Source organism: Moschus berezovskii, chromosome 16, assembly GCF_049115385.1.
Source record: "Moschus berezovskii isolate FMDL1 chromosome 16, NW_MosBer_1.0, whole genome shotgun sequence".
NCBI lineage: Eukaryota > Metazoa > Chordata > Mammalia > Artiodactyla > Moschidae > Moschus > Moschus berezovskii.
The window spans coordinates 52,416,815-52,560,649 of record NC_142475.1 but is presented as its reverse complement, the minus strand read 5'-3'; the positions used below and the strand labels follow the sequence as shown (position 1 = coordinate 52,560,649).

Genomic DNA, 143,835 nt, shown 5'->3' with positions numbered 1-143,835 from the left:
TCTAATCATATTGCAGCTCTAAAAGAGATGGTAGTATTTCCATTACTTTATCCAGAAGTCTTTGAAAAATTCAAAATTCAACCTCCAAGGTAATTTAATTATACATTTTATTTTAGCTAAAATCTTTCCTGTGCTATGTCCAGAAACCGCCTCTCGAAAATTTCCAGGTCTAGAGTCTTTTGTTATACTTGCCCTTCCAAGGTCCTGGGTGATTTGAGTATTTTTACTTTCTTAATGTTTAAGATGGAAAATGGTTTCAAAATTGATTCTCCATTAAAAAAATCATTTTCCATGGCTTTTCATACATTTAGTAGAATTCCTGTCTTATATGCTCTTTTCCTTTCAGCTTTGTGATTTAGTTTTAAATTTATATCAAAGTAATATATGTACATAGTTTTTTAATATATGTATTTTTATTTTATTTTTTTCACAGTAGTAAAAGATATTTTTCAGTTTTCACAATCAATAGCCAGATAAAAAATAAAAGATAGTTACAATTGCAAGTCATAATGGGAACATGATTAACTTAACAATATAAATTATTATTTTGTAACAGCATAAAATAATTACATACAATTGGGAGGTCAAGCAGAGTGATGTAGTAAGTGGAAGTGCATACATGCACATAATTTTTTAATATATGTATTTTTATTTTGTACTGAAGTATATCCATGGACAGAGGAGGCTGGAGGGCTACAGTCTGGGGTTTCAAAGAATCAGACACAACTGAGCTCCCATGTGCGCATCAGTTCAGTTCAGTTCAGTTCAGTCGCTCAGTCGTGTCTGACTCTTTGCGACCCCATGAATTATAGCACGCCAGGCCTCCCTGTCCATCACCAGCTCCCGGAGTTCACTCAAACTCATGTCCATCGAGTCGGTGATGCCATCCAGCCATCTCATTCTCTGTCGTCCCTGTCTCCTCCCGCCCCCAATCCCTCCCAGCATCAGTCTTTTCCAGTGAGTCAACTCTTCGCATGAGGTGGCCAAAGTATTGGAGTTTCAGTTTTAGCATCAGCTGATTATATATATACATAAATTTAAAAGCACTGTAAGTTTCACGCTAAAAGCACCATAAAAAGCACTAAAAGCACATTAAAAGCACTGTAAGTTTCACAAAGAAAAATTTACAAAAGTAGGGTAGGCCCTCTTCAACCCTTCTTCATTTTAATTTTTCTGTTCTTTAAATTTGTTTCTGTTTTTTGGCCACACTATGCACCTCCAGGGAAGTCCCTCATTTTTCTATTTTAGACAAAATTTATAGACTTCTAAAATCCTGGGTGTTCATTGGAAGGACTGATGCTAAAGCTGAAACTGCAATACTTTGGCCACCTCATGCGACGAGTTGACTCACTGGAAAAGACTCTGATGCTGGGAAAGGTTGGGCGGGAGGAGAAGGGGATGACAGAGAATGAGATGGCTGGATGGCATCACCGACTCTGTGGACATGAGTTTGAGTGAACTCCGAGAGTTGGTGATGGACAGGGAGGCCTGGCGTGCTGTGATTCATGGGGTCGCGGAGAGTCGGACACGACTGAGCGACTGAACTGAACTGAACTGAAGTATGAACAGTGGCTATTTGGCTCCTTTACTTTCCCTTCCCTTCATACATAAATATTTATTCCCTTTCCTTAATACTTTCAGTAGTTTATTTGTACACGTATAAACTTACTGACTGATGCTAAAGCTGAAGCTGCAATACTTTGGCCACCTCATGCGACGAGTTGACTCACTGGAAAAGACTCTGATGCTGGGAAAGGTTGGGGGCTGGAGGAGAAGGGGACGACAGAGAATGAGATGGCTGGATGGCATCACCGACTCTGTGGACATGAGTTTGAGTGTACTCCGGGAGTTGGAGATGGACAGGGAGGCCTGGCGTGCTGTGATTCATGGGGTCGCGGAGAGTCGGACACGACTGAGCGACTGAACTGAACTGAACTGAAACTTATTGACTCAATTTTCAGTGTTTGCTTTATGCCTATATATATATGTTTTTTGTAGTTGAGCCATGTATAATATAATTGTATTTTCTCTTTTCTATCTCTCCTCTCCTTACCAACTTTAATATTTGCTGTTTTGGTGACAGGAGGGTAGGGGTTTTTTGTATCACCATCCTTTTTTTATCTTCTTTCTTCTAGTTTTTATACCTGGCTTACCAACCAGTTTTTAAACCCTAGTTCCTGATTTTCTTTTTCTTTTATAATTTTTATCCCTGAATCACCCTCTATGGAAACATTGATTTAGGTAAACTTTTAAAAGTTTGTAGGCTTTTTAAAGCATAAATCATTTTAGTGAAATTGAAGCATAAATCAATTACAGTTAAACACTGGTGAATTTAAAAAAATTAATAAAAAAATATAGAATGTTAAATAATAAGGATTTAATGATGACAGGACATGTTGAAAATACCTAGTTAAAGTGATTTAGGGAATTCCTGGCAATCCAGTGGTTAGGATTTCACACTGTCACTGCCAGGGGCCCGGGTTCAATCCCTGGTCAGAGAGTTAAGATCCCACAAACCACGGGTTATGGCAAAAAAAATAGTAGTTTAGTGAATTAAAGCAACAACGACAAATTAGAACAGTCTCTAACATCATATACAAAAATAAACTCAAAATAGACCAACTTTAAGACCAAAAACCATAAAACTCCTAGTGGAAAACATAGGAAAAATAGAACTTTTAATGTAAATCATAGCAATATTTTTTTTGGATTCATCTCCTAAAACGAAACCAAAATAAATAAATGGGACCTAATTATATTTTATGCTTTTTCACAGCAAAGGAAACCACTGATAAAATAGAAAGGCAACATATAGAAGAAAATATTTGCAAATGATATAACTGATAAGGGATAAATATCCAACATATATAAAAAGTTCATACAACTCAACATCAGTGAAACAACCTGATTAAAACATCGCCAGAAGAATTGAATAGGCATTTATCCAAGGGGACATGCAGATGGCCTATAGGCACAGGAAGAGATAGTCAGCATCACTAATCATCAGGGAAATGAAAATCAGAACCACAATGAGGATTTACCTCATACCTGTCAGAATGGCTATCATCAAAAAGACAAATAATAAATGTTAGTAAGGATGTGGAGAAAAGGGAACCCCTTATATTTTGTTGGTGGGAATGTAAATTGTGCTGCCACTGTGAGAAACAGTATAAAGGTTTCTCAAAAAATTATAGAATTACCATCATATACCAGTAATTCCACTGTTGGGTATATGTCCAAAAAAAAAACACTAATTCAGAAAACACACATGCACCCCAGTGTTCCTGGCAAAAGATACAGATGCCACCTAAGTGTCCATATCAACAAATGAATGGATAAAGAAGATGTGGTATATGTTAATATATACACAGTGGAGTACTACTGAGCCATAAAAAAGAATGAAATATTTCCATTTGCAGCAACATGGATTGGATTGGAGGCCATTTTGCTGGAGGAAACAAGTCAGAGAAAGGCAAATACATATGATATTGCTTTTATGTGAAATCTAAAAATACAGCAAACTAGTGAACATGAAAAAAAAGCAGATTCATAGATACAGAGAGCAAACTAATGCTTACAATAGGGAGAGGGAACTGAGAAGGGGTAGGGGATTCCCTACCCCTGTGTATGGGTAGGGGATTAAGAGGTATAGACTATTAGGTATAAAATAATCTGCCAGGATATTTTATACAAAATGTGGAATCGAGCAAATATTTTATAAAAACTGAATGGAATATAACCTTTAAAAATTGTAAATCACTATATTTTACACCTCTGAGTTAATACTGTATATCAGCTATACCTCTATTTAAAAAATTAAACCAGTTCCTTCCATTTTTTCTCTTCATTTCTACTTTCTTACATTTCTCCTTTCTTACATTTTTGCTCATAAAAAATCAACATATAATTGTGTTAAACTGTTTTTATATGGTAAGTTCTATTTCCATTTTAATGGCTGAATGAAACTCCATTTTGTGGATGTATCACATTTTGTTTAATTGATTCTGCTATTGCCGACTATATTGTTTTCTCCTAAGTTTTGTTATTACAGATATCAATACCATGAACATCTCCATTGCTTCCTCTTTATGGGAATCCTTACTTTTTTCTTTAAAATACAATCTCACAAATAAAACTTGGCTCAATAAATATATTTTAAAAAATCTGTTTCTGTCTTGGCTTTTGTGCATTGAAATCACTGATTTATTCCATTTAAATTCTGATTGTTTTCTAAACAATTGTTTTTTTCTCCCATCTTTATTATGTCCGTTTCCTATTATTTTTGTTTTGACTGTGCTGCAGGGTTTGCAGGATCCTGGTTCCTCAGCCAGGGATTGAACCCAAACCCTGGCAGTGAAAGCACTGAATCATTCCCAGTAGACTGCCAGGGAATTCTCTTGATTTTTCTTTTATATTTTATCCTTGACTTTGAATAGATTTATTTCATCCATCACTTTTTTTATATGTTTGGCCATTCTTATTTTGTCATTTCTATTTTTCTGAGATCTTCTGTATCTTTTCAACTAAATAACTGTTAGATAGTTAAGGAGCAGTTACTTGATCATTTCTGCGAAGAGTATGAATATAACTCATTTTCTCAGAATTCTGCCATGAGAACAATGAATAACCTTGGGAATAGGTGAAAAACTGTATTACCCCATGACAGTGCAGTGATATCACCAAAAATTATTGTGAATTGTGTACATTGTCCTGGTCTCTGTCACCCAGCCACTACTTCAATTTCTCTCTTTTATCCTACTTTATCTCATGGTCGTTCCCACCATTTTCTTGCAAAACTTTTGGTGTTATATGTTACAGGCACTCAGACCAAGGATGATACTTGAAATCTGCTATTCTTCCCACTGATATGTTATAAAAGTAAATTGTCAATCATAGCTTTTTTGCAAGATAAGGTAATATGAACAAATTTGAATGAATAAAAGAAAATATTTCAAATAAAGGGTTTATTTAGCTTCAGTATTCATTTTGTAGTATGAATATTAATCCCCAGGTTTTAAGTTGTGCTTTGTGTATTGAAACGTGTTAGTTGTCTTGTTTACTTTCTTTTTCACTAATTATATTCATGAAATTGATCTCTAATTTTGTTTAGGCTATTTTTTAATGTAGTGCTAAAATAATACTCTTTTACAGAGGTTGTTTGTTTTATGGTCCACCTGGAACTGGAAAGACTCTGGTTGCTAGAGCACTTGCCAATGAATGCAGTCAAGGGGATAAAAGAGTAGCATTTTTCATGAGGAAAGGTGCCGATTGTCTGAGTAAGTGGGTAGGAGAATCTGAGAGACAGCTGCGATTGCTATTTGATCAGGTATGATATTAAAATTTGCCTATATAGATCTGTAATCAGTGTAGATTAAGTATGTAAGGATTGGATAAACCTTGCATTTAATCACTTTTCATAGAAATAGACTTAAGATACTTATGTCAAATATATAATGTTTCTAGATTATTTTCCTTTGTATGTCTTGATTACACCAACTTATGACGAACAATTTTAGAAAAGAGGAAAGAATAATTGGGTCTAAATTCTTTGGAGTCTTAAGTCTCGTATCTAGAGAAAGAGTGATATTTTCATACTTAAAGAGATAACACTAGTGAGTTTATGTTTCAGTGTGCAAACTGAAGATTAGCTCTGCCCGAGTGGCTTTCAGTTTCATATCCCAGATGTATTGACAGTAAGTTATGAGAATACATTCTTATCTATTGAGGCATATTGCTACAAATACTTTTATATCTCTTTGTAAAATTCACTGAGGCTTTTTTAATTTTACTGAAATTGATTTTAAACTATAGCATCTTGTTAAATGTTTTCTCATCCTGACATGGAGGAAGGCTGTGTAACTGTCTTCTTCTGTTTTGCTTTGACAGTTGGTCTTCTATAGATATTTTTTGTGTCCCAGTAATTATAGCTATATGAAATCTAAGGGATATAACCAGTGGAGTATATATTTTGAATATTTCCAGCTGAATATACAAATAAACTTAAATCATACACTGTTATAATTTAGTCTAAGTCCTTAAAACACAAGTCTTGAATTTACAGTTATATTTTTTAAAACTTGTTAAACACAAGTAGGAATGATTTTAAAGTGGTTTATATTGAGTCTACATATTTGAAGTCTTTCATGATAGCATGCAATCACTGGACTGCTTTCTAGGCCTATCAGATGCGCCCATCAATTATTTTCTTTGATGAAATTGATGGTCTGGCCCCAGTACGATCAAGCCGGCAAGATCAAATTCACAGGTAAAACTTGCTTGATGGTACTTCTGCCTTTCTCCCTATATTCTGAGCTGTATTAATATTGCAAGAGGGATAGAATGTTAAGCGGTTAGAAACTTTATAAACTAGTTGTTGTTTGGTAATAGAAACCAGTGTATAGTACAGGAAAGAAAAGTGAACCTGTTCTAAATGGTAGGATGTTCTCAAACACAGTATTGGTTATAAATTTAACTTGTGATACAGACTTAAATGCCCACTGGCCCAGTGAGTTAAATAAAGGCAGATAAAATGAGTGAGGCAGGCTAGTGATAAGAGTGGGTCAGGGAAATGTGTCTGAATGTCCATTCATCAGAGCGTATTCAGTTGCTTCGCTCCAGCGTATTATTGAAGTGCAAAAGCTGACTCAGATTTGAAAAATAAGCTTTCTCTTTCTTAAATTTTATGTATGTTAACTATCTTTTAGATGTTGCCAACTAGTTCGGATGCTTTAAAGGCACTACCTGAGCCCAGCAAAATATATCTTAGTGTATGACCACTAGTTTAAGTTTCTAATACTAGCTCAAATTCCTCATTTTCAGAATGAGAAAATTGCATCTCCCCTGCGTACCCAAGGGAGCAGTTTTCATTAGTGCCACTGCCTTAACTTGAATCTGAATTACTTTAGTCCTAGTTCTTCAGTTCTTCAGACCTTCTTCTTAAATGTAACTACTTAATTAATTTGGGATACCCAAAAGCAAATGTTTGCATGCCTTCATAATGCCAGTATTATTTTTACTGTAGATGTTGTAAAAGAGGAACAAGATGTTAAAATATGAATGATATGTAGGTTTTGGCAGTATGAACTCATGATGAAATTTATTTTTAAAGAAAAAAGAATTCCTGTCTTGGGCACTAAAAAGACCTAGAAGCAATCACAGTCCAGTATATTCTGTTTCACTTTGGCATCCTTTGATAATGTGTACACAATTAAACTTTTGAAGCTTTTTTTTTTTTAAGTTTCTGTTTATCTGCCTAATACTTGTATTTTTTTTTTTTTATGTTGCATCCTTGTTTGAGAACTCCAAAGTTCTATGTGAAATTGTGCTTTATGAAATGGCTTCTAAGATACATTTGTAGCATTCTAAGAAGTGTGTTTTCCATTGATTTTAAATGTCTGTGTGCCATGTAGTATGTTATTTTACAGATTTTCTTTTTAAAAAGTCTATTGAAAATAGTGGGATGCTCTGAGAAAATTTATTCACACATTTAATGTATTAAATCTTCACACAAAAAATTCGGCTTCTATATAGTTAATCTCTTCTCTCTTATTTTTAAATTTAGTTCAATTGTTTCCACCTTGTTAGCTCTTATGGATGGATTGGACAGCAGAGGAGAAATTGTGGTCATTGGTGCTACCAACAGACTGGATTCTATTGATCCTGCTTTACGAAGGCCTGGTCGTTTTGACAGAGAATTCCTTTTTAGCCTACCTGATAAAGATGTAAGAATTGAACATCACTCAAATTTTGACAAAATTGATTGTTTTTATCTTGAACACGTCTTCAGTTCAGTCGCTCAGTCGTGTCTGACTCTCCGTGACCCCATGAATCACAGCACGCCAGGCCTCCCTGTCCATCACCAACTCCCGGAGTTCACTCAAACTCGTGTCCATCGAGTCAGTGATGCCATCCAGCCATCTCATTCTCTGTCGTCCCCGTCTCCTCCTGCCCCCAATCCCTCCCAGCATCAGAGTCTTTTCCAGTGATAGTGCAAATTTGAAGACTGAGTTTTGTATGTTCTGAAGCAGAGTTGTATGATTAGCATTCAAATAGGTATGTATGTATTTTTAGAGAGGCATTATTTAAAGAAAAGAACTCAGATAATTTTTTATTTATTATTTTGGGGGAATGCATACCTTGTGGCATCTTCATTCTCTAACCAGGATTTTAACCCAGGCTCATGACAGTGAAAGTGCTGAGTCTCAAACACTGGACCAGGGAATCCCTAGACGTGCACCTCTGCGCCCTCCCCGCCACCCAAAGCACAGCCTTTGCTTGTTAATCATATAAATTTATTTTGATTCAGAACACGTGACCTAACAGTTAGTCCTTAGCCAGTTCATTAGACTTGACTTTTTCATGGATACAACCATGTAATTCTACCCAGTTACTTTAAAGCTGCTGAATATTTTGAGAATCAAGTATGAAAATATGGGTTGAGCTGTCAGTATTCAACAATTTTTAATATGTACCAGAATAAACAATAATCCAGTAGTTAGTTAATTTTTCTCATTTGTGATGACTGGAACTTGAGCACTAAAAATGCAGTCTTATTTAATACAAATTTCTTAAGCTCATACCAATATATCATTTTTTCCCATTTTTACTGTTTCATATTTCTGTTTATATTAGGTATTGACAGCTTTACATTTTTAGATAACCCAATTATCTTAAAGTTACCCTAATCTGAATAGCACTGTATTATAGAAAAATTGTTTTTGTTTATAGGCTCGAAAAGAAATTCTAAAAATTCACACAAGGGATTGGAATCCTAAACCACTGGACATATTTCTGGAAGAACTAGCAGAAAACTGTGTTGGTAAACATTGCTTTGAGCATTAAAAGAAATATTACGTGCATTTCAAAGATGGAACAAGTTGTAGTTTTGCCAAGGTTTAAAGAAACCTTGTTTCTTGTTTAAAGAAATACATAGTTAGATTTGTTTCTTATTTATGATTTGTGGCATGTTTTCTTATAAAGTCCTAGATACCATATAGAGGTACTTAACATCTTGACTGTCAAAGAATTTAAGAATGAAGTTAGATCTTTTACTGTTTGCATTTTTCTGATTATCCTGTTAAGCATTCTACATATGCTATTTCAGGTAACTCTTACATCAATCCTGTGAAGTAGGTAGCTTTATCCTGTTTTACAGATACAGAAATGGCTGAGAAAGCATAAATGATATTCTAAAAAGATCATACATCTAGTAAATGACAAACTGGAATTTGATCCTGATTATCTGATTTCAAAACTCATGCTCTTGACCCCTGCGCTCTGCTTCTAGTGCTTGCTGTTTCACTCTCAAAAGTTGATTGATTTGTTAGGGGTTATTATCAACCATGTGAGTTCACTGAGGGGATGAGAGACATTTTAGCCTTGTTACTCCTAAATATTTTGCTACTGTATTGCTAGGCTGATCTTTGATTTATCTTTGATTTTCTTTTAACCACTGTCTTACTGAATGCAGCGGTGATTTACTTTAGTTTTTTCTTTTTTGGCTGCCTTGGATAGGGTACTGTGGTGCAGACATTAAGTCAATCTGCTCCGAAGCTGCTTTATGTGCTCTGCGCCGACGCTACCCCCAGATCTACACCACTAGTGAGAAACTGCAGTTGGATCTCTCTTCAGTTAATATCTCAGCCAAGGACTTTGAGGTAGCCATGCAAAAGATGATACCAGCCTCCCAGAGAGCTGTGACGTCACCTGGGCAGGCCCTGTCCGCCGTTGTGAAACCACTACTGCAGAGCACTGTTCACAAGATCCTGGAAGCCCTGCAGAGAGTATTTCCACATGTGGAAACCAGAACAAATAAAGCATTAGACTCTGGTATGAAACTTGATTGACTGTTTAGTTTTCAGTCAGTAAAACTAAATATTTTGTACATCTCAGTAATGTTTCTTTATGAAAGAGCCTCTTGAAAGGAATTTGGTCATGCTTTTCCTAGATATATGAAGGAAGTTTACTTCACAGATTGCCCTAGACTTCCTTAATTTTAGATTTAAATAACAATTTATTTGTTATTTATACGTATACAAACTTTTTTGAAAAAAAGTCTTGTTGGAGTTGCTAACTGAAGCATTATGTGAAGATCCACTTTGTAATTGAGAAAAGCTACTAATGTACACTTTTTTTGCTTGCTTTACAGATATTTCTTGTCCTCTCTTAGAAAGTGACTTGGCATACAGTGATGATGATGTTCCATCAGTATATGAAAATGGACTTTCTCAAAAATCCTTTAATAAGGCAAAAGAAAATTTTAATTTTCTTCATTTGAATAGGTACATTTCCCTTGAAAATGTATATATGTATATATTCATTTTTGTGTGAATTCCCTAAAACTAAATGAAATTATGCTTGAGAAGATAAAGGATGCCAGCTAATTTACTTTTTTAAAAATTAAAATATTAGAAAATATTTTGTTACAGTTGTCATGATGTTAGAAACTATAAAGTATTCCTAAAAATCTGTTTGATTATTTCCCAAAGCCACGTGAACCTTGCTACTATGATTGACTGGCCATATTGTCAAAACTTTTGACTTATAAAAGTTCATAATTGATAATTGGGAAAGAAATTCAAACTTTTTTCCCTAAAACATAGGTTATTACTCATTTCTTTCAGAAATGCTTATTATCAACCTATGTCTTTTCGACCAAGAATGCTGATAGTGGGCGAACCAGGATTTGGGCAAGGTTCTCATTTAGCACCAGCTGTCATCCATGCTTTGGAAAAATTTGCAGTATACACTTTAGACATTCCTGTTCTTTTTGGAGTCAGTGCTACATCTCCTGAAGAAACATGTGCCCAGGTAATTCATTGACAGACAAATAAGCTGTAACGTGAGGTAGTCTTCCAGAGACAGTCTAGAATTGCTTCATTCTTTTTGTACTGTGTGTTTTAGTCTTTCTGATTTCTGACTTCAGGTTTTCAAAATAGAACCATGCCTAACTGCTTAGTTATTAAAAAGTATGACTTTAAATCCTTTTCTACCTCTTAATTGCTGTGTGACAGGAAAGTTTATTAAATCTCTCTGCCCCATTTTCCCCATTTGCAAAATGGAAAAATCAATACTTGCATGACTGTTGTGAGAATTAAATGAGTGAAGTACTTAAAACGGTGATGGCTATGCAAAAAGTATGCAAATGTTCTGCTGCTTCTGTTTTTGCTATAGTTATATTAAAAGTTTGTAAAAGTGTTTTATGTATTTTTATATTTAACCTTGGTTGCCATAACAGAAAAGTCTTTTAGATTTCTTGAGCTGTTTTCTAATTGGTTGAAGCAATTATGTTTTTCTAAAAATGAAACTTTTATAAGAACATTTAAAAACAAGATGGTGGGATTGGGGAAGCATTTTTTAAACTTAAGGGTTTCATATGACAGTTCTGGGAAGTTAAATTGTTGCACATTTAAAAAGCACACTGCCGATGTGCTGACTATAAGTGTATGTCATTGTTCTCTCTCTACTAGGTGATTCGTGAAGCTAAGAGAACAGCACCGAGTATAGTGTATGTTCCTCACATTCACTTGTGGTGGGAAATAGTTGGACCAACACTCAAAGCCACGTTTACCACATTATTACAGAATATGCCTTCTTTTGCTCCAGTTTTACTACTTGCCACTTCTGACAAACCCCATTCCACTCTACCAGAAGAGGTAATTTGTGGGAGAAATCATTATGTTTTAGAGTGGGATATTCATAATCATTATAATTTAAAAAGAGATATTCAGAAACTCTTAAGAATTTATGGGGAAAAAATTCAAGTGCTAAAGAGGTGAAGAAAATTATAAGGAAAAGTTTTCCTATTAAAGATACCATTGCTAGCTATTTGATCCATGTGTTTGTTGGGCAGCACATGTATCAGCATTTGTTGTGTATATGTGTATATGTATAGTGAGACCAGAGCTTTCCGGGTGACGCTAGTGGTAAAGAACCTTCCTGCCAGTGCAGGAGACGTAAGAGACGTAGGTTCGATTCCTGGGTCAGGAAGATCCCCTGGAAGAGAGCATGGCAACCCACTCTGCTGTTTTTGCCTGGAGAATCCCATGGACAGAGAAGCCTGGCGGGCTATATAATCCATAGGGTTGCACAGAGTACGACATGACTGAAGTGACTTGGCACACATAGTGAGACCACTTTATGAATTTTTTTCTCTAAATGGAATATGATACATTACTATTCCTTAACTACTTTATGTATCTATGTGTGTTTTAATACGTACGTCTTATTTAAGAGCACCGTAGCCTTTGCTGTTGTATTGGTATACCATAATTTTATTTATCCAAATCCTTATTGATAGGATTTCAGCTATTTTCTAATTTTTTTCTGTTGAACTGCTACAGTGAGCATTTTGGGGTTTTAAATCATATAAACATTACCACATGGATTTTTTAACATGCATTCCTAAAAGTGGAATAACTAGCTTAGTCGAAGGGTATGCCCACTTGACATTTTTAATAGTACCAAATTACTGTCCTTCAAATTTGTGCCAATTTCGACAACTACCAGTGACCAGGTTTGTTCTGTTCCTGCTTATAATACTGTTCTCCTATTGCAGGAACACCTCTGCCCACCACTGTCTTTTCCCTGACTCTGCTTTTTTTTTTCAATTAGTTTATTTATTTTTCAGCTGGAGTATAATTGCTTTTCAGATTGTGTTTCTGCTGTACAAAAACATGAATCAGCTATCTGTATATGCATATCCCTTCCCTTTTACACCTCTCTCCCATCCTCATCCCCACCCCTCAGGTTTGTTTCTGTCACTACTTGACATAACATATTAATTTGTTTGACTCTGTCTCTCCTAGCAGAATGTTAAATATGTAAAGTCAGGGACTTTTTTTCCACTTCTCTATCCCCAGAGTACATAATAAGCATATTGTAGGCTTCTGTGTGTGAGAGTGTGTGTGGTTTTTCCATACCTTTAACAGAATTGATATACAGTTTTTAGAACAACAGTAGGAAGATAAATTAAAATATTTAACTTGAAAATACTTTTGAGCACTTATACCATAACAGACATGGTTATAGGCATTGGAAATATAACACTGAACAATTTAGACAAAAATCTGTATCCTCCTAGGGCTTACATTTTAGTTGGGGGAAAGACAAACAAAAATAAAATACAATACTAACCTATCACTATGGAGAAAAATGTAGCTATGCAGTGCCGAAAGAGTGTGGTATGGTCACAGTGTTAAATTTGCTGAGTTGACCTCCTTAAGAAGATGGCATTTGAGCAAATACCTGGAAAAAGTGTCGTAGTGGCCCATGTGGGTATCTGAGGGACAAAGGTTCCTGGCAGAGGAACAAAGGTTTCTTGCTTTTGCAAGTATAAAAGCCCCAAAGCAAAAGTTTGTCTGATGTGTTAGAAAAATCGCAGAAAGTCTAGAGTGACTAGGGCAGAGGGAGTGAAGGGCCGAGAAGGGATTGATGCCAGGGAGCTATCAAAGGGCCAGGTTATGTTCCTGATGGCAGTTTTAGTAGCTGTGAATTATTCAACTAAGAACTGAATAAATTGGGAAGTGAATATTAAGTGTATATTAAGTCTCAATTCTTAGGGTGGTAAGAGTTCTTAAAAGTTTCTAATTTAATCACCTAGTTCTGGACTCTAAATTCTTTCTTTTGTGTAATAACACCTTCACAATTCATTTTGTTAGTTCTGACTCCTAAAAATATCAGCTTATTTTGAGAGGCTTCCATTTCTTTTTTTTTTTAATCTTCATTAATTAATTTATTTTTTATTGGAGGCTAATTATTTTACAATATTATATTGGTTGGTTTTGCCATACATTGACATGAATTTGCCCCGGGTGTACATGTGTTCCCCCTCCTGAACCCACCTCCCTCCTCCCTTTATCCTCCCTCTGGGTGGGGCTTCCATTTCTTAACCTCCATTTGTTTCCCAGGTACAATAGAGAACTTGTCTAATCTGTCATCATCATGCAAGCTCTTTTTATGTTTGAACATGCTTTTGTATTCATTTCTATTTCCTCACTCTAACCCAGCCTTCTTCACACTAAACAGTTCTATGATAAGATATACTTCTTAGGATTCTTAAATACAATGGAAGTTTATTTCTTGCTCACTTACAATATCAGGTAAATGAATGGAGTGAGGGATATACCCTCCCCCATGTAGTCATTCCCAACACTCAGAATGGGAGCGCATGCTCATTTTTATCACGTGGCTCTCCAGATTGTTTTCATTCCACCCAGCTGAAAGGATTGGCCCTTTCTTGTGCCTGGTCTGAAAGTGATGATACACATCATTTCCTTTCACGTTCCATTTTCTGAATCTCACATAGTCATACCTAACTGCAAGGGAGACTAGGAAATATGATATAGCACTGGATCCAAAAGGAAGAGAACATGAACTGTGACAATACCAAGCTCTGCTGCACGTCACACATATTTTTAGTTTCTTCAAAATTCTAGTCACTCTCCTGAATGTCTTTCTCTTTATATTCCTTTTGAAAGGCTGTACCCAGAATGAATTAAGTACTCTAGCAGTGTTCTGATTAACAGAGTAAAGGAGAATTGCTATTTAGCAGCCACATTAACCATTTATGTATTGTACTCACTGTCAATTAAAACAACATTATTTCAAAGTTTAAAACAAAAATAAGTTTATACTCTTGGTAATAAGTAAGGGAGACTAGCTGAACTTTATATTGGATGGAGGGAGGTTGAACGGAGAAGGCAATGGAACCCCACTCCAGTACTCTTGCCTGGAAAATCCCATGCACAGAGGAGCCTGGTAAGCTGCAGTTCATGGGGTTGCTAAGAGTCAGACACGATTGAGCGACTTCACTTTCACTTTTCACTTTCATGCCTTGGAGAAGGAAATGGCAACCCACTCCAGTGTTCTTGCCTGGAGAATCCCAGGGACAGAGGAGCCTGGTGGGCTGCCATCTATGGGGTCGCACAGAGTCGGACACGACAAGCAACTTAGCAGCAGCAGCAGCAGGGAGGTTAAAAAGCCATACTCAGTTTAATCTGGCATAACTTTATCAAGAATGTGGAAATTCTGTACTTAAAATGTTTTGGCTTTTTTTTTTTTTGCTATAGCTTCTTCTTTTTTATGATAATATTTCCTAAGTATGTCATTGTAAATTGGGTCGAGTAGCCCAGCATCACCTTATCCAGGAGGGTGGAATGGGCACCAGACCAGGAATTGCTGGTTTTGTGAAATGAATAGTCTATATGGATACAAATAAGCAAGTCTGCTTTAAGCCTTATGTAGTCTCTATTGTCCTTGGTGAGCTAGTGATACTGTGTATGTAGCATTGGACTGTAATATATGAGAAGTATTGTGTATTACATTACAATTTGTCCGTCTCAAAACTGCGGTCAGAGTACTTGTATCCATGAGCACTAGTAGACCCTAACAACTCATGAAAAAATGAGAAAAAATGTCAGTAATAGAAACGTCGGTGAATCGTGAAACACAAGCAGTGAGGATTAGATGGATGTGGGTAACCACATTTCAGAGTATGTGCATCAAAGGGCCGCTTTGAAAAAATGGGAGTGATTTTTAGCTCTAGATCAGTGCTAGGAGGGAATTAAGAGAGTCCTTGGACAACTTTGTGTTTTTTGGCTTTTTTCACTTCTGGCCATGCCAGACAGTAGTTGGCAGAGTTTGTCATCAGCTAGATCAGTGAAGGTGGACCAAGGACTAGTGTGGCAGGGCAGTAACTTACCTTCAGGTACTGAATGGGAGGAGTGGGAAGACCCTGTGCCCAGGAAACAAATTACAGGCACATTCTGTTTCTAATATAGTCTACCTTCTTTCATAATCACTGAAAAAGAAACTAGAATAAACAGAAAAAACATCTATGAACAGTCATATTTGAAAGGCAAAGATAAATTTATAAATAAGCATTTGAGGAAGGACAGTGCCATAGAAAATTATATCCATGCATCAGCAACAGATTGTTATAGAAAAGAACCATTTGAAGACATTACAAATGAAGTAGCTCCTCCCAAATATAAAACCCTGCAGGGCTGAAAAGACGCAGATGAAGAGTGAATAAATTAGCAAGAGGAGGGATCATGAGATCAGGAATTCTTATATAATACAATAGGACAGAGATTTGAAAAGTGAGGGAAAAATTAAAGGAAATAGAGGAGATAGATTCAAGTCTAACATCTATTTAATGGGATTTATGGGCAGAGAAAAGAAATGTAAAAGAGAAAAATAGTCAAATAATACAACATTTCATAAAATTAAAGAATACCATAATCTTCAGATTTAAAAGGTCCCCTGTTCTAACTGATGGATCTAGAAAGACCCATATCTAGATAAAATTTTAGAACATCAAAAATACAGAGAAAAATATAAAAATCTTCCCAGAGAATAAAACATTACTAGAAAGGACTGAAACTCAAATTACTTCTACATTTTCATTGGTAACACCAGCTCGTATGGAGGCAACTGAGCAATATTTTCAAAGTTAGAAGGAAAATAATTTTGAATCTGTAATTTTCTTCCCAACAAAGTTAGCATTTGAGTGAAAGAGCAAAATATATTTTTGACCATACAGTGCCTAAGAAACTATTACCCACAAACCTCTGACTGAAAGAATTATTAAAAGACCATTTCTCCTCTTGGATTTTTTTTTTTTTTTTTTGCGGAAGTGGCATATAAGAAGCAGTGCACGAAGAAAACAGTAAAACTTGTCACAAAATTGTGCTTGTTAACTTTTTTTTTAAGGAAGAGGAAAAATACTGCCTCAGGTTCTTTGGACAGAATACTCTTTAAGCCTGATGCAATCAATATGATAGACACTAAATACACAAAAACACATTTAAGTTACCTTTAAGATCTTGGGTCACTCAGATATCAAAGGAAGGAAGTTGCCAACAAGTAACGTTTTTTAAAGTTATGTGAAACTAGGTTGACCTTGGTTCTGAACTCAGAATGGCAGGCAGGAAAGACATCATGAAGGAGATATGTAGATGTTGATTAACTTTACAGTTTGATAGGAAAAGAAGCTTAAGGATATGTCTGTTAAAACTTGTAACAGTGAAAGAATAGAAATACAGCATAGAAATAGTACATAAAATATCTGTCCTTTCGTGACTGGCTTATTTCCCTCAGCATAGTGTTTTCAGTGTTCATCTGTGTTGTAGCCTGTGTTCAAATTTCATTCCTTTTTAGGCTGAATAATATTCTGTTGTATGTCTGTACCACATTTTGTTTATCTGCTCATCTGATGATGAACATTTGAATTGTCTTTACCTCATGCCTAACTCCTGAATAATCCTGCTATGATTATTGCTATGCAAGTACTTCTTGAGTCTTTTATTTTTTTTTCCAGTTTTTTTGGATATGTATACTGGGTTACATGGTAATTTTGTGTTTAACTTTTTTTGAGGAACCAGCATACTATTTTCCACAGTGGCTGCACCCTTTTAATTCCTACTGGCTCAGGAGATCTAATTTCTCCCTATTTTTACCAGTTCTTATTATTTTCCAGCCTTTATTCTTACTGAACAACCACTCATTCTCATATCTCACTTTCAGTTGTGAAAGTGAATTAATTGATCTCAGTCCAGTTCAGTCACTCAGTCACTCTTTGCGACCCCATGGACTGCAGCACTCCAGGCCTCCCTGTCCATCACCAACTCCTGGAGTTTACTCAAACTCATGTCCATTGAGTCAGTGATGCCATCCAACCATCTCATCCTCTGTCATCCCCTTCTCCTTCCACCTTCAACCTTTCCCAGCTTCAGGGCCTTTTCCGAGTCAGTTCTTCACACCAGGTGGCCAAAGTATTGGAGTTTCTACTCCAGCGTCAGTCCTTCCAATTCAGGACTGATTTCCTTTAGGATGGACTGGTTTGATCTCCTTGCTGTCCAAGTGACTCTCAAGAGTCTCCAGCACCACAGTTCAAAAGCATCAATTCTTCAGTGCTCAGCTTCCTTTATAGTCCAACTGTCCCATCCATGCATGACTAAAAAACCCTTTAAGTAAAATATTACCATATCAGTTATTGTATGATAGTTTGGAGTCTTGAGTTCTAAAGAAGACCCCATGGTTTTAGTTCCTTATCTAATGCAAATGTGATGTATACATAAGTTCAGTGTAAGTAAAAGATTTAAGAAATTACTCATTACACAACTTAGATTGTCATTACAGTAATGTACTGTTGCATTACATGATTGATACATAGTATGTGTGTGTATACAAACATATACACACACATGTATATACACACATATATATATATACACACACACACATATATATAATGCATCTGTTTTCTTTTTTAAGGTACAAGAGTTATTTATCCGTGACTATGGAGAAATTTTTAATGTCCAGTTACCTAGTAAAGAAGAACGGACACAGTTTTTTGAAGATTTAATTCTGAAGCAAGCTGCTAAGCCTCCTATATCCAAAAAGAAAGCAGGTTAGTTTCTTATCGAAGTTAATATGTAATAATTTTGAGAAAGTGGAAATGAAATAAATGGTATAGCCATCTTCTAATAGTCACTCAGTTGTCCGACTCTGCGACCCCATGAACTGTAGCCCGCTAGGCTCCTTTGTCCATGGAATTCTCTAGACAAGAATTCTGGAGTGGGTAGATATTCCCTTCTGCAGGGGATCTTTCTGACCCAGGAATCAAACCTGGGTCTTCTGCTTTGCAGGAAGATTTTTTACCACCCGAGCCACCAGGGAAGCTTCTAAAGTTGATACCTCTTATGTAAGAGGAAATGTAAGAGGAAATACAGGTAATGTATTTCCCATTAAAATATACTAACATTCTTAAAGCATACAAGGCCTTTCATAGTATAGCCCTAATCATTGTGGAATTTGGGCTGAAATTCATAGTATAGCCCCAATCTGTCTTTCCAAGCCCATCTTTGGTACTTTACTCTCTTCCATCCTTTTCCTTACAAAGCACTCTATCTTTAAACCATACACAGCATATTTGTGTCTTTTCACAATTTCATTCATGCTTGTTCTCTGTCAGTAATGCATCTGTCCTCAACCTTGTCTCTATGGAACTACTTTTCCTTCTAGTATAATTCATGTTTTCCTTCCTTAACATCTAGACAGAATTAATTGACTACCTTTATGATGTGCTGTACTTTTTTCATACTACTAATATGACATTGTGGTGATGTTATAATTATCTCTTACTACCTTAATAAATTGCCAACTTATGGGGGCAGCACTCTTACATTGCCTTTTTTATCCTGAGTAATTATTAGTGCATTTCTGTTTAAACAAACTCAAACTTTTGTCATATTTGAAACATACCACAATTTTTCATTAGCTGAAAAATTAACTAGTTGAGATGACTTCCTCCCACGCACACAGGGAAATTCAAAATTTTTTTATTGTAATTTTTTTTAATTTTGGCATTATGATAACACATTTACAAGAAACTTGGAAAATACCAAACAAGGTTATGTATAGTTACATAGAGTTCCACTATATATACAATTTTTTTTGAGTAGGTAAATTAAGATTTTTAATTGGAGTTTCAATATCAAACTCTCAAGCTAATAGAATGAATATACAGAGAAGTAGAAGGATATAGTAGACCTGAAAAGCACTGTCAGCATAATGAAGATTTATATAGTTTTCACACAATGATAAGATACAAATTCTGTTTAGGTTCCCATAGACTGTAAACTGTGAGACATTGGAGCATATACAAGGACATAAAGTGCAAAAATTTCATGGTCTAAAGGTATTGAAATCATACAGAGTCTGTTTTCTTATCACTGTGGAATTATGTTAGAGATCAGTATCAAAAGATATTTGAAAATACTTTAAGTGTGATGTGACATGTACCAAGAGAGATCTTCAACTTAGCCATCAAAAGCCTCAATAAAGTTAGGCTGAAAAAAAACACAGAGGGTGATGGCAGAGAAGAAAGCATTTAAATGAGAAATTAGTATCAATGATACTTTAAACAAAATCACATGTATTTGGAAATTAAATGTCTACTTTTAAATGATGGGTGTATCTAAGAAGTCATAACAAGGAAAATTACAAAATATTTATAATAGAATAAAGACAAAAAGATAATTTATCAGAATTTGTTGCATGCAGCTGAAGCTGCTCAATGCAGTTAAATATAATGTGGAGTCTTAAGATATGAAAACAGATAATGAGCACTAGCATGAAATTTTGCGAAATTTGGACAAAATCTGTACTTTAGTTAGTAATACTGTATCACGTCTTAATTTCCTGTTTTTTGGTTTTTTTTAAACATAGTATTTCTTTATATTCTCAGAATTGGATTAGAAGTTTCAAGCCTCATTAAATTTTTTTTTTAAATCACTAAGATAATGAATTTTCTAGGGTTTTAGCAGTAATACTAGATACTAAACTTCATGGAACTATATCAAAGTTTAGAGTGAATATAAATTAGAAATCTGGCATTCTGTTCATACTAAGTCAAACAAGTGGAATCAAAATGTCATAAACTTTTTTATCTAGGCAAAAATTCATAAATTCTCTAAAATACAGACTATATATATATATGTATACAAAAGCTTTTCTACTATACTTGATAAAGGCTTGAGAAAGAATAACAGCAACGAAAAGAGAGATGGAGAAATTGGAGAACATAACTAAATGAAATGGGAACACTGAATATGAAATAGAAGAAGTGAAACTAGATAAAAATAAAGCATCATCATATAGTCCAGTTGTTTTTAAATGTGGCTGCTCATTAGAAACACATCTAGAGCTTCAGAGAAGAATAGCAGTAACTGGGCATTTGTATTTTTAAAAAATTCTAAGATAATTCTGTTGTGCATCTGGATTTTAAAAAGTAGTTACCAGTTTTTCTATTAAAGTGGTCATTTTAGTGATACAGAATTCTATTATTTTCTGTTGACCAATCATGATACAGTAGTATTAAGGGAATAATAGTATATAACCATAATAGTAAAAGATGTTTGTCAATTTTCACAGTCAAGAGCCAGACAAAAAATAAAAGATAATTACAGTTGCAAGCCATAAAGGAAACATGATTAACCTAACACTTTAAAATAATTGCATACAATTTAGGGATTAAGTAGAGTGATGCGGTAAGTGGAAGTGCCTATGCACATGTTATGATCTGCCCAGCCAGTCTGTGTCTTTTGGTTGGTGCATTTAATCCATTTACAGTTAAGGTGATTATCAATATGTGTGATCCTATTGCCATTTTCTTATTTGTTTGGGGTTTATTTTGTGTAGGTCATTTCCTTCTGTTTCCTGCCTAGAAAAGCTCCTTTAGTATTTGTTGTAAAGCTGGTTTGGTGGTGCTGAGTTCTCTTAACTTTCGGATGTCTGGGAAGTATTTGATTTCTCCATCAAATGAGAGTCTTGCTGTGTAGAGTATCCTTGGTTGTAGGTTCTTCTCTTTCATCAGTTTAAATATATCATGCCATTCCCTTCTGGCTCATAGAATTTCTGTTGAGAAATCAGCTGATAACCTATAGGAGTTCCCTTGTATGTTATTTGTCATTTTTCCCATGTTGCTTTTAACATTTTATCTTTATCTTTGATTTTCATCATTTTGATTACTATGTGTCTTGGTTTGTTCCTCCTTGGGTTTATCCTGCCTGGGACTCTCTGTGCTTCCTGGACTTAGTTGACTATTTCCTTTCCCTGTTAGAGAATTTTTCAGCTGTTATTTCTTCAGATATTTTCGTGGGTCCTTTCTCTCTCTCTCTTCTAGGACCTGTATAATGTGAATGTTGATGTGTTTAATGCTGTCCCAGAGGTCTCCAAGGCTGCCTTCATTTCTTTTCATTCTTTTTTCTATACTGTTCTGTGGCAGTGATTTCCACCATCTGTCCTCCAGGTCTTAGCCATTCTTTTGCCTCAGTTATTCTTCTGTTGATTCCTTCTGTAGCAGTATGAATTGTTCTTCTGTGTTCTTTAGTTCTTCTCAGTCTTTGTTGCATCTTCTCAATCTTTGCCTCCATTCTTTTCCCAAGATCCTGGATCATCATCACTATATTTATTCTGAATTCTTTTTCTAGAAGGTTGCCAATCTCCACTTTATTTGGATTTTTTTCTGAGGTCTTATCTTGTCCCTTCATCTGGGACAAAACTCTTTGCTTTTTCATCCTGGTTAACTTTCTGTAGTGTGGTTTTGGTTCCAGCCACTGTGGGATTGTGGTTCTTCTTGCTTCTTCTGTCTGCCCTCTGGCGGAGGAGGCTAAGAGGCTTGTATGAGATTCCTGATGGGAGGGAGTGGTTGTGGGAAAAACTGAGTCTTGCTCTGGTGGGCAGGGCTGTGCTCAGTAAAACTAATGCAGTGGTCCATTGATGAGTGGGGTTGTGCTCTCTCCTTGTTAGTTGTTTGACCTGAGGTGACCTAGCCCTGGGGTCTGTGGGCTCTCTGGTAGGGTTAATGGCGACCTCCAGTAGGACTTAGGCCAAGGGGCCCCTTCCAGGACTGCTGCTGCCAGGGACCTCAAGCCATGGTCCACCCATACTTCCATAGGAAACACTCTTAACAGTAGCAGGTAGGTCTGGTTCAATCTCCTGTGGAGTTACTGTTCCTTTCTCCTGGATCGTGGTGTGCACAAGATTTTGTTCGTGCCCTCCAAGAGTGGAATCTATTTTCCCCAGTCCTGTGAAAGTCCAGTAATTAGATCCTACTGGCCTTGAAAGTCAGATTCCCTTGGGATCCCCCTTCCTTTTGCTGGATCCTCAGGTTGGGAGGCCTGACATGAGGCTCAGAACCTTCACAACAGTAGGAGAACTTCTTTGGTATTATTGTTCTCCAGGTTGTGGGTTCCCCACCTGGAAGGTACAGGATTTGATTTTATCGTGTTTGTGCCCCCTCCTACCATCTTGTTTTAACTTCTTTGTGTTTGGACGTGTGGTATCTTTTTTTGGTGGTTCCAGCGTCCTCCTGTCAGTGGTTGTTCATCGGCTAGGTGTGATTTTGGTGCTCTTGCAGGAGGAGATGAGTAATACGTCCTTCTCCACCTTCTTGAGGATGACATTTTTAGTAATTAGGATATTCTTAAATGATTTTAAAATGATAATGACTCAGCAATTCACATTCCCAGTTACAAACTGCCAATTACTGCTGGAAGAGATGTGGAGGGTGAGATTATGGTAGCACTTTAGTATTTCAAAACCCTTGGTTCCTGACAGACAGAAGGAGGATCATTCCTGAAAGCGTGTCTGCTTGGTGTACTAAATTTTGTCGCTCTTGATCTGGTGGGAGAGCAGTAACTAACTTCCATTCACGTAAAGTTTTGCAGGCCCTGGAGGTACTCCCTGTGGCACCACCACCTGAGCCAAGACCACTGACAGCAGAAGAACTGAAACGACTAGAAGAACAAGAGGAAGATACATTTAGAGAACTGAGGATTTTTTTGAGAAATGTTACACACAGGCTTGCTATTGACAAGCGATTCAGAATATTTACTAAACCTGTTGACCCTGATGAGGTATTAATTTAGTCTTTGGATCAGAATGCTTCAGACTTAGAGAATATTTAAATAGTTTTTTGTGTGTCCCTCTGTACACTCTGAACCTGCTTTCTTATTTGGAAGCATCAAGTAGTGTTCTCAGCACATAGAGGCTTCAAGAGTTATGTATGGCGTTTTCCTTTCCTGCAGAGCATAGACAATTAACTTTGCCCAACTCAAATGTTCTAGAAGTAACTTGCGATTGTCTTAATGCTACATGACATTCCTGTGACCTTCACAGTAAAGAATGCAGTCCTAAGTTGGCATTGAAGGGTGGGTGGCATTTGGATAAGCAAAGAGGCTTAAGGTGTTATTGGAGATAGAGGTGTCCAAGAATGAGAATGAATACAAAACAAAAGCCACCTTAAATACAGAGTTTCACATTAATATATTTTCATTATCTCTTACGTATGTATTCTCTCCTGTTTTGCCTGGCAGAAAAACTTAACTCAAATTTTTCAGTGTTCAGAGTTAGTTTGTGATTTGGTCATTTGTTTGAATTTTAGGTTCCTGATTATGTCACCGTAATAAAGCAACCAATGGACCTTTCATCTGTAATCAGTAAAATTGATCTCCACAAGTATCTGACTGTGAAAGACTATTTGAGTGATATTGATCTGATCTGTAGTAATGCTTTAGAATACAATCCAGATAGAGATCCTGGAGGTGAGCATTTAGTGGGTTTTGTTTTGTTTTGTTTAACCTCAAGGAGTGGAATGAGGGCTGCTAACACTTAGTGAAGGGTGATTTCATACTTGATGCTATGTTAGAAGCATTTTACATTCACAATGCCATTCAGTCCTCAAGGTCATACTACCAGGAAATGGCAAGGGTAGAATTTGGATGCAAGTTTCTCTCACTCCAAAACAATTATATGATACAACCTCTAATGAAACACAGAATTGCATTAACAATTTAGCTTGTTTTTGTTAAGTTCTTTCTCAAAGTAGGAAAATAAAAACTCTTTGTAATAAGTTTGAAAGTTAGTTAAGACCATTACAATTTTTATTACAACAAAGTAATATACTCTCTAACAGAGGAAGTCCCCCATTTCCTTTCTCCAAAGGTAAGTGTAAGTAAGTGTTGGTTACTCAGTCATGCCCAACTCTTTGCAACCCCATGGACTGCAGCCCACTAGGCTCCTGTGTCCATGAGATTTTCCAGGCAATGATACTGGAGTGGGTTGCCATTTTCTTCTCTAGGAGATCTTCCCGACCCAGGGATAGAACCCGGGTCTCCTGCACTACAGTCAGGTTCTTTACCGACTGAGCTACAAGGGAAGCCCTATCTCCAAAGGCGGATGCTGTTAAGTTTAGGGCTATCTTTCCAGACCTTTTCTATGCATAGAATGCATCCACAATCTACCTCACCTATGCAGGCTATTAAATGAAATGTATAAAGTAAGAGATTTTTAGGTGATGGATTTGTTAATATGTATAATGATATATTCAAATATCTATATATTTGTTATAAACTCACTGATTTCCAAAAAATACTCTTTCAGGTTCTTTTTCTTTGCTTCTTGCTTTATGAATGCCCTATCCTTAACTGTGTTGGTGGATAATTTTTTTTAATAGTTCTATTTCCTGTGTTGACTCTTTGTAACATTGACATTCTGTTTTTAAATTTGTCGTGCTTAAAAATGAGATTGATTTCCACCACTGAGATTTTACCCAATGATTTAAAAGCCCACTGTTCTTCCCTCACCAGTCTTCTACCCCACCTTCCCTAGGCTCTGTGCCACAGTTCAGAGTTCTGGAGGTAGCAGTGGACAACAGGCTGCAAGTTGGGAAAACCCCTTAATTGCAGAAAGAAGGAAGCTTCTCCTGGAGGAAGTAGGCTTCTTCTGTTTCCTTGCAGTCCTACTGCTGCTGCTTCCCGTTCTGACCATTCTGACAAGTGTAAAGTTACTTGAGGGCAGTGGTGTTCACACTTGAGATAGCACCAGCATCTCCTTCAGGACATGCTAAGGTACAGCTGGCCAGGCCCCACCTCCGCAGGTTTTGATTCTTTAGATTGAGGACTGGAGAGTGTGCATCCTGACAAGTTCTCACATGGTGCCAAGGCTACTGCATTGAATGAACCGGGCTGTCTTCAGGTCGTGTTAGAAGGCCCCGGCAGCATCCCTTCTGCTGTAATCCTGTCTGCTGTAAACTGAATATTGTGTGAATGCTGCAGCAGCCTCCTGCCCTGCGAGGGGGACTGATCCAGCTGTTCAAGCAAATTTACATTCACTTGTGATCTGCCTTTCTTCACCTTGAGACATATTCCAGTTCATGGCGCTTAGACTCAGTTTAGGATTTTTTCCCAGCGCTTCCTATGTAGTGTTGCTGTTCCATTGTCTTTGTTTAGTTTCTCAGTCAGTGTCGTAACATCCTCTATATTTCTTCCAAAATTGTTTTACATCCCCGGTTCACTCATGACCCTGATAGCCTTCCTTGCTATTTTTGTGTCATCGTATTGTTGATTAGTTTTGCTGTTGACTGATTCTTACATTTTCCTTGGTGTTTCAAAGGGATTTAGCTAGGACAGGACAATGAAATTGGGTTTAGTCTGCTGTGTGGAATCAAATGTCCAGAACATTAGATGAGCATCAAAACTAGAAATAACATAGTTCCAGTAACTTTTACCATTCATGGTGGAAGTAAAAAACAAATTGTAATGGCTATAATCTTAGCCCAATATGTAAAATTAATTTTTGTTAAATTATTTAAAGGAAACCGTTTTAAAATTCTTTTTTTTTTCTCGTTTTAAAATTCTTTCTTTATTCCATAGATCGTCTTATTAGGCATAGAGCCTGTGCTTTAAGAGATACTGCCTATGCAATAATTAAAGAAGAACTTGATGAAGACTTTGAGCAGCTTTGTGAAGAAATTCAGGAATCTAGAAAGAAGAGAGGTAGGAAAATGATTTGACATAAGAAAAAAATGCTTTAAATGTATTGAGTACTCATAATTCTCCATTTAATTTTTATATCTGAAAATTTTATTTGATATTCCGCATGTCTATTTATAAGGTTGTAGCTCTTCCAAATATGCCCCATCTTACTACCATGTAATGCCAAAGCAAAATTCCACTCCTGCTGGTGATAAAAAATCAGATCCAGAGCAAAGTGAAAAGCCAAAGACACCCAGTACTCCTATGGCTTGCAGCACTCCTGGTAAGTGCACTTGGGTGATTTTTACTTGGGAAACTCTAGCCTTTATTCTGTTCTGATGCTGTTTACTTTTCTCCCTCAGTTTCCTTTGTCCATATTGATGCCACTCATTTCATTGATTTCATTTCTATTAAGGCAACTTTCCATTCTTTAAATAAATCCATGCTTGCAGTGAGGTACCGTTTGCAATCTCAATCCACCTTTCAGTTTACAATCTAATTGTGGGTTGATTTGATTTGAAACTGATTTTTGCTTCCTATAATCCTAGTCTGTTTCCTGTTCCCTCTTTATTCTTAGGGTATAACTCCACAGAGTATCCACCCAAATTCTGTGGGTTTTCCAAGGCCTCTTCCTTGTCAGGCTCCTAATTTAAGTTTTTGCTTTTAAAGCTCTGTGAATATCAGACTGTCCTCAACTTCCTAGCCTCTCAGCTATTCATCTGTTTTCCCAGATTGGGGTGCCGTAATTCCTCAGTGCTTTTAAACGGAATGTTCATAGAAACTATTCATACTAGCCCAACTAATGCTGATCAACAGTAGAATGAAAAAATATGGATTATTATACAGAAGTGAGAATTATTAAACTTCAAGTAAATTCAACACTATGGGTGACTTTCCCAAATATGAGATTGCAGAGTGGTTATACTGTGTCTAGGCAGAATTTTTAATCTCTGTGTACCATAGTTTCTTCATCTATAAAATGATGTTGAGGAATGGTAGCACACCTGAGCGGGTTAAAGTGGAATTTCAGTGAGTCAGCACATACGAAGGAAGGCCTTAGAAGAGTTCCTACTTCATGGTAAGCATTCGGTACATGTAGGCTGTTTTTAGTCTTGCCCTTTCTTTAGTTCATTCCCGATACTACTACCAAAATTACCTTTGCAATATGTGCATTAAAAAATTCATACCATTGTTTGAGTTTCCTGAGATGGAAGGGAAGTTCAAGAGGGCGGGGATATATGTATACCTATGGCTGATTTCCGGAGAAGGCAATGGCACCCCAATCCAGTACTCTTGCCTGGAAAATCCCATGGACGGAGGAGCCTGGTGGGCTGTAGTCCACGGGGTCGCTAAGAGTCAGACACGACTGAGTGACTTCCCTTTCACTTTTCACTTTCTTGCATTGGAGAAGGAAATGGCAACCCGCTCCAGTGTTCTTGCCTGGAGAATCCCAGGGACGGGGAGCCTGGCGGGCTGCCGTCTATGGGGTCGCAAAAAGTCGGACACGACTGAAGTGACGCAGCAGCAGCAGCAGCATGGCAGATTTCATGTTTGACCAAAAACAACAAAATTCTGAAGAGCAGTTATCCTTCAATTAAAAAATAAAGAAAAAAAATTCATGTCTTTGCCCTCCTTAAAATTATTGAACTTTTTAAAAAATTATTCAGGATAAAATCCAAATTCCTTAGAATGACAGGTCATTGCCCACTTTCTGCCTTCTCACAGTACTTTGTTCATCTATTCCAGCCATACCATACTGTGGTGATATCTCAGATTTTCCTCTTAATATCTCAAGAGGTATTTTTTCCTCCACTTAACTTAGACTTTAAAAAGTTGTTGAATGTTCTCTTACTCTTAAATTCTATGAAGCTCAGCTGAAGAGAAAAATCCGCAAAAAATCAAAGTGGCACTTGGGTACCATAGCAAAACGAAGGAAGATCTCACAGGCAAAAGATGACAGCCAAAATGTCACAGGTGACAAAATTGAGAGTGATACAGAGGAAAATCAAGACACAAGTGTAGACCACAATGAGACCGGAAACACAGGGGAGTCTTCAATGGAAGAAAGTGAAAAGCAGCAACATGCCTCTGAAAGCAAAATAGAATGGGAAAATAACAATTCAAGTACTTGTATTGAGAATGAACCTGAAGAATCTGGAAAGACTACAGCATGTACAGAATTGAGGAAAGATAAGATTGCTTGTAATGGAGATGCTTCTAGCTCTCGGATAATAGACATTTTTGATGAAAATGAAGCAAAAGGTAAGTCTCAGTGAAGCAACTTACTAATTTTAAAAGATGGTTCATTCAGGGTTCTTTAATAGTTAATTGCATCTCAGTTTACCTTTTTCCTTGTTTTTTCAGAGTACAAGAGTTAATTAGGGAAGATGGCATTATTTTATTAAATAATAATAAGATTAAATTATTAGTATTAAATAGTAATAAGATATCATTATTTTATTAAATAACAGTAAATGACTGTAGTTAAAAGCACACTATAGTAGGACTTCCTGGTGGTCCAGTGGCTGAAACTGTATTCCCAACTCAGGCAACCCCAGTTTGCTGCCTGGACAGGAAACTGATCGCACATGCCACAGCTAAGACCTGGTGCAGCCAAATAAGTAAACTTTTTTTTTTTAAAGCATAGTATAGCATCAGGCAGACCTGGATTTGAGCCTCAAGTCCACTGCTTAGTAGCTTGTGACCTTGGTTAAGATTCTTGCCCCATCAACCTCAGTTTTCTCATTTGCAAGATTGGGGATAGATAGTGCTGGGTAATAAGATATTCTGAGGATTGAATAAAGTAATCTATCTAAAGCATGTAGCAAAGTGCTTGGCTATACAATTTTTAAAACCTGGCAGGATACCCTCTCATTTTTAAGCAGAATAAGCAGTTTCCTGTGATTTCTTGCTGAGTGATGTGAAACAACTGTTACTCACCCCCATCATTCCTCTATCCCTATTGTAGGTGAAATCCCAGAACATTTATACTGTATTTATTCTAATGGTCCTGCTCCCAAAGATTTTCATTAGAATTGTCTTCTGTCTGCATCTTCTTGAACCTTTGGCATTAGATTTGTTTGGTTTTTGGAAAAGCCAAACATTTAGTCTTACAAAGCAAAAAGAAGGGTAACGAGGTCAAAAATTTGTTTTAGTGAAAAACAAGTATTGGCTAAGTTAATGAGACTGGTTTCCTTCAGTGGCTTATATGCGGAGGTTAATCTTTTTCAAGGACTTCCTTGAAATGAGTTCTAGTGTGTTTGAGTAATCTTAGAATGGTTTAGGATATATCCATTTGAATGTGGATATTTAAAATGTTAATCCTCTGTAAAATTTTGTATGTTCTATTTAAGTTCAGCATTTATTTTTGTTTTATCATTATCTTTTCTAAAATAACACTATTGGACTTCCCTGGTGGTACAGTGGACAGGAATCCCGCCTGCCAGTGCAGGAGTCACGGGTTCGATCCCTGGTCTGGGAAGAGCCCACATGCCACGTGGCAACTAAGCCCGTGGACTATAGCTACTGAAGGACCACATGGCCTACAGCCCTTGCTCCACAATAAGTAAAGCTACCTCTGTGAGAAGCCCACGCACTGCCACAGGAGTAGCAACCACTACTAAAGACAGCCCTCACACAGCAACAAAGACCCAGTGCAGCCAAAAATAAGAGAAATTAATAAATAAATTTAATATAAATAAATAAAAGAACACTATTTAGTGAGATCAGGCACCTATTTGTACTTGTCAGGAGATTTGGGTTCTTGTCCTGGCACTTAGAATAGTTAGGTATGTTGATCTTAGAAAAACCTCTTCACCTTTCTTTGGCCTTGTTTTTTTGTCTCTTAGTTAAGTAGATTGTTATAGATCAGGGATAGGCAAACTTTATCTGAAGGGCCAGATAGTCACAACTACTCAATCCTGTTGGAAAAGCCATATTGACACACTTAACGTAAAGTGGGTGTGGTTGTGTTCTAATAAAACTTGAATTATGGCAGTAGGCCAGATTTAGCTTATGTGTAGTAGTCTGTACTGAAGCCCCTTCCAGCTCTTAAATATCATTATTTTTTTTTTTTACATGCTACACAGCATGTGGGAATCTTAGTTCAATCCCAGTGACCAGGGATTGAACCTGTGCCCCCTGCAAGGGATGCTCAGAGTACTAAGCATTGGCTTGCGTATTTGCATGCTCAGTCTTCGTGACCCTATGGACTGTAGCCTGCCAGGCTCCTCTATCCATGCGATTCTCCAGGCAAGAATACTGGAGTAAGTTGAATTTCCTTCTCCACCTAACCACTGGACTGCCAGGCAATTTCCTGTCCTTAATTTTTGAGTGTGTAAATGGTAGCATCTTAATTTATAGCAGAGTCAATAAATGAGAATAGGGATTTGTGTTTAAGTAAATATGTCCTGCTACTTAATCAGCCTAATGTTTATTTTAGGCATTATAAAAGGTCTGTGAAACAGACAAATAATAGTTATTTTTTCATTCTAGAAATGTGTGTTCTACGAATGACTCGAGCTAGACGTTCCCAAGTAGAGCAACAGCAGCTCATCAGTGTTGAAAAGGCTTTGGCAATTCTTTCTCAGCCCACACCCTCACTTGTTGTGGACCATGAGCGACTGAAAGTATGTAAATTAAAATCAGAGTGCTTTCACTGTATGAATTAGAAGCATAACTTGCCAAAAGTGGGATTGTAATAGTACATTATTTCAATTTGGCTTGCAATAAATATATTTTATAGAAGGATAAACTTGGTATAGTTTGATATTACCAATGAAACTTGGTAACTTTCATTAAGGCAGTGATTGAAGATGACTAGTGTATTAACATTACTGTTTTTGTCATATTAATACTTGTCTATAGCACTTATCCCATACATTGTTTGTGTGACCATACCTAGGACCATTTTAGTTGGTTTTTACTTAACCATGGTTGCATGTTTTTGTTGACTGCAAGGCAATGGAATATTATGATAGGATCAGACTTGAGGAATCACAGAAATTCAGTAGGTCCGTTTCAGTCATGAGAATAAACCCTGATCAGATGGAAAACCTTTTTTGAAGAAAAGAACCCTGAAGTGGTGCAGTAGTTCATCATTTATGTCCTGTCTCTTTTTATTTCACATAACAATTAATTCTAGCATCGTAGTGACATAAAATATTCTACAAAATGCCTTTTTTCTTGTTAGTCTAGTTTGAGATTATTTTTAACTTGTCTGAAGAGATTGATGGCTATAATTGAAATTGTCAACCTCCTCAGCTGTAGTTTTTAGGATGAGAAGCCAGAGTCATAGAATGTTGATAAAGGTAACTTGCAGTTGAATGTCAGAATCACTGTTAGAGACTGCAGTGTCTTACCAGATGACTTGATCTGCCCTCTCTCTGGTTTATATGCTAAAAATATCCCAAAATCTTCAAAATTAAAATGTCTCTGGGAATTTCTCTCATATATGTAAACACTTATGTTTTCTTTTAGAATCTTTTGAAGATTGTTGTTAAAAAAAGTCAAGAATACAATATTTTTCAGTTGGAAAATTTATATGCTGTAATCAGCCAGTGTATTTATCAGCATCGCAGGGACTATGACAAAACAGCACTTATTCAGGTAAACTCATCTACATGAGAAATTAACTGATTATAAAAATTTCTAAATACAATTTTTTAATGTGTGGGATTATGAATTATTTCTAGGTACAACCATGTTTTGTACTTTTTAAAATCTAACACCTGAATTAGCTTGTGTTTCTTTAATAAGAAGTGGAACACTGTAGTATCTATAAACTATGAAAAATCTTTTTTGTATGTGTATGAATGAAGATATATAGCCCATTTTTAAGACAGACTTAAGATAGGCCTATTTGTCTTTATTTAATCTGCTTTATAGTGGATGTGTGTGCTTAGTCACTCAGTTGTGTCCGACTCTTGGTGACCCCATGGACTGTAGCCCGCCAGGCTCCTCGTCCATGAGATTGCCACTCCAGGCAAGAATACTGGAGTGGGTTACCATGCCCTCCTCCAGGGGATCTTCCCAACCCAGGGATCGAACCCAGGTCTCCTGCATTGCAAGGCGGATTCTTTACCATCTGAGCTACCAGGGAAGCCCTTATAGTAGAGATTCCAGTACTAATGTTTAAAAATAGATACTGACTGATATCTATATAGTATTTCATATATATACACACACACATAACTCGTACCTACTATATACCTACTAGTATGTAATATATATAGTATGTAGTATATCTAATAAAGTATACTGTGGTATCTATATAGTATAAATATATGTAACAGTAGTACCTATAAACTGTTAATATCTGTAAGTACACTAGTGTCTTGGTTAATAACTATATGAATTTAATGTAAGATGAAAGCATCTCAGACTTTAATTCAAAAGGGATTTAAGTAATGAAGTTCCATCAGTGTTAACAGTCTGTGTGATAGTCGTAAATACTGAACAAAATTTGTTTCTCTCTGTTATATATACATGGGTAATGATGTCCTTAAGGTTGTTCGCTGCAAAAGAAAACCAGCATTGGAGTAATGTTTTGTAGTGTTTTCTGCATTGAAACTTACTGTTTTTCCCTCCTATCCTTTATCTAGAAAATGGAACAAGAAGTAGAAAACTTCAGTTGTTCCAGATCATGATGTCATGGTACCAAGTATTTTTTATATTCAGTTCCTATTTAATTCACCTTTGTCATGTTGACATAACTGATGCAAGATGAAATCCTGAATCTCTAAGGAAAAGAGTAAAATAGTAATTAAAAATATTTAAACTTTTCTGGTATTTATATACATGTGTAAGATAAATTACAGAGATAACTGATACATATTTGATTGAACAAGTCATTGTAGTAATACTATTGCTATTGTTAATCAGTAAAGTGTGGCCAAGTCCTCTAATAAAGTTTATTTTGATAATGTTTATGTCACTTAAGAGTAATTAGTGACACTGATAGTTTTTGTTTTAAGCACTTTTAATTTTATCCTTCCTAAAAATAGTTTATTGTGTCAAAGTAGAAACTACTTAACCATTGTGTCTTTGCCATAGTTTCTGCCTTTAGCATCCTCTGCAAATTCACTTAAAAGCTTGTGCTTGAGTCATGATTTGCAGGAGGTCCCCTGAACAACTTCTAGGTGAACCACATTTCTGTTCTTGAATATCAAAATTAATGCTTTTTAGATAAACATTTTTTATCATTTAATATGGATTAATAAAAATTTTTAAATTTTTTGTTTTACTTTTATGATTATACATACAACAAATGTATTAATGACTACTTTGTTAAATATCTTTTTAACAATGCAAAGTTTTTATATATGAAAGCTATTTATATCCTTCTTAGGTTGTATTCTATAGATACCTTTTGTATACAATTATATAAATGTAAATATTACAAATTTTGTATTAATGATACCAAAAATGCATTTCTTAAAGCAATAAAAGCATTCACCACCATGCATTTCCCCCCTCCGCCATTTTATTTCTTTTTCTTTGAGACATTTTAGTATTACTTTGCGAAACTTCTTTTGAGGGGAATTAGGGGATGGAGAAGGAAATGGCAACCCACTCCAGTGTTCTTGCCTGGAGAATCCCAGGGACGGCGGAGCCTGGTCGGCTGCCGTCTATGGGGTCGCACAGAGTCTATGTGGTCGCACAGAGTCGGACACGACTGAAGCTGAAGCGACTTAGCAGCAACAGCAGTAGCAGCAGGGGATAATGATCTCGTGAGAGAGTCTAGATTCCAATACAGTTTCTGAGTTAAACTGCTTTTTGTTGTTGTTTCATCTGGATATTTTATTTAAAGCCTTCTAAAACTCAATAATTCAGATACCTTAATTACTAGATGCTGTCTTATGTAATGCATAATTGAATGCTAGTCACTGAAAATATTTAAGTATATGTATATTCCTGGATTCACACGCGCACACACACGTATTCATTTTTAGTGAAATTTATTGTAACTTATTCTAGATTCATCTTTTGTAACTAGGATTTTATGTTGTATGTACAGCTTCTGTAATAAATTGTAAAGGTAAAAATTGCTTCTCAATTCTATTAATTATTTTATAATTTCCTGAAAATAATTAAGTGTGAAACAAGTGCAAAAATCTGTTTTATTACTGTGCATAATTTAAAATGCTATTGACACTGGAATGTATATATTCTTTAGTTACAAAGACTAATCTGCTCCTGTCCTTTGCTTGACATACTGTGTACACGTGGAGAGTAATGTATCTACATTGCTGTGTAGGCTTTCAAAACCATGCTGAAACTGCAAACCTAGAATGTCTTTCTCTCTCTTTTTCTTGCTTAAAAGTATAATCAGGCTATTATAGATATATATATATATATAAATTTGTGTATTATATATAATATATATTATAGAATGTATAATACTGTTATGTATAATATATGTATTATATATATTACATATAATGCTATATAATCTATATATTTTATATATTTTATAATATATAAAATGTTTTATATATGATATACTATATATTTATATTGTAAATTATTATATACATAATTTTATTATGTATTATATTTTATAAATTTATATTATAATACAAATATTATATTTATGTGTTATATTTTATAATATGTATAAATTTGTATATATTGTGTTTATATTTTATATTTATATTATATATTTTTATATATATAATCAGGCTATTATGTGTATATAAATACATATATATACTTATATATAAAAGTATAATCAGTAATTTAGACAGGAAAAAGAAATAGAAGGCATCCAAATTTAAAAGAAAGAAGTAAACTATATTCACCGGTTATTTTACATATGGAAAACCCTAAAGAATCCACAAAATATTGGTTACAGCTAATACATTTGACAAAGTTGCAGGATAGAAGATCAATATAGAAATCTGTTGTATTTCTGTATACTAGCAACAAATGATGCAAAAAAGGAAACTAAGAAATAAATAACATTTGCAATAGCATCTAAGGAATAAATTTAACCAAGGAGGTGCAAACATGTACACTGATAACTACAAAATGTTGCTGAAAGAAATAAGACCTAAGTAAATGGAAAGAGATCCTTTACTCCTGTATTGGAAGACTTAATGTTAAAATGACGGTACTTCCCAAAACATTCTGCAGATTCCATGCAATACCTTTCAAAATCCCAATGGCCTTTTTGCAGAAATGGGAAAGTCAACCCAAAATTCATAATGAAACTGCAGGGGACCCTGAATAGCCAAAACAATCTTGAAAAAAGAAGAGGAAGTTGGAAAACTTGTACTTTTTTATTCCAAACCTTACACGAAGTTACATTAATTAGACAGTGTGGTATTAGCATAAAGGATGGACATATATATCAATGGAATAGAGTTGAGAGTTCAGAAAAAAATCTGTATCTGTGGTCAGTTGATTCTAACAATGGTACCCCAGACTGTTCAATGGGGAGAGAATAGTGTCTTCAAGAGTTGGTGCTGGGGAAGCAATATTCACATGCCAAGGGATGAAGTTGGACTTCTTCCCCACACCATATATAAAACTTAACACAAAATGGATAGAAGACCTAAATTAAGAGCTAAAACTATAAAATTCTTAAGATGAAAACATGACCTCAAATTTGATGATGATTTCTTAAATATGGCTCAAAAAATACTCTACCAACTGAAGGAAAATCGAATTCATCAAAATTAAAAATGTTCATGGTTCTACATATAGTATCTATGTTACAATTATTACATAATTACATCATTTAATATAATACTATCTTAAAACTCAACAAGAAAAAGACAATCCAGTAATGGCTGTTTATGATGACTTAACAGTTTTGAGGAGTACTGGTCAGATATTTTGGAAGATCCCCATCTTTGGGAATTAGTCTGTTTTTCTCATGATTAGGTGGGGATTATGGGGGAGGAAGATCACAGAGGTAAAGTGATCATACCAAGGTTACATACTCTCAGTGTGAGTTATGACTTGATTGACCTTGATCACTTGGCAGAAGTAGTGTTTCTCTCCATTATGAAATTACTCTTTGGGTACTGTGCTCTGGAAGGTCACTGTGTAGCTCAGTCTTAAGGAGTGAGAAGTTATGTTCCATCCCCCCCGACCCTTTTTTTTTAAACTGTTTCTATCATCGATCCCTGGTAAGTGTGCACTGTGGGATCAACTGAGATTATTTGTCTCATTGTCTTCTCTTCAGTACCAGCCCCCTGCCATGTAACACACAGAATACATTTTTACTCAAAATAATGCAATTGAGAGATTGCATGATTCTATATTATCTATAGACTCTTAATTCTATAATAAAAGGGCCTTTACTGGACTTGAGCATACAGTAACTATTTACTGATGGGTATTATATGAGGGATAAAAACTCCATTTTTAATTGACGTATAGTTGATTTGTAATGTTGTGTTAGTTTCATGTATACAGCAGAGTGATTCAGATATATATATGTATATATATATATCTGTGCATCAGTGTTTTCCTTTTTATCTGCTGCCTGGAAAATATATATTTGTATTTTTTAATATATTTAGATTGGGAGGGGGTAACATATATTTCTAGGGACTTCTCTGGTGGTCCAGTGGTTAAGATTCCTAGTGGTTAAGACTTCCAATGCAGAGGGTATGGGTTCAGTCCCTGGTGGAGAAACTAAGATCCCATGTGCCACATGGCACAGCCCAAAAATATATTTATCAAATATATATATAAGCAGAGAAGGGCAGAAGTGCTCTCAGCCCTTCCCTTCCAAAGACCTTTCCCAGAAATTGTGCACACTTCCTTTTTTTATCTCATTGGCTAGAACTTAAGTCACATGGCCACATTTTGTTGCAATGAAATAGAGAAAGAGGAAATAGCTGGAATTCCAGAAGCTATCTTGGGGCTGTGAGGTGACCTTAATGATTGGAAGATTCAGGGACAATTATGTTTTTAATGCTTAGGGTCTTCTTTTGGACTTGTTGCTTATAGGAAGGAAAAGCTGAAAAAGTAAGGAACCACTGAGTCCTTGAACACACAGGTGGCGCAGCCAAATGGACTTAAAAGCTTTTCTGAGAAGGTCTAGAGAAGTGACCGGCTAGAGACAGAAGAGTCAAAAGAAAGACCTAGGAGGCATTTTCATAAAGATTTAGTAAGACCTTGCTTAGTAATACAGTGCATGTTAAATAAGATAATTCTATTGTGGCTTCCCCAGTGGCGCTAGTGGTAAAGAACCTGCCAGCCAATGCAGGAGACATTAAGAGATGCGGGTTCAGTCCCCAGGTTGGGGAGATCCTCTGGAGGAGGAATGCAGCAAGAGCTCCTGACTGGTTCGTTTTCTGCTCTTTGCCCTCTGCCATCCATTCTCCACTCAGTAGCCAAAATATTCTTTGAAGGAACTCAGGTCTGATAGCATCACCTCCTCATACTCACTGTTTCCCATTACAGATCCTTATATGGCTCCCGCATCTCTCTCAGCTTCCTCTCCCCACTCCTCTGGTTCATGACACTCTAACTGACTTTTTTCATGTGATTGTTCCTTGTCTAGAATGCCCTTCCTCTCCCCAGTGCATATCGAACTCCTACTCATATCCTTTATTTTCAGCATAAAAGTAACCAATTAAAAGAAGTTACCCCCTCCCAATCTAAATCCATTTTCTTATATTCATCTCATTTAATCCTGAATAGTCTTACATGACACTGATCATAACTTTTTACTATGTATTCTCTAATGTTTATTTAATGTTTACCTCACCACAGGATCATAGGCTTTTTAAAATTAGGAGCTAAGTTTGTTTCATTTTTATGTTTAGATCTAACACTTACATAATAGATTCATGCTGCTGCTGCTAAGTTGCTTCAGTCATGTCCGACTCTGTGCGACCCCATAGACGGCAGCCCACCAGGCTCCCCCGTCCCTGGGATTCTCAAGGCAAGAACACTGGAGCTGGTTGCCATTTCCTTCTCCAATGTGTGAAAGTGAAAAGTGAAAGTGAAGTCGCTCAGTCGTGTCCAACTCTTAGCGACCCCAAGGACTGTAGCCCACCAGGCTCCTCCATCCATGGGATTTTCCAGGCAAGAGTACTGGAGTGGGGTGCCATCGCCTTCTCCGTAATAGGTTCATGCTGCTGCTAAATCGCTTCAGTCGTGTCCGACTCTGTGCGACCCCATAGACGGCAGCCTACCAGCTCCCCCGTCCCTGGGATTCTCCAGGCAAGAATACTGGAGTGGGTTGCCATTTCCTTCTCCAATGCATGAAAGTGAAAAGTGAAAGTGAAGTCTCTCAGTCGTATCCGACTCTTCGCGACCCCAAGGACTGCACAGGCTCCTCCGTCCATGGGATTTTCCAGGCAAGAGTACTGGAGTGGGGTGCCATTGCCTTCTCTGAATAGGTTCATAGTTGACACTAAATAAATATCGCTTGACTTAATGATTACATAGTGGATGAAGAGAGCAGAGCAGAGTAAGGAGCAGGACAGGAAGATATGAAGTTACTAGAAATAGAGACCTCGGGGGGTTATTGTGAGTGAAAGCCTGAACTTCAGGAAAGCAGAGTGAAGTCTAGCTAATAGCATCTAATTTAAAAAAAAAAAATACAAAGTCATAATTTTAGAAGCTGCTTCTGTTAGATGTATCCCATTTCAAGGTTATAAAAAGAACAGTTTTTCACTGCAGTTTGCTAATAGTTGTCCACATATTGGGCATCCTCATGAAATTGAAACCCATCCAGTTAATGATTGTACAGTCTTAGCTTTGCATAGTCAGAAAAAGAAATTGAGGCTTAGATTAGCTAATTTACTCAGCTTCACAGATAAGTGGCAGAAGCAGGACTCAACTAGGTCTGTGTGATTGAAATCCATGTTCCTAATCACCTCCCCTGAACACACACTGTAGGTGCCCTGCTTGTAGGCTCTTGGCATTCAACATTCTGGTTTGTGCCATTGTTGACAGTCTGCAAATACCTGTAGCCCCACCTGAGGATGTTCTCATGATCCATGCTGGATGTAGACTGAAAACAATAGGACATTAACGTCCCTGGGAGTAGTTGCCAACTAGACAATGGCAGCGGCTTCCCTGGTGGTTCAGATGGTAAAGAGTCTGCCTGCAATGCAGGAGAACCGGGTTCAATCCCTGGGTCTGGAAGATGCCCTAGAGGAGGAAATGGCAACTCACTCCAGTATTCTTGCCTGGAGAATTCCATGGACAGAGGAGCCTGACAGGCTACATACAGTCCATGCTGTCACAAAGAGGACTGAGCCACTAACATTTTCAGACAAAAATAGGCAGGAGTCTGAATGATACCCCAGCACCCTCACGTGTGGGACAACTCTGAGGTGTGTTCTACCCTTTTGGTTCTCCATGAGGGTTGAGCCCTAGGTCTCAGAGCAGTAATCTGCTTGAAACTGACTATGAACTCCCTTTTTTTCTCTGTTTCACTTTGCTCCCCTGCCTGTACTTGGCATTACCTCCCAAATAATCACTTCCTCATTCCACATCTTTATTCCTTTATATCATGTCCTTTATTCCAATCCTTTATTCCATGTCTGCTTTAGGAAGAACGCAACCTAAGACACTTGCTCCTTTTACAAAATAAAAGAAAAATGCGAAATGCCCCAACAATAGGTATAAAATTTTTTTAGTTTTCCCAACAATTATCAAACTCACAAGCCAACATTAATTTCCTCAGTATTTTTGTGAAAGCCTAACCATTTCCTTTCCAGGTTCTTTCCTATTTTAAAGATTTTCTTAATTATCTTGTAGCAATGTTAAATTATGTTTTTACTCTGTTTTTAAGAGAAAAAATCTGGAAGCTTCGTGTTTAGGCTATGTAATTTTAGTATGCAAAGGTTGAGATTGAAATCACTATATTTGAGCAGTCAGCCCTGCCAATATCTGAGCTCTGGCTGGGAGTCAGAGAATAGCACTTAACATGCAGTGAGAGGGCTCTTGGAATACTACTACCTTCAGAGCATACGCCAAATCAAAATGATTTAAACATCCAAAAGATACGGGACTAAAACATTTAATGGATCAAAGAGTGCCAAACGTGGGTACCCTGAACTTGCAGGCATTGTGAGCTAAAAGCATTGGTTTAAAGGCCTATTGTGAAACTTCAGCTGGCTTAAAGATAGACTTGAGGAGAAGGGGAAGGGGGTGTGCTCATTGCAATAGATAATGTATTCATGAAATAATTTGGAAACTGATTACGTGTGATGAATCCTAATTATAGCTATTTACTGTGGCGAATATTTAGGAAAATCAGGGTCTCAAAAAAAGACTCTAGCTCCTGCTTTAATTATTTAGGAAGAAAAATAAGTTACCCCAATCTTATATACTGTAATTATTTCTTACATTCAGTTTACGTATTTTATATTTAGGACCACAGCATGTGTCTCTTCTGTTTCTTCCTTAAATTTTTCTTAAGAATCCTTGCCCACCCCACCAAGGAGAAAATGTAAATTACCACCATCTCGCAGATGAATTCCCTAGTTTCTTCTGAACCTTCACCTCACAGCTGTTGCATGAAATACAGCCACTAGAGTATTAGCTAAATGAAGATGTCTATCTAAAATGACAGTTTTCTAATATTCTTATAACAAATAACTTTGCAGGAGAATAAACAGATAATTAAACACATTTTTTTTTCCATCTGAAAATAGCTCATCTGGAATTACACCAGATGCTAATAGTGGTTAGGAAGGCAGAAACATGAATGAATTCTTACCTCTATTTTTTTTTTAAGTTTCTGTAAAATGATTATATTTCTTTGGCAGCAAAAACATTTATAAAAATGTAAAAGTTGCTTTTAAGCTATAATTCTTATTCTAGTTGTGAAAGTTAATATCTAATGAAAGGCAAAAAAGATCAGAAAACAAAACCTGTGTATCTTAAACTGAAAAATCACATATTTTATATATTGTTATATTGTCCCACTACTGTCTTTGGGCAAACGTTTCTCAAAAAAGTTGTTAGAAGTCTGCAAATCCCAGCTGTGCAATCAGAAAGGAAGTACTTAACCTATGTAACCTTTGGGTACATGCATTATATAAGCCTAGCAGTTTATCATTTTGCTGGCTGCAAACTGTATACCTCATCCAGCTATGAAGCAAGAGGCAAAGAAGTATGTAAGCAGGAAGTAAGTTACAAAATATCTGAGCTAGCTACAAAATAACTGAAAAACTGACAATGCAAAGTCCAAGCTAATTGATCACATTTTCGGTTTATATAGTTCATCGTTAAAATGAGATAGTTACAGTTAAACTACAAATGACAAGACACAACTTGAAGATGTTATTATTAAGATTTTTAACATTTTAGTTACTTTTGGCTGCACTGGGTCTTTGTTGCTGTGTGTGGGCTTGCTCTAGTGCAGTGAGCGGAGGCTACTCTCTAGTTGCGGTACACAGGCTTCTCATTGCGGTGGCTCCTCTACTAGCAGGGCACAGGCTCTAGGACATGAGGGCTTCAGTAGTTGTGGCACGTGGGCTCAGTGGTTGTGGTGCAAGGGCTTAGCTGCTCTGTGGCATGTGGGATCTTCCAGGGTCAGGAATCGAACCCATGTCACCTGCATTGGCAGGTGGATTCTTAACCACTTGACCACCAGGGAAGTCCTTATTAGGATATTTTAATCGTAGTCATGAGGGCAGGGACTGTATGTCTTGTCCAGTTAATATTTGCTGAATTTATATATTTATGTCCTAAAACCTATAAGGCACTAGGATATATTAAAAACAAACAAAAGAATGAGATATGTCCTGCTCCCTACAGAATGGGCAAAGTGGTAAAGTTAGGTGTTAACACACCTCAGTTGCCTTATACCTCAGTAAAGAATATGTGTTTGCCTTTATCATTCATGGTATAGGACACACTATAGTCAAACATGAGCTTCAGTCCTCTCGAACACGTTCTCCAAACATGATGCCTTTCGTTACAGTAACATGGCAGGGAGTTTGCTGCTCACCAAAGTATCCTTGTGCTCTCCCACATTTCCTGTGCTAGGACTGATCAAAGAACCATAAGCAGAAGGACCATGTGTTGCTTCTAAACCAAAGCTTTTAGTAACTGGTGGGTATCTCTCTTCCCTCTGCCTCAGCACCTTGGAAGATGTATATTCCAAATGATACATGAGCAAAAGAGAGGAAGAAGCCTGGATCCCTGAGTCACCATTTGTGGGAGTTGCCCCAGAGAGTCACTAAAAACTACAAGAAACCTTGAAGAATAATCAATGTCATTTTATATTTTTTAAAGTATTTATGTTTGTTTAGTTATTTGGCTGCGCCAGGTCTTGGATGTGGCATGCAGAGTCTAGTTGTGGCACATGGGACCTAGTTCCCCAACGAGGGATTGAACCCTAGCCCCCTGCTTAAACTCTTGGTCCCGATCCTTCAGCACTGAGCATCAGGAGCTCAGCATCTTAGCCACTGGACCACCAGAGATGTCCCAGTCATTATATGTTAAACAGAAGGTATTTGGATTTGTTACAGCAGCAAAACCTAGTCTGTTCTGACAAATAGAGGTAATAGATTCAGTTGATGGGTTCTTAAGTCCATGATGGAAGAATCAGTTTGAAGGCAAGACTATGAGATACACTTCTTAAAAGTAGCCCAAAATTGGGACTTCCCTGGCCATCTAGTGGTTAAGATGCCTCACTTCCAATTTGAGGAGCCCAGGTTCGATTCCTGGTCAGAGAACTAGGATCCTGCATGCCTCATGGCGTGGCCAAAAGAAAGCCAAAATGGATGTGTCTTTCTGAAGTCTTTCACTTCACAAACAGTGGGAAAGACCTGACCAATCTCCGGACCTAGCCTAGCCAGTCCCTGCTACCCAGTATTTATTTATTTATTTTTGGCTGTGCTGGGTCTTCATTACTGCACGTGGGGTTTCTCTAGTTACAGCAAGAGGCTGCTGATTGTTGCAGTGCACAGGCTTCTCATTGCAGTGGATTTTCATGTTTCAGAGCACAGGTTCTGGAGCACGGGCTTTACTAACTGCAGCTGGCAGGCTCTGTTGTGCCAAGTGGAATCTTCCTGGAAACCTGCGTCCCCTGCATTGGCAGGCAGATTCCTAACCACTGAAATATCAGATAAGTCTTATCCAATATTTAAGCCAGAATAAACTTTTGTCTCCGCAACTTGTAGGACTTGATCAGAATAATCTTGAGCCTCAGTCTCCTTGTCTATAAAATGGGTCATATCATACTATACTCATAAGATTGTTCTGAAAGTAAATTGTATTGCAAAGCACTTAGCTCGGGGCCTGACAGGTAGAGGTGCTTCAAAAGAGTTGTTTCCCTCCCGTGTCCTTTGTCTGAGGCCAGTACTTCTCCACACTGACTGCATTTTAAAATTGTTTGGGAAGCTTTAAGAAATAAACCATCCTGTATCCCACCCTAAACCAAATAATCAGAATCTGTAGACTTGAGGCTGGGGCATAGACATTTTTAGAAAACACCAGGTGAGGGATTTCCCTGGTGGTCCAGTGGCAAAGACAACAGCCCCAATGCAGGAGGCCTGAGTTCAAGCCCTGCTCAGAGAACTAGATCTCCCATGCCGAAACTGAAGATCCTGCATGCCACAATGAAGACCCAGTGCAGCCAAATAAATATTTAAAAAAGAAACACCAGGTGATTCTGTTGTTGAGCCAGAGTTAAGAACAATTTCCTTAGGCAATGCGTAAACAAACTATTTGGTTACACATAATTTAAAATAAAGCCTTAATAATAAATAATACCAGGATGACCACTTCTTCACAGACTTGGTGCTTTAAAAAAGGCTTATTTATAAATGACAGACACAAAGAGTCAGTAAGTAGTTGCTAGATGCTCTCAGGGACTGAAGGGCATTCTGATAAGCCCAGTGATGTTGCAATGGAAAGAGTGGGCTCAGATACCATTTCTGTTGTTATGGTGATGACTTTTTCTGTTGTTACGGGCTGAACTGTGTGTCTCTCTGAATTCACATGTTGAGGTCCTAACCTTAGTACCTCTGAATTTGTATCTGGAGATAGAGTCTTTGAAGAGGAAATTAAATTAAAATGAAGTTTTTAGAGTGGGCCTGTATGATTGATATCCATATTAGAGAGGGTTTGTTTTTGTTTTTATTTTGGCTACATGGCACGGCATTCTAGATCTTAGTTCCCTGACAAGGGATTGAATCTGTGCCCCCCTCAGTGGAAGCACAGAGTCTTAACCAGTGCCAGGGAAGTCCTGGAAGAGGAATCTGAACACAGATACGTACAGATGGAAGATGACATGAATTCACTGGGACAAGACACCTGTGATCTTGAACTTACAGCCTCTGGAACTGTGAGGGAAAAAAATCTCTGTTGTTTAAGCCACCCAGTCTGTCCTACTTTATTACAGCAGCCCTACCAAACTAATGTACCTGTGTTACAGCTAAAGTGTGTGGTAGGTTTTTGGTGAGTGGGTGAGAGAAATAGCCACACTGCCTCTGTTTTAATAAGAGATGTTTGGAGAGAAGATGGGTTTTTGTAAGCCCTTGAACTTGAGTACTTCGACTCTTTGATGTTTATGTTAGTTGCGCTCAGTCGTGTCTGACTCTTTGAGACCCCATGGACTGTAGCTTGTCAGGCTCCTCTGTCCATGGAATTCTCCAGGCACGAAAACGGGAGTGGGTTGCCATTTCCTTCTCCAGGGGATCTTCCTGACCTAGGGATTAAACCCCTGTCTCCTGTTCTCCTGCTTTGCAGGTGGATTCTTGACTTAGTCTGAGCCAGCAGGGAAGCTAGGTAATTTAAAATAATAGAGAAGGCTGTCGGTGTCCAGGAAATGCAAATCACGGTGTTTTCTGGCTCGCAGCCGTCTTCTGAAGGGACCACTCTTGCCCACAGCCTCTGTTGCCCACACACAGTTACCTTTTCTCCCCCTAGACTGCCCTCCCCTTCTGCCATGGCAGACTGGGCTAAGCTGACCTTCAAGAAAAGATGTGCTGGACCAATCAGATTCTCTCTTGAGATTTTGGAATTGGGACACTGAGAACCAGACCATTTAGCTCTAATGAACAGAGCTGAACAGTCACATTGGACTCTGGCTCAGGCCACTAGGCTGGACCACGATCTAGAGGAGTCTTAAAAAGTGAGTCAAGGGAGGAGAGGAATAAGTAGACCCGTGGGACTAACAGGAGGTTTGACTTCTTCACTGGAGCCAGCTTGAATGGGTTTCTGTACCACAACCAGAAGGGTATAAACTGGAACATCATGAAATGAAAGGAGTGAGGACCTTGAGGCCAAAGTTCTGCCCTGAGGGGCCACCAAAAAATCAGTCTAACCTCTCTTCCATGAAGACCCAGAAGACTTCCAGGCTAGAAAACCCTAGAGGACAGCCTCTGCAGCAGCACGGCTAATATTTTCTAAGAAGATAAGCCAGGGGACTTTGCTGGTGGTCCAGTGGCTAAGACTCTATGCTCCCAATGCAGAGGACTATATCTCACACTCAGCAACTGAAGATCCCATGTGCTACAAATAAGACCTCGTGTAACCAAATAAATAAAAATAAATGTTTTTTAAAAGAGAAAAGCCAGGCCCTTTGCATGAACTATCAAGTCTTTGAGATAAGGCACGACAACAGATGAGTGAACAGGGAGGTTAAGAAACCTGCCCTTAGTCATATTGTGGTAAATTGATGACAAATATGCCGCAATTATTTGTCCTTCTTATGTCCTCCTCTGCATTGTGACTTTATAGCTGCTCCCAACAAGAGGTGGAATCTGAGCTGGCCCTGCAACTTGTTTTGGCATTAATGTGGCATAAACGACATTGTCTGTTCTGAGGCTAGGCTTTGGAGGGCTTCAGTGGTGCTTCTTGACTTCTTAGAACTCTGAACATGTGAAGGAGTCCAGGCTACTGTAATGAAAGCTGAGACACATGTGGTCCAGTAACCCCTGTGATCAACAGCCAACCACTGTGGTGTGACTGAGGCCATCCTAGATGTTCCTCTGACACTCAGCCAACTGCTAGGTGTATGAATGAGTCCATCCTGGACTAGGCAGCACCCAGTCAACCTACCTGCTGACTACAGATGCATGAGTGAGTCCAGCCAAGATCAGCCAAACCACCAAGCCAACCCACAGAGTTATGAACTAAATAATTACTTAGGCTTTTAAGCCTCTATGTTTCAGTGGATTTGTTATGCAGCAACAACCTTCCACTGGTGCGGAGGGTCTGGGACCTGAACAGAAGTGCATCTGACTTCCACCCCAGTGAATTCTCTCATATCCTGAGCACACTGTAGCCTGGCCAATGCAATACCTTCCTGCTGAAAAGCCCCATATGTAGCATCTTCATTAGGTTGTGGGATTGGTCTGGGTTCAAAACCCACGTTCCTTTTCAGGTTACTGGGTATTATGTTAACTGCAAACAATACCAACTGCCTCACAGAGACATCAGGATGGTAAAATGAAATAGTACATCTAAAGTGTCCACAGTTGGACTTCCCTGGTGGTCCAGTGGTTAAGAATCTGCCTGGCCATGCAGGGCACATGGATTCAATCCCTGCATGCCACAGGGCAGTTAAGCCTATGAGCCACAACTACTGAGCCTGAGTCTAGAGCCCTCAAGCCACAGTTACTGAGCCCACGTGCTGCAACTACTGAAGCCTGTGAGCCTAGAGCTCAGGCTCCGCAACAAGAGAAGCCACCACAGTAAGAAGCCCTTGCATCCCAACTACAGAGTAGGCCCCACTCGCTACAACTAGAGAACGCCTATGGGTAGCAACGAAGACCTAGTGCAACCAAAATTAAATACATAAATAGAAAAAGAGAAAAAGGAAAAATAGAACAGTGTCTAGAGTTTCAGTTCAGTTCAGTCGCTCCATCATGTCCGACTCTTTGCGACCCCATGAATCACAGCACGCCAGGCCTCCCTGTCCATCACCACCTCCCGGAGTTCACTCAAACTCACCTCCATCGAGTCGGTGATGCCATCCAACCATCTCATTCTCTGTCGTCCCCGTCTCCTCCCGCCCCCAATCCCTCCCAGCATCAGAGTCTTTTCCAGTGAGTCAACTCTTCACATGAGGTGGCCAAAGTATTGGAGTTTCAGAGTTTAGCAGGAGAAGGCAATGGCAAGCCACTCCAGTACTCTTGCCTAGAAAATCCCGTGGATGGAGGAGCCTGGTAGGCTGCAGTCCGTGGGGTCGCTAAGGGTTGGACACAACTGAGCGACTTCACTTTCACTTTCACACATTGGAGAAGGAAATGGCAACCCACTCCAGTGTTCTTGCCTGGAGAATCCCTTGGATGGGGGAGCCTGGTGGGCTTCCGTCTGTGGGGTCACACAGAGTCGGACACGACTGAAGTGACCTAGCAGCAGCAGCAGCAAAGTTCCCTTGGACTGCAAAGAGATCCAACCAGTCCATTCTAAAGGAGATCGATCCTGGGTGTTCATTGAAGGACTGATGCTAAAGCTGAAACTCCAATACTTTGGCCACCTCATGCGAAGAGTTGACTCACTGGAAAAGACTCTGATGCTGGGAAGGATTGGGGGCAGGAGGAGACGGGGACGACAGAGAATGAGATGGCTGGATGGCATCACCGACTCGATGGACGTGAGTTTGGATGAACTCCGGGAGTTGGTGATGGACAGGGAGGCCTGGCGTGCTGTGATTCATGGGGTCACAAAGAGTTGGTCACGACTAAGCGACTGAACTGAACTGAACTGAACTGAAAGTTTCCTTAAAGATGGAAGTTTACAATGTTTCAGTGTTGATGTTCAACCAACTGACATTTTTAGGAATGGTTATCTCAGAGATACTTTTTATATACTTGTAACTCTTAATTCTACAAGAATGCAGTAAGTTTTTCCCCAATTATAAGCTTTTTTCTAGATCAGTATTTCTCAAAGTAAAGTCTATAGGTCATTCACATAAGAGTCACCAGCTGCCTGTCAAATGAAGATTCATGGCTTCATTCCATATCTACAGAATGAGACATTACTGGGACCAGGGTCTAGAATCTACATTTTAATCAAAGTTCCCCAATAATTTCAATGCATATTAAAGTTCCTCTGCTATGACTTTAAAAACAAGATGCATTGAATTTTCTCACTCTAATATTGGTTTCTGGGTGTTCTCCTAGGGTCATTTGTGTCCTAAGATTTTAGGTCAGAAAAGATACACTAGCACATTTTTCAGAAGTAGTGTTGACAAAACACTAACTTTTTGGTGGAAATAGAAATACACACCAGTGAATGAACCAACCCAGATGACACCATGATTTTTCTAAGTGTATCAACATTTTACTCTTTGAAAAAATACTGGGAAATCAGTTTTTCCTGTTTTTCATCTTGTTTTTTTGTTTTGCATTTATAATCTTTATATATGGACTTTATACCAGATACAGAAATAGGAGAGCAGAATAGTGGAGAGGGCATTTACCAATATACTAACTTGTTTTTACTGTTATCAATAACATTATTATTTTCACAAAGCACTCTCTAATAGGAATAGGAGATGACTTGACCCTAAATGGACTTTGAAAATTTGTTCAGTCTGAACTACCTTCAAGTAGAAATGTTTTTGTTCACCTTCTGAAGTAGCCCTTAGAGGGAATAGTGGGAGTATTTTACTAGGGCTAAATTTTCAGGTTCACCTAGCTCTAGTTAAAAGTTTGAAGTGTCTTGGTTTGATGTCTTTTTGGCCGATCCATTTCATGGTATCATGTTTTTTTTAGAAGACTTTCTCGCCAAAAGTAGAAAAAGGAAAAATAATAACAGAAGGAAACTACTTCAAAAGTAGTGTTGGAAGTCTATTCCTGTTCAGATGACACCAGTGCTTAGAACTTTAGACTCAACGCTCTTCATTTCCTACAAATAGTTTTTTCCCACTGTTCCAAAGGTGGAAGAAGCTCTGAAGAGCAAAAATTCTGTGCTTTTTAAAACCTGCTGGATAACTTCTCATCTCTAAGAGTACTGAAGTTTTGTCATACCAGACTGTGTATAACAAATCACAAAACATATGCATAAAGAAATCTAGACTCTTCTAATTGTGCCAATCCATGGGTAAAAAACTTACTTCTGGAGCCACACAGCTGTTGAAATCAGTCATATTTACAATTTTTACAAATGAGTTTATTTTAATAAAAACAAGTTACTCTGTGAACATGATCTCTAAACAGATTTATGTGGGTTGGCACAATCTGCTATGCTAAACATATATTCATATTGCTTAGGTCTGGAACCAGTTTTTTCTTTTTTGAGTGATGATAACAGTCTTGCTTTTGTACAAGGATACCAAATAATTGGCAGCAATTCAGCTTAGGACACTGTTCTCGCACTGAGCTATTGAAATTGTTTTCCTGGACAGAACTGCCCTCTGGGCATGGCCCTAAATTGGGAGAACTCTGGGCTGCTGGCACTGGGCAGTGAACCGGGCAGACAGCTTATAGAGAGAAGAAGGAGACTATAAATTGATGCTAAAGAAGGGGGAGGGGGAGGAGGAGTGGGAGAAAAGAGAGAAGGGGGAAAAGGGGGGGAGAGAGAGAGGGAAAGAGAGAGAGAAAGGTAAGATTTATATTCATTAATTCTCACCCTTAAAGGGGTCTCTTGATGTATTTCTCCTTGATCTTTCTGACTGCTCACCTTGCTTGATGTTTTTTTTATGCTCAACGTTTTTTGCTTGGTTACTAAACTGTAATCTCCTTGAAGACAGAAACGTTGCCTGACTCAGCTTTTCAGATTCCACAGTGCCTGGCATACACTGGTACTCAAAAACCTAGTTGTTAAATGCTCAACAAAAGATGAATTTCCCTATCTGAAGCATTTCCTTTCCGCAGATAAATCCTAAGCAGGTCTCCGGGGGCACAGTACTGCCCCCTAGGGGGCGTATTGAAATTTTGTGGGAGCATGTTTTGTGTTGCAGTTCTCATATTGGTGCCAGGTTTTCCCACAGGAAAAAATATTTTCTGATTTTTATTGAAACTAGTATAATATTTAAAAATACATTACTTTTGCTTATTTCACCTTTATATATTATTAGACCATTACAGTGGTTTCTTGTACTAGTTTACATGTCAATAAATTGAATTCCAGGAGAGTAATGTTAAATATTTTGTTGTTGCACACAGGGTGTGGACTATGGCAGGATTGAATGCCTACGTTTACAAGATTAAGCTTTGCTTGCTTCTGCTTCCACAAGTTCTGGGGTTCTAAGACGAACCATATATGTAAAAAGTAGCTGATTTCAACCATTGATTTCAACCAAATCAAGCTTTCACTTTAAGCAACTGCATGTTTTGGGATTAATGTGGCTCAGCGGAGCGCTGCTGTCAAAGCACAGAGGGTCCAGGACTGGGGTGGCGACGGGGAATGAACACTAAGCCACCAGAGAGTTCTCACACGTCCTGGTCCGTGAATCTTGAGCCGACTAGCTTGAGGGTGAGCCGATTCTCTTTGCTTTGGTCTGTACTTTTCTCCATTTTAAAAATGATGTGGGGGGCGGAGGGAAGGAGAGAGCTGGGGAGGGGCCATTTTCCCCAAAGCCTGGGTCCCTCGCTGCGGGGCTGGTTCCCACTGAAGTTGTCGGGATTTGACGACCACAGCTTGAAAAGAAAGCGCTTCAGAAGAGTGACTCGTGAGAAGGCAAAGGAGGGCTTCCGAGAGCGGAGGGTGGCTTGGTCTTGAACGGCGGTTCCAAGTGAGGTTGAACCGAACTTTCGGTGTCAGACGGTGGAGGGGCGGCTTTTGCCCGAATAGGAGGCAAGGGGAGGCGGGGCGGCAATTGACAGAAGGTGGGGCTTCAGGCTAGACTCAAGAAGGGTCTCAGGAAGGCGGGGCTTCTATTGACAGTGGGTGGGGCTCCCGCCGAAACGGGCGGGGCTTGGGGTAGTATTGCCACCAAATGGAGCTCATGATGACAAGGGGCGTTTCTCGCGATCCAGCGGTGACACTAGGAAGGCGGAGCGCCTAGGGGGCGGGGCCACAACTGGCAGAAGCCGAGGTGCCTTCTGGATTGACCTGAGTGAAGACCGGGCTTCTGCCAATAGCAGGCGGAGCTATCACCGGCAAGGGGGCGGGGCCGCTTCAAGACCTGGAGAAGGCAGGGCTTCTGTTGACAGAGGGTGTGGCTTCCGTAGACGGGGGCGGGGCTTCTGTTGACAGAGGGGCGGGGCGGCTCCCTACCTCCCGCCGTGCGCCAATCCCTGGGGCAGAGACCCGGGTCGAACCCCAGGGGAGCAGCAGGGTCCCGGGGTGGAGAGCCAGGCGCGGAGCGGGGTGGGGGCGCGCGGAGGGCGCGCGCGGGAGGGCCCCGCCTCGGCCGGCTCTTCCCCTCCCCCCTCCCGCCCCCGTCAGCTGCTGGGGCGCGCGCCTCGCCTCGCACCCCCACCCCCGACTCTCTGCGCTCCGCCGGGTCCGCCGCGCAGCCGAAGCCGTGAGCCGGCCCACCGAGCGGTTCCGGGTATAGGGTTCACAGGTCAGAGTTGACTCCCTGAAAAGTGCAGCCGGTTTGAAATGCAAGATGGCGGCGGCGGGGCTCTGAGAGGCGCGGCGGCCCCTGCAGGTAGCGGCCCGAGCGGGCTCCAAGACGAGCGGCCCAGGGAGTCCGGGGCTACGGGTGGGAACTGGCAGCGCAGAGCTCGCGGCCGGTGCGGCGGGCCGGGAAGGCGAGCGGCGCGCGGGCGGGACGGGGGAGGGCGGCCCCGGGGCAGAGCCCCCGGGGGGCTGAGTGCGCTCAGCGCGGCGGGTGGCAGGACGGACCGGCGCGGGGTGTCCGAGGGGCAAGGACCGGGCCTACCTGGGTCGGGATCGCCGTCGGGGGACAGACCCCGAGCCTCCTTTGCGCTCCCGGGTCTCTGCGGCTGTGGCAGGAGCTGGGGGTGGGCTCTTTAAGAAAAAATCTCAGCCCGCCTGCCTACGAGAGGACTGAGCAACTTGGGATTGTTGACGGGAGTGAGAACGGGGTCTCCTTAGAAGGGGGGCAGGCGCTGCAGGGGTGGACCACCCCAGCAGTGTTGAGGGTACTAGGGGAGAGAGATCGGGAGTCCTGACCTGCGGGGCCATGTGGCCTCGTGGGGGCTCAGCCTCCCTGAGAGGAGAGATTCTCTTGCTGGAGCTGAGCGCACTGGCATTGGGGTTGGAGCCCCCAGAAACCCTTCGGGGAGAGGCTCTACCCCACTTCAGAGAAGGCTGGGCGCCCATTTCAGGGCAAGACTCAGAGTTGAGTCCTTAGCTATATTATGTTTTGAAGAAGCCCTGGGACTTAAGGAGAAGTTGATGAAAGAGAATGGAAATGTTATCCGTCCCTTTCAGGAGGGAGACTGGGAAGCTGACCAGGGACTGCTGCGAGCCTTTGGGCCTGAAGGGAACAAGCTCCTGACCTTTGCGGGGAATGAGGGGCTAGGAAGGAGCTCTGAGAGGAAGGATGTCAAATGGCAGTAAAGAAGAGCCCTGGTGGATGCCCTTTCCCTGTGTATTTACACCAAAGTTCTAGAGAAAGGGACTTGAAATTCTTTGTTCCAATACATCCCTCCCCATCTCTCTGTGGGTAACAGTAAGGGAAAAGCAGAACCCCAGGAAGAAAAAGGTTCCGTTGCATATCCTTAACTTAGGTTAGGGAAGGATCAAACTCTCTGGCAGGGCTTCAGTGAGAGATTCCGGATAGGAGGATTAAGAAGCGGGAAAGGGGATGGATAGAGGAGGGATGTGGGGAAGAGATTGGGCATAGCAGGAATGCCACAGCACTTTTCTGTCATCTCACCCCAGCTGTAAAGAAAAACGTGTGAAGGGGCTCATCTTTGCTGGGAGAAAACATGTCTGGAACACTACTGATAGAGAATTTGTATGTAACGTGCTTAAGTTGGGATTTCATGTAACTTGAAAGGAAGAAGCAGTTCTCTTGGAGAGTGAGAGTTTATCTGAAAAGGGAAAATCACAGGATTGAGAAATAGAGTGGTTCCCAGTGAGGGAGGGAGAAGCAGCTTTATCCCAGAAACAGTGACTATTTGTTGGGTTGGAATGTTTGTGTGTGCCTAACCTACAGGCACGCACCTTAAGATTCGTTGGTATTGGTCATTGTTTCTCAGTCTTTTTCTGAAAGCTTTAACTTGTGTTATATATACTGTGTGAATTATCCTTGCTTCTGAAAAATTATCCTGAAAAAGTCGCTTGTTTTTATGCCAGTTGGTGAGGGTGATGGAATTTGGTTTTAACAGGGATATTGACCCTAGCACATTCTTAGATTTTTTTTCTTTTAATGTCTTGGGTAGCAGTTCTGACTCTTGATTTTAAGCAAAAGAAATGTAAGTGCTGCCAGAAACAGTAATGCCGTAACAGGATGTAAAAAAAAAAGGTGGGGGGCTTTCATGAGTATTTTTTTCTTTTTCTTTTAGTTTTTCCCCCCTTCCTCTGAGCATTTTAGGGCTAAGCAGACTAATTTTGTGCAAAGTTGTAAAAAACCTTGGGTTCTTTCATTATAGAATTGATAGTGTTTCATTTATCAGTAACTCTTTGTAGAGTAATCTCTTCAGATGGTTTATTTAGTGATCAGGATTAAAATCAGAAAAAAGAATTTAAGACTTGGGTAACTGATTACAGCCATGATTCATACAGATTTATTGAACCATTCTATTATTTTTAAAAGAGCTTTAACGTCTTCAATAGAAATGTTTTTAAAAACACCTTTCGAGTATAAACTAGTTTAGAGCTGCACATTTAGAACATTATTATTCATGTGTGCTGTTCTTTGTTTTCCCCAAAGTGCACGTAGGTCTAGTTTTATATTCAATTCTGAACAGATTAGGCTGGGTGAACCAGAAAGGCATTGCTGCCAGATGGTTTCAAAATATGGTAAGGCTGAAAACATAAATGTTCCTGTGCTGGTGAGCTCTCCTTAGTAGACATCACTCCAATCAAGTGAGTTGATTATTTCACTGGACTGGAGGACAGTTCATGAATGATGTCCCACTATTTCACCTTTAATGATACTTCTAAGTTCTTTTTTTCAATAAATGTGAATTAAGTTTTACAATTCTTTATGTTGTTTTGTTGTTATTGGTTTTTGGGGGGTTTACAGTTCTTTTGTTAGTAGGTGAGGTGGCTCACTTTGGAGGTTTTTTCCCCTATTATATTTTATATTGAGACTGAAGGTGATATTATGACATACTATACATTTTCTTTCTTGAAGTGTTAAATTGGCACAAAAATGTGGTGTTTGGGACCTAGTTTGCTTTCAGTTATTGCTTTATACTTAAATGGAAGTACTCCTAAAATTACTAAAATGATTCTAAGTGTAGCTTAGGAAATAACCTTTTTATGTACATTATACCATTGTGGATTTAGACTCAAAAGACTTCTTATTTGAATATTGACAGTGTAGAAATTTCAGTGCCTAAGCTAGTTTTTAATCTAATCATATTCAATCAATTCAGGGAGATGTCCAGAAATATCTATTGCACTGTTTGTAGTACTAGTCAGTATGACTCATTCATTTGTATGTTTAAATTTTTTCTCACTTAAAATCCTCTTAAATCAGTCTGTGTAATTTCAAAAGTAACTTGAATTACATTTATTTGAAGGGAAAAAACTATGGTACTAGCTTTTAATCCTTAATATTATTGTGTCCCATTGCTCAAATATAGTCATAGTGGTAAGTAACAAAGTTTGTATGACTGAAGCTGCTGATTTAGATTACCAATCAGGATATACACGTTTGCATTTATATTTTGGAGATTTGTATTTTATACAGTTAATTTATTTTTAAAGCAAATACTTAGGTAAGTTTTTATGTAGGTTGCCAGGTTTTGGTCTTAAAGGGTACTTGATCTTTGCAGTTTATATAATCAGTATACTGTAATGTACTTAAAAGTTATAAACATGGTCTTATGTACCTTTGGTCTAAATAAATAAGATGATATACTTTGGAAAAAGAAGTATGTATGAGCAAATTAAGAATGACATTTATTCAAGGGAGTCAAAATTGAATAAATCATTTTTTATGCAGGATTTTTATTTTCAGCTTTGAAATTTAGATTTAAAAATTATATTATCAAAGCTTATCTAAAAAATTAAAACATTAAAGTAGATATATACATATTTATCATTTAAAATAAAATAACTTTGTCATTAAATTTTAGTGATTTAATATTTCTCTTAGTATTTCTGGCTCCCTTTTTCCCCTTCCTAAAGGTCTTTCTCTTTTTTGTTGTGAAGAATGAAAGGACATAGGAGTATTCTGATATTTCTAGGCACTTCACTAATAATTATGCTTTTCTTCTTTACTAAGTTTATTCCCTTTACCTTTGAATATTGTATAAAAAAAAAAGAAATTTGTTAAAACTTGGCTGGACTTGTACTATACTTGGGAGTGGGGGTTGGTGAAAAAATAACAATTTCTCTTTATTACTATGATAAGATTATTTATATCAAAAGCTTATTCGTTCTTTGAAACACCCCTTAAATGTGTCATATATTAATGATTCATCTTGAGGCTTAGATCAGAGAAAATATGTGTATGTTGGGGTTGGAGGCATAAATTGTGATTGATCAATGTCTACCTGTTAAAGCCAGCTTATTCTAACACTGCTTAATATGCTCAAAGCTATGAAATGGAAAATAAAATTGTTTTGTGGACTTTGAAAGAGTTTATACTGTTTCAGCATTTAGCAAATTGTGTGTATGTGTGATAGGCACTCTTATGATTCAGTCTTTTGACAACTTTCATATACATCCAACAGTGTTAATTACATCTATCATGTTGTACAGTATATCCTTAGTACTTACTTAATGGCTCAGCAGGTAAAGAATACGCCTGTAATGCAGGAGCACAGAAGACGGGGGTTCAATCCCTGAGTCAGGAAGATCCCCTGGAGAAGGAAATGGCAACCCACTCCAATATTCTTGGCGGAGAATTCCATGGACAGAGGAGCTTGGCAGACTACAGTCCATGGAGTCGAAAAGAGTAAGACACGACTGAGCACATGGCACATTTTAAAACTGCAAGATTGTAGATTTTGACCACCTTCATCCAATTCCCCTCCCAGAGTTCCCTACCCTGCCTTGACAACCACAAATCTGATCTTTTTTTTCTATGGGTTTGTTTGTATTTTGAAGTATAACTGACACAGAACAGTATGCGAATCTCAAAATTTAGCAAAATTTAAACAAAGACTTTCTTTGTTGTATAACTTAAAAGTTATTACCCTAAGTAAGAGTCAGAAAAAGTCCAATTTGTAGGTATACCATGTGCCAGCAAATATTCCAAGCACTTTACATGTATTATTCCTTTCAATGCCTACAGCACCCCTATTAAGTAGATACTATCATTAGTCCCATTTTACAGATAAGGGGGCTATGCCACAGAGAGGCTAAGTGGCTTATCCAAGACCACACAGCTGGTAAGTGACAGAACTGGGATTTGAACCCATGCACTCTGATTCCAAAGCCCAAATCCTTCACATCTTTATTTCCTTTCCATCCTCTCCTGCCAAAATAACCAATCTGTTTTATTACATAATATAAATGGTCAAGATGACTTTTTTAATTTTTGAAGTTTAATCCCAAATTTTAAAAAGATACTTTGAATTAGAGAGGTATCCTAAAGTAATCCCAGTACCAGAAATTGAAATAATGTCAAGTAAGTGTGCTTTTCATCCAGAAATACTGAGGAACTCGTTTGTTGATTCTCTGCTTGCCATGTGCATGTCTTGGCAGCTCTTCTCAGTAGACTCTTGTTCAGTAAAACATCTTGCAATTACTGTGTGATTTAAGAATGGATTCAAATAGGTTATCAATTTCCTATAATATTATTAATAATTCATTTTGGACAATAACCTCCCTACTTTTGGCAGCTGTTTCCTATCCTTTCTTCTAGTCCACATCCTATAGATGACTGGCTAAGGAGTGTTCGAACAAGGAGACACCAGGAAATGAAATTGTAGAATCCTCGGAGAAGGCAATGGCAAGCCACTCCAGTACTCTTGTCTGGAAAATCCCATGGATGGAGGAGCCTGGTAGGCTGCAGTCCGTGGGGTCGCTAAGTGTCGGACACGACTGAGCGACTTCACTTTCACTTTTCACTTTCACACATTGGAGAAGGAAATGGCAACCCACTCCAGTATTCTTGCCTGGAGAATCCCAGGGACGGGGGAGCCTGGTGGGCTTCCATCTATGGGGTCACACAGAGTCGGACATGACTGAAGTGACTTAGCAGCAGCAGCAGCAGGCTACCAACCGGAGAAGACAGTGGCAAGCCACTCCAGTACTCTTGCCTAGAAAATCCCATGGACAGAGGAGCCTGGTGGGCTACAGTCCATGGGGTCGCTACTAGTCAGACAAGACTGAGCGACTTCACTTTCACTTTTCACTTTCACACATTGGAGAAGGAAATGGCAACCCACTCCAGTGTTCTTGCCTGGAGAATCCCAGGGACAGGGGAGCCTGGTGGGCTGCCGTCTATGGGGTCGCACAGAGTTGAACACGACTGAAGCGACTTAGCAGCAGCAGGCTACCAACAGAACAGGATTGCTTCACCGGGCCCACCAAGAAAACAGTGCTTTTTATGAAAACAGTGTAACTATTCAGCCTACAAGTATTTTACTAAAGGACTGGTGTGTTTACATGATTTCTTATCTTAAAAGGGCTCTTCATAAAGTTGTGTGTCATAATAGGAGGAATCAAAAAGAAAAGGTATTGAGGGAAATCACCCTACTTGATATTCATTCCAGTCCATCCTGAAGGAGACCAATCCTGGGTGTTCATTGGAAGGACAGATGCTGAGGCTGAAACTTCAGTACTTTGGCCACCTCATGAGAAGAGTTGACTCATTAGAAAAGACCCTGATGCTGGGAGGGATTGGGGGCAGGAGGAGGAGGGGACGACAGAGGATGAGATGGCTGGATGGCATCACCGACTCAGTGGACATGAGTTTGGGTAAACGCTGGGAGTTGGTGATGTTCAGGCAGGCCTGGCGTGCTGCGATTTATGGGGTCGGCTTCCCTGGTGGCTCAGAGGTTAAAACGTCTGCCTGCAATGCGGGAGACCCGGGTTCGATCCCTGGGTCGGGAAGATCCCCTGGAGAAGGAAATGGTAACCCACTCCAGTATTCTTGCCTGGAGAATCCCATGGACGGAGAAGCCTGGTAGGCTACAGTCCACGGGGTCTCAAAGAGTCGGACACGACTGAGCGACGGAACGGAACGGAAAGAGTCGGACACGACCGAGCGACTGGACTGAACTGAACTGAATATTCATTCACTGTGGTTTACAGAACTTCGGGGCTTAAAGAACAATAACAGAAATCCTTCAACTCTTCAAAAGCATGATTTACTGTTATTTAATATGACAAACAATGATAGTTTTTATTTAATTCTCCTGATTGGTTTACCTACTCTGAGTAATATACCACAGCATTTTTAGACTCAAATCTGAGTTTTCAGAGAATAATTTTCAGTTTGTACCATCTAATGTTTGACAATGCGCTCATTGAAAAATCATTTAGTAGTAACTTTGTTGCAAAAACAAACACCAATCATTGTATCAGATATACCATATGTTTACAATTCTCAATTTCTTCATCTCAGCTTTCATATTATACCCTGCATATAGTCACATTTTGAAATTTTTTTTTCACATTTTGAAAATCTGTATTGAAGACAGTATAATAGTGACTTGGTTATTTTATAAAATATAAATATATTTTTAAGTTTTCATATCTTACTGAGTTTGGCATTTCGATGATTCTTTTAAAATTTCTATTAGGAAATTAATTTCTTAAAGTTATATTTACTTTTAAAAAACCAAAGCATAGGCTTAAAGTTTCCTAATAAGACTGAATCATATCTAGAATAGTAAAGCGTTATTACTTTCTTTGTAGGTGATGGCAGATAGGTACTTTGGACCTGTTGATAATGATGGCCTGAGCTAAACACCTCCTAGTTTGAAGGGACACCCTTCCGTGACAAAGAACAGAATGGGGAGGAGACTGTGGCAGGTATGTGTTCCGTCCTTCTGTTGTGGTAAAACTTGGAGACAGAATGTGCTTAGTTAATATAGTGATACTATATTTGGCTAAAGTCTTAAAAGGTTTCCTTTAAAAAGCAGCAGATATATTCTTAACTCTTTTTTAAGAAATGTACTTTCAAACTTTAAAAATGTAGGAGTATTGGCTGCTTTAATTTGAAAGGAAACAGCATCACACTTCTTAATAAATCTGAAGGTCAGGAGGGTAGAGACCTTTTGGGTGGAAAAATTTATCTAGAAATTTTACTGTTCTTTTTCTATATCCAGAAAAATGCTTCAAGAGTTCAAAAACAATTCCTGAAAACATTTTCAGTATACAGATCTCTAATAATAGTTAATTACAATGATAAAATTTAAGATATTAATAATTAAATACTTTGATTTAGGTTAAGCATGCCACTATTTAAATATATTTGTACATAATTACTTTTATATTTTATTTACTTGATATAAATTGGCTTTTTGAGAAGCATTAAACTACATACTATGCTATTTGAAATACTTATACTTTAGTCCAGTTGTTATTGCAGGTCATTCCAGAAAGTCCTAGGAAAGATTCCATAACTATTAATGTGGTGGTTCACTTTCATTTTTTGTGTTTTTTTACGAGTTGACATTACCAGTACGAATTACTATTATCCTTCAAATTGAATTATTGTATCCTGAGTAAAATAGGTAGCAGTTACTTTATTTTACAAATGGGGAAGATAATGGACAGATGAATGACTTTTCAGCCTTTCAGTGATAATGTCACTTGGAATCAAGAATAGCATTCTTGTGTTAGACTTCTGTGAAAGATTTAATACACGACCTTGAGAAAAGTAGGGGGGAGTTACTTTCAGCCTAAAATAACTTTTGGATCATATCCACAAACTTTAATAATAAAGATAAGATATTTCATTATATGACTAGTTTGTGTTTCACCGTTACCGTCAAATTACGTTACATACTTACCTACATGCCAGCAGAAGGTACACCACCAGGATGTTAGTGGCCTAAAGATCTCTCAAAAAAATATTTCACTCCTCAAATCTGGGGTCAGAGCTTGCCTCGAGAAATCTGTCCATCTTAGAGGCTTTTAATCTTTAGCAGCATTAAAGTCAGCTTTCTCAGGTAGAAAAAACAGGTAGAGAGGATAGAGTTTCTAAGCCTCTAAGCCCCAATTAGCATTAGCAAAGGGATCTTCTGAAATTAGATTATCTTTGGCCACAGTTTCTTAGATGTTGTTCCTTGGATCACGTTCACTCCTGTCTATATTCACCTTGATACTTGAATTTGTATTATCTTGAGACCATTTTGGCAATTTTATTGAAACTTGTCTCTCAGGTAATGATTCCAGCTTACAGTAATTTTTACAAACTCTTGTTGTGGGTACAAATTTGGGTTGTCAGATTTCTCACTTAATTTTTTTTAAGAACTTGACTGTTGTTTCTAAATATTTTAACATTAACGCTTTGAAAAATTCCTCTACAATGTAAAGACCAAAAACAATTTGTAATTAAGAAAAGTATCCTCTTGGATACCTTTTTAAAAAAAAGTGGTAGATATCCTTGTTTTCATTTGGATTCATTGTTCTTTGTTCCTACTATTATTTCAGGCATTCTGTGATTTTGGTAGATTTGTAACTTTTAGTTTGAATACAAACACTAAAAGTAAGTATTTTCAGCTGGCTAAACAGAACTCTGACTCACAGAGGGAGAAGTGAAACTAAATTGAATACAGAGTCCTAAGAGTTCTCAGTATATGTATGAATACAGATTTCAAAGGATTCTCAGTTTGTGTATTTTAGCGGCCTTAAGATCGGTTTATTTAGTTGGTACTAGGTCAAAACTAACATGATACTTAAAAATTATAGTTATCTTCTAAAATCTTCTAAATGTTCTTATTTGACCCAGAATTGGCATAAAAAACAAAGTCTGTTTTTCTAAACATAAAATCTTACCAAAATAACATGCTTTTGTGGCTAACTAGGCCAATAAACTGTTAATCATTTAATTTAAAGTACAAGACAGCCAAAAAATAGAGGCCTAGAAATTCAGTGTAGCTATGGCCCTGTACAATTATAAAATTTTTTATACTTTTGTTTTTGAGCTAAGCATACAGTTTGAAACAATCCATTAACTTTATAGTGTATTACATTGAGAACCTGTTTTTAAGTCTTTTAGAATATAGAACATCATTAAAATATAGTTTTCTCTTATAGAGAAATAATGGTTCTAAGTTCAGATTTGCACTTGTCTATCACACATTGGAGAAGGAAATGGCAACCCACTCCAGTATTCTTGCCTGGAGAATCCCAGGGATGGGGGAGCCTGGTGGGCTTCCGTTTATGGGGTCACACATAGTCGGACACGACTGAAGTGACTTAACAGCAGCAGCAGCATCTTTATAAGAAGTGAGCCATTTTCTCCTGAATTCCACCATAGAACTAATTCTTTGAAATGAATTTATCACCCTTGTTTTGTTTCTATATAGTCTACAAATTTAGGTGTACACTATTCATACATAAAACTGATTTGTTACAATAGAATTACAGATAAATTGGTAAATATTTTTGAACATCCATTGCTATATTTTAATAAACAGAATGTTTTATATGAGAATATTTTTGAGCATATTTTTATATTTTAATGACTAAAGTAATTTTGTTAATAAGGATTTTACCAGTGAAAACGAGCTCAATTGTTTTGTGTAGCGCCTCAGTAAATGAGTGCTTAATGAAGGAAAATGTATACAAAATATAGATATATTTTAAAGCTCCCCCCGCCCCAACAAATATTAATAGGCACTGTGTTTGGCCCTGGAGATATAGTGAAGAGCTAAACAGACATTCTTACCAGTCATGTAAGAAGAACTACTTTTAGAACCGCCCCAAAGTTTTATATTGTGATGAAATAAATTTTATTTCCATTAAATGCTTTTCTGATGGAGGAGCCTGGTAGGCTGCAGTCCATGGGGTCGCTAAGGGTCAGACACGACTGAGCGACTTCACTTTCACTTTTCACTTTCACACATTGGGGAAGGAAATGGCAACCCACTCCAGTGTTCTTGCCTGGAGAATCCCAGGGACGGGGGAGCCTGGTGGGCTTCCGTCTATGGGGTCACACAGAGTCGGACACGACTGAAGTGACTTAGCAGCAGCAGCAGGGAAAATATGATGTAATTCATGAATTAAGAATCATGAATTGATTAAGGACCTTCAGGAGAAGAGCCAGTACACAGAACCATGGAAACTGGCTTGGCCTAAATCTGTTCTCTGGAGACTAGGGGTGCTCTTGCGGGCTCTTAGAACCAGTCTGATTTCTCGACCATAGGACGGCAGCCCTCCAGAATGTCTGGAATACACCTGAATGCTATACATACTCAGAGATTCCTCCTCCCTCTGAAAAAACGTTTAGGTAGCACGTGTTTTTGCTTTAAAAACAGAAAGTAAATTTTGTTTCCAACTTGAGACAAATGACCACAAAAATAGTTTAGCCTATTTGCAATTTTAAGGCCTTGAAACTGTTGTTTTGTTTTTAGAATATTTACTCATTTATTTGGCTGCTCCCAGTCTTGCAGGATCTTTAGTTGTGGTGTGTGGGATCTATTTCCCTGACCAGGGATTGAACCCAGGCCCCCTGTGTTGGGAACATGGAGTCTTAGCCACTGGAAAACCAGGGAAGTCCCTGTTTGTTGTATTTTGTAATCAAGCAATGTCATAACACTATTAAAGAAAATGTAAATACCACACACACCATAAAAATTTCACCCATAATCTCATGTGAAATTTTCATTTTTTAATGTTTTCATCTAGTCTTTGTCCACCATGCATACATAGTCTCCCATAGTTATTTTATAGTCAGTATGCAGATTTTGTTCTGATTATTAAAAATTTAACAGTAAATGGATACTTTGCCATATTCTTTACTTTTTTGAATATCATTTTTAATGGCAGGATAATTGATTTGATTATTTTTTAACATCTTTCTCTACCTTTCAACTGAAAATGGTGTTCAAACATAATTATATTTACAGTGCTATATGCATATAGTGCATAGTTTTTTTCTTTTATGGGCAGGTTTCACTTTAATTATGTTTAACTGCAGAGCCACCTAGCTCCTCAGTTGTGCAACTGGACTCTAACCCTCTTTTACAGGTAAATAGTGCAAGGTTTCCCAAATTGATTTTAAGCTGTTTTGAGTTGACCTTCAAAGAGAGGATGAGATGTGTATCAGCTAATAGTGATTTCTATATGGCAGTTTTCCTGTCTCAGCCCCATTATACCGTAATGAGATGTATTGAAACCACATCATGGCAATTCTTACTCTGCATGTTCACCCCTTTTGCTTTTACATTCAATTTGTGTGCCTTGTCTTCTGATTAAGCTGCATGAGAGATAGAAAGAAAGAGAATAATAGTAAATAAATGGTGTTTATTCATTCCCCAAATAATTTTTCAGGGACTGGAACATAGCATTAATTAGGCACCTACTGTATACTAGTGTGTGTGAAGCATTTTTATTTGATCAGTATCTGAGGTGGAATACTTCTATGTTTATTTTCTCCAGGGCAACCTTCTCTGCTTCTTTTCTAGAAGCCTCCTGTAATGTGCTTATATAGTTCCCAGTACTTCTTCTCATAGCATTGATCATAGTCATTCTAAGTAATTGCTTAAGCCTGTTTTCCTTGTTAACAGCTAGAACCTGGCAGACCAGAGACTATCTATCCTGGTGACTGCTGTAATGCTAGTGCCCAACACAGTGCCTGGCACATGGTTGACCTTCAACAAATAGTTGTTCAGTGAATTTGTTGAACTGAAGAATCTTGGTTTTATAGATGAGAAACCTGAGGCTGATATTGGGCAACTTTTCCAGTCACCTAACTACTGAGTACAGAGGAGACTCTAAAACCTGTGGTTTTAGCCTTTACCACAAAGCCTCTGTGAATTTATTCCCTTGGGTGGGTTTCTTCTTCCATGAAGAATGGGAAGATTGTACTGAGGTCCCTGCTTCCCCTCAAATTATGACTATAAAATAAGGACCATGAGGCTGCCTTTATTTGTGCTTTGATTTATTTTTAGGTTATATACATAATAATAGAATTGAGCCATTGGGCCAAATCTCAAGGCACTTTTGGAAGTTCTCAGTGTTAAATAATGTACTGATTATGGTTTTGTTAGCAAAAGATGGGCAGTTTTAGGAGTAAAGAGGAAAGAGTATTTCCCAGGTCTACGTAGTCAAGTATAGAAGTAACCCAGGTTGAGACAACTTAGGATACCGAAGAGAATAAGATTTTTAGTCTTTTGCATTACCGAGGATTTTTCCTTTTTTTTAAGTAACTTATTTATAGTTCTAAAATTATACATTTAATGTAAAAATTTTAATTTAAATAAATTTAATTTATAATTTATAAATTTCAAATTCCTCAAAAACCAGTGCTTTCAAAGGGAAAAAGCACAGCTGAATGTATATATCATTAGGTTATAATATATGCATATTTTATTATTTTCATGACTTTATCGAAAATACTCTGAAAATTGTATATCTGTTTCAGTTCTTACAAACTGACCATTCTGAGCTAGTGAGCTATAAGGAAAAGAAATAAAAGTACAACTTGGTAGCATATTCCTATATTTATACTAGATAGGATGAAAAATAAGTTTAACCCAAGAGCTACAGAACCAAAATAATAAAAGTATCTTAGCTCCTCCCGTTTCTCTTCTGTATCTCTTATTAGTAGGGGCTACCCTGTTCTATTCCAGGGTGCTCCAAGCCTGTCTTTTACAGTGAAACAGCCTACAAGGACACATTAAATTCACTTTAGATATCACATTTCATGGCTTAGCACTGGCAAGCTGAGGATCTATGATGAAACTATTTATGTTTTTAAGGCAAAGGCTTCAAATACATCTCAGAACCCATCAGAGGTGAAAGCAGCGATTGTGGGGTCCATGGGATGGGGTCAGAAGTTTAGCTTCTCTACTTCTCCAGTCAGATAGCTATATTCTTTAATCAGTTTTATGGAGAAGGAAATGGCAGCCCACTCCAGTGTTCTTGCCTGGAGAATCCCAGGGACGGCGGAGCCTGGTCAGCTGCCGTCTGTGGGGTCGCACAGAGTCGGACACGACTGAAGCGACTTAGCAGCAGCAGCAGCAGCAGCAGCATACTTGGGCTCCTCATAGAATTGTGTTTGAAGAAAGGGCTTTCTTGCTTATAACAAAGTTTCAAAACCACCACTTCAAGAAAAAGTCCTCCTTTCCGTCCGTTCCGTTCAGTCGTGTCCGACTCTTTGCGACCCCGTGGACTGTAGCCTACCAGGCTTCTCCGTCCATGGGATTCTCCAGGCAAGAATACTGGAGTGGGTTACCATTTCCTTCTCCAGGGGATCTTCCCGACCCAGGGATCGAACGCAGGTCTCCCGCATTGGAGGCAGACGCTTTAACCTCTGAGCCACCAGGGAAGCCCCAAACTCCTCCATTAAAACTTTTAATATACCCCATCTAAATATCATCTAAGGTTCTAGGAGAATAAGTCAGAAAATAGCTTACTCCCCTTCCTTTCAGTAGTTCTCCTTCACTGTCAGAAATGTGGGTGATGCTCGTTTGTTACTCTTCCACTTACTTAAAACTATTTGAGGAAATCCTTGTTTCTAATGAGAAAAAAAATGATCAAAAATAGTAGTGTTCCCTATTAAATTGAATAGGAAAGATGGAATTATCTTAATTTATAGCAGTTAAGTAATTTTAAATCTCAGTGATGGATTTATGTTCCCTTAGAAATCAAAGATTTTTTTATAGAAAAAACAATGACACTTTTAAAAATTAATTCTTTTTTGGAGTATAAGGCTTCTCTGGTGGCTCAGTGGTGAAGAATCCACCTGCAGTGCAGCAGACACAGGTTCAATCCCTGGGTTGGGAAGATCTTCTGGAGGAGGATATGGCAGTTCACTCCAATATTCTGGCCTGGGAAATCCCATGGACAGAGGAGCCTGGCAGGCTACAGTCCACAGGGTTGTAGGAGAGTCGGATACCACTTAGCAACTAAACAACAATAGTTTCTTCACAGTGTTGTGTTAGTTTCTACTGTATAGCAAAGTGTATCAGCCATACATATACATATATCACCTCTTTTTTGGATTTCTTTCCCATTTAGGTCACCACAGAGTACTGAGTGGAGTTCTCTGTGCTGTATAGTATGCTCTCATTAGCTATATATTTTATACATAATATCAATCGTGTATATATGTCAATCCCAATCTCCCAATCCATCCTCCCCTGCCAACAATGACAGTTTTGAGAGTAGGTTTTGGACTGTTGATATTACTATTATTACTAAACTGATGCTTTTTATTTTGTAATACGAGAAATCAGAGAACAAGAGATAATTAGTCCAACTTTCCATCTGTTGCTTGGATGCATCAAATGGAAATGTAGTATGATTTGAATAATCCTAGTAAGAAGGATCTTAGCACCTTCAAAGGTGCAGGATATTCTCTCTTTGGACAGCTCTGTTTCCTAAAAATGTTTCTCCTTTTACTGAGTCATGGAGACCTGCTGCTGCTGCTGCTGCTGCTGCTAAGTCACTTCAGTCGTGTCCGACTCTGTGTGATCCCATAGACGGAAGCCCACCAGGCTCCCCTGTCCCTGGGATTCTCCAGGCAAGAACACTGGAGTGGGTTGCCATTTCCTTCCCCAATGTGTGAAAGTGAAAAGTGAAAGTGAAGTCGCTCAGTCGTGTCCGACCCTTAGCGACCCCATGGACTGCAGCCTACCAGGCTCCTCCATCCATGGGATTTTCTAGGCAAGAGTACTGGAGTGGCTTGCCATTGCCTTCTCCGCATGGAGACCTAGTTTTGCTTTATAATCATTGAAATAAACTTTTTCTCCTCAGTTCAGCTAGTACAAGGACTATGTTAGTAAATGAAAATAGTTCCTTTGTGGTAGAAAATAAGTGATACCATTTATTGTATTCATTTCCATTTGTTTTAGACTTTAGAAGCACACCAACTTTAACCGATTTAGCATCAAAATTTTATTTTAACTATTTTGTGTGCAAAAGTATTAAAATGTATTCGTATGAAAGTATTTCACTTTTTCTTGATGATTCAGGGTTTTTCTTGTGAATTTTAGCTTTGTTCACATAGTGATACCTTTAGGGAATTTTGAGTTTTATAGGACTCTCTTTCTGTTCATTCTAGTTCAGGTTGGAGGTAGCATTTTTTGGGGGGTAGGGAGGGGGCCATGCCACTGAGCTTGCAGGATCTTAATTCCCCAACCAGGGGTTGAACCTAAGCCATGACAGTGAAAGCACTGAATCCTAACCACTAGACCACTAGGAAACCCTATTTCAGGTTAATAAGCTTTTAGTGAGTCCTTACTTCCAGGCTTCTTTTTTTAAATCAAAGATTTATTATTTATTTATGCTGCACTGGGTCTTTGTTGCTGCATGCAGGCTTTCTCCAGTTGCAATGTATGGGCTTTTAATTGCAATAGCTTCTCCTGTTGTGGAGCATGGGCTCTAGGCACAAGGGCTTCATAGTTGTGGGTCCCGGGCTCTAGAGCACAGGCTCAGTAGCTGTGGTTCTCAGGCTTAGTTGTCCTGTGGTATGTGGGATCTTCCAGGACCAGGGATTGAACCAGTGTCCCCTGCATTGGTAGGCAGGTTCTTTACTACTGAACCACCAGGGAAACCCCCTTCCAGGCTTCTGTATACCAAAGGGAATACAGAAATGAATGAGAAGTCAGTCAAGACAACTCAGCTGAGCGAGCTAGATTGAAGGTATAAAGGAAACTGGCTCCATCGAGTTTCAAGAGCTTTGTTACGTCTCAGGAAAGTTATCCCTTTAAAAAAGAAGGAAAAAAGTAAGGAGAGTGGAAGTTTCAGGACAGAAATGCAACATTCCTTTGGTGCAATACAGTAAGTGATAGATTAGAAAATAAACCGGAAAAGAGGTTGGCCCAAGCTAAGGGTGATCTATAGGACAGATCTGAGAGATTGTCACACCCAATGTGAGCACACACAAGCATTCGTACACAAAGAATGGCCTGCATGGGAGTCCCTGGAGCAGCAATCATTTCTGTTCTGTGCCTAAAACATAAGGAAATAGGAGTCAGGAGAGAGATGGAAGAAAATTGAGGTTGCAGCCAGGACGTGGAGGGAGCTACATGGGGCCTTAGAAGTTTGAACTTCATTCTTTCAGCATTAGAGACCCATTAGAAGCTTTGAGTCAGGAAACTGATATGATTAGACATGTTTTACAAATTCTGATAGCATTGTGGAGAATGATGAAGATAATAATTCTGAAACCTTGATCATTAATATTCTACCTTTGCTGCTTTTGCCATACTTGGGCATGCTTTTGGGATGGTAAGACAGACCAGGAGGAAGAACAGGGCATAACTGATGGATTGAATTCTTTATACACTTAGTGGTCATAGTTTTGAGTATCTGTGGCTGCTTTTTATAGTTCTAAAGTTCCTCCCCTGTTAACAGACAATCATTTCACATTGAGAGTGCCTGCTAAAGGAGACACTTTCTTCCCCTTCCCTTCCAATATATAGCCGGCTGGCTGAAAAATCCAAATACACACAAGCCTGCGGGCTGACCCATCAGGTACAGTATGTGACCATCAGTGAGCTGGCTTGGAGACATCTATTTTGATCCTCAGAGAAATTTTTTTCTGGTTCTAGTTTTATTCTACATCTTTATAACTGAGCTCTGCAACAACTTCACGTAAGTGAAATAGAGCTGTAATTTGTTGAAAAGATCATAACCACTCATTTTAAAACGTTTTTTAATTTATCTTAATATAGGTGATTGGAGTTGTGCTTCAAAAATTTCAGCAGTTCTGCAGTATTTTATTTGCCAACCATAAGCTCTTTACTTGATTGCACCATGAAAAAGCTGCTAATGAGACTTGTTGAGCACAAAGACAGACTTGAAGAACCAAAAGCCATTGTTTTCAAATGAAGGATACTGAACAGTTTTAAGCCCCAATGCTTTTTAATCACCACTGAGATTTCCCCCCCATAACATCAGAATGGCAAGCAGGCGAAAATCTACGACTCCCTGCATGGTCCTTGCCAGTGAACAGGATCCAGACCTCGAGTTGGTATCAGATTTGGATGAAGGTCCGCCTGTACTTACACCTATAGAAAACACAAGGACAGAAAGTGTCTCAAGTGATGAAGAAGTTCGTGAGTCCGTGGATTCTGACAATCAGCAAAATAAAAAGGTTGAAGGTGGCTATGAATGTAAATACTGTACTTTCCAAACTCCAGATCTAAATATGTTTACTTTTCATGTGGATTCAGAACATCCCAATGTAGTGCTAAACTCATCCTATGTTTGTGTTGAATGCAATTTTCTTACCAAAAGGTATGATGCACTTTCTGAGCATAATCTGAAATATCACCCAGGAGAAGAGAATTTTAAGTTGACTATGGTAAAACGAAATAACCAGACAATCTTTGAACAAACAATAAATGATCTGACTTTTGATGGTAGTTTTGTTAAGGAGGAGAATTCAGAGCAAGCTGAATCTACAGAGGTTTCTTCTTCAGGAATATCTATCAGTAAAACTCCTATCATGAAAATGATGAAAAATAAAGTGGAGAACAAACGGATTACAGTTCATCGTAATTCAGCTGAAGACGTTCCGGAAGAGAAAGAGAATGAAATCAAACCAGACCGAGAAGAAACTGCGGAAAATCCAAGCTCTTCAGCTTCTGAATCGAATGCAAGTACTTCTGTTGTAAACAGAATCCACCCACATGCTGCCAGCACGGTTGTGGCCCCAGCAGCAGTTCTTCCTGGGTTAGCACAGGTGATCACGGCAGTATCAGCTCAGCAGAATTCCAGTTTGATTCCCAAAGTCCTAATCCCTGTTAATAGCATTCCTACCTACAATGCTGCATTGGATAACAACCCCCTTTTGCTTAACACCTACAACAAATTCCCTTATCCAACAATGTCAGAGATAACTGTTCTTTCTGCTCAAGCAAAATATACAGAGGAACAGATCAAGATATGGTTTTCAGCCCAACGTCTAAAACACGGTGTTAGCTGGACTCCCGAGGAAGTAGAGGAGGCAAGGAGGAAACAATTCAACGGAACAGTACACACTGTACCTCAGACCATAACTGTCATTCCTACCCACATCTCCGCGGGAAGTAATGGTTTACCATCTATCTTACAGACATGCCAAATAGTTGGCCAGCCGGGTCTGGTCCTCACACAGGTAGGTGGCACGAACACCTTGCCAGTAACAGCACCTATAGCCTTGACAGTGGCAGGGGTTCCAAGTCAAACGAATGTACAGAAAAGTCAGGTCCCCACTACTCAGCCAACCACAGAAACCAAGCCAGCAACAGCAGCAGTCCCATCCTCTCAGCTGGTCAAACACGAAGCCACATTGGCAAACCCTGATTCATTTGGCATTCGGGCTAAAAAGACTAAAGAGCAGCTGGCAGAATTAAAAGTCAGCTACCTGAAGAATCAGTTTCCCCATGATGCTGAAATTATCAGACTGATGAAAATCACAGGACTGACCAAAGGAGAGATTAAAAAATGGTTTAGTGACACAAGGTACAACCAGAGAAATTCAAAGAGTAATCAGTGCTTACATCTCAACAATGACTCCTCTGCCACTATCATCATAGACTCGAGCGATGAAACCACAGAATCCCCAGCTGTTGTGACTTCACAGCAGAAACAGTCCTGGAATCCTTTTCCTGACTTTACTCCCCAGAAGTTTAAAGAGAAGACAGCGGAGCAGCTTCGTGCCCTTCAAGCAAGTTTTCTCAACAGTTCCGTACTTACAGAAGAAGAACTAAATAGGTTAAGAGCGCAAACCAAACTCACCAGAAGGGAAATTGATGCTTGGTTTACAGAGAAGAAGAAATCAAAAGCTTTAAAGGAAGAGAAAGTGGAAGTAGAGGAAAGCAATGCAGGTAGTTCCAAAGAAGAAGCTGGAGAAACTTCTCCTGGAGATGAGTCTAGTGCACCTAAGTCAGGGAGTACTGGCAAGATATGTAAAAAAACACCCGAGCAGCTGCACATGCTTAAAAGCGCATTTGTCCGAACACAGTGGCCATCACCAGAAGAGTATGACAAGCTGGCTGAAGAAAGCGGGCTTGCTAGAACAGACATAGTTAGTTGGTTTGGGGACACCCGTTATGCTTGGAAAAATGGAAACTTAAAATGGTACTACTACTATCAAAGCGCCAATTCAAGTAGCATGAATGGTCTGTCTTCTCTTAGGAAAAGGGGGAGAGGGAGACCAAAAGGCAGGGGGAGAGGAAGACCTCGCGGGCGGCCCAGAGGAGGCAAGAGAATGAACAACTGGGACAGGGGGCCGTCCCTCATCAAATTTAAAACTGGAACTGCAATACTTAAGGATTATTACCTGAAGCACAAATTTCTTAATGAGCAAGACCTCGATGAACTTGTTAACAGATCACATATGGGTTACGAGCAGGTCAGAGAATGGTTTGCCGAAAGACAGAGAAGATCGGAGTTAGGTATAGAATTATTTGAGGAAAACGAGGAGGAAGATGAAGTTATTGATGATCAGGAAGAGGAGGAAGAAGAAACAGATGACAGTGACACTTGGGAACCCCCACGACATGTGAAGCGGAAGCTTTCTAAATCAGATGACTGAAATGTAAGTTTTTAATCTGAGTGTATATTCACTGACCACATACATTTAGAACAGCCACCTTATATCTGTCATCTTCACCTTTGACAGTGTTTTTACTAAAATAGTTTCTCTAATGCCCAATAAGAGGACTATGTGCCATGAGTGTAGCCCAAGAGATACATGATTATCATGTGTAGCCTGATTTTATGTTGATTATGTTTATTATATAGAGTTTTATGTTGCCTGAATTATTTATTTTTTATGTGAAATGTTTTTTTGCTTTGTTTTAAAAAAGGAAAGTTACCCATTCTCCAAGAAGGAAGACTGGTGGCGGGGTGGAGATTAACACATACTAAAGATAACTAAAATGTTTTATATTTCTTGCAACCCTCCTTCACTAAAGCTTCACTTTTTGCTTATTTAAGGAAAGAATTAAAAAATGAAAACTAAAAAGAGGAGGGAAAATATACTGAAGAAAGACTTACCACAGGGGTGAGAATTGCTCAGTTTTAGGGAACTAGGTGAAAATGGGTATCTTTTTTAATGTTTTATTGCCCCCAAACTATCAGATTTTTAACCAGAGTTTAAAATGCTTTATGTGTTAAAATTACTCAATATTTTTCTATTAAAAGTCAAAGGTCTGTTTTAAGCAATATATAATTTCATGTTCACTTAGATGGCATCTATCTTTGAAAACCATGATATAAATTATTTCTGTTTTAGAGATCAGTGGTAAATAACAGATTTGATATTAACTCATTGCCTAAAATGTCTTTTCATTACTTAATATAAAACAAACCTGCCCAGCAAAAACACATCAGGAAGTTAAAAATATCTCTCTGTAGGCATAAAAGTGCAAGAAAATGTGCTTTAAATTTGAAAGGTTTGGCACGTTCCTTGAATCTTAATTCTATTATAGATTGGATTAATTAAAATTTCACTGTAGTTGCAAATCGGATATCTGATTTGGAATTAGAACTTCAATTTGAATACTTTCAGAATTCAGTAGCATAGTTTGTTTCTTTTCTGCTCTCTGGTTTGGCATGTTCTAGGATAAGTCTGTACCTCTTAAAAAATAGTGCAGTTGTCATGAAGTGTTTGTATCTGTCCATCAGTAGTCCAAAAGCATCTTGTTGATAGAAATCACTGCAGTATTTTCAAATAGCAGGGGAGGGAAAAAAGACTTAGACCCTCCTCATATGAGCATATTTACTTATTTCCATAGCTTTTTGCATCTCTACCCCATCCTCTACTTTTATGCTCTTATTCTGCACAGAATTTCCTTAATTTCCCTACACCTTCCTCCATGGTTTTATTTATTTTAATAGTTATTTATAGAGAGCTTAATAAGTACCAGGCACTATTCTTATTGCTTAGCAGTCTTTTTCCAGGTTTTCTTTCATTAATAGTTTTTTTTTTCAGACAGAAAAATGCACATATTTTAGAATGAATCTTATTCCATGTTTTAGAGCCTAAATGTATCCTTATGAGTCACAAGAAGTTAAGCAGTCTTGTATGGCTATATCCTGAAACACTGACCTCCATTTCCTTATGTCAGAAACCTTCAGGACAGGCTTGCTTCTAACACAGATGCAGAAAATATTTTTAACAGGCTTTTTTTATTGCTAAACATAAGAATGTACACTCAGCCAAGATTACATCAACAGATTTGTTGCTGCAGTGAATTGTTGTTGTTGTGTTGTAGTAACCTCTGCAGCGATTTTGGAGGGAATTAGAATCTTATTCTAAAAATAATGTGAACTTTTTTCTATAGCTTAGTTTGACCTTACTTTTAAGTTTGTGGATGGTTCTTAAGTTATATATGAATATGCTAATGGACACTATGATCAGAAGATTCACATAAAGCCATGGTTTTCAAAAAAGTTATATAATATACATTTACCTGACTTTTGTGGTACATACATTGGCATGCTCTGCTTTTAAAATATGCAGAAGTCTAAAACTATAAAACCCATTAATCAGCAAGGTATCATTGGCTTAACAAAATAATTTTTCATCTTATGAAATGATACACTAAATTTTGTTTAAATACTTCTTCATTTAAGTATGGTTTATTTACAAATAAACCTTTCCAAAATAGTTCCAGGAAAAAGTGGTAAATATATATCTCTTTTGCACAAGCTAGCCTTGTATATAAATAGAAAAGAATGTAAGAGTTTTTAGATTTCATTGTCTGTTTATTATAAATATAGTACTTATTTTACTAACCCTATAGTAAATAGGATTTACTATATATCACATATATTACAATCCTATGAATATTTTTTTTATAAATTATTACATGTAGGTGAAAAATGTCTATAAGCAAATCTGGTATATGCAAAACATATACACTGGAGTTGCACAGAAAATCTACTGCATTATATGTTAATAAGATACATATGGCAAGTGATCTCAGGATTAATAATACAGAGGATTCCAGAAGGATACAGAGGATGCATTTTAATGGCTAATTTATATAATTTTTGTTCCTAAAAGTGGAAAATGTTAAAATATGGTTATCTTAAAAAGTTTAGTTTTTTATTATGTTTTTCTTTTATAGCTGCCTAAAACGTTGGAGGAGAATCAATTCTTCAACTCCAGATGTCTGATTTACTGTGAATGGCCCAATCTTTGATGACATTGAAAACGTTTGGGGGCATATACAATCTCAAAAAATAGGATCCAATACCCAAAAGAAATGGAATTCAGTGTTGTGCCAAAGTTAAACTACTGCAAATGGCAGAAGTCCTGCAATGTACATAGAACACTAATTAAAAAAAAAAACTTGTAAAAATTCAGATTTTAATACAGTACATTTTTATTCTGGTATGATGGAGACATTCTGATTCTTAGACTTTCTGAGGAAGTTTAATGACCACTAGAGCTTGTCCTCATATTTTTTTCAGCTTAATACTGTATGTGTCGTAAGATGGGCCTTATTGCCTGTATTCTTTGATATGTGACTAAGCCTATAGCTTTCAGTGACCAAACATTTTACAGAGTAAAAATTGTTAGAAGCAGGAAAAAGAAAAATCTGATTTATTTCTGTGTCTCATTTATCAGGCCCTGCACTAAGATTAAGAGTTGTGCATGGGTTTATATAATTTTGATGTAAGTAAAAAACTATTGACATATGTTGGAGCAAAGAGGTTTTGTGGTATCATTGGCACTTAATGATTGGACCTTTCATTGAACACATTCATGGATACCACTATTACTACTTGTGATACTCCATTACTATTTTTCATTAGAAACTGAATTAGCTTTTTTTTTAAACCGAACATAATCAGTACTGAAGAAGGGAAAGAAACTGGCATAGGAATTTCAAGAGGGTGAAACTCTGAAATAAACGTTGTACCAAAAATGTGAAAAGGAATCATGTAGTAAATGTTAACTTACTCTTTTCTTACAATCATAGAGAAATCAGAAATGTTTGTACAGGTGTCAGATCAGAGCTTTCAAAAAGTATCTTTCGGTAAAATTCTACTTTGTGTAACAATTTCAGTGAATAAAGAAAAAAAATTCTGATCAGAATGAGTTAAAACTTAGCTCTTCACTTATGAATTATGGGAGTGTTAACTGTTAACTCTTGCCATTTCAGGAGACTGAAAGTTCCTCCTAACTCATAAACTTTGTAAAGACCGGTGCTGTTCATTCGTGTTGAGAAGGATCCTTTTCTTTGTGACTATAGGACCATTTTTCAAAATGTGATTTCTTCATAGAAGAAATGTTCAGTTTCATTAGCTTTGGATTTAAAGATGTTTCTCTGAATGACCAGATGTAGTGGGCTTGGCCAGTTTATTTTATCTAATTTAATGAATAATACATATTAAGCTCTTGTTTTTACCTTAATGTTTTGTCAGCTAATGAAAATGTTATGAAAAAGCCTTGACTATGCATGCTGCTTTCATTTTTATAAACTTTTCATTTTTAACTATAGCTTTATTAGTAATTCCAAAATGCTGCAGTTTAGCTGATTTCTTCACTCAGACAGCTGGCTTTGTGGGTGGCTTTTTCATACTACTGTTAACTTTTTAAAGAGAAGCAATGTAAAGACTGTAACAATTTAATGCACTAAACTGTTCTTTCTTTTACACCTTTAAAAACTTCTTAAAGCACTCTGTATTATAAAGATTAAATTGCTCCCTTTTTTAAACCATTGCCAATGTGGTCTGAGTTTTGTTTGACAATAATTTTAATGTTTTCAAAATTTGAAATGTCAAGTATTGGAAATGAAACTTTTGAATATATTTATATTATGTTTCCCTTGCAATATATTAATTTTGTATAGCTGTAAATAACTATTAGTAATTTCCCCCGTCTCTTTTATAGACTTGGCACTTTGCTCTGATGTTTGCTAGCTTTTAAATATATTTATTTGACAGAGCAAAGAACTTTTCTCTCCTGGTTGACTGTGTCCTTGAATACAAAATAAAAAAATTAGCAGTGATTAGTAGTTTTCAGTGATTTTTTCATTTTATTAACTGAATTTTTTAATGTGGTAAAATATAATAAAATTTGCCATTGTATCCATTTTTAAGCGTACAGTTCGGTGGCATCAATTATCTACACAATGTTGGGCAACTGTTGCTACTATTTCCAGAACTTTTCATCATCCCAAACAGAACTCTGTAACTGTTAAGCAATAACTTTCCATTGCCCCCCTCCCCATAACCCCGGTAACCTTTAATCTGCTTTCTAGATTATCTATGAATTTGCCTATTCTTGATATTTCAAATCAGTGGAGTCATACAATCCTTGTCCTTTTGTGTCTGAATTATTTCATTTAGCATAATGTTTTCTAAGTTCATTTGTATTATAGCATATATCGGAATTTCGTTCCTTTTTAATGACTGAATATGCACGCACATGTATGTTTGTGTGTGTGTGTGTGTGTGTGCTCAACTTGGGTTGTTTCCATTTGGGGCTGGAAAATTGCGGCAGTGAACATCAGCATACAACTCAGAAGACGAGTCCCTCTTTTTAGTTCTTTTGGGTACATATCTAGGAGTGGAATTGCTGAATCTTATAGTAATTCATGTTTAACCTTTTGAGAACCATCAGATATTTTGTACAGTTGTTTGTAGCCATTTTACATTCTACCAGAAGTGTACAGGGTTCTGATTTCTCAGTATCCTCACCAACACCTTTTATTTTCAGTGTTTAAGATTATCGTTAGCACTGTCTTAGTAGGTGTGAAGTGATACTTCACTGTGGTTTTGATCTGCATCTCTCTAATGACTAATGATACTGAGCATCTTTTATGTGGTCATTGATCATTTGTATATCTTCTTTGGAAAAATGTCTATTTGAGTCCTTGGCCAAGTTTTTAATTGGGCCACCTTTTGTTGTTGAGTTTTTCATATATTCTGAATGTTACACTCTTATCAGATACACAATTCGTAAATACATCCAATTCTCATTCACAGATTCTGTATGTGCAAATTTGACTACTCATTAAAATGTAATTGTAACCCCCAAATCTGTTCATGGCAGTTTTGTGCTCATTCCTGTGCTTGTCCATAGTAGCAAAAATTTGAGTTGTCCTATGTGTATGTTCCCAGCTGAGGTCAAAAAGGGTAATGCTTTGCCTCTTATTTTAGCTGTCAGACTGTAAAGAACCATCCTTTTTGTAATCTGTTTAGTGCCACTTTTAAAATCTTTTGTGTTTCTTTGTTGGTAATTTCGCTGTTTAAAATGACCCCCAAGTGTATTGCCAGAGTGTTTTCCAGCATCACCGAATGCAAGAAAAGTTGTGACATGCCTTATGGAGAAAAATGTGTATTATATAAGCCTCATCCAGACACAAGGAATATGCTGTTGAACATAATATATATTAAATAAGATGTTTTTAATATTAATGAATAACCAATATATATCAATATATATATTAAACAAGGTGTCTTTAAGCAAAAACAGGTTTCTCAGGTGGCATAAGTGGTAAAGGATCTGCTTGCCAATGCAAGAAACAGAAGAGGAGCGAGTTCAATCCCTGAGTTGGGAAGATCCCCTAGAGTAGGAAATGGCAGCCTTCTCCAGTATTCTTGCCTGGAAAATTCCCTGGGCAGAGGAGCCTGGCGGCCTACAGTCCATGGGGCCACAGAGAGATAACACAACTGAGCGCACACACACAAGCAAAAACACATAAAACAAGGTATATGTATTGATTGGTTGATGAAACTTATGACCAGAAGATCCCAGGATCTTGACCCTAGCAGCATTTGTTTAGTGTCTGTGGTGACTTCATGGAGCACAGTTACTGTGAGTAGTGAGAACTGACTGTATTCCCTTCTGTGGGTTGTCTTTTCACTTTATTTATAATGCACACAAAAGAGATGCACACACAATTTGAAGTTTGGTGAAGTCCATTTTTCTCTTCTTTTTGCTCATTCTGAGCAATGTTTTGTAGTTTTTATTTTATAAAAGAGTAAAATGCCTATAAATGCAACCAAGTCTTACTTTCACCTCCTTGGTTGCATTTATTTATAGGTATTTTATTCTTTCAAGATGTTACTGTTACTGGAATTGCTTTCTTAATTTCTTTTTCAGATTGTTCATTGCTGCTGTACAGAAGCACACAAAATTTTTGTCTGTTGATCTTTTAACCTGCAACTTTGCTGAATTTGTTTACTAGCCCTAGTAACTTTCACGTGGATTCTTTAGAATTTCCTAAAGAAAACTGGTAGAATTGTAGCATCATGTTATCCATAAATAGATATAGTTCTACTCCTTTCCAATTTGAATACCTATTACTCTTTTTCTTGTCTAATGGTTCTGGTTAGAACTTCTAGTACCGGGTTGAATAGCAGTGGTGACAGAGGCTTGTCTTGTTCTTGATCATAAGAGAAAGCTTTCAGTCTCACATCAAATATGATGTTTCTGTGGGCTTTTATTAAATGCCCTTTATCATGTTAAGGAAGTTCTATTCCAGGTTTTCTAAGCAGTTTTATCATGAAAGAGTTCTGGCTTTTGCCAAATGCCTTCTCTGCATCAGTTGAAATGATCTTATTTTTTACCCTTCATTCCATTAACATGATGTATTACATTGTTTAATTTTCTTTTGTTGAGCCACTCATATATTCCTAGAATAAATCCCACTTGGTTATAGTGTGTTATACTTCTAATAATCTGTCATCTCCCATTTGCTAGTATTTTGTTGAAAGTTTTTACAGTTATATTCATAAAAGATATTGGTCTTGATGTAGCTCTTCTTGTGATTTCTTTATGTCATATGATAAAAGTATGTTTAGTTTTGGAATATACTGCCAAACTATCCTCCAAAGTGGTTATACCATTTTACATTCCTACCAGCAGTGAATGAGATTTCCGGTTGCTCCATATTCTCACAAGCATTTGGTATTGTCAATATTCTAGATTTGGGCCATTCAATTACGACTGAGCGACTGAACTGAACTGAACTGAATAGGTGTGTAGTGGGATCTCACTGTTGTTTTAATTTACATTTCCTTGACTACATACTAGTGTTGAACATCTTTTCATATGCTTTTTTGCCATCTGTATATCTTTTCTGGTGAAGTTTCTGTTAAGGTCTTTGACCTATTTTTTAAATTTATTTATATTTAATTGGAGGATAATTGCTTTACAGTATTGCATTGGTTTCTACCAAACATCAAGTTGAATCAGCCATAGATTTACCCATGTCCCCTCCCACTTGAACATCCCTCCCACCTTCCTCCCCATTCCCCACCTCTAGGTTGTTACCAAGGGTCTTTGACCTATTTTTAAAATCAGGTTGTTTGTTTTCTTACTGAGTTTTAAGGGTTCTTTCTATGTTAGATAACAGTTCTATATCAGATTTGCCTTTTGTAAATATTTTCAGCTGAGCTATGGCTTGTCTTCTCATCCTTTTGAAACTGTCTTTTGCAGAGCAGAAGTTTTTAAATTTAATGAAGTCTAGTTACCCACTCCCGGAGAAGGCAATGGCAAGCCACTCTAGTACTCTTGCCTAGAAAATCCCATGGCTGGAGGAGCCTGGTAGGCTTCCGTCTATGGGGTCACACAGAGTTGGACACGACTGAAGTGACTTAGCAGCAGCAGCAGCAGCAGCAGTAGTTTATCCATTATTTCTTTCATGGATGGTGCCTTTGGTGTTTTATCTAAAAAGTCATTGTCATACTGAAGATCATCTCAGTTTTCCCGAGGCTATTTTCTAGGAGTTTTATAAAATGCATTTTACATTTTGCATTTATGGTCCACTTTGAGTTACTTTTTGTGAAGGGTATAAAGTCTGTGTCTAGATTCTTTTTTTTTTTTTTAACATGTGGATGTCCAGTTAATCCAGCACCATGAAAAAATGATCTTTAAATACAAAGTACCTTAATGGAATTAAGCTCTCTTTCTTTCAGATTTCCTTTGCACTTTATATTTCTCTTAAGGGGTTCATTACTTTCAATCTTGTATTATATTCAGTCTTTTGTTCATTAACTGCATTTTTTTACACAGTAGGTACACAGCTGCTTTGACTGAAATAATGTTGTTATTTAGTCACTAAGTCGTGTACAACTCTTTATGACCCCATGGACTGTAGCTCACCAGGCTCTTCTGTCCATGGGATTTCCCAGGCAAGAACTGGAATGGATTGCCGTTTCCTTCTCCAGGGTATCTTCCTGACCCAGGGACTGAACTTGTATCTCCTGCATTGGCGGGCTTATATGAATGTTATTCCTTCTCTCTGACTTGTCCTTCTGATGTCACTACCACAGTTGCTGCCTCCCCTCAAGGGCCTCCCTCATTCCTTTCCTGCTCTAGTCAGTACTAACTGCTTCCCCTATGTCCACCCAACAGGTCTTGGTTGACTCTGTATGTACATCTATCTCAATAGCTTGGAGCATTTTGAAGGCAGAAAACACATTAAAAAATTTTTTTAAAGCTAACATTTGCCGAACACTATGTCAAGCACTAGAATGAGAGAGTTACATGATCTGTCTGAATCCCCATGGAGGATGCATGAAGTTGTTCAGCAGGTAAGTCCTGTCTGACTCTTTGTGACCCCATGGACTGCAGCACACCAGGCTTCCCTGTCCTTTACTACCTCCCGGAGTTTGCTCAAACTCATGTCCATCGAGTCAGTGATGCCATCCCACCATCTCATCTTCTGATGCATGCTGCTCCTGCTGCTGCTAAGTTGCTTCAGTCGTGTCCAACTCTGTGCGACCCCAGAGACAGCAGCCCACCAGGCTCCCCCGTCCCTAGGATTCTCCAGGCAAGAACACTGGAGTGGGTTGCCATTTCCTTCTCCAATGCATAAAAGCATGAAGTCGACACTATTACTACCCCAGCAGTACAGATAAGGAAAATGAGCCTCACACAGGTTCAAATTCACACACCTAGTAAGTGTAAGAGATGTCAAACTGTCTCCAGAGCTCTCACCCTTAACCATTGCCTCTAGTGCCTAGCCAGTGTCCTCACAAAATTGTTGTTCAGTAAATGTTCATCAAATTGAACTGAAGATTGCGAGTCTGGGAGCCAGGAGAGGAAAAAAGCAATGCCGGCTGGTTGTGCACATAGCTGGTGTTGGCAGGCAGTGTTTGTCTTTGGGACAACAGCCTGTGACACTGGAATGAAATGATCTCAGCAAGAGACAGTACACTCCACAAGCCCTGAGAAAATTTCATTTGGCTCAAGAGTTGCTGACCTGAATAAAAGGGCATGAAATTGAGTTTTGCAGAGGAAAAGAGGAAACAGGCCAAAATTCAGCTACAGAGTCAGATCATATGACAACCACGGGGGAGATGGGAAAATAATGTGACATCATGGGCACCAAACACAGCAAACACAAGAAATACAGCCAAGAAGCTAGTAAAATATAGTACTTGAAATCTGGGGTCATTAAATCATTTATTCATTCAGTGAATGTGTAAGGAGCACACGATTTGCTTCACTCTCCTGTCTCAGGCCACACACCAAGCTCTCTTGCGAGCTCACTTGGCCTCAGGACTGCGGCTCACTTCCCGCCCCTCATTCTTGCCTTTCAGTTTTTCAGATGCTCTTGCTCCAGATGTCCCTTTGGCCAGCTCCTTTTCTTCGCTCCTGACTCAGCTCTTCAGAGGCACCTTCTCTGACTACCTGGTTACCTGAAGGAGTCCCTTATACATCACCCCCCAAAGTTTCTTTGTAGCACTTACCATGGTCTGAAGCTACCTCTTTCATTGACTTACTTGTTCATTATCTACTCACTAGAACCAAAGTTCCATGACAGCAAGAATTTCACCTGTCTTATTGATCACTGTATCCTCCACTGAAAAACAGTCCTTGCTTATAGTAGGTACTCAATAAATTTTAGTTGAATCAGTGACTAGTGCCTCCTATAAAAATTTACAGACTTTCCTGACTGTCCAGTGGGTAAGACTCTGTGCTTCCACTGCAGGGGCCATGGGCTCTATCCCTGGTTGGGGAACTAAGATCCTGCATGCCACTCGGCATGGCCGATGAAAGATAAAAGAAGACTAACTTTGGCAAAGGCTGCTACAAATATTATTTCCTGGGTGCTAGATAAGTGCAAACTAAAGTCACTTTGTCCCCTTTCCTGCCATCAGAGTGTCTGTCATAGGCACTCCCTAACACCTGGCACTTCCTAGGTGTATGAGGTGTGTTTAACAGTTACAGAGCACTCTTACTGGTTTGCTCTCCTCTCTCTTTTTTAAGAAGGTTTATTTTACAATTTACTTTTGACTGCACTGGGTCTTCGCTGCTGCACTGGGCCTTTCTCTTGCACTGGGCCTTTCTCTAGTTGTGGTGAGCAGAGGCTACTCTTTGTCGCAGTGCATGGGCATCTCATTGCAGGGGCTTCTCTTCTTGTGGAGCACAGGCTCTCGAGCATGGGCTTCAGTAGTTGTGACGCACAGGCTTAGCTGCTCTATGGCATGTGGGATCTTCCCAGACCAGGGATCAAACCTGTGTCCTCTGTATTGGCAGGCGGATTCTTAACCACTCGACCACCAGGAAAGCCTTACTCTCCTCTTTTAAAATATTATTCCAGGGTATATCAATTGAGGTGATGGTTTACAACTTGGGGCTACCACCCTGGGTCCTCAATGATGAGACCAATCTTTGAGCTGTTTTCAGTATTGTCAATGACCTAATATCAATCACGTTTAATCTTTCCTCAAGCTCCCCAGGGTCCTTGGCAGTTTTCTTTGCTTTCATAGAATCCTAACACGCAGTGAGGCAGTGCTAGGAGGCTCAGGCTGGGCAGAGCTCGAATTGGCTCTTAAGGAGGACTTGGATTCAATTTTTTTTTAAGGAAAATGAAGCAATAGTTAGTTAGCATATGCAGTTTTACTGCATATGCAAATCCTCCACTACTTTGGAGGAAAATAACTAAGAGGGTTCTTAGTGGTAAAAAGGCTGGAAACCCCTTAGCTCAGGGAGCCTGAGTTCAAAAGGCAAAAAACTCTCTTACCCATAAACTCCACTTCCATGACTTCCTGATCATTTCAGCAAAATATCTACCTCAGTTAGTTGTAGGGCCAGGAAGAGGCTAGACTGCAGATAGCTCAGAACAGGGGAGAGTAGAAGTTCCAAAAACCAAGCAGCCCTAAAAAAGGGAAAGGTGAAAAATAAAAAAAAACAAAAACCTCCCTGCCTGCTTTGCTCTTTGCACCTGGGACAGGAATTTTGAATAAACATGCATTACTCAGTTGCTATCCGATAGGCACCTTACATGCACTATTTTAATCAATGCCTACTTCACAGATCAGGTTACACAGTCAGTGAATACCTGAACCAGGATCATGAATCCAGACAAATCTGGTGGTTGAGGCCCTTTGACAATATGCTGTATTGTATTTGTTAGGACATAGCATTTTAGAATTAGGGCAACTAGCTCTTCCTTCTTTACATTCCATTGCTTCTGAGTGATAATATCTTTTTTATCCTTTTTTCCTTCACTTTTCTATAATTTCTAAATTTTTCCTAACTAGGATTTTTCCCTAAGAGTCCTTACATGAATGAATTCATCAGTGGTTAATGTCTGTAGGCTGTTCTGGTGGAGATATTCACCCAGGATACAGGAGCTGGTTCTAGATTTGGGGAATCATCAACAGAGAGATGGATTTTAAAAAACTGGGGAGTGGATTTGGTTCTCCTAGAGTTAATGTGTGGAGTAGAAATTTGGGTTGAGAAAAGAACCCTGAAAGAGAAAACCTCCATGTCTATGACCTGCTATGTAATATGGTGCCATAACACTATGCTGTGATATACTGGCCTCATATTTTGTCAACAGTTTGTACTTTTTTGTCTCAAGGAACATCTTGAAAGACTAAGAATTCTAGTAAATGTTGTGTTTAGAGTTCTGGGATCCAGTGTTTTTCTGGGCAGAATTAATGCTCCCTGACTGAGTCCCCAGAATAAATCTCCATGTCCCCTCTTTTACAAGCCCTTCAATTACTGTGTTGTTGTTCAGCTGCTCAGTCATGTCCAGCTCTTTGTGACCCCCAGGGACTGCAGCGCACAGGCGTCTCTGTCCATCACCATCTCCCGAAGCTTGCTCAAACTCATGTCCACTTGAGTAGGTGATGCCATCTAACCATCTCATCCTCTGTCGTTCCCTTCTCCTCCTGCATTCAATTTTACCCAGCATCAGGGTCTTTTCTAATGAGTCAGCTCTTCACATCAGGTGACCAAAGTACTGGAGTTTCAGCTTCAGCATCTGTCCTTCTAGTGAATATTCAGGATTGACTGGTTTGATCTCCTTGCAGTCCAAGGGACTCTCAAGAGTATTCTCCAATACCACAATTCAAAAGCATCAATTCTTCAATGCTCAGCCTTCTTTATGGTCCAACTCTCACATTCATACACGACTACTGGAAACATCATAGCTTTGACTATACAGACCTTTCTTGGCAAATTAATGTCTCTGCTTTTTAATACACTGTCTAGGTTTGTCATAGCTTTTCTGAATTACTATACCCCAGTCTTTATTATTGGTGTGGCTCTTCCATGAAGACACAGAGATTATTGACTCAATTCTTAATTTCCCACCTCTTAGCCACATAATAGTTGATCCTGAGCAAATAACTTTTTTAAGGCCCCAATTTTTCATTTGAAAAATGAGAATCATTGTGTCTTTCAAAAGTTGTTAGAAAAGTTACAGTAAAATGAAAAAAAAAAAAAGCTTAGCACAGTGCCAAGAATACTGTCAACAGTGAAAAACCGGTTTTGAACAGCTACCCTGAGGCCAGTGCTTTTTGATGCGTGCACGTAAGGATCGCTCTGGATCCATCTCCAGAAACGGAGAAGTCATGTTCTGTCCTTGCCTTGTGAATTAGATAAAATCTCAGCTCTACATCTTGAAACTTACCATGGGGCAAGTCCCGGTCTGGCCTCTGCCCTGAGACTACAAGTCCCAGCATGCCGCGCGCCGGATCTTGCCGGCCCCTTCCGCTCTAGGCACCGCCTCCTCTCGATACGCCGCTGTGGGGCGCGCAATGGAAACGGGATGCTGGCTGCTCGGCGGCGAGTTCGAGGACTCGGTGTTCGAGGAGAGGCGGGAGCGGCGGCCTGGACCACCCGAGTCGTACCGCGCCAAACGCTGCGAGCCGCAGGTGAGAGAGCGGGGCCTGTCGGCCTCACCGCAGCCTCCGGGCTTGGTGGTCCCGGCCCGACAACGCTTCAGACGCCCTACGCCCGCGTAGCGTGTTCCCCGAACTCAGACCCTCTGGCCGCCCTACGCTCACCTGGGCCTCCCTGCCATCCCTCCCCATACGAGCCGCACCGGCTGAGTCAGAAATACTCTGCCCTCGAGGGAATCCCCGCGCAGTCGGCCATCACGTCACACCTGGCGCTCGGCTGGTCTCCCCGCGCCTCGCTGGCCTCAGGCCCCTACTCTGTAATCTGTATTAGCTACCACGGACTTTCGCTGCTTCTGCAGCCGTACAGTCAGGGCCCGCAGAAATTCAGCCACCGCCCACTTTTCAGACTTCAGTGTTGTCTGCTCTCCGAACTGGGCCTGTCCTTGTTCACTGAGTTCCCCCTGCCCACGTTAACCCCGCTCAGGTGGTCAAAATCGTTCAATTATATCCATTTCTCAAGGTGCACCTTAAATGCCGCCTCCTCCAGAAAGTCTTTTCTAACTCCCCCTTCCAACCACATCATTTTTGGCTTTGACTCCTTTCCCGTCTTTTACCTATTAACGCAGTTGTCAGTGTCTCATAAAGTTCTTAGACCCAGAACGCTGAATGATCACAGGATCGTGCGTGCTTAACCTTAGCAGTCCTCCACACTGCCTACCAGTTTTTGTTCATAGTAGGAACTCTGAATATTTTGCGTAAGTAGAGTATTACCTTGGATTTCTTCTAGTCTGTAAATCTCATCTCACCAGTAATAGTTCGTTTTTATCAAGTAGTATTCCAGGCAGTGGGCATATATTGTCTCATTTTTCGTTAAAACCCCTGTACGTTCAGATGTCAGGCACTCTGAAATAACTGGATTGTATTGTATTTTTGTTTTATTTCACTTACATTTTCTCCTTGCCACTTGCAGTCTTTCAGAGTGGACTACTTGATCCTGTAGAGTAAAACTGGGAAATGGACTTTTGAAGTCCTGTGGTACCACATTAAATAAAGACACAGTTGTGAGATAGGACGCTTGGATTCCAGCATTGACTTTACCAGTCAGTTAATTGACTTTCAGAGTGTCAGTTCCTTATTTGTTGTTTGAGAAAAAAATAAAATAATGCTTGTTGGCTCACAGGGTTCTTGTGAGAGTGGAATGAGAGAATACTTTGCCAGGTGTGACCTGCTGTTTACCTATAAAGTAAAATCCCCCAAATCACTTGTCCTTAGAATTTATTTATTTGGCAGATGGTAACTCAAAAGCCTCTTGGTGAAAGTGAAAGAGGAGAGTGAAAAAGTTGGCTTGAAGCTCAGCATTCAGAAAACAAGGATCATGGCATCTGGCCCCATCACTTCATGGGAAATAGATGGAAAAACAGTGGAAACAGTGTCAGACTTTATTTTTTTGGGCTCCAAAATCACTGCAGATGCTGATTGCAGCCATGAAATTAAAAGACGCTTGCTCCTTGAAAGGAAAGTTATGACCAACCTTGATAGTATATTAAAAAGCAGAGACATTCCTTTGCCAACCAAGGTCCGTCTAGTCAAGGCAATGGTTTTTCCCGTGGTCATGTATGGATGTGAGAGTTGGACTGTGAAGAAAGCTGATCGCCGAAGAATCGATGCTTTTGAACTGTGGTGTTGGAAAAGACTCTTGAGAGTCCCTTATACTGCAAGGAGATCCAACCAGTCCATTCTAAAGGAGATCAATCCTGGATGTTCATTGGAAGGACTGATGCTAAAGCTGAAACTGCAATACTTTGGCCATCTCATGCGACGAGTTGACTCACTGGAAAAGACTCTGATGCTGGGAAAGGTTGGGGGCGGGAGGAGAAGGGGACGACGGAGAATGAGATGGCTGGATGGCATCACCGACTCTGTGGACATGAGTTTGAGTGTACTCCGGGAGTTGGTGATGGACAGGGAAGCCTGGCGTGCTGTGGTTCATGGGGTCGCGGAGAGTCGGACACGACTGAGTGACTGAACTGAACTGAACTCTCATGAATTCAGAGAGTTACCATTCAGGCCTCACTCAAGAAATGAATTCACGCTTCATTCAAGGCCTGTTGGTTTTCCCAAGTGTAAAACTAGGAGTTTGAGTTGGATTTGTTTTCCCTTACTGCTCAGTGTGGAACCAGGTGTTTGTTTTACCAGCACTTCACGTCTTATTCACAGCCTTGTTCACAGCTTTTCCCTCCTTTTCTTATCAGAATGGAGCATTTGAAGCCTTTCTCGTCTGAGTTCTTGTATTTGAAAGCCAATTTTGCCTGATCATTTCCCATTGACGACTTTTGGATGGAGGTTTGCAGTAAAGCAGCTGTTGTTCAAGAAGTTGGGAACTGGGGAGTAGTAAAGTGCAAAAGAAAATTATGAGTTCAGTATATAGACTGTTATTAGGTTACACACTGCTTCAGGGAGGACAGAAAAGCAGTGATTGCTAGCTTTCTCCACTGTGGGGGATCAGGCTAAGAAGGGAACTGTATTACTAAGATAACAGGGTGGCTGTGATACCCGGGCATCTCTCTTAGAAATAGAACCGAGAAAGTTTGACACCATGGTGGAACCATTACAAATGTAGTTGCTGCTGCTGCTGCTGCTGAGTCACTTCAGTCGTGTCCGACTCTGTGTGACCCCACAGAAGGAAGCCCACCAGGCTCCCCCGTCCCTGGGATTCTCCAGGCAAGAACACTGGAGTGGGTTGCCATTTCCTTCTCCAATGTGTGAAAGTGAAGTCGCTCAGTCGTGTCCGACCCTTAGCGACCCCACGGACTGCAGCCTACCAGGCTCCTCCATCCATGGGATTTTCTAGGCAATAGTACTGGAGTGGCTTGCCATTGCCTTCTCCGACAAATGTAGTTACTTTTGAATTAATAATAACATTTAACTGGGGACAGACTTCATTTGACTTCAGTGTGTTTTGCTGTGAGTAAAAGGACGAGACACTTCTTTGGAGCTGGAAAACTGGCACATGGTGTGCTTTTCATCATCCCTGTTTTCTCATCTTAACATTCTTAATGCAATAATAAATTTAAAAAAAGTTTCACTTTTCTTTCTATCCATAGGGTTTAAAGCAGTAGAAAAGTGAATAAAATATTCCAGATGGGCTTTTCCTAAAACTTTGCTTCTACAGTACTTTGGCATTTGATTGCATGGAAGCCTCCTTTCAGCCTTAATTTCTTTATTGTCTTTGCTTGGATTCTACTTTTGGGTTTTACACTTTCATAATAGCACTATAATAGCAGTTCTTTGCTATGTTATCTCTGTAAAGAGTTGTCAATCCCAGTTCCATCCACCCTAAGAATTTCTCTGCAGGAAAACATATCTCAATCTAAAGAACCACTGTAAACTGTACTAGTTAAATGTAGGTTCCCTGGCCCTACAATCCCAAATTGGAATTGTTATGGAAACTAAATACTTTCATGCTTGTTTAGTTGAGGTATCATATTATTGGTATATTTATTACTGGTAATAATTTTCATAAAAACTGAGTCACCATTAAAATTGTCATTCTTGGGACTTCCCTGGTGGTCCACTGGTTAAGAATCTGCCTTGCAATTGCAAAAGACGTGAATTCAACCCCTGGTCTGGAAACGAAGATCCCACATGCTGCAGGGCAACCAAGCCTGCTGGCTGCAACTGCTGAGCCCACATGCTGCAATGAAGACCCAGCGCAGCAAAAAACAAAACAAAAAAAACTAGTCATTCTTCTTTGTCAGATGTTTTCCTGAGTCTTATCCTGGAGAAGTATGTCTTTTCTGAGGTTTAATCAGTTATATATGGGAAATTGCTCCTGAGTCTGGGGTGGAAAGGAATTCCCAGGTGGCGTTAGTGGTTAAGAACCCAACTTCCAATACAGGAGACACAAGAGATGTGGGTTCAGTCCTTGGGTCAGGATGATCCCCTGGAGGAGGGCATGGCAACCCACTCCCGTATTCTTGCCTGGAGAATCCCATGGACAGAGGAGCCTGAAGGACTGTAGTCCATGGGGTTGCACAAAATTGGACACAACTGAAGTGACTTAGGACGCCTGCACATGGAGTGGAAAAACTTAACCTCCTTCTCTATAATATGCTGTTTTCACAATTTCTAGTGGTTTTATGAAGAAACAGGGAGCAGCGATGATGTTGAAGCTCTGACTGTCCAGAAATTCAAAGGGGACCTGGCCTACAGACGGCAAGAGTATCAGGTAGAATTTAACATATAGCAGATTGTGCCACTTGAAATGTTCTCTTGTTCTGTCTGCTGCAGCATATTTAAATAACAGTGCACTATATAATAAGGTATGAGTGTGTTGCTTTTGAAGATGAATTTAATCTTTTGTGAGATGTGTTTGTACTCTTAGAATCCAAGCTTCTGGCCTTCTCCACGCAGCTCTGTATGCTCTGTTTTGTTTCCTGTCACTCCAGTATGGAGAGCTTTATTGGATCCTTGTAGATTCTTTATCTCCTCAGTATGCAAAAGCCTCTGGCTTGGATGCCTCGTGGGGCCACAGGAGCAAGGCACCCCAAAATGTGTTTTAAGAAAGAAGTTGGGGAGAGAACTAACAGCTAGCTATCAGCTTGCTTTTATATCGACTTCCTGTCATCTGCACAAGGATCCTGTTGTTGTTTTGCTCATGTGAAAGGTTCTACAGCAAGTTAGTGCAAAACCGGGAGTCACATCTTGGTCTTCTGGGCTCCAGAATGTTTTAATTATATTCTCCAGCTGTTTCTTCTCTACCTCTTAGAAAACTAGTACTGACTGAAATGCTCAAGTCTTCCTTTAGTTCATTGTAGGGTCAGATATAACATTACCTACTGCCTAGGAAACACATCACCCCCATGACTGAACACTTTTTCCATACTGTGTTTTCTGCCTTTCTCTTCATCCCTTCCCTTCATTTGCCTTTATTTAACAATTATTTGCCAGAAAGCACTGCAGGAGTATTCCAGTATCTCAGAAAAACTGCCATCTACAAATTTTGCCATGAAAAGGGATGTCCAGGAAGGCCAGGCTCGATGCCTTGTTCACCTGGGAAGGCACAAGGAAGCCCTGGAGATTGCCACAAACTTGGTGAGTGGTTTCTGTGCCCATTTCCATTTGCTTTCCTAGGATGACTGAATAGTTTATTTTCTTAAAAAAAAGACAAACCAAAAAACAACTTGCTGGCAGCAAAATCTGTGGGTTTGGATAAGCAGAAGGAAATTGTCAGTGGTGGAAGAACTTTATTATGATGAACAATTTGGAGCTCCAGACATAATCATTTCCTTGTAATATTTTTTCCTATGTTATGCTCAAAATTCTTCATTGCCTGAAAACCTCACTTACAAAGGCTTTACTCTTGTTAGGAGTAAATAAATACTCAGTAAATTACCAGTGATCTTTTTTCTTCTTTAGATGTTTTGTTGTTGTTTAGATTTTTATTTTCCAAACTTTCTACAATGAATATATATTACTTTTATAAACAGGAAAAAAAGGCTGCCAAAATTGAATAAATATCATATTCAGTTCAGTTCAGTTGCTCAGTTGTGTCCGACTCTTTGCGACCCCGTGGATGGCAGCACGCCAGGCCTCCCTGTCCATCACCAACTCCTGGAGTTCACTCAAACTCATGTCCATCGAGTCGGTGATGCCATTCAGCCATCTCATTCTCTGTCGTTCCCTTCTCCTCCTGCCCCCAGTCCCTCCCAGCATCAGAGTCTTTTCCAGTGAGTCAACTCTTTGCATAAGCCAGGTTTAATCCTTTTTATTCTTGATGGAGTCTGCAGAATTTTTTTTAAGCAATAAAAAAGAGCACTGCTAGATTCTACTTATGTTTGTTTTCAGATTAAAGCACATGTAGGTTTTTTGTGTAAATTTTATATGGGAGTGAGTTTGAGTCGACCAATCCTAGTTTATAGATGACCAGTTTTCTTCCTTAGAGGGACGTAATGAAGCACCAAGGCACTGATCTTGAATCCTTCGAATCTTGTTACCCAGAGGTCAGCCTAAAGTATGCATGCAATTGAAATGTCCTCCTCTATCTCATTAACTAAGAGAAATCCTTAAATTTACTTGCCTGGGCTTCACTGCATAGGACCTTAGCCTCTTGCCATGAGAGGAAACCTTGGCGGTAATGTTCTTCAGAGCATGGAAAACAGCTGTGTTTTGTTCTTTTCATTTCTCCCCTCTACTAATTATGGGTTAATTCTTAAAACCAGAAGATAAGATTACCCTGTTAAGGAAGCACATGCATCAACACAGTGAACTTGGTGGGTTTTAACAGTGTTCAGCCTCCCTGGTCTGCAAATTAACAGTAAATTGGGTTCTTTCAGTTGTTTTTTCTAGATATCAGTCACCTGTCCTTCATTACGGCTCGGTTCTACCGTTACCTATCTCTCCCTCGCATCTCCTAATGTCACTGTTGTGCTTTGTCTTCCCCTGAGAACCCCTGAAGGCAGCTAGAGTAATGTCAAGGCTGGACTGTCTCTGGTTCCTTCTAACTTAGTAAGTCTGTTTCTGTGGCTCAGAGAAAAATGTGTTGCCAATCAGCAGATGCCATCCGGTGCGCGAGATCCAGGCAGGAGAAGGGACCAGTCAGAAGCCCTTCAGCTCCTCTGTCAGGCCTTGGAGGACTGCTCCTTGGGCTCCTGGGCACCCTGACAGGCAGGAGTATTAGGGAGGAAATGGCACCAGAGGATAGTGGGTCTCACCTCTTGCTTTGGGGTGAGATCTCTTCACGTGATCTCAGTGAACCCTGCCTATTTGCATGGTTTTCTCATTTCCTGATACCCTGTGTTTTGTTTTCATTTTAAAAGTTTCTCCCTTCTTATAGACCCTCTTTTTTTTTTTTGCTCTGGCTCATTTCTGGGTTTTGTTCCAGCGGTTACTGTCCCCTCACACTCTGTAGGGAATAGATCAGCATTGAACAAAACAGACTGCAAGTCCTAGAGTGCCCAGCATGACATGAACATTTTATGCTCACAACTTCTACTGAAGTTTATTCGTCTCTCTTCTTAACGATTTTTGAATAAAATTTGTAACAGAACTTATTTCTTAATTTAAATATCTTATAGTCACTGGTAGGCTCATATGATACACTGTGGTAAGAAAACTGCTTTTTGACAGTTAATGACTTTCTTTTTTCCCCATTTGTCACTTCACAAACATTTCAGTCCTACCATGTGCCCACTTCTGGGTTCAGTGCCAAGGAGAGAGAACCCTGTCCATACCCTGTGTTGACATCACTCACCTAGTAACTAATGGTGGTAGACTCCTAAGCCCACTGACACACATCAGCTCTTCTGAAGTACCTTTATTCTGTGACTTTTAGCAGGATCTGCTATAGTTCTGCTACTTACTAGCTGTGTGACAGCAGGCAGCTTTCTAATTTCTCTGTTGTGACTCGGTTGCCTCATCTCTAAAATGGGAATAGCGATAGTCTACTTTAAAGGATTGTCATGAGGATTACATGAGTAAAGGAGTTAGAGTAGTATCTGGCACATGGTGAGCATCCTGTAAATGTTAGCAGTCATCATCGTCATTGCATTACAGGACTTGCAGTATTCTGGGGAAAATCACACAAACTCATTTAAATGGAATTTAATTTCCAGAGACTTCTTTATTAGCTGTGCTCAGTCATGCGTACTCTTTGTGACCCTGTAGATTGGAGCCTGCCAGGCTCCTCTGTTCATGGGATTTTCCAGGCAAAAAGACTGGAGTGGGTTGCCATTTCCTTCTCTTCACTAGTTGGGCCACCCAGAATCGGTGCATCAGAATCATGGTTTGTATGCTACAGACCCCAACACACCCTTGCTTTCTCAATGTGAACGTGTTTTTATTTGTATTTATTTATTTGAAAGTCTTTATTGAATTTGTTACAGTATTACTTCTGTTTTATGTTTTGGTTTTTTTGGCCACAAGGGATGTAGGATCTTAGCTCCCTGACCAGGGATTGAACCTCTGCCTCCTGCATTGGAGGGTGAAGTCTTATCTGCTAGACCACCAGAGAAGTCCCTGGCAATGTTTTAAACAGTATCAGGCACTGTGGGCTGGCTGTAGAGGAAAGGTTGGTTTCCTGTAGACAGTCTGTACACGTTGCTTTCTTTACTGTAAAAAAGAAACATGAAGGTGTATTTCTCAACAGTGATTAGGCATCCGCTATGTCTGAGGTGCTGTGCTCTGTACTGGGAATTCAGCATTGAACAAAAACTCTTTTGGAACTTAATAGTCTGTGCAGAAAGACAGAATACTGAATGATAGTAATAGTAGAACCAGATCAGTTCTGTCTTGGGAAGGTACGGTATGACCTAATAGGTACATGGGGCTTGATTTCCTTTCTTTTCACTCAGCGTATGGATATTTAGAGTCCTCCCCAAGCTTTCACTCACTGACATGCCAGTTTCTTCCGGCTGCATGCTGGATAGTTTCACTCTTATTTTTCTCTCAGTTCTGTGCAGGAGCTTGATCCAGATACTCGTAGGCCAGATTTTCCTTAGACTTAAAATCAACTGAATCTCTGCAGACTTTGACTTAGAAAAAGAAGCCCTCACCCACAGGGCTTTTGCCATATGGCAAGTTAGGCAAGAGGCGGTGCCTCTGGTTAAGTAGACTTGAAAAGGATTTTCTAATCAGAAGGAAACCAAGCAACCCCCTCTGGCCAAGAATAGCTGGTCTTAGTAATGGTTACCAGAGAAGGCTTTTGGATTCAATTACAGTGCTCGTGAAACACTGAGAGCTTGGAGCCATCCTGTTTAAGATGTCTGAGCCAAGTAGAATTTGGAAATAGAGTCCATTGGAATCCTCACGGAAATTGCCATTTGGATTTTTAGAAAGCCTGGAATATTAAAATGGAACCATTAGCCCAGGGTATAAAAAAGTTCGCTTGGTTCTTTCAGATGTCTGGCTGAAGACAATTAAGATTATAATGCACAATTGAAACTAAACTGACACAGAGGTTTTTGGTCATGAGCTTTGCCAAGCCACTATCGCCTGGATTATGTTACTGCTGTAGCATTAGGGTGTTTGGGAATGACTGGTAATATTTTGTTGGGTAGTGTATATTGAGGAGCCTGATGGGATCAGGGGGTCACAGAGAGTCGGAGGCGACTGAACACGCACGTATATTTCTCTAGGTTTATGGTTTCAAAATGAGATCTATTGAGAAACATTTAGTTTGCTCTACTTGTGTGGCTAGTGAAAGATACTTGTGATTTAGGACATGCACAACTTAGATTTTTAGGCAGCTTCATTTTTATATGGGAAACATCCTGTAGTTTAAACATTTTAACCTTTGTTTTTTCTCTTTAGGAAAATAAAGCAACTAACACGGACCATTTAACCACTGTACTCTACCTCCAGTTTACTATTTGTTCCAGTTTGCAGAACTTGGAGAAAACCATTTTCTGCCTACAGAAACTGATTTCTTTGCATCCCTTTAATCCTTGGAACTGGGGCAAATTGGGAGAGGCTTACCTGAACCTGGGGCCAGTGCCCTCAGCATCGCTTGCGTCATCTCAGAAAGAGAACAGTTTCACCTCAGGTGACACAGCTATCAAATCCTCCTTTCCCCACTCAGGAAAAGACTCTCTTTTGTGCTTCCCTGAAACTTTGCCTGAGAGCTCTGTGGAAGTAAGTGGTGGTAACAAGCAAAAGAATGAGAAAGCTCTTAAAAATATTCAAAACCGTATAACAGAAGAGAGAGCAGCAGTGTGGCTAGAAACTCAGATGAAAGCCTGTGCCTCTTTTATACGAACCAGGTAAGCTAAGAGTGGATGAAACACACATGGTGCTGAGGTCGAAATAAAGATTTTATTTTTTCTGATTTTAAGCCTCTAAAAATTCTAGGCTAGACACCTGATATATGTTTTTGAGATTCTTCCCATGGTCTTGACGGGATCCTTTGAATGTGCCCTTTTAGTATGTAAGGTTTAAAAACAGCTATGCTTGCTCAGGAATACAGCTCATATCATCACTCAAGATATTAAGGTTGGCAGATGTTAAAATTAGGGGGGAGAAATTAAATGTATAAAACATTGACGAAGGAGGAAATGATGTTTTAAACAGATTTTTTCACTCAAGTTCCACAGAAAGCTACCAAAAAAGAAAATCAGACAACCCTGAAGAATCTGCCTTGTCGGTGAGGGTGGATGGTGGTGCCTCCCCTGAGGCAGGACAGCAGTGGGAAAGCAGAACCAATGGAGGGTGGAAGTTCAGCTGGAGTCTATGTGAGGAAGTGGGAGGTAGAGCTGGAGGAGCTCCGGGAAGGATCAGCGATCAGATGGAGTGAGAAGAGGCTTAGAAGGCAAGAGCTCATGAGTGGCCTCTGAGAAGCAGTTTCAGTCACAGTGGCACCAGGCAGATGGCAGAGGATGGAGGGGCAAACGGACGTGAGATGGAGGCAGCCAAGGGTAAGCGGTATCGGCCAGTAATTTCAAGAGCAGGAGAGAGGAAGCAGGGACCCAAAGGGGTCGTGTGTGTGACTGTCTCCAGAGGCCAGTAGGTGATGTGAGCCGTCAGAGTGAAGGCCAGTCAGGTCGCATGTTCTTTTGTAAAACTCCAGCAGCTTCCCGTTGCACTGACATAAATTCCACGCTTCTTTCCATGGTCCGCGAGGACTTAACATGAGTTGGCCCTGCCCGTCTCTTTCGCTCTAGTTTGTTTTCTTCCTGGCTGTATTTCGGTCACAGAGACCCTCCTGATTTTCGAACACTTGAAGCTAGTTCTCGTGGCCAGGCCCCCTTCCCCTGGCTAAGCCCCTTCTCCCAGATGTTCCTGCAGCTGCTTCCTCACCATCGAACCTTAGCGTGAGTGGTGGCTCAGAAAATCCTTCCATCACGGCCCTGTCTGAGGTAGATGCCTCGTCCATCCTGTCTCGAGTGTTTGCTTCAAGGCCTTCATCACTGCCCGAGACTAGCTTATTTACCTGTGATCATTCTCCTTCCGCATCTTGAGGCAGGAACCTGTCTGTTTTGCTCACTGGTATCCCCTCAGTGCCTGAAGTAGTTTGTGCATTTCTGGAGGCAGGAAATGAGTGAACAGGAGAGCTCTGCTGCTGGGTGTAGCAGTGAGGCCGGAGAGAAATTGGAACAGTCTGCACACTCAGTGTTTCAGAAAACAGTGAAGAGAAAGCGCTGTGGGAGGAGAGCAGGAGGAAGGAGGAGAGGGAACCAGGGCACGGCCGTAATGGAGAGGTCCGCGGTGAGCTGACTGCAGAGTGGTCATCAGAGGGTCACTGAAGGTTTGGCCCTGCTTCAAGTAATTGAAGCGTGCTGGAGAACCTCATTAGTCCTTGAGATCGGGTTGCTCTGGCTTCAGGGAGACCGAAGGGTCACAGAGCACCGACTTCAAAGGGACTCCTCCTGGCGCTTCTGGGGAAGAGCCTCTGATGGGAGGCTTGTTCTCTTCACTCGAAATCGTTTGTGCTTTCAGTCCCCCGACTTCTACAGGAAGCCCTTTCGTGGTCTTGCTCTCTAAAGGTTCCTTTGGAAGCTTGGTCTATGAATTTTAGAAAAGATGGTTCTCCAGTGTAAAGTTGTGCAGTTCGTTGAGAGTAAAGAGCTTTAGGGATTCAGATGAAGGGGAGGACCTTCTCCTTAGCCTGGAGGACTCACTTCCAGCCCAGTGCCAGTGCTGTGTGTGAACGTGTTTTTGTCCTCCTCGGGTGCCTCCAGACTGGGACCTGCTGTTTTTCAGGCTTTTGCTTCAGCTTGCCCAATCTCAGCAAACATCGTTTGCTTTGGAGAGGAACTTAAGGACTCAGCAGGAAATTGAAGATAAAATGAAAAGGTTCAGCTTCAAAGAAGACACTTTGCTGTTGATAGCAGAGGTGAGTGTGTCCCCCAGGGTTTATGTGAAATGAAGCATCACAGATATTTTTCCTGGCTCTGAGACCATTTAAAGAAAAAACCAAAAAAACACAGGGCTAAATTGCATCTTCTAGAGGACTTCTGTCTCCCTTCTTCCTATGCCTTTTGATCACTTCACTGCCGAAAGTGGCCTCTTCCTCCTCTCTGTCCTGCAGCAAGCTCATTTACTTGTCAGTGCTTGTTAGCACCTGCCTGCTTGAACATCAGAAAGGCCCTGTAATTGTTTCGTGAGTGCTGAATGAATGAATGTTGACATCTGGGCGGCTCCTTTGTCTTTCCCTCCATTTGTCCTCATAACAGCCTGTGGGAGGGACAGAGCTGGGGTGAGGCTCACAGAGGCTGTGACTTGCCTAAGGTCAGATTTTAAGTGGCAGAACTAAATGGGAACCCCTCCAGCTTCAAGTCCATTTTCTTTCTGCTCCACCCTGTTATTACTTTGACAGTTGCAGAGAAACTCAAATGTCAATTTTGTGTAACTGGAATTAGCTTTTTAAAAAATATGCTAATTGATAAGGATTTCTCTGGTGGTCCAGTGGTTAAGATTCTGAGCTTTCACACTTCAGGGGACCCGGGTTTGATCCCTGCTGGGGAAACTAAGATCCTGTATGTCTTGCTTTGTGGTCAAAAATTTTTTTTAAAAAAAGCTCTTGAAATTTCTTAGTATGGTGTTTGGAGATTATAAGTTTCTGTTGTTCGTGCTAATTCCTTTTAATATGTAATTGAAACTTGACAGCTCAAGCACTTTTTCCAGGAGAATAGCTCTTTATCCATATACCTCCTAACATCATTCTTTCAAGAGCTGCTGATGGTCTATCTGTCCTGTCTTCCTTCCCCAGACTAAGCTCTCAGCTGGACCCCTTTTCCCTCTTCGGGAGTCATCTCTCCCATCTGTTCTCTTTGAGCCTATTTTCTGCCTTCCCCTTCCATGGGCTCACTCCCTTGGACCCTCAGACACATACAGGTAGACCATCTCTCCCAAGTTTACAGCTGCTTTTCCTTCCTCTTTGCTTATCATCTTTCTTAGCATTCAGCGCCATTGACCACTCATGTTTTATTCCCTCTTCCTTTTGCTTCTGAGCATCTAAACTGCTAAAAATGCTCATCTCTTTTTCTGCTTTATTTCTTAACACTCCTCCGCTGTTTGGGACTCTGCTAGTTCCGCTGAGTCTTAAGCAGTGACGCCCCCTGAGCTGTCACTCGGCTCTCTGCTCTGCCTCTTTCTCCCACACAAGTCATAGCCATGCTTGTAGTTGCTGTGGCCACCTCTGGGTTGGTGACCCTCCAGTGTGTGTCTCTGGTTCTGACTTTGGAGCACTCGTCTCCCATTTCAGATCAGTGACTTATGGAGTCATTAATCTGAGGTGGTTCTTGATCTGCTGTCACCCCAAGTACAAATGTAAAACGAGGCCACTTGGCAAAACCACCTTCAGTCTCTGGTCAGTGCCCTGCGTGGACTTGGTCATCAGTAAGTACTTGTTGAGAGGAAGCAGAGGGGAGCTGGAGAGAGCCATGTCTCTGTTCTAGCCTTGGTTTCTTTCATCGAGCCTGCCTGTCTTTCTCCTTTCACCCAGACCGGGACCGTCCCTCGCCGTGGGCCTCTCCTCTCCAGTCTCATCTCCTGCGGGGCCCACCGCCAACACCCTAGTCCCATCACCTCACATCTGCTCTCAGTGACCGCCTGCCTGGGCTCCTCGCTCTCTCCCTGCAGCTCTGTCTTCACCTGTGCCGCTGGGCTCATCTTAAAACATGGCTTTGACCATGTTACCTGCTTGCTTTAAAAACTAAAATTCAGTGTGTCTCCATTACGTTAGAGGTCGGGTCTCGTTCTGGTGCCTTGATATGATGTCTGAGGCCTTCCTGAGAGTAATCCCAGACTTAGGGGCTGGTCATTCCTTCCACAAACCTTTTGCTTCCACTGGACTCATCTCCCATGTCTGACACACCTGTCATGGGTTTTCCGTCTCCATCTACTTAACTGTTCTCACCCTTGGAGACCCAGCGTGGGTCGCACATCCTCCAGGAACCTTTCCCTGAACGTCCTGGTCTGTGGCAGTTTCTCCCTCCTCTGAGCTCAATAGAGTGATTGCTGAAATAGGCAGCTCTTTGGGCCCCTGAAAGTATAAGGGGATTATCTTTTCAGCTAGATTTTAAGTTCCTTGTAAGAAATCCTTTGTTGTTGTTATCCAGCTCTTGCGATTCTGTGGACTGTAGCCTGCCAGGCTCTTTGGTCTATGGGATTTCTCAGGCAGGAATGCTGGAGTGGGTTGCTATTTCCTTCTCCAGGGGATCTTCCCGACCCAGGAATCAAACCCACGTCTCCTGCTTGGCAGGCAGATTCTTTACCACTGAGCCACCCGGGAAGCCCTGTAAGGCATCCTTAGGAGATGTCTTAAACATCTTCGTGTTCCTCACCATGTGTGACAGATTGGAATAATATTCCTCTATCTGTGAATTATGCACCTGCTGAGCCCTCTTTTTGGAATATTGCATTGTTTGAGTATTTCTATTATTCCATTCTCTCTCTTTTTTAATTAAAAAAATACACTTTAGGTGTTATATCTCAGATTTAAAAATACTACATTTCATTGAGTCCAAGCAGTCATCAGTTGTTAAGACACATCATTACTTGATGTGCCACTAAAAGAAAAATAAGATGCTCTTTACACTGTGACACAGCAGTGGTTATAAGATACAACTTGGTTTTTAGAAATGTCAAGATAGAAAAACAGAAATTGTCTTCGAATTGATGAAATTACCATGCTTTAATAAATCCTGACAGTTGCTACTCATCCTGTCAGCCTTTGCCTCAAACAGTAAGTAGTCTTTGAAGATTTAAAGCCAGTGGAACCTGTTCTTTGAGTGGGTTTCTAATCCATTGTGATTTGAGTATTCACGAACACAGAAGACCTCAGGGTTTGTAGGAAACCTAGAGATCATCTAGTCCAAATCCAAGTGACTTAATTCCCTCTACTGCATCCTTGCCAAGTGGCTCCCTGACTTTTCATGACGATTGGTGGGAAATGTTTGGGGTGGGAAATGTTCACTGTCCTTACCAAAAGTGGTCCAATCCCATAGTGGGTTCAGATGCAAACTTCCTGCAGACGTAGCTTTGTGAGTGTCTTGTCAAGAGAAGCTCACACAGAATCTGGACCTGGTTCTCACCAGTAGGGAGCAGTGTTGTGCTTTCAGAGAGCTGGCCTGCTCCAAGGTCTCTGGGGTTGCTGTGGTGACCATCCTGAAGGGATGGAGTCTCTGGGTCAGCAAAGGGCGGACTCAGCTACTCGCTGCTCAGCTGTTTGCTGCCTCTGACATTTCTGGAGAACTTCATAACAAAGGGTCTCTGCTCTCTGCACAGTAGCAGTTATGTTCCACCCAAGCCTGCTCTTCTGTCATTTTACAAGGAGGAGAACCCCTCCCGGTTGCATTCTTGCCCTCCGAAGATGCTCTGTGATATACAAAGGTCGACTCGGCACTCCCTGTGGTCTGAGTGGTTCTCCTGCCACGTTTGTGCCTCCCTGATGTGTTCGCTCAGGGAAATATGAGAGTAGCAGTAGGATATTTACGCATGTAGTCTTGGATCACTACTTCTGAATAAACATCTTTTCAGTATGTTGAATTGTCAGAATTGTCCCCTGGCTGCTGAAGAAGTTGTGCTTTTGTGCAAAATCTTTTGCACTAGCATGGTCTTCCATTCCGTGTCTGCTGCACCTGTTATTGGGAAAGTTTTACCTTTCTTCCCCCTGCCTCTTACTGCAGGTTATGGGCGAAGATATCATCCCAGAAAAAATCAGAGATGAGCTTCACACAGAGGTTAAGTGTGTTGGCCCCGTGGCGCTAACTACCTTGGTGATCGCGTCTTCGAAAGAGTTTGAAGACAAGTGGTTCAGAAAGATCAAAGACCACTTCTGTCCCTTTGAAAATCAGTTCCACGCAGAGATACAGATCTTGCCTTAGTGGTCCCTATAAAAACAAAACAAAAAACATCTTGTACTGTATTAAGTGTTCTGGTTTACTTCAGACAGAATCCTCTGCTAATCATGGAATATACTGAATTAAAAACAATCATCTATGTTTTATAAAAATGGCTTCTCTCCCAGATAATTTCTATTGTGTTCAGTTTCTTGATTTTTTTTTCTTTTTAAGATTTCTGTCATTCACTTGTGTGAGGCCTACTGCCCCTTTAGAAGGTATCTGTTGGAAAAGTGTTTAAAGAGACTTTTAGGAACTTGCCTGGCAGTCTGGTGGTTAAGACTCTGCCTTCCAGTGCAGGGGGTGCAGGTTCAGTCCCTGATGGGGCAGCTAGGGTCCCACATTTCATAGGTGTGGCCAAAAATTAAAAATAAACAAATGCAACATTATAGATCAACTATGCTTCAATTTAAAAGAATTTTCTTTAATAAAACAGACTTTTAAATTTTATAATTTTTTAAAAACAGTTACAGTATTAGGAGTGTAAACATCCATGTTGTTTTGGTAAATTCATCGTGAGTGACCAAGAATGCTGAAATGTGATAGGAAATCATTTGTAGGAAGGGTGTGTCGAAGGCTGAGATTTACCACACCTCTCAGCCTGCACATTCACCTGCCAGTGTCATGGAGGCTGCAGAAGACTTGATTACTCGTGGTCCAGAGAACAGGATTTATTGTTGTTGTTCCATTGCTCAGTTTTGTCAGACTCTGCAACCCCATGGATTGTAGCATGCCATGCTTCCCAGTCCATCACCATCTCCCGGAGCTTGCTCAAACTCATGTCCATTGAGTCGGTGATGCCATCCAACCATCTCATCCTCTGTTGTCCCCTTCTCCTGCCTTCATTCTTTCCCAGCATCAGGGTATTTTCCAATAAGTCGGTTCTTCGCATCAAGTGGCCACAGTATTGGAGCTTCAGCTTCAGCATCAGTCCTTCCAGTGAATATTCAGGGTTGATTTCCTTGCAGTCTGAGGGACTCAGGATAAGCTTCAGCCTATTTGTGTCCATTCCTTTGCCTCCAAGTCCCAAGGCAGGTGACACATAATGGGCCCCGACGAATGAGTGAGTGTATATGCAGTGAGGTGTGTTAGCGGAACCCTGAGCTTAGGAGAATCAGATCCTTTGTAACCAGGCCTGCTCTGTAGGACAGTCCTTTTTAAGGCTGTTTGCTTTACATGCGTCTCTGAGAAGATGGTCTGGAATGAAGGTCCTGAGTGCCTTGCTCACAAGCTTTATAGAAACGTGAGACCCGTGGAGCTCTGTCCCAGGTGATTATCCTGTCAGTTCAGCCACCAAATTATACTCGGTCCATAACATCATCTTCAAATAGAAAAGGCTTGCTTGAATTATCTGGGATGGAAGAGCTCCCTTATGAGAAATAAATTTTAATAGCAGACCAAAACTTTATCAGATATTGTCCCCCACACAGCTTTTGATTTTATTTTTCTCAACAGAAGGAAGAGAATTCCAGCCCTGGGCAAAACAGTGAAGTCATCAGTATCTCCCGTCCACTTCACTGTTCATTTCTCCCTTTCCCAGGCCCCTTCCCAAAACAGACAAAGGTCTGGTTTTGTTTATAATTTGAAACTCTTAGCATGAGTGACTGAGAACATGACTAGCAATCGCAGGTTTAGTCATTTATCTCTAATGTGAAACAAAAGACTTTGTATAATTAACAGACATTTCAATTTTCAGAAACCATTATAAAGAATAAACCCCCCCCAATCCTCCCCATTGCCCCTCTGCCCCTCCCTTGAGTCATCAACAACCACTGACTAAGGTCCTGTGTAGGACAGCCACTATGCAGTTGCCATGGAGACACTGGTTACTGTGGAGTTTGCGGTCTAGTTGTGGGTGGCCTGCAGGATAGAACCCAAAGGGAAAGTAGTTGCCAAACTCTTCATGACACAGCCTTGGGCTCCCAGGGGCTTCTCATGTGTCCCCACTGCCCAACTTCAAATGTGCCCTGTTTGTCACTGTTAAGTCTTGCAAGCTGGCAACTCAGCCCAGAACCCGCCGCCTCTTCATGTGGCTAGTTTGTATTGGGCTCACAGGTCTCCATCTGGTTTCAGCTTCCAGAAGTCTTGATTCCCAGGTGGTCAGTTTCACACTATGCTCCTTCCCTGCTCTTTCGCCCCTATTTTGGCCCTTACGATGCTATCTTGTCATCGCCTGTTTTTTCATGAGACACTTAAGCTTTGTAAAATTGTGGACTCGGACTGTCTTGTTCATATTTGTATCCCCAGGGCAGAACACCTGGCCTCTCGCCAAATGTTTGTGGAAAAGAATCACTGAAATAATTGGCCAGCATCTTGCTTTGTTTGCACAAAAGGTTAATACCCCAAAGGTCTGACAGTGTTGCTTGGAAACACGGTCCATTTCTGTCTCTGTAGCTAAAACTCCTTCCTCCTGCTCATCTGGGGCCTTCTGGAAATGCTCTTTTCTCCCCTCGCTTCTCTGGGCTTCCTGTCTCATCCTGGTCCCCTTCTAACTTTGCCCAGACTTTTAGCTTGCAGCCCTCTGGCTGTTCTCCCAGCCCCACTGTTGACGCAGTCCTGGACAGCTGAGTGGTCTGCCCACACCGTCATTCCCACCCACCTCCCTTCCCTGGCAGCAGCGTGTCCATATACGTGAGAATCCAGTCTCCCGTACCGTGATGCCCCGGCTGTAACGCAGGGCAGGAAGGGGCACCCAGGAAGACTGGGTGTCATCACACACAAGTCATCTTGTTTATTTTCAGCACAGATGGTGAAGGTAATTAATTGAGCAATGATTATGCTAAAGAAAAATCTCAGGCCTGCGTTCTAACCCCACCCTCTTGTTAATGAATGAATCAGAAGGTGAGCAGATGCAAAGCACTGAGGTGTCTGCACCCCGTGGGTGGGTTGGGAACCAGGGGCAGTTCTTCGTCTCGTGACACTCAAAAGGCCTGTCTTGAGTGTTTTCTCCCAAGGTAGGCGGGGCGGGGGTGGGGGGCCACATGCCCAAAACTTGAGCTGGTGAGAGTCCTTTGTCTTTTATACTCCTACACCCCTGCAATCTTATACTGTAGCCAAAGGGATCTAGTAAAAATGCTGCTCTCAGAATCCTTCAGTCATTGCCCACATCCTGAGGCCTGGGAGGCCCTACGTGGTCTGGCCACAGTCCACATCACCCCAGCTCACTCTGATTTTTTCTCATGTCTTTGTAATCCGCAAGTGGCCTCCCACCCAAGCCCTATGCCCATCCAGTTACCTCTAGTCAGAACACTCCATCTGCAAGCCTCCAACCCTGCCATACACTTGACTTTCCTACAGATCCCAGCTCAAAGGTCACTCTCAGACAAGATGGTTCTGAATCCAGACTTGCTCAGTTTCCCCCTTTAAATGTCAGAGCGACCGCTTTTTTTAATTCCCCAAATGTACTTGTTCAGTCACTAAGTCATGTCCAACTTTTTGCGACTCCATGGACGACAGCATGCCAGGCTTCCCTGTCCTTTACTATCTCCCAGAGTTTGCTCAAGTTCATGTTCATTGAGTTGGTAATGCTATCTAACCATCTAATGAAATTGACATTGAATCCTCCTTGCAGAGCATAGGCTCCGGACTGTCTCTGGTTTGCACTTCGTGGTGGAGCTCAACTTCCCAGACACGCCTTGACTTTCTGCCCAGTGCTGTCTTCCTGCACCCCAGGCCCTGGCAGAGACAGCCTGAAGCCTGGGGGAGCCAACAGCCCATTCCCCCAGAGCTCCACTGCCAGCGTTGCAGGTGCCCCGCCTACCTGTGGGGTACCACATTCCCACCAAGACATCCTTCGTTTTAGGAAAACCTGGGGTAGAAATCTATGAAACATCCAAGGCCACTGTTTACAAAGGCGATCATTTTAAATAGCAGCTCTCTAGTGCTTTTGAAATTTCATCTATAAAAGTAGTTTATCACCACTTTCCAAGGTCTTCATATAAAAACAAATAAGCAAACAAAAACCAGAGAGGATTATACAAAAGAATCCAAAGCTCCAGAAACAAGAGTTCTGAAGAGGGACAGCCTGGGGCTGCTGCAGATCTGTTGTCCTGATCAAAGTGTGTCTACCAGGCGACTTTGCTAACGAGGTCAGACAAGTGGGACAGGCCTTTCTCTGCTTGGGGCTCGCTGTCCTTTGTGTCCTTTCTCCCTCCTCGGTACAGGGTGACTTGGTCACTGAAAGCTTTGATGAGACGTGAGTTCGATCCCTGGGTTGGGAAGATCCCCTAGAAAAGGAAATGACAACCCGCTCCAGATTTCTTGCCTGAAGAATCCCATAGACAGAGGAGCTTGGCAGGCCCAAGTCCATGGGGGTCACTGAGAGTCTGACACAACTGAACACGCAGGCAACCAACAAATCCTGGTATGAACCACTTGGCTCCTTTCAATCTTGGTTTTAGACTAAGACGTTTTGTCTCAGAATGCTATTTCTAAGTGACACTCCTTTATAAAACCTTGATAGAGCATCATTGTAAGAGATATCAAAGATAAGATGCTTCCATCTCTCTCAAAGAGCTTCCATTTCCAGTAGACGTAACAGGACATCCACATAAGTTACAAATAAGGGTCTGGAAGGAGCACTGGACAATGCAGAGGGCGGGGTATCAAAGAAGTTTCATGAAGGAGGCCATATCTGAGTTGGGCCTGGTGAGGGGATGGTTTGTACCAGGCCTGCATGGTTTCTCAGTCGAGGGATGAGAGAACGTGAAGCCTGGTCATCCAGGTTAGTGGGTGCATTGGGATGTGGGAGAAACGAGGCTAGGCGGGTTAATCAGCGTCTGATTATGGAAAATCATAAGCTCCTGGTAGGGGGCTTGACTTGTGGGGATTACTGAGCTGCAGAAGGTCTCTGAGCAGGAGAATGGCTGGTTTAGGGCTGTGCTTTAAACGGACAGATGTGGCCGTACTCTCCACATGTTAAACACTCTGTGATTCGTGCAGTGTGTGTTTTCTGGGTCTAGGCGATACGAGCATTAATATGGAGGGTGGAGGTGGACTCAAGACCCTGAGAGGTCCCAGCGCCCTGCGGAACCCACACTGTTGCAGAGTCAGTTACCCTGAAGGGCTTCCCGTTACATATAGAAAAAGCCAAATGCTCGCACCAGCCCACCAGCCTAGAAAGAGTCTGTGTGAATTTGCCTGGCACGGGGAGCGGGCCGTGGAAGAAGGCGGGCTTGGCAAACCCGCTGAGAGCACTGGATTCCAGGCTGCGCTCTCCCTTGGCCTTGTGCATACACCGAAGCCTCGCACTGCAGCCACCCCCTCTGGGGCTTCTCTGTGCACTCGGCTCGGAGCACTCTTGTGAGGACACCCTAGCTCACCACACCCTGCAGAGGCGTGAAGGATGGCGCATCTGGGTGTGATCTAACTGTGCCTGGGGAGGCGGCTTGTGTGTCTCAGTGGAAAGACAGTGAACAAGCAGGAAAAGGAGGCCGCTTATACTAGTGCATATGCCTGCAATATTTACATTCTCCGATAACAGCTTTTCTGACACACATACGCTCTTCAGGAGGAAGCTGAGAAAGTGAGTGACAGTCTCTCCATGTCCAACAGCTTCTTGGACTTAGTCCAGAAAATATAGCACAGCATTTCTGGGCCAGGCTAGCAGGGCCAGCAGAGTGGACACAGGGAGCCGGGGTCAAGGTGAGGGGCAGTGACAGTTGTCCTAGGGAGTCTGAACGTTCAACCCTCTCAGGACCGCCGAATTTCCTTGCCCAGTCAGCATCTGTTGCATCCGGGACCATCCCAGGGAGGCTTGTAAAGATACCCTGACCTCTAACAGGACAAATAGGGAGGTAAAAGGTCAGTATGTAGTGAGGACCAAATGAACATCACAGATCGTTTCCAGAAGGAGGAGGCCTGAGGGGCAGGGGTGATCATTCCAATCAACACCCCAGTCAGTCCTGGCTGATAGCCCTACGGGTGGGTAATATGATCCCTGGTTTGGGGACCGCATTTCCTTCTGTCCTGCAACATGAACATGCTGCTGCTAAATCACTTCAGTCGTGTCTGACTCTGTGCAACCCCATAGACGGAAGCCCACCAGGCTCCCCCGTCCCTGGGATTCTCCAGGCAAGAACACTGGAGTGGGTTGCCATTTCCTTCTCCAATGCATGAAAGTGAAAAGGGAAAGTGAAGTCGCTCAGTCATGTCCGACTCTTAGCGACCCCATGGACGGCAGCCCACCAGGCTCCCCCGTCCCTGGGATTCTCCAGGCAAGAGCACTGGAGTGGGGTACCACTGCCCTCTCTGGAACATGAACGTGACCGTCATACAGTCCCTCTCACCCCCTCGTGTTCTTTCCTGAATCTGTTTTGGCTGCACTTGGTCTTCGTTGCCGTGCGTAGGTTTCTCACTGCAGTGGGTCCTCCTGTTGCGGAGCCCGGCTCTGGGGCTTACAGGCTTAGTAGCTGTTGCCTTGCGGCATATGGAATCTTCCTGGACCAGGGATCAAACCTGTGTCCCGTGCACTGCATTGGCAGGCAGCTTCTTAACCCCTGGACCACCAAGGAAGGCTGCATGTTCTTGTTTTACGTTTTATTTTATTTTTATTGGTTTATTTTTCTGTTGTGTCATACAGCTTGTGGGATTTTAGTTCCTCAACCAGAGATCACACCCGGGCCCTTGGCAGTGAGAATGCAGAGTCCTAACCACTGGACCACCAGGGAATTCCCGTTCTCTCAGGTTCTTCACCATGGTGGTTCATGCGGGTGCTGCTCTCAGCTGACTCTGGCGCCCTCCAGGACGGATGTGAGTCTGGGGCCCTATGCCTGTTGCTGTAAGGTGTCTGACACACGGTGGGCGTGCCACTGCTGTCGCTGAATTCCACACTGTAGGAGAGACTCCGCATGTCTCAGGATGGCCCCCAGCAAGACGGCCTGCCAAGGCAGGTGTAGGTGTGAGTCCTGCCTGGAGCAGAATTAAAGCTGGGGCAAGCCTGAGTTTAGGAGGGTTGGAAACTTAGATAAGGGCTTGCTTTGGCTTTTAGCCACTCCCTTGCCAGGTGTGTAAAGCCCACCTAGTGCCCTGGTGGAAATGGCATCTTGGAACAAGAATCCAAGCCCTGGGGGGTCCAGTCCCACAAAAAGGGATGGCCCAGCCTCACATCAGCAGGTCCCGCGATTGTGTCAGGCTAGGCTGGATCATGGTGCAGTAAGAAACCGCCCAAAGTCTGAGAGGCTTAAATAGCAAAGGTTTATTTCTTGCTCATAACTACTTATCCATTGCAGGTCAGTGGGGAAAGCATATCTTGCTCTTTGTAGACACTTAGCAACCCGGGCTGGTAGAAGGGGACTCCATCCTGAGGTAAGAAAATCTGCACCTAGGAGCTTAGAAACATGGAAGTGATCCTCAACACTTCCACTCACATCCCAATGGCCAAAGGAAACCACACCTGATTTCCCAGCGGGCGGGGATCACGGTGAAATGACAAGGTGCCCAGAGGGAGGAAAACAACACTCTAGAACCCCTAAGATAACCACAGAGGAAACTGGCTGGTGGAAAGGAATTGGGAGGAGGAGGGCTTGTTCCGGCTGCAGGCCCCCTCTCCACCCAGACTAAGCCAGATGCGGGGACAGAGCCCACCTCTGGACCTCTCTGCACCCTGGCAAGCTTTCCCTTCCTGAAGCTTTCTCATCAGGCTGTCAGATTCAGCTTAGGACTCTGCACAGCCCTGGTCATTCCAACTTCAACACGGCAGTCAGCAGGAAAAAGGCAGCATCAGGACCGGGGCTTAAAAAACCTTCAGGAACCAAAGGACTTTGTTGTTGAGTTTTTAGGAACTAGGGAGGAAAAGGTGAAGTGCGGACAGAAACAATTTTAAGACAAAGCAGAGAGGCCTCTGCCTCTGTCAGGATCGTTGTGACGCTTTCGTTGTTTAGTCGCTCAGTGGTGTCTGACTCTTTGGAAACCCCATGGACTGTAGCCCGCCCGGCTTCTCTGTCCATGAAATTTCCCAGGCAAGAATACTGGAGTGGGTTGCCATTTCCTCCTCCAGGGATGCTCCCTGAACCATGAACTGAACCTATGTCTCCTGCATAAACAGGCAGATTCTTTACCATCTGAGCCACCAGGGAAGCCCTTCAGGAGTGTCGGACAAATATAAAAAGGGCTAGGCTGCAGGGAGATGCCCCGTGCAGAGTACAACTCAGGAGGCGACATGCATGAGGATCCAGAGGCCACCAGGAGGAAGGACTGTGTCCTGACCCCCCGCCCCATGCCACACGCCACCCCCACCCCCACCCCACCCCCTGGCCTCTGCAGCAAAGGTAGTGTCTGAGACGGAGAAGGGTAGCAGGAAGGCATTTGCTGAGATGAGCTGGTGGTAGAGGGGGCATGGAAGCCAAAAGATGCTTGTGGGGCTTCTACACCTGCTTCTCCTGGACTGAAGCAGCTCATCACACCCCTCCCCTCAGCCATAACAGCCTTGTTCCTTAGGTCTCAGGTTAACTGTCATGTCTCTGAGAAGTGTCCCCCAACCCCCTCCCCCTCCAGACTGGGCTGGCTGGCCCTCTGTGCTTCCTAAACAGCCTGTGTTCTTGTTTCTACCCAAGCAGGCCTAAATTTAGGAGGGTCTATTACCCTCAGGATCTATTACACCCCAGGAACAAACCGGATGTGCCATGACTCCCAGAATGAAAGAGCGATGGGGCTGGTGAGGGCATGGCATTCCTGCTTCAGGATGTCAGCAAGCCAGGTGGAGGGGCTGGAACTGGAGGTAGCTGATGCACCTGGTGGCTGCAAGGTCAATGTGGGGTCCTCCCTGCTTGCTCAAGGCTGCCTGAACCACAACTGCAGGGCAATCCTCAGATCTGACAACTCAAGCCCCCCGGGATCCAGCCCAGACTCTAGGAACCTCCAGGTCAGCCCAAGGCTCTTCAAAGCAAAGAGCTGAGCTGCCACAGGGCCTTGTCCAGCTCCATCCCCTAGATGCCTTGGTTTGCCCCACCCCAGGTGGCCACACTTTGAACCAACCTCACATAATTTCCAGCGGCAGGTTCTGGGCCCCATCCCTAACTCACCACCCCAGGGACTCTCTAGTATTAGGCTCTTCCAGGGAGGAGGCATTTCCATCCCCTCCCAGAAACATCCAGTACATCCCCAGACTGTCTCCTGAATCTCTCCCTCTTGAATCTCTGGGGAGTGGGCCATTCCTGGGCTCTGGGACACAGGAGGACCTTGGTCACACCCACCCTCTGCTTCAGTGCCCCAGTTTACCCATATGTAAAACCTGGGTTGCATCAGCCCCTTGTCTCATTACAGGTTTGGGAAATGTTGATATTAAAGCCCTGGCGGCTCTTTGGAAGAAAGATGCTCTATTTTCATGATTTTGCCCTCTAGCTCCCTGCCCACCACCTCCCTGGAACCTTCTGGAATGTGCTGCCTGGGCCATACCAGGGGGTCAGGAAGCAAATCATCTCAGGCCTGGGAACATTCCAACATGGGCAATGGTTTCGTCCAAGTGCCTTTAGTTTAAAGGGAAGTAGGTTCAAAGCCACTCAGTGTTGAAGTGGGGTCCTTGAGCCAGAAAAATCCAAGAATGCCCAGCCTTGTCCCCGGGGAGGACAGCTGGCAGAAGGGACTCTTCAGAAATGTGGGGAGGCCTGTATAAAGGGCCTCCAGGTGTGGGCCACCCTGGGCACCAGGGCCAGGTGCTCAAGCTGTAGCCGAGCGGGCCTGTAGGCGTTGAGGTTGCTGTAAAGAGCGGGCGGGCCGTCATGGGGCCTTGGGGAGAACCGGGCCTGTGGGGTCAGGGCCCCCCAAGGGCTGTGGTGGGGCTGGAACCTGGAGGCAAGCAGTGGGTTTGGGGCCAGGGGGCTGCCAGGCCCCGAGGACGTGGACAGACTCCGGGTCCAGGGGTCGCTGCCCGTTGATGGGCTCTTGAAGGGGTTGGAGGGTGTGCGGTCACTGGAGGAGCTGCTGCTGTCACTGAGGCGGCCGGCCAGGGGCCCGGGGGCAGCTCCGGGCTGCAGCGGTGTGGCCAGCCTGGGCGACTTGAGGCCCATGACGGGCCTGGAGGAGGCGTAGAGGTGGCGGAACTCCTCATCGAACAGCTCCACTGGCTGGCCCGTGAACTTGGAGAGGATGTTCCGGTGCACGTGCCCACAGAGCCAGCTGAAGCTGGAGGGAGGGAGAGAGAGTGAGGTGGGGATGGGGAGGCTGTGGGCACCCTGCTCCGGAGGAGGACCTGGTCCCGTGGGACCAGGAGGAAGGTAGGTGTGCCCGCCGCGCCTCCACATCCGCTCCTTCCACCCTGACTGAACCCCCAGTTACCCCTCCCATGGATAACCCAGCTGAAGCTCAGAGACAGTGTGTGTGTGTGCGTGTGTGTGTGTGTGTGTGTGTGTGTGTGTGTGGTCACTTCAGTCGAGTCTGACTCTTTGCGACCCTGTGGACTGTAGCCCGCCAGGTTCCTCTGTCCATGGAATTCTCCAGGCAAGAACACTGGAGTGGGTTCCCATGCCCTCCTCCAGGGGATCTTCCCGACCCACCGATCAAAGCTGCGTCTCCTGCATTGGCAGGTGGATTCTTTACCACTAGCGCCACCTGGGAAGCCCCAGTGAATGTTTCCACAGAAGTAATTAAGATGAAGAGGGAATCCTAGCCTTGGGTCAGGGCTCCCTCCTGGTGCTCAGATGAGAGCCCCTCTGAAGTCCCCGTGGAGGTGCAGAGGGTACGCGTGCTGGCCGAGCACCAGTGTCCCCCACTGTGCTGCTGGGGTACCAGCCTCTGGAGCTGCAGCAGCCCCACCTGTGACACGCACAACATCTGCCTCTTACAAACAAATGAGGGTCTGGGCTGCTCCTTGGGCGGCAGGGCTGTGGGCTCATGAAACTCGAAAGGGTGTAGCCAGGTTTTCAGGCAAATGGACTGGAAGGGGTGGGAGGGGGAGGGAGAGTCCTATACTTTGGGGGGATGGGAAGGAGAATACTGTGGGGGTGAGGGGTGGGGACAGGACGGGAGAGATGCTGCATGGAGGGATTGCCTGTACACTGCGGGAGGATACCCTCAAGCAGAGGCCCTGAACTTCTCCCTCATTTACACATTTTATTGAAAACAAAATGCTTAAGACATTTATGTGTTACTTTTATGATTCCCTAATTTAAACAGATTCCTTTCTATGTCTGATTGAAAACTGTCCTCATCACCCCACTCACCCCTAAAAAGCCAGGTGATAACACGAAAGACTATCAGGTTAGTCTTGACAGTCTAACTATCAAGAGAATCAATAATGTGGGCCCAGGCCTGGAGCAATGGATTCAGAATGGTCAGAGGGAGACAGGGTCACTGTCTGGGACAGAAACAGCCTCACCAAGGGTCTCGGCCCCCAGGCCCCAACCCACTTGTCTTTCCCCCAAAAGACAGGCCCAGCTTCTGGAGTCCACTGCTCTGTGAGGCAGGGCGGGGCCCGTGCAAAGCTGGGGAAATCCTGGGGAAAACAATGAGGCTTTGTCCAAACCTCACCTCCCACCCAGGAGCCACCCACACAACCCAGAGAGGTGGGCAGCTAATGCTGACTCTGGTCAGCCAGCTGGCAGGGAGGCAACTAACTCTGGGACAGCAGCACTCTTGGCTACACTAGGAAGTCAATCGTGGAACTTCCCTGGAGGTCCAGTGGTTAAGACTACACTTCCACTGTGGGGTTCAATCCCTGTTCTGGGAATTAGGATCCTGCAAGCTGCACAGAGCGGCCAAAAATAAAATCACCCTGTGTTTTTTGGAATCAGGCTAAATTAGACCAAGCAACTGTATGCTTTCTCAACAAAGAAGGGTCAAAGGTGCCCAGGCAACTTTTCAGGCCCCAGGGAAGCTGTGTGCCCTGTGCCCCGCCAGTGCCCCCATGTCCTTACAGCACCCGAGTGCTACCTCCTCACCACACGCACCGTGTGAGGGTGCCCCTGACTTACACCCTGAAAGTCCATTCGTCCTGTACTCTAGCTTTTACACTTTCTTTTATCACCACCTATGGTAAGAATTATATTTTTATTGGGTCTTTCTTTTCTGACCCTTATGTACATAGGGGCTTTCCTGATAGCTCAGTTGGTAAAGAATCTGGCTGCAATGCAGGAGACCTCGGTTTAATTTCTGGGTCAGGAAGATCTCCTGGAGAAGGGATAGGCTACCCACTCCAGTATTCTTGGGCTTCCCTGGTGGCTCAGCTGGGAAAGAGTGAGTGAGTGAAGAGTGAATTTGCTCAGTTGTGTCCGACTCTGTGATCCCGTGGACTGTAGCCCACCAGGCTCCTCCGTCCATGAGATTCTCCAGGCAAGAATACTGGAGTGGGTTGCCATTTCCTTCTCCTGGTAGAGAATCCACCTGCAACTCGGGAGAACTGGGTTCGATCCCTGGGTTGGGAAGATCCCCTGGAGAAGGGAAAGGCTACTCATTCCAGTATTCTGGCCTGGAGAACTCCATGGACTGTATAGCCCATGGACTTGCAAAGAGTCAGACACGAGTGAATGACTTTCACTTTCACAAGTGCATAGAATTGATTTGATCATAATCTTTGGCTCAAGACCCATGCCAAAGATCTATTAATGGCCCATTTACACTTAAGTAGCTTTACTTGTGGAGAAGGCAATGGCAAGCCACTCCAGTACTCTTGCCTAGAAAATCCCATGGATGGAGGAGCCTGGAAGGCTGCAGTCCGTGGGGTAGCTAAGGGTCGGACACGACTGAGTGAGTTCACTTTCACTTTTCACTTTCACACATTGGAGAAGGAAATGGCAACCCACTCCAGTGTTCCTGCCTGGAAAATCCCAGGGACGGGGGAGCCTGGTGGGCTTCCATCTATGGGGTCACACAGAGTCGGACATGACTGAAGTGACTTAGCAGCAGCAGCAGCTTTACTTGGTTATTTTAAATAACCTAAGCACCTATGAACAGGGGAACATGGAAGCCTGTGAACAGGGAAGCCTGCCATGCTGCAGTCCACGGGGTCACAAAGAGCCAGACACAACTTAGCAACTGAACAACAAGCATCTATGAACCTACCACCCAAAATGAAAAGCCAGCATCTTGACGATGACCTGCATTTAAGCACATGGTCCCTCCCAGGAACACATTTTTCCAGTTTCCCCAAGATAGAAGAAATCATCACCCAGAATCCTGTGTCATAGTTCCCATACTTTCCTTTTTCTATAATAAGAAAAAGTTTTATATATTCTCAGAAGTACTGTCAGCCTTCCATATACTCAAGGATGAAAAATATTCAGAAAAAAAAAGTCTTCCAGAAAGTTTTAGAAACCAAGACTTGAATTCGCCAGTTGGCAACTATTTACATACAGTTTACACTGTATTGGGTATTTTAAGTAATCAAGACATGAAGTATGCAGGAGGATGTGTGTAAGTTATATGCAAATCGTACACCACTGGATATGAGGCACTTGGATATCCTCGAATTTTGGTATCTGTGCGGATGCTAGAACCAGTCCTCTACAGATGATGAGGAACGATGGTAAATAGTTTTATTTTACTTGTTTTTAACATACATGTCATCTTTGGGGATTTTTTTTCCTCTTAAATATTGCTGGTTATCCATGTTATTTCTAATTGCTGTACTTCGCTTGTCTTTGTTGTATTATATTCCACTGGGGCTCTATCATCCATTCTCTCACTGATAGTGTTTGAGTTACTTAGATGGTTTTCCTGTGGACTAAGGGAGGAGCACCCTCACACACCAGTACTTATACCTGTCTTCTGATGTCTCACGGACCAGTTTTTCTATCTAGGAATTGCTGGGTAAAACCAGGTAAATATTCAGCCTTAGAGGAAATGCCTAACTCCAAAGTTACTGCTGATTTGAAAACCCATCAGTGATGTAGAAATTCGTAAGTCCGCTATTTGTAGTGTCAGTCTTTTTTTTTTTTTTTGGTGAATAGTTATAAAATGGTAACTCCTTCTAGTCTTGATTTGCATTTTCCTGATCACTGATGATGCTGAACATCTTTTCGGGTGTTTCCTCCTGCACGAGATGCCTGCTCTCACCTCTCGCCCACACTCCATTGTGCTGTTTTTTGTGTTTGGTTTGTGGGAGTTCACTGTGATTCTCAACGCTAATCTTGTCAGGGCAGCATGAAACCTGTTCCCAGTTTGTAATCTGACATTTCACTTACTTTAAGCGGTCTTTCAGTGAACCAGAGTTCTTAACTGTAGTATAGTCAGATTTAGTAATCTTTTTTGGTCAGTGCTTTTTTGTGTTCTGTTTAACACAGAGGAGTGTCTATCTTAAGACACCTAATCCTTATCCTAAGGTCTAAATGACATCCATCTCTGCTGCTGCTGCTAAGTCACTTCAGTCGTGTCCGACTCTGTGTGACCCCATAGACGGAAGCCCACCAGGCTCCCCCGTCCCTGGGATCTCTATATTTTACTAAAAGCATTAAAGTTGTTTTTGACATTTAATTTCTTTTAATCTGTTGGGAGGTGATTGTGTGTGTGTGCACGCATGAGTGTGTGTGTGTGAAGTAAAATCCAGTTTTTCATGCGGAGGGTTTTCCTCCCGGTTTCACCTTTCCCCACTCCTCTGACGTGCCCTGTCAGGTACAGGTCTGGGTCTAGGCTTTCTGTTCTGTTCCTCTGTCACTTTGTCTGTCTCTCCTCCAGTGCCACATTGTCTACAGCTCCACAAGTCCTGATCTCTGGACAGGCAAGTCCTCCCCACCTGTTCTTCTTCAGACTTACCTTGGCTATTCTTGGAGAAACACATTTTACATCCTGAACTGTTCCCATACGAAAATACATACATAACCCCACAACAATTTCCTGAACCTCCTTTACCTCAGTGTGCTCTGATTATTTTTATTCCATCTTATTTCATTTCTTAAGAATTCTGGGCATCATCCACTAAATCAGTTTCATAGATGGTGATGTACCAGGTTGAAAAGTGGTGTTCCTCTAGCCACACTGGGGGCTTCCCTGGTAGCTCAGCTGGTAAAGAATCTGCCTGCAATGCAGGAGACCTGGGTTGGGAAGATCCCCTGGAGGAGGGCATGGTAACCCACTCCAGTATTCTTGCCTGAAGAATCCCAAGGACAGACGAGCCTGGTGGGCTACAGTCCATGGGGTCAAAAAAAGTCAGATACAACTGAAGCAACTTAGCATACATGTACGTAGCCACACTGGATGGCCAGGAGCTAACAAGAACATTCATTCATTCCTCAGATACTTGTGGTCATAGATAAACATACAGGCACTGTATTATCTGTACTTCCTTCCAGGAAGCAATAGAAAAGAAAACAGACCCAGTGTAGGTCCTGACACCATGTTTTTTACAATCTTGGCTAACCGAGTTCATAGATAAGCTCTCTAGGGAATGATGTGGAAGCTGCCACCAGCAAGATGTGTTAGCAGGATAAAGACGGCAGGAATGAGCTCTCCAACAAAAAGAATACATAGCAAGTGCAAAGACTCAGAGGCATGAAGGACCTGGGAAGAGGCCAGTGTGGCTGCAGCAGGGTGGACAGGAAGAAGAGTCCTGCTGAGACAGAGGCCATGGTACGAAGGTGGATTTTTCCCCCCTAGGACAGTGACGTGCATTGAAGAATTTTAAGGATGGAAGTGATTTGATCTGGTTAGCATTTAAAAATCTTTCTGTTCCTGGTAGAGAAAGCCCAGGGATGGCCGTGAGGGTCAGGTTAAGGTTGCTCTACCTTCCTCCAGGGGATCTTCCCAACCCAGGGATCTTTACCAGCTGAGCTACCAGGGAAGCCCCCAATGTGGCTAGAGGAACACCATTTTTCAACCTGGTGCATCACCATCTATGAAACTGATTTAGTGGATGATGACCAGAATTTTTCAAAAATGACTTAAGGTGGAATAAAAATAATCAGAGCACACCGAGGTAAAGGGTCAGGGCAGGAGTGAAAATCAGGGGCTGGTTAGAAGGCCATGCTCTTATCATGTTTTTCCTCGAGCTGTTTCAGCTCCCTGCTCTTGCACCCCGTCCCTCTGTTTCAATCGTTTTCATCCTCCAAGCATCAATCCAACCTCCGGGACCTGCCAGCCAAAGTGGGAGCTCCCTCCTGGCTGACCACAGGAGGGGTCGTTTCTTAGCTCACGCTGGCCTTAGAGCACATACCACACAACACTTTGGCCATTTATCTGTGTTTCTTGATGAGAGGGAGGCATTCCCAGCACGTGACACATCACCTGGGCTGGGTGAGACCCTCAACAAGAGCTTCGCTGTTGGGACACAGACCCTCCCCAGCCCACCCTCAAGGCTCAGCTAGAGAGAGATGGAGCCCTTTGGTTAGCTCTTTGTGTGCATCCAAAGGGAAGGGCCAAAATACCTGAAGCCCAGAGACAGCCAGACAGGAAGGGTGGGGTGAGGGCTTTTCTGGGGTTTTTTGGTTTGTTTTTATTGGTGACAACTGTGAGGGTCCCACAGAAAAGTATCCTCCGAAAAGCTGGCAAAAAAAAAAAGCTCACGTTTGAGCTCTGAGGGCAAAAACATTATAGTTGTTCAGGCCTCCATCCAGGAGCTGGGTTCCCTCCAGTTCTCAGGAATGAATGGCCTGGTGGTCCTCAAGCCCACTGCCACCCTCCTTCTGAAAGTGAAAGTCGCTCAGTCATGTCCCACTCTTTGAAGCCCCATGGACTGTAGCTCTCCAGGCTCCTCTGTCCATGGAATTCTCCAGGCAAGAATACTGAAGCGAGTAGCCATTCCCTTCTCCAGCAGATCTTCCTGACCCAGGAATCTCCTGGTTCACATGGCAGGCAGATTCTTTACCAGCTGAGCTACCTGGGGAGCCCTGGAGTCCCCAATATCAAGCCCAGCCTGAGATCCTGGTCAAGGAAGCTGGTGACCCTGGCTCAATCACCTAACCCGCTATGTGCCTTTGTCCTCCCATCTGTCAATCAGAAGAATGATGCCTCCCTGTACATGTGATGAAGATTAAATCCTTACTAAAGGTGTGATGGCACCTGGCCCAGGACCTGGCTCAGCAAATAAGTTCTGCTTCCTTCTGTCCCTTCCAAGTTCAAAGCCACCCCTGCATGGTGAGCTCTGAGGGCAAATACACATGAACACAGAGAGGCCTGATTATCCTTATGGAAAATAAGAGAAGGCCTCCCCCCTTCTTCATTTTCTCTTTCAGAATTTCTTTCTCTGTCCTTTTTAAACATATGGGAATCTTTTTAATGGCTAAATAAGGGCTTCCCTGGTGGCTCAGATGGTAAACAATCAGCCTGCAATGCGGGAGACCTGGGTTCAATCCCTGGGTTGGGAAGATCCTCTGGAGAAGGGAAAGGCTACCCACTCCAGTATTCTAGCCTGGAGAATTCCATGGACAGAGGAGCCTGGCGGGCTACAGTCCATGGGGTTGCAAAGAGTTGGACACGACTGAGTGACTTTCACTTTCAAGGCATTTGCCAGTCACACTACCAGTTCCTCAGAGATGGGGACAGGGGAGGTGACTACTTAGTGGTGGAGGGGGCCGTGGATATGCCCTCGCCACGTCTATGGATGCTGCTGTGACAGAAGATGGATATACTTTAGGCCAAAGGAATTTGAGAAGCAGGTGCAGGAAGGACTTTCTGACCTCCCCCTTGTCCCTGAAGCTGGTCACACGTTAAATGGATGTATTATCTGGCATATGAATTAATATCTCTGTACACTGTCTATATTAAAATAATGAAACATTTTGGAAGTAAAATAGGGCCCCCAAAGACAACAAAGCAAATTGCACGGCTTTAGAATCACACCTGAGAGCTCTGAGAAAGGAAACGAGGAAACGTCCTATTGCAATGCAAAGGGAAACCAAGGCACTTGGAAGTGTCTCCCTATCCGGAATTCCTCCCAGGAAGGACCCAGATTTCCCTGTTTCTCCCAGGCAGGTTCTGTCTCCAGCCTCGTGTAGGTGATGAGTCCCCAGTTCCCCTGGGAGCTGCTGGTGGGGGCGTGGGCCTGAGCGATTGGGGCTGGTCAGCACTGAGCTCAGCCTTGGCCTCCTCGAAGCACCAACAGAACGTGGAACCCAGCACTTACCTGTACGATCCACACAGGACGTATCTCCAGTCCGAGATGATGAACTTCTCCCGGATTTGGCCGGAGAACTTCCTGCCTGACTTGGCACAGTACACCTCTCCTTCCACGCTCCGGATGGAGATGTTCTGTTGGAAGGGAAGTCAAGGTGTCCTCACTATGTATTTACGGACACACACCTGTCTAAAAAATGTCTGGAAGGATGCTCAGCAAGAGCAAATGGGTTATCGCTAGTTGGTTGGGGTTATGGGCCATTTTTATGCTCTCCTTGGCTGAGTCGTCTAAATTTTCTTCCACATCCTGACATTATTTGAGTAATGAAGAAGACAAGAAAGGGGAGATGGTAGAATTCAAACAAAGCAGAAAACAGGAGCGATAGGATGCCCTTCCAGTTCAGGCCTAAGCACATCCCTCGGAACCCTCCCGCCCTCTCTCCCCCGTCACTGCCTCGGGGCTGTGTGTTCCTTTTGGCGCAGCTACACAGCTTTCAGGCAGGATGGGGTTGAGGTCCTCTGAATCCAAGTCCAGGGTGTGAGTTCAACTACTTCTGATGGGGAAGCAATCACATCACGTGTTTATGGTACCCTTCGATAGTGTCTAGGGCTTCCCTGACAGCTCAGTGGGTAAAGAATCTGCCTGCAAAGCAGGAAACCCCAGTTCAATTCCTGGGTCAGGAAGATCTGCTGGAGAAGAGTTAGGCTACCCACTCTGGTATTCCTGGGCTTCCTTTGTGGCGCAGGTGGTAAAGAATCTGCCCGCAATGCAGGAGATGGGTTTGAACCCTGGGTTAGGAAGATCCCCTGGAGAAGGGAAAGGCTACCCACTCCAGTATTCTTGCCTGGAGAATTCCATAGACTGTGTAGCCCATGGGGTCACAAAGAGTCGGACACGACTGGGCCTCGCTTTCACACTGTGAGGAAGGGCCGTCTGACCTGGACTTTGAGCAAGAAGTAAATGTTTATTATAGTGAGATGGGGGAATGTGTTCCCATGGCGTAGCCTATCCTATCCTCACTCAAAGTACCTTTTGCACCGTCACGGGGCCCTACCTTGAGGTGAGTGTCAGAGATCTGGGCTTTGTCACACATCTCCTGGAAGAGCTTCACGCCTCCCTGGTCCAGGAGCACACAGACGAACACCCCGCGCTTGTTGGCCGCCTCTAGGATGTCACAGAAGATCTCCACGTCCGTGAACACGTCCATCAGGATGGCCAGGACCTGGACCAGGGCAGAGGGGTTGGACACCAGAAGGTCAGGGCCAGCTGCTAACTGGTTTCAGCCTAACTCCTCAGTCCCAGCGGGCCTGGGAGAGCTGGTCCCGTGAGTGCTGAGCTGGGGGTGGTAGGGGATGACAGGGCAGACCTAAGGAAGCACGCAGAGCTGCAGCGGGGCCCTACCCTTGTCTCCAGCCCCTCCTCATACCCTCTGGCCTCTCCTCCCACTGTTGGAGTGGAAAGTGCAGAGGAGAAAGGAGAGAAAAGCAAAAAGAGAGGAGGCAGAGAGACAGAGATGAGACCAGGGCAGAATCACAGGAGAGGGACAGATTGACAGTTATGGGTTCTCAGCTGTTTGGAGCCCGAAGGCACTCTATGGCCACTGGCTTTCAAATGTTTTTAAGTCTCAAACCAGACCCTTGTGGAGACCCCAGGAAGTATAAACTAGACTAGATACTGAGCTGCCCCAGTGGGTGGAGAAGGGAGTCCTCAACCAGCAGGTATTGTGTCGTCCGGCAGAGCAGAAAATCGGGGGGTGAGGGGTCAAGATATCCAGTCACGGGGAGAGAAGCACGTGTTCCTGCCAGGCACCCATTCATCCTTCTTGCGCCAACAGCACCCCAAGCTCATTTTATCTTATTTTTGACCACACCACATGGCTGATGAGATTTTAGTTCCCCAACCGGGCATTGACAGATAGATTATTCAGCAGCCATTAAAATGATCATTATAATGGTTACATAGAAACTATAAGGAACAGTGAAATGTTTAAGCAAAACTTGCTGTTTAGTATAATGCTCACCAAATGTGTAGTAACAATTAACTATGTGAAAAAAGAAAACAGAGGACAAAGTGACAGCGTGTCCACTACAATCGCCAGAGAGGGGCGGCGGGGCATAGGTAGACAAGTGCGAAGCCAGAATCGGCAGTCGCATTTGGCTGGGGGACTCTGGTGATTTTGTTCTTCAGTGTCACCTGTATTAATAATGTTCTGCCAATTTTCTAACAGTTCAGTTCAGTTCAGTCGCTCAGTCGTGTCCGACTCTCCGCGACCCCGTGAATCACAGCACACCAGGCCTCCCTGTCCATCACCAACTCCCGGAGTTCACTCAAACTCAAGTCCATCGAGTCGGTGATGCCATCCAGCCATCTCATTCTCCGTCGTCCCCTTCTCCTCCCGCCCCCAACCTTTCCCAGCATCAGAGTCTTTTCCAGTGAGTCAACTCGTCACATGAGGTGGCCAAAGTATTGCAGTTTCTGCTTTAGCATCAGTCCTTCCAATGAACACCCAGGATTGATCTCCTTTAGAATGGACTGGTTGGATCTCCTTGCAGTCCAAGGGACTCTCAAGAGTCTTCTCCAGCACCACAGTTCAAAAGCATCCATTCTTCAGCGATCAGCTTTCTTCACAGTCCAACTCTCACATCCATACATGACCATGCCTTGACTAGACGGACCTTTGTTGGCAAAGTAATGTCTCTGCTTTTCAATATACTATCAAGGTTAGTCATAACTTTCCTTCCAAGGAGTAAGCATCTTTTAATTTCATGGCTGCAATCAGCATCTGCAGTGATTTTGGAGCCCAAAAAAATAAAGTCTGACACTGTTTCCACTGTTTTTCCATCTATTTCCCATGAAGTGATGGGACCAGATGCCATGATCTTTGTTTTCTGAATGTTGAGCTTCAAGCCAACCTTTTCACTCTCCTCTTTCACTTTCATCAAGAGGCTTTTGAGTTCCTCTTCACTTTCTGCCATAAGGGTAGTGTCATCTGCATATCTGAGATTATTGATATTTCTCCCGGCAATCTTGATTCCAGCTTGTGCTTCTTCCAGCCCAGCGTTCCTCATGATGTACTCTGCATATAAGTTAAATAAGCAAGGTGACAATATACAGCCTTGACGCACTCCTTTTCCTATTTGGAGCCAGTTGGTTGTTCCATGTACAGTTCTGACTGTTGCTTCCTGACCTGCATACAGGTTTCTCAAGAGGCAGGTCAGGTGGTCTGGTATTCCCATCTCTTTCAGAATTTTCCACAGTTTCTTGTGATCCACACAGTCAAAGGATTTGGCATAGTCAATGAAGCAGAAAGAGATGTTTTTCTGGAACTCTCTTGCTTTCTCCATGATCCAGCGGATGTTGGCAATTTGATCTCTGGTGCCTCTGCCTTTTCTAAAACCTGCCTGAACATCTGGGAGTTCACGGTTCACATATTGCTGAAGCCTGGCTTGGAGAATTTTGAGCATGACTTTACTAGCGTGTGAGATGAGTGCAATTGTGCGGTAGTTTGAGCATTCTTTGGCATTGCCTTTCTTTGGGATTGGAATGAAGACTGATCTTTTCCAGTCCTGTGGCCACTGCTGAGTTTTCCAAATTTGCTGGCATTTTGAGTGCAGCACTTTCACAACATCATCTTTCAAGATTTGAAATAGCTTAATTGGAATTCCATCACCTCCACTAGCTTTGTTTGTAGTGATGCTTTCTAAGGCCGACTTGACTTCACATTCCAAGATGTCTGGCTCTAGGTCAGTGATCACGTTATTGTGACTATCTTGGTCGTGAAGATCTTTTTTGTACAGTTCTTCTGTGTATTCTTGCCACCTCTTCTTAATATCTTCTGCTTCTGTTAGGTCCATACCATTTCTGTCCTTTATCGAGCCCATCTTTGCATGAAATGTTCCCTTGGAATCTCTAATTTTCTTGAAGAGATCTCTTGTTTTTTCTATTCTGTTGTTTTCCTCTATTTCTTTGCATTGATCACTGAGGAAGTCTTTCTCATCTCTCCTTGCTATTCTTTGGAACTCTGCATTCAGATGCTTATATCTTTCCTTTTCTCCTTTGCTTTTCGCATCTCTTCTTTTCACAGCTATTTATAAGGCCTCCTCAGACAGCCATTTTGCTTTTTTGCATTTCTTTTCCATGGGGATGGTCTTGGTTCCTGTCTCCTGTACAATGTCACGAACCTCCGTCCAGAGTTCATCAGGCACTCTATCTATCAGATCTAGTCCCTTAAATCTATTTCTCACTTCCATAAGGGATTTGATTTAGGTCATATCTGAATGGTCTACTGGTTTTCCCTACTTTCTTCAATTTAAGTCTGAATTTGGCAATAAGCAGTTCATGATCAGTTACAATACAGTTTTTGGGACCATAAACATCTGGAAGTAACAAGAACAAGAAGAGTGCCACAGAGAGAGGCAAAGGAGTTGGCTGGCACCTACATGGAGCTGACTTGCTGCTCAGTGGCTCTGGGTGTCTGGACAGTGGAGGGGACCACTGAGAAATTGCTCACCCTGGGCTACAGGTCACTAGAGACGTTTAGAACCGTGGCTCTGTAAACACACAGTTAACTACGTGTGTGTGTGTTAGTAGTTCAGTCATGTCTGACTCTTGGTGACCCCCTGGACTGTAGCCCACCAGGCTCCTCTGTCCATGGAATTCTCCAGGCAAGAATATTGGAGTGGGTTGCCATGCCCTCCTCCAGGGGATCTTTCCAAGCCAGGGATCGAACCAGGGTGTCCCACATTGCAGGCAGATTCTCTACCGTCTGAGCTGCCAGGGAAGCCCACGGTTAAGTACATGTACATATTAAAGTTTATGGCGCCAATAACTCTGAGGACCTCTTTCCTGAAAGACAAATGTCTATTCCTCCAAGGTATTGGCAAAAGAGACAGTTCTCTCCCCTTTCAGTTCAGTTCAGTTGCTCAGTCGTGTCCGACTCTTTGCGACCCCATGAATCACAGCTCGCCAGGCTCCTTGTCCATCACCAACTCCCGGAGTTCACTCAAACTCATGTCCATTGAGTGGGTGATGCCATCGAGCCATCTCATCCTCTGTCGTCCCCTTCTCCTCCTGCTCCCAATCCCTCCCAGCATCAGAGTCTTTTCCAGTGCGTCAACACTTTACATGAGGTGGCCAAAGTATTGGAGTTTCAGCTTTAGCATCAGTCCTTCCAATGAACACCCAGGACTGATCTCCTTTAGAATGGACTGGTTTGTGCTCCTTGCAGTCCCCGTAGGAGGTCAGTAAATCCTCCCAGTTGTGTCCCAGTGAGTCCCTGTTTCCCAGAGCCAGGGCTCGTAAGCGGGTGACTAATGGACAGAGTTTTTTGGCTGCGTTTACAAAAAGCCCAGCACCCTAATGTAAGGGATGCTTGGAAAGACAGGCTCATGGCATCCAGGTTCATCTTGTTTGCCTCCTGTTGGCAATGTCTCACAGCTGGATTAATTCAAGGTCAGTAACTTCTTCCAGCGGCTCCCCAGGTGACACTAGTGGTAAAGAACCCGCCTGCCAATGTGGGAGACACAAGAGACTCGGGTTCAATCTCTGGTTCAGGGAGATCCTCTGGAGGGGCATGGCAATCCACTCCAGCATTCTTGCCTGGAGAATCCTCAGGGACAGAGGACCCTGACGGGCTGCAGGCCATGGGGTGGCAAAGAGTAGGCCACAACTGAAGTGACTGAGCTCATATGTATACAGATTCTTCCATCCCCTGTGTGGGAGTCCCACCTCACAGGGCCCCGTGAGCTGAACGATGAAATCCCAAAAGATACGCCTACATTTTAACTGCCAAAACCGTGGCTGTGACCGTAAAAAAAAAGAGCCTTTGCAGATGCAATTCAGACTCTCAAGCTGAGATCATTCTGGACGTTTTGTGCACATGTGCTAAGCTGCTTCAGTCATGTCCGACTCTTTGAGACCCTATGAACTGTGGCCCACCAGGCTCTTCTATCCATGGGATTCTCCGGCAAGAATATTGAAATGGTTACCACTTCCTTCTCCAGCGGATCTTACTGACCCAGGGATCGAACCTGCATCTCTTACATCTTCTGCATTGGCAGGTGGGTTCTTTACCACTGTACCATCTGGGAATCCTCCTAGGGCCAATCAGACGGACCAGCATGGACGCAGGGGGTTGACTGAGAAGGAGAAGGAGGTACTTCCCGTGCTAAGGAAGGAAGTCGGCCTGGGAGCACAGCCTGGCAGGGCAGCTACGGGAATCTGGAGCCTCAGAGAGATGGAGGGACCCAGTTAGGGGCTGCAGGTCTGCTGGGGCATCCTGCGGAGACCTCGAATTGTGGCTGAGAACCCTCCACTACCGGCCAGGCAGACGTGAGTTTCTCATGGGCTGGAAATCCCACTGCTTTGGGGAAGGCAGGAGGTGGGAGGGGAGAGGGGATTTGGGTCCCGGTGGGGCCACAACAGTTGTTGGAGGCACTCAGCAGCCCATGCCCCACTTTGTCCTTTGATTGCTACTCTTCCCTCTGTCTCATATGTGCTGATGCTCCCTTTAAAAAAAAGAATAATTTTCACTCCTTATTTATTTATGCCTCACAGCATGTGGGATCTTAGTTCCCTGACCAGGGCTTGAACTCATGCCCTTGCAGTGGAAGCGTGGAGTCCTGGAGTCCCTGATGCTCCCTTTTTGAGTTTGCTTTTGGTTGATGAGTAATAACCGCAGCACCTGAGCACCCAATTTCCTGAGCACCCACTCTCAGCCCCACGTTTGTTTCCTGTGACCGTCACAGCACCATGACCCTGACTTCCCTGGTGAAGAACAGGGGCGCAGAGATGTTAAGTAACTTGCCAAAAGCCACAGGGCTGGAAGGCTGGAGATGCCTTAGATCCCAACCCAGAGCCACACTCCCAACGAGTCTACCATGGGTTAAGAGGACTCATCTCTGTTTACATCAGATGAGAGAGCTCACCATGGGGACCCCGGTGGTGCTCAAGGCCCTGGAGTCCCAGTTACTAGGTGTGGGGTGGGGGACGCGCTCATCAGCTTCCTGGGTGTGTGGTGGGGTGGGGGCAGGTTTCCTGCTGTGTCCCATCCCTGAGCCTTGTTCTCCGTTCAGCTGCTCCCAGGGCAGGGGCTTGGCCTGAAAATGTGGTCCTTGACACCTAGGGGTGGGGACATGGAGCTTCTTGTGAACCGGCTTACAGCTGCCCCTTTGCCCCTCTGCATTGCCCCTCTCCCACCACCTCCCCAGGAGTCGGGTAGAGTTTTATTTCTGAACTGAAAGGGAGAGGAAGAGGAATCCAGCAGGGCTGGGGGGCTGTCTGCTCAGGGTCTCCAACATTTTTGGCCTCAGAACCCCTTTACACTCTTAAAAATTACTGAGGCTTCCAAAGAGCTTTGTTTATGTGGATTATAACTATTGATATTTGTCATATTAAAAACAAACTGAGAAAATGTTTAATGTTTATTAAACATTATTTTAAAACAACTAATATTTGTTACTTAAAACAAGATTAAACTCATCACATGCTAACATGAATAACAATTTTAAGGCAAAAATAACTATACTTTCCAAAACAACAACACAATGGAGTGAGCAAGATGGCATTATTTTTCAGTTTTGCAAATCTCTGTGGTGTCTGGCTTAACAGGAGTGAGGTGGTTCTCGTATGGCTCCTGTAGCAATCTGCTGTGATGTGCTGTTTATGGGGAAGCATATAAAGATAGTCCAACCTCACGCAAATGAGTGGTTAGAAAGGGCAGTACCTCACAGAGACCCACTGGAGGGCTCTTGGAACCTTCGGGGATCCTGGACCACACTTGGAGGATGAGTTATTCATGTTTTTTGTTTTCTGTATTTTGTGATGCTTTGACATCCTAGGGTTAGTTTATTATTAGAGGTGGCAAACACCTTGCCTAGGAGCAACCTCTGAGATGCTATCCAGGCAATCCAGACCCATGTGCCAAGCCTCCGTTATCTAACTCTCCAGCATCCTGACAATATTCCCCTTCCCATCCTAAATCACCCCAGCGCCAAGTACAGGACAGCCAGGGACCCCCTGTGGCTCCGAGGCTTCGGAATTATTCAAATGAACCAATTCTCAACAGTTTACCTTGCCCTGCCTTGCCTTTCCTACAAAACCACAATAAAGACTTATGCCCAGGCGTTCCCTGGCTCCTCCCGCCCGCCCCCCACCACGAACCCTGATGCTCCCCACGTGGCCCTGCGTGGTGTGCGGTGCCTCCTGCTTCTAGGGAACTGCAAGTAAAAACCTCTTCCTTCCTGGTAGTCCCTTCCAGGTCTTCCTGCCTCCAGGGCATCCAGCCCGCTCCCTCCTCTTGACCTCTGCTCTTGACCCACCCTAGGCCTGGAGTTCCTTTCCCTCCCTTCTCTGCTCAGCAAACTCTTACTCAGCCTCTGAGACTCAACTCACAGGTCACCTCTTCCGTGAAGCCTGCCTTAGTCATGCTCCCCTCTGCTCCCAGGCACGGAGGGTTGTTCAAGTCCAGTGTCCCCTCCACTCCCCTAAGGGCAGGTGGCTGGGAGGAGGGATGCCTCTTGTTCTGCTCTGCCATCCTGGGTGCAGGGCCTGGCCACTGTAGGCTTTGTAGAATAAAGGGATGAGAGCATAAGGGGAAACAGGGAGAACTCCTGCTCCACAGGGAATATAAACCACTCTGGGAAACACCCCACAGGCTGGCTCTGTTTGTTCCTCTCTGTTCTCTTCTGCAGGGGCTGAAGCCATAGTAGAGGGAGAACACAAACCTGTTCCCGCCCTCCTCCTCGATGTGGACGCTACTTCCCATGGACCACCTGTGACTGGGGATCCAGCCCCCCTGGCATCTCTGTGGGAACAGGTCACTGGTCACTCCTGAGCCGTGTGTGTGTGTGTATGTGTGTGTGTGTGTTGTGTATGGGAGTGATATCACAAACTGCCTGCTAACAGCTAACAAAATGAAGGTCATCAGGGCCTTCCTTGAATTTGTTGTAGTTTAGTCGCTAAGTTGTGTCTGACTTTTTTGCGACCCCATGGACTGTATAGCCTGCCAGGCTTCTCTGTCCGTGGGACATGATTTTGAGCAGAGTCTGGGAGATAGTGGAGGACAGAGGAGCCTGGTGTGCTGCAGTCTGTGGGGTCACAAAGAGTCGGACACGACTGAGCGACTAAACAACAACAGCAACATCAGGGCCTGGGACGAGAGGGACCGATGACGAGAGCAGTGAAGGTGACCCACCCAAAGGGGAGGCCTCAACTCAGCACCCGCAGAGCCAGTCTTCCGACCTGCTAAGAGGAGCTGGAAATTCTTACTATTGAGTGGAATCTTCTGATTTTTAAATGTCCTACATTTGTAACATGCTGTGTGGATAGAGCAAAGGACAGCAGTAGGCCTTTAGCTCAAAGAAATGAAGAGAGAGACACCTCCCTGGGTGGGGTCGGGGGAGGAGAAGGATTTGGCACGGCGGGGGTGGGGGGGAGCGGAGGATGGTGTTTCACAAGCCCTCACCTGGCTGCTTTCCAGGAGCCTCGCTCCCCCTCTAAACTGCAGCTGCGGTTGAGAATTTCGCCACCACTAGTCCCCGCCCCTCGGGAGAGCACTGAACTTCAGCACAGACAGGCCAGAGGTAGCACGCTTAGGAACAGGCACTGGGAGCTGGAAAGGACCTTAGTCCAGTGTGGAATCTGGGGCCTGGGGAGGCCCAGGGACTTGCCTGGGTCGTGCAGCCCACCCTAGGCAGTGCGGGCACTCCTGCCTGCCTGCCTGAGCCCATCAGCAAAACAGGAAATATTGCTCTGAAGTAGCCCAGCAACGTGAAAGTCAATGCTCTACCCCCTGTTATCTTCTATTTTGTTCTTCAGAATTCTACTCCCTCTCTTCCTTTAAGCACAGCTTCCCCACTGCTGTTGGCTTCTTCTGGAGCCATGAGATTTCATACAGGGACTCTGGTCCAGTGGCTAAGACTCTCCACTCCCAGTGCAGGGGCCTCAGTTTCGATCCCTGGTTGGGGAACTAGATCCCACATAAATACATAAATATTTTTTTAAAAAAGAAAAAGGATTTCACACAGTATTGGACTTGGGAGGGGAGTCCATCATGAGAGTAGGATCTTAGCAGAAAAGGAGCTTAAATATCAATTTGTTCTTTTTCAAGTTCTTTTAGATGTAACAGAATTAATGCTTTGGTGGCTCAGATGGTAAAAAATCCGCCTGCAAGACAGGAGACCCAGGGTTGATCCCTGGGTCGGGAAGATCCCCTGGAGAAGGAAATGGCTACCCACTCCAGTATTCTTGCCTGGAGAATCCCCGTGGACAGAGGAGCCTGGCGGGTTACAGTCCATGGGGTCACAAAGAGTTGGGCATGACTGAGTGACTAACACGCACACACATAAATGTAAAATAAATAATTTGAGTGATGAGACAGGGAGACCCTTTACAGATAACAAAGTCTTCTCCTGGGAGGCCATTCTTACCCCTGCCTCTCTGCAGTTTTGGGACGAGAGGGGGCACCCACACCCCTGTGCTAAGGAGTCGTTTGTGCATGTGGGTCGAATGAGCCCCTCTGCTGGGCCGACAGTGTGCAGCCCCTGTGGATCCACAGTTCCAGGAGCAACAGGAGAACTCCTGACCAAGTGCCAGTCTCAGTGCCTTAAATTCTGCCAGCTAAGCTCTCGTCCGGAAGGATTTTTCTTCCTCTAAAGTCACCTATTAAAAGGTAAACGCTCCAGGGAGGGAGAAATCTCTGCCGCTGCTTCCTCTGTCCTCTGCCGACCACCGGCTGGACTCAAGCTCTGTGCTGAATTTGTGGGCAAACAGGTCCAGACGAGTCTGAAAGGAAACGGGACAGGCTTGTGTCCCAGTGGAGCAGCCCCTTCATTCAGAAGCACAGACGCGAGGTACCTCGCCTATCCTGGGAACTCAGGAAAGCCTGCCTGAGAAGGGGACTTCAGTCCCCTCTGGTCTTGAGAAGGAGTAGGTGTTAGAGGAGATGCCAGGGAGGTGAGGGGGCTCCAGGCAGAAGGAACGGCATGTGCAGGGGCCTCAAGACAGAGCCTGGTGGCTTTGAAAATCTCCAGGTCGCTCAGGATTGAGTGGCAAATCAGGGGACAGGAACTGGAGGGGTTGTGAGCTGCGCTGTGGAGTCAGCTCTTCCCAGTGGGGACAAGTGGGAGCCACTAAAGACTCTAAGCAGTAAAGGGGACAAGTTCAATTTGAAGTATAGAAAAATTGTCTACAGGGACTTCCCTGGCTGTCCAATGGTTAAGACTGCGCTTCCACCACAGGCAGCATGGGTTCAAGCCCTGGTCGGAGAACTAATATCCCACAGGCCATGTGGCAAGGCCAAAACGTAAAAAGTGTTTACAGCAGCTTGGACACTAGGTGGTTGGGGATCAAGATGGGAAAGGAGGGTCAGAAGGGAAGCTATTGTAGGAGTTCCAATGATGGGTGGCCAGGAAACCCAGATGGTGACAAGGCGGAATCTGGAAGTCAGTGATCTAGGGCCAGGCAGAGAGAAACATCCCTGGTTCCACCCTACGCTCCAGTCATCTGGACTGCATGCCTTAGAGCAGGAAGCACCCCTTTCTGCTTTCTGACAACCCCCACCCCCACCCCCACCCCCACCCTTGCGGCCAAGGAGGCGCAGGCTCTGCCATCGCTACCTGGCTGGTCCGGGTGATACAGCGGCGGATGAGGTCCCTGATGTTGCTGTGCTTGTCCGTCTGGAAGTACACGGTGGCACTGGACTTCTCCTTCAGGTAGGGCTTCTCGGAGGAGGCCCAGGTGTGCAGCAGAGCCGGCTCGCTGCCCTCTGAGGCCACGGGGAAGTAGGTACCTGATTGCAGGGAGCAGGAGTCCAGCCCCTTGGAGCCTGCCTCAGCCACCCCTGGGGGCTCCGGGGCACATGGGGGCTCCTTGGCCTGGGCCTGGATGTATTGGGCCTCCACTGAGGACAGGAAGTCCACCTCGCCTTCCTGGCTAAGCGCCTGCCAGTAGGCCTCGGGACCCCCATCCAAGAGGGCATCTGTGGCCAGCCGGGCACTCTCATTGTCGCTGAAGTCTGCCCTGGCTGGCCGGACCCACTGGCTCTTGACATCTTCCAGGCGTTTCTGGATCTTGCCCACATGTCTTGCCCGGCTCATGCTGCCCTGATCCTGAGTCGTGGGGGAGGGGGCAGGGAGCAGCTGGCACCTGAGCCCTTCCTGATGCCAGGGCCACACCGCCCTGGAGGAGCGGGACTCCTGGCACCTCTGGAAAGCACCCGTTCCTGGCACTGCTGTGCGGCCCGCAGCCAGGAGTAGCTGCTCCGAAGAGATGGTTTACTGCTGTCTGGAGCAATGCTTCACAGGGCTCATCACCCACTGCCAGGGGTTGGCTTATCTCTGAGCAATGCCCGCCCTGCCCGCCGGCCAGGAGGGCCGGCTCCTTCATGCCTGGGCACTCTCAGCCCTGGGAGACTTCCTCTCCTCCCAGCAGCCAGGGTGAGCTGGCTTTCCAGTTTGTTGTGCAATTCTCCCCGAGCTCCTCAGGCCCCATTGATGAAGCCAGCAGGCTCTCCCAGCTCCGGCGGCACCCTGGTGCCTTGGGTCCCCCTCCTGAGCTCTTCAGTGCAGACGCGGATTGGTTCAAAGACAACAGTTTTCCTGTCAAGTCCCTGAGATCCTGTGTCCATCCGGTCCCCATGTGAGGAGGGAAACTGGATGCCTGCCAGGCAGAACCATCTACCTGGTGCTCCTCCTTTCTCTCGGTGAATCCCCAAGTTCCCAGGCCTCCCATCCCCTGGAAAAGCCTTCTCTCCCATCTCTCGTCCCTTCTTGTGTGGTGCTTGAGCAGAACCGCCAGAGAGGTACCAGTCCTGGGGCCAGCACTGGACTGTTGGAAGTGTCTGCTTGGAATACCGTCTTGAGAATCTTCAGTTATGTCAGACCCGTGGCCCGATGGGATTGGTCGTTCTCAGTGCTGGAGGGCCAGGTGGCCACAGGTGTGTTTAAAGTAGATGAACCCCTAAAGGAGAAGCCACATTTTTCTTTCCAGATCAGGGAATCATCGATTCCACGTCAGTGGACTGCAAAACCTAGAGTCCTGGTGTTACCAAATCAGGTCTTGCTGCTCAACACTCAAAAATCTGTACTCTACATAGAGACAAATGTTGGTAAAAAGTTGCCTTTAATCAGAATTCCAGCAGTTTGAGAAGATGGTGGATGCAGTGTCCCCCTAAAACCACCTCCTGAGATTCTGCTCAGCCATGAGACTTTTAAAGAGAAACAGGGAAGCAGTCTCAGTTACTCTCTGCGGTAAGGGCTCAGGGTCATCACTGTCCCCCACTGCATGCAGGCTTGTCGACCTCTTGTGATCTTTCCTAAGATGAAATCTTGTTCACACAGCTTGTTCATGAGATGACTGAAGGGGAAGTTAGGGAAGAAATCTGATTATCTGTTAATTACTTATTCTTATTTAATTTCTACTTCTTTGATATATGGAAAGAACCAACAGATTAGGCAAGGCATTCTGTGATCAAAAGACCTGAAAGGTGCGCTAGGGCCGGAAGATGAGCAGAGCATGGGGGTGCCTCTTTAAGGTTAGTGACAAGACAAAGGGGTACCTCCTGCAGAGAGCTCTTTCCTGCCAAAAGCTGTTTACCTGACTGTCTTTGAATGGGTTCTTTCAGAAGCACTCTGAGGCTAGGATTCCAGTACAAGTGATCCCAAGAAGCCCTGATGGGGGCAGAGGAGTGAGACAGAAAGGGGAGGGGAGCTGCTGCAGGTGTGTTAGGGAGCAGGTCCCCGTCGTGGACATCTGGGGCTTATGAACATCTGGGCTTTGCAGGTGGCCCTAGTGACAAAGAACCCGCCTGCCAGTGCTAGGAATGTAGGAGACGTGGTTTGATCCCCAGGTTGGGAATATCCCCTGGAGGAGGGCGTGGAAACCCGCTGAGTATTGTTGCCTGTAGAATCCTCATGGACAGAGGAGCCTGGAGGGCTACAGTCCATGGGGTCACAAAGAGGCGGACACGACTGAATTGACTGAGCACACACAGGGGAACAGCTGGACTCCACACCCTCTCCCTTCCTCCAGATCCTGCTCGTGCAGGTGGGCTTCACCTCTTGCCCATGTTCTCCTTGAACCTCCCCTCCTCCCCATCTCCTCTGGGTCCTCAGCCTGTTCTCCAGTCTGTGTCACCGAGTCCAATCCCCAGTCCTGTGAGGGGATGATAATCCATGGGATTTGAGCTAATTCACTGCGAGGTTCAGAAGCTCTCAATTACCTGGCCCCTTGAGCACCAAGTACCGAGTCCCGAGCCTAGTGTTGGAGGCCCTGCATGACTGTGATGTGTGTGGGCATCCTTCACTTGGCTGTCGTCGAGTTCTCCCTCCGCACTGGCTCTCTGTGCTAAGGGACATTCGGAGGATCAGGCCTCACAGACGAGGAAGGCAAGGTTCAGAGAAGTGGAGTGACTTGTCCAGCTAGTGAGTCCCTGGTACGGTCCCTCCAAAGCCCACGTGCTTTCTGCCAAGCTTCACCCTCCCTCCCCTTCCCCTGCCCTTTTCCACTCAGAACAATTCAAATCTTCTTTTCAGCTCCAGAAAGTGTGTAAGGGAGAAGGCCAGGGACTTTCCTGCCAGTCCAGTGATTAAGACTTCACCTTCCAATGCAGCGGGCATGGGTTCGATCCCTGGTCTGGACGCTAAGATCCCACCTGCCTCATGGCCAAAAAAAAACAAAACATAAAACCAAAGCAATACTGTGACAAATTCAATAAAGACTTTAAAAATGATCCACCTGAAAGAAGCCTTAAAAAAAAAAATAGTGCTAAGGCTGAGGAGCCCTGGTCTAGGGCCCTCACCCATGTGGGAGATCCAGTCCCCTGCCTTTGCTCAACCTGCCGCCTTAGTGGGAAGTCCTTGCTTCCACCATCACGGTTGATTCAAATCCTTCTCAGTGCTCAAGGTCTTCCTGAGTCCCATCCATGCGAGGGAGCCTTTGCTGACGGTTCTTAACTGTTTCTCCTCCGAGCCGGCAGAGTGCTTCTAGAACTTGCCTCAACCAGTCCTGTACTAGTGATAGGCAGGCTGCTTCATCTTCCCATGAAGCTTAATTCTGCGAGTGGTGCAAAGGCAGAAAGCTTCCGTGCCTTAGGAATCAGGCCCGGCTGGGTTCAGACTGTGCCTGTGAGCCTAAGTGACCCTGGGGAGGTAACTAAGAGGGCCCCCTGGACTTGACTTTTCTGTCCATATAATCACAGAACACTCAGGGAACATGTCCTAAGTACTGGGTGCTATTCTACGCGCTTTGCGTGTGTTAACTCATTCGGTCATCACAGCACTCCTGTGAGTAAGTGCTGTGACCATTTCTGTTTCACGGATGAAGGAAACTGAAGCACAGAAGTTCCCTGACTAACAAGGTCATCTGACTGGGTGGCGGCAGTGCCAGGAGCCACAGGCGGGTGGTCTGGTCCCCGTGGCGACCACAGCACCCTCTGCCTCTTTCACGGGATGAACCTCAAAGGGTGTGAAATCTAAGAGAGAGGCCTGTGTGAAAAGTGGTCCAGCCTTGCCCAGTCTCTCTCCCATTCTTCAGCCTAAGACAGTGCCAGTCTCTTCTCCAGGATATTGTTGATATTATATGACATACTGCATCCTGCAACAGCCCTGCAACGTGTTTGTAAAACTGAGGCATTGGGTGGTGGTTAGTCACTCAGTCGTGTCCGACTGTTTGCAACCCTGTGGACGGTAGCCCGCCGGGCTCCTCTGTCCATGGGATTCTCCAGGCAAGAATACTGGAGTGGGTTGCCTTTTCCTCTTAGGAAGGTTAAGGAAATTCCTCAAGGGTCCAACAGCGGAGCCCAGATTGGGTTTGTCTCCAGAGACCTTACTTCTATCCACACCCGAATTCTGGTAACTGCGGGTGTAAATGAAAATCTCCTCCTTCCTACTGTGAGCAATTTGAGAAAGGGGTTGGGGGATTGGCAAGACGTGACTTAGCTTCCTGGCACCCCAACACCTTTCCCACTTTGGGACTGGCACGGAGTAGGCGTTTAATCAATGCTTGTTGGGTGAATAAACGGCTCAGGGCTCCTGGGGCAAAGGCCAGCTTACATAGGCAGAAGCTACTCGAGTGGGAATCCAGAGCTTTCTGTGGGGTGGCCCAGGGGCTGAGGGCCTGGGCTGTGGGCCCAGGAACCTGGAGGGACAGGGTGTCTGTTTGGCTCGAGGGGCAGCTGCCATCCTCCCCCTGCCACCTCCCCATCAAAGCCTGCACCAGCAAGAAATTTGTACAGTCTCATTACCCAGTGACCCAAGAAGTGCAATTAAGTTGAAAATTAGTTGGCATAATTAATTAGACGGGTAAATAGCTCCCTGTCAACACCAATCAATTCATGCTGCATATAATCAGCTCGGCCCAGGCAGGCAAGGAGCTCGAGCAGCTGCTGCTTCTGTGGCCGAGGGTGGGAGCAGAAATGGGACAGGGTGTCCAGACAGTTCCCCTAAACCCCATCCACCTCCAGGTCCTTCCACCACTGCCTTTCACGGGATCAGCCTCCCGTCAGTCTCCCATCGTTGGTACCCAGCAAAGCCATGACTTAATTCCTAGGGGCCCACAGTCCATGGGGTCACAAAAGTTGGACACGAGTTAGAGACTGAACAAGAACACGGCACCAAAGCCCTTTGTTTCCTCACATTTCCTACTTTTGAGTTCCCGATCACTTGCCCAAGAATTCAGACATGCATAAGAACCACAAGAGCTCCCACTGTTTTTTGCCTAATAAATTTGCAGAAGTCTTTTAAAAAATTAAGGTATACTTTAGATGCAATAAAATGTACCCTTATTACTATACAGCTTTATGAGTTTTGAGGAATGTGTACAGTGGTTTGGACTTTCCTGGTGGCTCAGTGGTAAAGAATCTGCCTGCCAATGCAGAAGACCTGGGTTCGATCCCTGGTCAAAGGAAATGGTCGGGAAGATCTGCTGGAGAAGAAAATAGCAATCTACTCCAGTATTCTTGCTGAGAGAATCTCATGGACAGAGAAGCCTGGTGGACTACAGTCCTTGGAGTTGCAGAAGAGTGAGACAACCTGGCAACTAAGCAACAACATATAGTTGTGTAACTGTAACCAAGCAGGACCCTATGTGGCCTTCCTGAGACAGACCTCCCCATGTCCTCCACCTGCCTCTTGTTCAGAGAAAATCTGTAGCTTCCTAGGCCTTCCTTAAGTGTCAAAGAATACATTCAACCTGAAAAGTGATAAAAGGCAAAGCAAAGGAAAACAGTGAAGCAAGACAAAATCATAGTTTAGCCATTGAACAAAGTCAAGGACATCTAACGCCTCCTCAAGGGCTATAGATAATATTATGAGCCATGTCCTTGGAGCCGTTTAGCAGATACTGAAACCCCCATCAGGTAGAAGAGTTAACTGTATGATGCCCACACGCTCGTAGACCCCAGACCAGCTGGAACCAGAATGTTGATGATGTTAACTCCAGATTACCTCACCACCAACCAATCAGAAAAATGTCCATGAACTGATCACACACCCTGCAACCCCTCTCCCCTATTCTGTTTTTTAAAACCTTTTCCTGAAAGTCACTGGGGAGTTTGGATCTTACAGCCACTAGCTGCCTGGGCTCCTTGCTTGGGGCCCTGCAATAAAAGCTGCACTCTCAGAAAATGCCCCCTTGTAATCAGACTTTCACCATTTGGCCATCAGATTGTCACCTAAATTAGTCGAAGTCTCTAAGCTTTAAATTATGAGCCAGATATCGCAATTTTGCCGCAATGCGGTTGTGCAATTTCAGACAAACACAACATTTGAAATACAGGTGCAGGAAGAGATGTTAGATGAAACGTAGGATTGAAGTGTAAGAAGCCTAGGCCCTGGATGCCTGACTGCTTCGGGTCAGACTCACGACACCCATTAGCACTGGGATGAAGGTGGCCCCATGGCTCTGTACCCCAACACGGGTGCCAGGACACTCACCATGACCTCTGCCATTGCCATTACGCCTGTTGGAACTGTGGTCAAAACCACTGCCCTGTTCCAGGGCTGAACCTGGAAGGCGTAGGCTTAGTTCCTTGTGGCCCCAGGGCTGCTGGCTCCACACCTACCACCACACCTCACCTGTCAGCATGCGTGGAGTGGAGGGCCCTGAGAGGTGAATGCTGAAACCCTTTCCTCTGGCTAGAGGACCTTGCTGTCCTCCCCACCCTGCTTGTGCAGCGTGGGAGATGGCCCTGAATGCGTTTCCAGCCAGGTCATGGAAAGGCCTGCTCGGTTACTGAAATCAGAACCTGCACATTTTTGGAACTAGGAACTAAGTCTTTGATCGGACTAAAATTTGGAGACCTCGAAACGAATCCACTGTGGCATCTGCCCTCAAGGAAAGAGAAGCCTGTACAGTATAATGTGAGAAGACTTTTATGTCATCATCAAATGCTCAAGGGCCCATTCTGGGCTCAGCACAGCTTAGAGCATGACCTCTGCTATGGCCTTGCCTGCAGTCCAGTGGGAAAGACAGCAAAGGAGAGTGGGGACATTGAACTGGGATCACAGGAGCAAGGAACGCAGAGCAGGGAGGCTGACCTAGCCTGGGGTCAGGAAGCCTTTCTGAGATTGCGACAGGTTGGTGGCATTAGCTGGGGGAGGTAGGAGGGAGTGGGTGCCCTGGGGGCACAGACACTGAGGGTGGGAAGACTTGAGCTCCAAAGGTCAGACCTGAGAGGAGGGGGTGGGAGGGATGGGGGAAGGGACAAGAGGACTTCCGTTTTCATCTCTCAGACAGTGGGATCCACAGAAGCTGTCAAGCAGGACATAGAGAAAGCTGCTGCCACTGGCCTCAATGTGGAGAGAACAGAGGCCCTCAGGGAACACCCAGCTGTCAGGGGTGAGGCCTTCCTCCTCCTGGCTGCTGTGTCAGCGTGGCTCAGAGCAACGACTCTCAGACGCTTCCAACAACAGGCTGACTCACACAGCGCTGTCCACTCGTCCAGTCAAAGCTGGAGCTGGAATGGCCATGGCCCTGTGCTGCCCGGACCAGATGACAGAGACGAGCTGGCTGCTCCCTGCAGGGTGTGTCCGAGGAAAACTTCCTCCTCCCGCCCTGCACTCAGCCTCTCTCAGCCTCCCTGGACTTGCCCAGCTAGCTGCGCCCTGGCTTCTGGCTTATCACAGCCAGAATAACCAGATGAGACCCGTGGGCCCTCAGCCAAGTCCTGCCATGTCACGGAGCCCTGGCTGGGAAGGGGCCAGGCCTGGGAAACTCTGCCTCCTCCCAGAATCTCCACCCCAAACCAGTTCCTTCTCTCTGGCCTCCTTCCTTCCCCAGTAATCCTTCTCCTCACTCAGCCTCTTGTGCAGTCATTCAGTCAAGCCTGACTCTTTGCAAACCTTTGGACAGAGGACCAGGCTCCTCTGTCCATGGATTTCTCTAGGCAAGAATACTGGAGTGGGCTGCCATTTCCTCCTCCAGAGGATTTTCCTGACCCAGGGATCAATCCCACGTCTCTTATGCCTCCCGCACTGGCAGGCGGGTTCTTCACAACTAGCTCCATGTGGGAAGTCCCAAATTGTATGGTCAGTTCAGTCGCTCAGTCGTGTCCGACTCTTTGCGACCCCATGAATCACAGCACGCCAGGCCTCATGGTAGATGAATTATATTTCATTAAAGCTATTTAAAAAGAAAACCACACCGTTTAAGTCATTACATTTTGGATAGTTTGTTAAGCAGCACTAGCGCAGCAACAGCTGACTGATACACTGTATGAGTGTGATTTATGATGAGCATGGGGTATTTATGACAAAATTATGCAAAATCAGAATTTATTGGGTTGCCCACAAACAGGCCCCTCTTCCCTGTTTTCCTGCCTAATGGGAAATGTCCCACTAGAACATTTCTGGGCATGGCTTCTCTGAATCTGGAGTGACACTTCACTTCTCTATTCTTGGCAGTAAACCAGAGACAAGTCCTGGCAGATCCTGTGGGCTGTGTCTCCACTCGGCTCCCTCCCTGAGGTCTCTGCAGCCTTTCCCTGGACGTGTTTTTATTTCCCCAGGCCTGGATTGTCTCCTGGCTTTCCAGGTGGTTTCCCTGCCTGGGTCTATCCAGGTCATAGGGAAAGAATAATTTGCAACATGCTTCCAGTCAGTTATTCTGCTTAGCCAGCCCTGAGCCTGCCTCTCAGCACATACACACACCTGTAAAATAGGTTTAAACAGCCTCTGCTGCCTGTCAGATCAAATCCAAGCCTCATCAAATGTCACCTGGACACGTACCCCAGGAGTACGACGTGATGATGTTCAAAAATTGATCAGCTGGGCAAAGAGCTGCTGTCAGTGGTCAGGCTAAGGCTTCCTTCCTTTCTCTCCTCCACATCTGGTCTTCCTCCCCCTTCAGGATTTTACTGGAGGTGAGAAAACTCCAGGGCTGCAAATAAAGGGAATGTTCAATTCAAAACATGGGTTTAGAAGTGGAATACGTGGACGCTAATGACTAATTACTTCAGCTCTAAATCAAAACTTGAGAGGACATACATAACCAAGACGACAGATGGAGGAGAGGTGATTGTTCAGGGCATAACTTGAAACTGTTTAAGGAATTGAATTTTAGTGTCAACACAAGTCCTCCCATTGTTTTTCATGTCTTCATGTCAACAATATCTCAACATTTATACCCGTAAATATAAAAAATAGGAACAGAATTAATGCTCATTTTCTCATTCTAGAAAAAGGAAACGGCCATCCACACAGACATGAATTAAATGGGATTAAAAAGCTGCATCCATCTCATGGATATTTGTTTCAGATTTTCCATTTTTCCATTTAATACTTATTCTTCAAATCCATAAATATATTTATGATTTTTGATTGTGTAGTAATAATAATGATGTCAATTAAGAAAAAAATATGACACAGAGACTTATAGCCACAAAGAAAACAAAATTTTCAATGTATGTACCTATTTTTGTTGTTAAGAGGCATGTTAGGGTTCTCAATAACAGACATTCTAACATAAACTATGTATTATATGAAAATACCATTCCAGGGGTAGGAATAGAATAGAAATATGAGTTCTGGGGTGAAAATAAACGTAAGTTCAGTTCAGTCGTGTCTGACTCCTTGCGACCCCATGGACTGCAGCATGCCAGGCTTCCCTGTCTGTCACCAACTCCCAGAGCTTGCTCAAACTCATGTCCATCAAGTTGGAGATGCCATTCAACCGTCTCATCCTGTGTCATTCCTCTCTCCTCCTGCCTTCAATCTTTCCCAGCATCAGGGGCTTTTCCAGTGAATCAGTTCTTCTCATAGGTGGCCAAAGTATTGGAGCTTTAGCTTCAGCATCAGTCCTTCCAATGAATATTCAGGATTATTTCCTTTAGGATTGACTGGTTTGATCTTGAAGTCCAAGGACTCTCAAGAATCTTCTCCAACACCACAGTTCAAAAGCATCAATTCTTTGGTGCTTAGCTTTCTTTATGGTCCAACTCTCACATCCATAAAAGACTACTGGAAAAACCATAGTTTTGACTACCGGAATAAATGAAAACAACAAATATTAAAGAAGAGCTTATTCACGTGTATTTAAAATAGATTATGGTTTGTATGGGATCCCTAAGGTATTTCAATTTCATTGGACGTCTGTTTAAAAAAAAGTCTGACACGCAATTACATTTTTAGAAAATCGGCATATACCATCTAGTGGAAGTTACATCCTTTGTAACTGAATTTACAAAGGCAACCTTTAGGTATCAATTTAGCATTAATCGAGGAAGTATGTTGATGCTTTTCAAGATTATTTTAGGAGGCGCATGTGAGGAAACACTTCTGGAAACTGCTGCTATAGGCGGGGGAAGCGCTGGTGAGAGCTGGGAGGTGGAATTCTGCCTCCCTTAGCTACAAGCGGCAGGTCTGAGGGACCTCCTTGTGAGCGGCGCATCAGTACGCCTACGGCAACAACGATGCTGACCCCTCCAGGTTGTTCCCAGAATTAAAGAGCCGCCCCCGGGGAAAGCTTCTAGCCGAAAGGAGGGAACCTCGACTCCGCCGAGTGCGTGGGGGAGGTAGGGAAGAAAGAAGCGATCCTGGGAGGAAATGGGGATCAGGTTGCTCAGAGTAGGTGACCATCGACCTGGCTGAAGAAGGGCGAGGAGGAGATGCCCGCACAGAAAAAGGGCCTGGTGAGGGGAAAGCCGCGTCAGGCGGAGGGAACAGTGCTAGTAAAGGCCTCGAGGTGGGAAGGGCTCGCTCCGAGAGCCCCGACCCCACCCCGGCCCCTGCCTCCCCTCTTCCTCACCCCCGCCACCCTCCCCTATGGTCACCCATCGCTAGGCACGCCTGGGGATCGCCGCCTGCTGGCGACCCTGACGGGCTGGTTAATACCGAACTTTGAGTCCTTCCTGTCGGACTTGGGCAGGGCGCAGCGAGCCGTCGGATCCCCCCACCGCCTGCAGTGGGTTCTTGTCTGCGGAAGTTTGGGCAGATAGCAAGAATCCTTGAGGCAGTAAGGGAGTCTGGGTCTGGAGATCTGGGTGAAACCGTCGTGACACCTCCAGTGTGTGTGTGTGTGTGTGTGTGTGAGGTTCCTGGATTCCTAGGGTGTGTGTCTGTGTGTGTGTGTGTGTGTGTGTGTGAGGTTCCTGGATTCCTAGGATGTGTGTGTGTATGTGTATGTGTGTGTGTGTGAGGTTCCTGGATTCCTAGGGTGTGTGTCTGTGTGTGTGTGTGTGTGTGTGTGTGTATGTGAGGTTCCTGGAATCCTAGGATGTGTGTGTGTGTGTGTGTGAGGTTCCTGGATTCCTAGGATGTGTGTGTGTGTGTGTGTGTGTGAGGTTCCTGGATTCCTAGGATGTGTGTGTGTGTGTGTATGTGTATATGTGTGTGTGAAGTTCCTGGATTCCTAGGGTGTGTGTGTGTGTGTGTGTGTGAGGTTCCTGGATTCCTAGGATGTGTGTGTGTGTCTGTGAGTTTCCTGGATTCCTAGGGTGTGTGTGTGTGTGTGTGAGGTTCCTGGATTCCTAGGGGTATGTGTATGTGTATGTGTGTGTGTGAAGTTCCTGGATTCCTAGTGTGTGTGTGTGTGTGTGTGTGAGGTTCCTGGATTCCTAGGGGTGTGTGTGTGTGTGTGTGTGTGTGAGGTTCCTGGATTCCTAGGGGGTGTGTGTGTGTGTGTGAGGTTCCTGGATTCCTAGGGGTGTGTGTGTGTGTGTGTGTGTGTGTGTGAAGTTCCTGGATTCCTAGTGTGTGTGTGTGTGTGTGTGTGTGTGTGTGAGGTTCCTGGATTCCTAGTGTGTGTGTGTGTGTGTGAGGTTCCTGGATTCCTAGGTTTTGTGTGTGTGTGTGTGTTGGGGCGGGGTCTCTCTTTTGGCCCTCTACCTGGCCCTCTGTTCTCCTCCAAACCCAGGGCGAGCAGCCTCCCCTCTGTCGGGTTCTCGCGTGGGGGAAGAGCTTCCCCCAGGATTGGGAGACTGTGGGGTTCCCACTAGGGACCGTGAAGTGGGGAAAGCATCCCCAGGACTGGGTATCCAAGTTACAAGTTATCCAAGCTACATCCAGCCCACGAAATCTGGGATCCAGACAACCTACTCCATGGGCGACTCCCCCTGTGGAGACAAGATAAGGCTCTAAGAAGCCCACCGTTCGTGGTGCTGACCACACTCCCAGGGATTGCCTCTTAAAATTTACCGAGAGCCGTCCCCCGCCCCCCGCCGCCAGTGTTCTCTCCCCCAGCTCCCGGGAATTCTGATGCCTACTCTTAATATTATTTTTTGCCACCTCCTTACATTCATGTTACCAGTTTCCCCCTTAACATCCCCAGTTCTGGGGGATTTAAAAATTCCTCACCAACACTTCATAATGAAAAAATTTCAGATAAACAGAAACATTGAAAGAATTTTTATCCAGTGAATATTCATATACCCATCACCCAGATCTACATTAACAGCTTACGACTCGCAGCCTCTCGCATTTCTCCACCTCTGTCCTTAGGCTCGTCGGTCCATCAAATGGTCTTATCTTCTGAAACACTTCAAACGGAGTCTTCAGTTAGCCTGTCCTTGGCTGGAGTTCAGTCTTAGAACACAATTTTAAAGGTAAAATTTACACACAGTGAAATATACAGATCTGAAGTGTACTTTCCTCTGGGTGACTTTGGACACTACATGGAATAGTTTTTTATTTTATTATTTATTTTAATGTGTATTAGGAGAAAAATAAGCCCCCGTTTTCCATTTATAACAGTGATAGCGGCCTTTAACAGTGAATATATTTAAATAAGCTGATAATTAACATAAAAGGCTCGGGGTAAAGGAGAGGAGAGGGCTTCCAAGATGCAGAGGCTGCGGCTCGAGGTGTCGTTTCCAGTGCTGTGGGTGGTTTCAGCCGCCGAGCTCCAAGCAGCGGTGGAAACTTGGGGCATCAAAAGGGGCTGGGCACCAGACTACATCGGGGGCTTGTGGTGAGGCCAGAATAGTGTACGTGTGTTGTATGTTTTCAAATCATTATGCTTGTGGGCCCCCACTCCAACTGATTGAGGCTGGGGATATCTCTGTGATCACAGCACCCAGCACCGGGCCAGGGACACCAAGAAGTGTTGCACGAGATCACGACTGTGCAAACGCTTTGTAAGCACTCTACAAAGATAAGAGTTTACAAGAGTAGGAAGAATC

General features: G+C 42.7%; 4 protein-coding genes across 7 annotated transcripts in view; 3 read left to right on the top strand and 1 right to left on the bottom strand.

Moving 5' to 3' along the window:
• Positions 1-33,784, top strand: part of ATAD2 (ATPase family AAA domain containing 2) — a 64,733-nt gene extending 30,949 nt beyond the window's left edge. Inside the window, exons 11-28 of one of the 3 annotated variants that reach the window (XM_055432065.2) lie at positions 1-89; positions 5,152-5,326; positions 6,177-6,265; positions 7,562-7,721; positions 8,728-8,812; positions 9,514-9,828; positions 10,148-10,280; positions 10,623-10,809; positions 11,469-11,654; positions 18,277-18,412; positions 23,227-23,423; positions 23,951-24,110; positions 26,220-26,342; positions 26,461-26,604; positions 28,191-28,583; positions 30,816-30,949; positions 31,800-31,928; positions 32,924-33,784. The exon at positions 1-89 is cut by the window's left edge and continues 27 nt beyond it. In XM_055432065.2, coding sequence (XP_055288040.2) covers positions 1-89; positions 5,152-5,326; positions 6,177-6,265; positions 7,562-7,721; positions 8,728-8,812; positions 9,514-9,828; positions 10,148-10,280; positions 10,623-10,809; positions 11,469-11,654; positions 18,277-18,412; positions 23,227-23,423; positions 23,951-24,110; positions 26,220-26,342; positions 26,461-26,604; positions 28,191-28,583; positions 30,816-30,949; positions 31,800-31,928; positions 32,924-32,968 — 2,880 coding nt within the window. In that variant the 3' untranslated portion in view covers positions 32,969-33,784. Of the gene's footprint in view, positions 90-5,151; positions 5,327-6,176; positions 6,266-7,561; positions 7,722-8,727; positions 8,819-9,513; positions 9,829-10,147; positions 10,281-10,622; positions 10,810-11,468; positions 11,655-18,276; positions 18,413-23,226; positions 23,424-23,950; positions 24,111-26,219; positions 26,343-26,460; positions 26,605-28,190; positions 28,584-30,815; positions 30,950-31,799; positions 31,929-32,923 lie in introns of those variants that run through there. The other 2 variants (XM_055432064.2, XM_088844814.1) reach the window with 2 other exon arrangements.
• Positions 33,785-51,441: 17,657 nt separating this feature from the next.
• Positions 51,442-76,414, top strand: ZHX1 (zinc fingers and homeoboxes 1). 2 transcript variants are annotated; one of them, XM_055432046.2, is made up of 4 exons: positions 51,442-51,717; positions 59,112-59,228; positions 69,050-71,901; positions 74,441-76,414. In XM_055432046.2, the coding sequence occupies exon 3, from the start codon at positions 69,277-69,279 to the stop codon at positions 71,896-71,898; it is 2,622 nt and encodes an 873-aa protein (XP_055288021.1). In that variant the 5' UTR covers positions 51,442-51,717; positions 59,112-59,228; positions 69,050-69,276; the 3' UTR covers positions 71,899-71,901; positions 74,441-76,414. The 2 variants fall into 2 exon arrangements, with proteins under 2 accessions (XP_055288021.1, XP_055288020.1); XM_055432045.2 differs by having other exon boundaries at positions 51,442-51,804.
• Positions 76,415-85,299: 8,885 nt separating this feature from the next.
• On the top strand, positions 85,300-101,646 carry C16H8orf76 (chromosome 16 C8orf76 homolog). The gene is made up of 6 exons (XM_055432441.2): positions 85,300-85,445; positions 89,545-89,640; positions 90,363-90,506; positions 94,722-95,170; positions 97,107-97,239; positions 101,036-101,646. Exons 1-6 carry the CDS (start codon positions 85,329-85,331, stop codon positions 101,231-101,233), a joined length of 1,137 nt encoding a protein of 378 aa, XP_055288416.1. The 5' UTR covers positions 85,300-85,328; the 3' UTR covers positions 101,234-101,646.
• Positions 101,647-110,313: 8,667 nt separating this feature from the next.
• Positions 110,314-131,849, bottom strand: SACK1A (scaffolding CK1 anchoring protein A). Its single transcript, XM_055432609.2, has 4 exons — positions 130,841-131,849; positions 120,280-120,447; positions 119,235-119,359; positions 110,314-111,367 (listed from the first exon to the last, which is right to left on the bottom strand). The coding sequence occupies exons 1-4, from the start codon at positions 131,318-131,320 to the stop codon at positions 110,833-110,835; spliced, it is 1,308 nt and encodes a 435-aa protein (XP_055288584.2). The 5' UTR covers positions 131,321-131,849; the 3' UTR covers positions 110,314-110,832.
• Between the last annotated feature and the right edge of the window lie 11,986 nt (positions 131,850-143,835).

Coding starts and splice junctions, on each gene's coding strand:
- ZHX1 (XM_055432046.2), top strand. CDS start 69,277: ATGGCAAGCAGGCGAAAATCTACGACTCCCTGCATGGTCCTTGCCAGT.
- C16H8orf76 (XM_055432441.2), top strand. CDS start 85,329: ATGGAAACGGGATGCTGGCTGCTCGGCGGCGAGTTCGAGGACTCGGTG. Junction 85,446..89,544: donor CCAAACGCTGCGAGCCGCAG/GTGAGAGAGCGG, acceptor CACAATTTCTAG/TGGTTTTATGAAGAAACAGG. Junction 90,507..94,721: donor TGGAGATTGCCACAAACTTG/GTGAGTGGTTTC, acceptor TTTTCTCTTTAG/GAAAATAAAGCAACTAACAC.
- SACK1A (XM_055432609.2), bottom strand. CDS start 131,320: ATGAGCCGGGCAAGACATGTGGGCAAGATCCAGAAACGCCTGGAAGAT. Junction 120,448..130,840: donor GTATCACCCGGACCAGCCAG/GTAGCGATGGCA, acceptor GCCCTGGTCCAG/GTCCTGGCCATCCTGATGGA. Junction 111,368..119,234: donor GTCCTGTGTGGATCGTACAG/GTAAGTGCTGGG, acceptor CCCTCCCTCCAG/CTTCAGCTGGCTCTGTGGGC.